Source organism: Acanthochromis polyacanthus, chromosome 7 (genome assembly GCF_021347895.1).
Source record: "Acanthochromis polyacanthus isolate Apoly-LR-REF ecotype Palm Island chromosome 7, KAUST_Apoly_ChrSc, whole genome shotgun sequence".
NCBI lineage: Eukaryota > Metazoa > Chordata > Actinopteri > Pomacentridae > Acanthochromis > Acanthochromis polyacanthus.
The window spans coordinates 18,840,069-18,964,324 of NC_067119.1; the positions used below are offsets into that span (position 1 = coordinate 18,840,069).

Sequence of the window (124,256 nt, forward strand, 5' to 3'; positions counted from 1 at the left end):
CCTTTGCAGCGACATTCATATTTAACTCACATGCTGTCCATTTCTTCTGATCCTCCTCGAGATGGTTCTGCTTCTTTATTGGAGTCCAGCTGTGTTTAATTAAACTGATTGGACTTCATTAGGAAAGGCACACACCTGTCTATATAAGACCTTACAGCTCACAGTGCATGAACTGTGGCAAGGCACAGATCTGGCCAAGGTTACAAAAGAAAGCAATCAAGGTTCCTAAGAGCACAGTGGCCTCCATAATCCTCAAATGGAAGAAGTTTGGGACGACCACAACTCTTCCTAGACCTGGCCGTTCAGCCAAACTGAGCAATCGTGGGAGAAGAGCCTTGGTGAGAGAGGTAAAGAAGAACCCAAAGGTCACTGTGGCTAAGCTCCAGAGATGCAGTCGGGAGATAGGAAAAAGTTCCACAAAGTCAACTATCACTGCAGCCCTCCACACAGCTAAAATAACAAAGGAGTGGCTTCAGAACAACTCTGTGACCGTTCTTGACTGGCCCAGCCAGAGCCCTGACCTAAACCCAATTGAGCATCTCTGGAGAGACCTCAAAATGGCTGTCCACCAACGTTCACCATCTAACCTGACAGAACTGGAGAGGATCTGCAAGGAAGAATGGCAGAGGATCCCCAAATCCAGGTGTGAAAAACTTGTTGCGTCATTCCCAAGAAGACTCATGGCTGTACTAGCTGAAAAGGGTGCTTCTACTCAATACTGAGCACAGGGTCTGAATACTTCTGACCATGTGATATTTCAGTTTTTCTTTTTTAATAAATTTGCAAAAAATTCTAAATTTCTGTTTTTTTCTGTCAAGATGGGGTGCTGAGTGTACATTAATGAGAAATAAAAGGAACTTTTTTGATTTTGGCAAATGGCTGCAATGACAGAGTGAAAAATTTCAAGGGGTCTGAATACTTTGCATACCCACTGTATATTTGTTATTAGACACATTTATTAGTCATTTTTGAATTGTTACCTTGATTGTTACAGTAGAAGTGACCAAACCTTATTGGTACAGTAGATTGAAACTGCTTGTGAACACAACTGCATGTACTAATCATCATTAAAACCCGACTTAAAAAGGAGTTTTGGCCTCTTGCTCGCAGTGATGATTCAGAGTGCTGATGAAATGTCTCTACATGATTGAATACAAATGAAAGTGTAACTGAAGAAGAGTGGAGATGCTGGGACAGCAAAAGATGTCTTTGTTACTCTCAGTTCTTGGAAATAAAGCGACAGAGCCAAAACCAGTTTATGAATTTCACTCTCGACAGACAGGTAAATATTTCTGTGTTAGGACTTTCAGTCCATCAGATTGAAAAGATTTTGGTGTGCTATTGGAAAAATTTTTTAACCAACTAAACCACAAAAATTAAACAGAAAATAACTTGAAAATGGCCAGTAAAGCACAATTTTAGTAACTAAAAAATAAAAAAATCTACAACTGCAATAAGCAACAAATACAGCATGAAGGCCACATATGTAGAAGTGGAACATTTCTGAATTGAACCTTTCATGATGAAATACTGTGACTCAAACACAGAAATTCTAAAAAGGACCAAACATGCTGTAAACTGGGATCACTTAAGCTGAGTAGGAGTCATTTGTCTGCCCTTTTTTAAGCACACTAAAGCCCTCTCCACTTTATATTAATATTTCTCATTCCACCTGTTAAAAACCACCGATCTGAATTTAAAGAGCCTGTTGGCTGACATTGACCACTGAGGACAAACAGAACTACTTTACCAGCTTCATTCACCTTCAAATAAAAGAGGCCTCTCTACCGCATGCACTTCAAGTTTACCATGAGCCACAACACACACAGATAAAGACAGATCTCTGTGCACCACATAAACGCCACCTCGTATACACAACCACTTAACCACTTTTAACCAGCCAAAGAACACTCACCGCTGCTCACACACTTGCATGCATACACAGGAAATACAAAGACAATACGCTGCTGAGCAAGGGAATGGGATGAACCCACACACATACACAGAAAGGGATAACAACATATACTCCTGCCAGATTTGGCTTATACCAAGGTTACAGAGAAACAGGGATGACTGGTAAGTGAGAATGTAAGTAGCATAAATGCCTTGCTTGAACTGAAAAGATCAGAGCTCGTAGGTTGGCAGCAATACCTATTCTGATCTATTGTTATAAAAAATGACTTGAGAGTACATAAGGCCTGCTCTATGAGAAGAGAAGAGGAAACAAAGAAAAAAATGCATGAAAAAGCTGCAGAAAAGGCAGAGAGGAGAGGAGAAGATAAGTAAGAGGATATGCTGGGCAGGTTAAATGTGGTGTGGGAATACACCATAATAAAGACGTCTTGCCTTAGATACTTTAGTGCTCCTGTGAGAGCTGCAGACACAAACAGCAGGAGGATTAAATACAAACCTTAGACCTTGCTTCTGCTCTCTGTCGTGGGTTTTATCACTTTGCAGCTCTTCTCTTTCTTCACATCTTTCTTTTCACACTCGCTTGACGCTCATGTTATGTTTTCAAATACCTACTTCAAACTACAAACAGCTAAGCTGCTTTTTCTCCCTATATAATTTTTGTTCTGCTGTATTTTTCTTTATTTTTTCTCCCTATGCCTCGTTATACAGCCTTACTTGCTCCTCAGAGGTTAAAGGCCATTTTAAACATAAAAAAGCAAAGCAAAACAGTAAGCATTAAAGTATTTACTGACCACTAACAGCGTACATCACCGTCAATAAAAAAATGATCTAACCTGACCTCAAGTCATTTTCATTACCTCCACCAGGAGGTTATGTAATCACCGGAGTCTGTCTGTCTGTCTGTTAACAGCATAACTCAAAAAGTTATGGACGGATTTTCACCAAATTTTTACAGGATGTCCGGAAGAGCAAAAGTAACAATCGATTAGATTTTGGAGGTGATCCGGATCACCGTCTGGATCCAGGATGTTTTTGAAGGACTCTGTACAATTGGGAGATGGCCGCCAGGAGACGCGCAGCGCTCATCTGTCCGCCGCTGCCACCATACAGCCACTGTGCGCCGCGTCGCAGACATACAAACACACGCACGCACGGACAGATAGTGTGCCACTAAATTCGTCACTCCGCGCCAGATGCGGTTTGCTCCCAACGGCGCGTGTAGTTGTAGTTAAATGGAGATCGCGGCGGCAAAAGGAGCATCTAAGTGCGTGGAGGCGAAAATGGACAAAGAAGTGGCGTCTCACAAGCGACAATATTGCCGCACGACAGCGCTGAACATAATCTCGTCTTTATGTTTTGTGGCGTCCGTAGCGTTCTGCATTCTCCTAAGCATTAACGCGGCTGATATCAAGCACCGAGTTGTGGATTTGGAGAGTGGCAAAGGCGAGCACACCTTCATCCAAGCCCCTGGCTACTCCATGGATGATTTTAATTCACTGGTTCAACAAAGAGTGGATGAGCTGCTCTCTCAGCGCACCTATGAGAGATGGTCACAAGGCCATCTCTCAATTATACAGAGTCCTTCAAAAATAATCCTGGATCCAGATGGTGATCCGGATCACCTCCAAAATCTAATCGATTGTTACTTTTGCTCTTCCGGACATTCTTTAAAAATTTGGTGAAAATCCGTCCATGACTTTTTGAGTTATGCTGTTAACAGACAAACAGACAGATAGACAGACAAACAAACTCCGATGATTGGTCATCTGTACACTTGAGAGATGGCCTGGCGGAGGTCTGCGCTCTCCGAGTGCTTTTCTAGTTTCACATTTAGCCATTTCCATTTTTTATTGATTTTCATTGTCATCATATTCTTGTTCATCTTTCATTCTTACTTTTCACACAACAATAAGTATGCCGGCCCATCTGACCATCCTTTTGATTCACACTAAAATATCTCAGTAACTACTGGATGGACAGATGTATGATGCAGAGAGGATGTATCGTATGGATAGACTTCACTTTTAGAAAACAAAAAAAACTTTCAGATACAGATTGTTAAGAAGTTTGATATCGACATTTCAGCTTCCCACTGGATGATTTGTAATAACAGGTAATTCTTAATTTTTCTTTATACTGCAGCCCTTCTTCCTAATAACTGTCTTCCCTTCGCTATTAAACTGTATTCTCAGGTACATTTTTAGGGAAACCTATTGGCTCCCGAATTATATTTGTTTGTGATAGATAAGTTTCAAATGAATGCATCATTTCCATTTATTTTATTGTTTTGGTGTCACTCCACTGCAACCAACCAATCATATCTAAAGTATAGCTTTAGTGTCTAGGTCTTCTATAAAATGGTTTACAAAGTCCGACTATGCGCCATTTATTTTTTGTTCCAATTCATACCAATAAAATTACTCATTAAGCTGTATAATGATAGGAAAGAAATAAAATCTCTGACCACACTGGTACAATGATGCCGATTTCTGCAACAATGATAACATGGTAATTTCATTTAATTTTAAGGAAACACATTAAGAAATTTTAATAACCTGATCATTTATTGACTGAGGTGTAAAATGAACTTCTGCATAAAGACAAGCTTTATATGTTAGCCTAATTGAATTGCCTCATTTCCTGCTCGTGGTTGTGGGTGCGTGTGTGTGAGAGAGTTAGAAAGCTACCTCCTTAATTATCTGTGGTGACAGCTTAAAAAAAAAAAAAAGATAGAAACACAGCATTCATATCACACTAGCTTTTTCCTTCTCTCTTAAACACACATGCAAAACATTTTAATTAACACTTACACTAAGACACAACTTGTTCTCTGCCCTAAAATTACATTTAAAATACACAACTTCTTGTTTTTGCATAAACTTGACAAAATGTTGTACACAATGTCATTAGGTGACTATTTTTATTAGGTGCATTTTGTTTAACCAAAAGAAGGACCCAGCATATCGAGGAAAACTTATCAAGTTCCTCAAAGATTGATTGAAGAAAAACTTTGGTGTTGCTGTAGAAGAGGAACCCCCCCCCCACCAGACTGGACGCAAAACAGGCACTTGGCCAAAGAGATGCAAAAAACCAAACGCTTTATGTGATGACACACACACACCCACACACTTCTGATCAGAACAGCTTGCCTTACTGACTAATACACAAGTGTGTACGGACCATTAACTTGCTCCAATTAAAACATGAAGCAATATGTTGTTTTCCCAGCAAGAGTTTTTAGATACTCCTTCATCAGCCCTCAGGGATGACACCTTGAGTCTATTTCTGCGTCTTATCCCTCCAGTCATTCACATATGGTTGTTTGATGCTTCTCATCGCTTACAATATGCTAAAGGAAGATCTGCTTACTTTTAAAAGCCTTCTCAAATGTGACACCTGCACGCATATACTAGGTATAGGAAGACTTCCATGAGAAAAAGAAACTAGAAATTATAATTGCACACATTTTCTTCCAGTTTTAATCGTAATATTTTCATCCAAGTATGCACAAATGTTCGACAGACTTTATAAAGTATTGTCAACTGACCATATAACAGTATTACCTGTGAAAAATGCCGCAGATACCTTCATCAGTCCTTTGGGACGACACGAAAAGCACTCCTCTACTGCTGATCCTTCTGTTGCCTCTCAAATGGTTAAATGTAATTTGCCAACTCTTTCAAAATATGTTCAAGGGTGTACTCTATTGCATTCACAATATGGTTTGAAATGGTGTTTAAATTGCTCATGATGTTGCACAATATGGTGTTACATTTCTTTGCCAACCCTTGGAGACAAAACTGTGGATTCTTGTTCTAGCAGTCTGGCTCACTCTGCTTACTGGAGACTAGATGTTTAATGTACGTGTGTTTGGATAGTAAAGTGAATACTGGACTGATAGTAAAACAAAGAACTAATGAGCATGGTTTACTGAGGGAAAAAATGATTAAGAGGCTGGTTGTGGGAGCTGATAATGATATATTATGGTCTTTGGAAAATTACATAACTTACAGGCAACACTATTAGCACACCAGAAATAGTGGAGTCTTGAAATACTTACAGGTAAAATGGTTTTATAACATTAAACATGCAGTCTAACTCAATTTTCCTGAGTCCCTTCCTTTGTTGAAACTCTCACCATTTGTCATTACCCTGATCCCACTCAGTCCACAGTCTTAATAATTATTCATCTTCTACTAAAGCAAAAATTTTACTTGAAACCTAAAGAATACTGGTTTTGAGAGGTGGATGTTATGGAATTCAAGGATCACCACTCATTGCCATGTAATTTTATGGTTTCATGAGACAGGATGTGAAGCGTCCCTGCACAAACACCTATTTGATGCCCTCTTATCTCACCCTCTAATCGTAAATGCTTCCCCAAATCTAATTTTAGTGTTATGTCAGACTTAAGTCCAAATTTCAAGTTACGGATTCCCTTTGTTTCAGGTGTTGCCATCATGTTATTCTGCAATGAAATATGGCACACGTGGAAACAAGAAGTAGTGAGCACAAACACTGTTCTAGAATACTGTCATGAATGCTTAGTCCCAAACAGATATTTCCATCTACTGGCGATGGTAATCATACAACAGAAATCTTCAAGGTTGTCAAAAAAAATGGAACAGAGCACAGCATGCAGTCCAAAGCCACGGGATGACGTGAAACTGTGTGTGAGTGTGTTAGAGAGAGAGAAAGAAAGAGACAAAAAGAGATCATGTGCAGAATAATCTATCAGAGAGAGACAGGTCTGGGGATGTACTCACTGAGCTTAGCTCTGCAGGGGTTTTGAGGGGTGTACAGACACGCTCCCCGCAGCACCACTGGCCATGATGAAGGAAGCAATTCAAAGCTGCATTTTTTCTACATAGCTCAATATGCAAGAGAGTACTGGGTAGTCCAAATATGCATAAATTGTGGGGGATAGAGGGGAGAAAGAAAAAATGAAGAGGAACAGAGAGGAGGAATAAATATTACTGAAAATTTTTTTAGTAATAAAAGTGACATCTCCTTCACCTTTCACACTTCTGCAGTTTGCACGGGACCACGTTTTATTCTTCAAGACAAAAAGCTCCACAAATTGTGAAGTATTTCTTAACATGGCAATTTCTTCCTCCTTTGTCACGCTAACCTTGTGTGGATGCTTTACTTGTTATTACAGAGCCAGCACTGCCATGAAATGGCAAACTCAGTAAGAGTTTGATCGATTGTACAAGGATGTATATAGGGGATGGTTAAAAAGAAAAAAAAAAAGAAAAATTAGAGAGTTGTGGGGGAAGCACAGTGGCAGTGGATAGCACTGTTGCCTTGCAGCTACAAGATCCCCAGCTTGCGTGCCGGTCTGGGATCTTTCTGCATGGAGTTTGCATGTTCTCCCTGTGCGTGCGTGGGTTTTCTCCAAGTACTCCGGCTTCCTCCCACAGTCCAAAAACAAGCTCAGGTTAATTGATTATTCTAAATTGCCCGTAGGTGTGAATGTGAGTGTGCTCGTTTGTCTATGTGTGTGATATACTGTTGACCTGTCCAAGGTGTCTCCTGCCTTCACCCTAAGTCAGCTGGGATAGGCTCCAGTCTCCCCGTGACCCTAATGAGGACTAAGCTGCGCATAGAAAATGAATGGATGGAGAGCTGTGGATATAGCATATGGAGGAAACCAGGTGACGATCAGAAAAATGTGACTAGAAAGAGGAAATTTAGAAGTCCTTTTTCAGCCTTGTGAGATGTCAAAGTGTGTGATAACACCATTTATGCATACAGACAAGTTTCAATGCAATGACTCCATGCTGTGCTTGAAGAGTTAAAGATTCAGAAACAGCTATAACAATGTGGTACATAGAGTACGTGGGAGTTTATGTCTGTCTTTAGGCCTGAATTTAAACAGTGTACATAAACTAAGCATAATTAACAGAGCTGTAGCTACTTGAGGAAAGTTGATGTAAATGCAAACAGAGAGAACATCAAGCAAACTAAAGAGTGGAGAAAACTACATCTCTGATCAATGGCAGTGATATGTCATATGCTTATTACTATCGTAGAAGTGACAGACAACACGAGGTTTGTAATGATTTCTGTATACTTACAATAGGCTAAGACAGCCAATAAATGTTAGCTCTAGTGCTGATAGTAGTGGAGTTAGCTTCATAAGTAGTATGTCAACCAAAATGGTGGAGATATTTATAGTAGCAGCTCCCAACACTCTCAAAATATCTTCATCTGCCGTCCCTATAGGACCACTTACTGTAGAAAGCCATACTTCAATTTTCACATTTACCATCCCTAAAGTGAAGCCAACACTGCTTGTTTCAGCCATTTCCAAGTGTCATGTACCTTCCTCTATCACACCAACGGAATGTGGCTGGAATATACTACGTAGAACGAGGGCTAGAGCCAAAACAGACAACTGGTGAAAGCGTCAAAGGGTCGTTTCCCTGGTCAGATCATTAAATTTCCAGGTGCCCAAGAACACCTGGCTGGGGGTGAACAATGGGTGGTCCCACATCAGCTATTATTATTGCAAATGCTGTGTTACAGCTGGTTGGGGTAGTAAAGGGCAGATCCCACATCAGATCATTAATGCCTCCTGCAGAGCTGAACCAGAGAGAGGAGGGAGAGGGGTGAGGAGGAGAAATGGAGAGAACTGAGGGAAGAAGGCGAGACAATGATGCCTCATGAAACCTCTTCTCTCCTCTAAACCCCAGCAAAGCTGTGAAAGACTCATTACCAGTAAGCCACAATTACACACTTGTGACAGAATTATGGTCACATATTCTACACGATAGGCTGATTAGAGATGGCCATCAATGATACACTCACCGTATAAAAGGTACTTCACAGAAATACAGAGAAAGAAAAAAAAAAAAGAGGTCAGCATAGTCGTAGTTTGAGAAAAGCAATTTGAGAAAAGGTCCACTATGGTGAAAATCTATTTCAGTGTTTTGTGGTTGTGACAAATTTGGAGGTGTGAAGCAAAAGTTAATAAGATATGAAGATGTCAATCACAGGTGCAGAGAGAGTCTTTTTCCTGAATGAAGTGTGGTCAGCCACAGCTCAGCTTTATCTACAGCTACAGAAACAGAGCTTTTGTGCATGTGAATGGGTAAATGAGAAACATACTGTAAAGCACTACGAGTATCACTAAGGTAAAAAGGTGCTATATCAGTGTAGAACATTATTTATACAGTCATGGTAAAATTAACCAATTTTTGGAGTATTTCAAGCTGAAAAACAAAAAGAAGGACTATGGGGACACATGAGACTTCCTTTCATTCGCTGAAATATGGGACCTTTCAGCTATGTTCAGTCAGAAATCAGCACTACATTAAAACAACACAAGGGGCTAAAGTGGTATGGGTGAGACAAGAGGGACAACAATAGATCACTGAATGAATGTGCAGGTTTTTCAGGCAACAAAAATCTATGCAATGAGCTCTAATTAAAGATTCAACTGCCCTGGAAAATGATCACAGTGGTCATTATTTGATCTTCCTACAGGACAGTTATGTAATGTTTTGATAATGCAAAGTAATTCAGTCTCGCGCAATGTCCACTTCGATGAAAATACTGGACAGTGCTGCTCCTTCTTTGCAGGACGATGTTTTTACTGGGGCAAAAGGTGAGTCGGGCTCAACATTTTAATAGACTGTCCTGTATTATTCTTTGCCTTGGCACCTCAGCTGCAACACCTGACTGGCTGCAATTAAATAAATGAGAGGGCTGCTTTGTTTTATATTTTTTCCTTTACAGGTGGCAGGCTTGTACTGGACCTCTGTGTGGACTGAGACATTTTATGTATATTGAAATTTTCAAATTATGTTCCATTCATCCTCTCCTGTGTATTCAGTGGTTGTACGCTTTCATTCGAAATTGATTTGTATAAATGTGCACATGTGCTGTCACCACTGAGAAACTTAATTTACATGCAAGAAAGAAAATTGCACAATTGCACATGTACCCACATAATTTACACGCCTGAATGTAATTGCCTGCCTGACTGGCAAGCGCTGCCTTCCAACTAGCACACATGAGCCCACGAGTGACCACTACAGCCAATGGTCGAATTTACACCCGAGAAGAGATGCACGTTTCAGCTACAAAATGCCCTTCCAGTAATCAGTGGGGGTCAATGAGTGTGTGTGTGTGGAGGTGTGAATGACTTGCGATAAATATGGAGAGAGAAAGTGAGAGAAGGAAGAAGGGGGCTATGAAAGAGAGAGACATCAATCTTCCCTGTGCCCCCTGTGGTCTGGGGTACCTGTCCTGTTTCTGACATCAACAAAGCCAAGCCTTCTGGGTAGTAATCAATCAGTCACACTCCGACAAGCTGGCGGAACTGAATGGTCTGTGTTAGTGCGCGTATGTATGTGTGTGTGTGTCTGTGTCAGTATTCAAGTGTATGAGTGTGTGTGCTAGAGTGGAGGGAGGTACATTAGCCAGGCTCAGGATGAGTAGAAAGAGATAATGGAGTGTGGATTGTGGTGAGAAATAAAGGCAAGCGAGACCTGTGAGTGAAGGAAGGGAGACGAAAAAAATTACAGTTCAGAAAGCATGAATTTAACAAAATGATAGAGTGAATGACTGATAAATGGAAAGAAATAAAGAGGGTGGGTGCTATAGTGTGACCTTAGAAAACTCAGAGTAGCCCTATTTCTCACATTAAATCGCACAACCACTCATATCTCTCTTTATACGATTGACCTGCTGTACAGTAACACCGAAGCCGCACAAACACTCAAGTGTTTACAATTATTCACTCCTCTTCACAATTATTGGAATGAATAAAATACACTATACAAAGAAATGCACTCAAACATTTCAGTAATACACAGTCTCAGTTTGATCTTTAACTCCCATTCCGGCATGCAGACTTTAAAATGATATTGGCTACGTCCTCTGCATGACCTTGGTTTTCATGATAGTCCAAAAGTCTCCTTAAGCATTTGGACAACAGACAAGAGCAGAACCAGGATCAGAGATTAATGACTGTTTATATTTTGGATCTTTTAACAGCTGTTGATTGTTGTCTATGTTTATACCATTTTCGCTCCATATTTTTCTGAGTATAAGTGAAGGAGCTGCTTGTTGTGTTTTAACTCATGTCTGATTGGACCTCTTCTTAGGAGTGTATATATTTAGACCACCTTTTAGCACAGAAAAGCATCCTTATTGCAGGGTTTATTTCACTGCAGATATTTTGGCTTGCAAGGTAGGAAACACTGATGATGGCTCTTATGTACAAGTGTTCCAGTAAACCATCTCTGTGTGACAGAGCCAGCATGCACAATACCAGGAGTCTGACACCAAAATAGCTAAATGGGATTCAGATATCTACAGTTTCATGACTTACACCAGTGTTTTCCTGCTGTGGCATGTCAAAATGTCTCCAATGAAAAAGGACAATTAGAAAATAGGTGCTGGTGGTCTCACAGTTCCTAGCATGACTCCACTCGATAGGTAAAAAAAAAAAAAAAACTACATTGATGTCAAGGATATTATACCTTCCATTAAGCGCTGACCACACAAAGAGGTCTATTTAGATGTTTCAGAAAAGAAGCACTTGCAAATGTTCCTAAGAGTTTCTGTTGCAACAGCTTGTAATTTAAAAATTTTGCTAATCTTTTTTTAGGGAAAACACTTGGTTACAAATGATTTAGTAAATCAGGTTGCACCATTAGAATCAAAGGACCAATGCAATTATTAGAGGTATATATAGGCAGAAATGTAGGACAACATTCAGAATTATTTTTTCCTAGCACATCATTATGTAGTGGGTCGTCTTCCAAAGAGTCCATCATGTTGCACTGCTATTTTTCTACCTTAGTCCAAAACAGAATAATCAACACTAGAGCTAGCGAGGTCCTTTTGCACTTAGTTTTCAGCAGCAACCACTAACAAACTACTGCAACTGAAATGCATTTTCATTTGTGTTTTGAAAGAAATAAAGCAGGAGTTTTACCCAGGGGACTGCAGTTTATGTTCCTTGTGGAAGCAATATTTTTAGATTTAAGTTTCAGTGTTCACTTGCTCTGTGGTTTAGGCCCCAAAGCTACATTGTAATGTTTAGGAAAATATCCCACATTAGCTTTCACAATGATAAATATGTGTTAGAAACTTAAGCTTTGGCACCAGAATTAAATGGCTAAGTTGAGAGAAATGGTTGGTATCATGTTTTGGGTTAAAATATGACCCTTTCACATCAACTAATTTCAACACAAAATGTAGCAAACTCCATAGGAAACAGAACAGAATGGCTCAGCATTTTTCACTATGCAGTAACTTCATTTCGTCCAAGTTTTTCTTGGCTTCCATTCTTTCTTCCTGACTGCAATTTCTCTTTACAAAATATGGTCTGAATGTGATCAATCTGTCTGTGGCTTAAGTGACCATTAAAAGAAAGCAATGAAATGTCAATGTAAAAGTTTGTTACAAATCCAAACCATTGTTGAAGGTTGTCAGAGATTTGTAATGCCGTGTTCCGCTGAAAGACGTCAGTTTGTATGATTTCTGACGTCTCCTTAAAGCCCCTTAGTCATCTCCAGTGGCATATCAGACCTCCAACCCTGCACTACAATAAACTGGCCCTCGTAAATCAGTAAGGATCTCTATTGAATTAGCCCTGCAGCCAGATCAAATCTAGCATAATTGGTTAAATGCATTATGTTGATTAATCGGTTCTGCTTGCTGTAACAAAGTAACAGGCAGCACATTGAGAGCACATCTTTGTTTTGTTGTTTCTCTCTTTGGTATCTCATGCTCAGAAATCTTTACGAATGACCAAGCAAATGAAAGTTGGTTCCCTCCTCCTCCTTTTTTTTTTACCCTCAGTCTGTCACTCAGCTTTCATTTTTTGATTGTTCTGCCTTTCTGTATCTCAGGCTTCCGGTAAAAGCTCTTTCTACCACCACCCCCTTCTATCTCATTATCTTCCTCTGTATCTTCTGATGCATGGGCTTTTAGGAATGAAAAATTTTGCAAAACAACAAAACTGTCCATTCTAATGAAGAAAATCACATCCGTCTCTCTAATCACAACCCCTTCATCAGTAAAAGCTACTCGCATGTCGCTTGTATTTAAAGGAATACTATTGTACTCTGAATAATGCTTTAATTACTGAGCACTTTTTAGGGAAAGAGACAAAATCCTTCAGTCCAGAGACACTCAGTGAATTTTGCCAGAAAGAAGGAAGACTATTACACTTGTCAATTATTTCTTCAGCAAAAAACTCACTTGTTTTATGTTGACTTAAATGTGACGTGATCATATGCACATATTTCATACAGTACCGGGGACAAACCATCTGTTAAGCTGTGTTGTTACTATGAAGTGACTAGATCAACGTGTGGCTAAGCACACTGCTATATAATGTAATACTGTTAATGCAAATCAGACTTTCTGCTGCTGCTTCATATTAAAAGCTTCTCACTTTCAATAACCTCAAGACTTTTACACTTTTGTTGTGAAACAGATACATGGAGCTGCTATTTTTTTTCTCCTGAGTGCTAAGTAAATGTAAAACTGGATCTATGACATTTGGGTGATTTTAAATGTTGCAAGGAAGGATTAAAATAGGGAGATCATTTTACTGGAGTTTTGGCAGACCACAGCCACAGCATGAAGATAAATGTGACACTGCATCCTGTTGTATGATAAAATGCCATATGCAATGCTTGTCTGAGGCAGCATCTGTGACTTTAAGCCTGCATCAGAATTCTACATATTGGAGTAAACGAAAACCAGCTAAACCCTGACAAGTGGCTGGAATAGTGAGTGTTTCCCAGTAATACTACTCGTGGGAGCAGTTGGGGCATCAGCGATATGAGTTCCAGATAGAACAAACTGGTTGGTTCATGAGCCAGTACAAGAGCAAATGCCATAAGTTCTAATTCACAGCTGCAGATTGCAAACCCAAATTGGATAGATGGTCAGTCTTGATATGAAAACGTGCTTTGTCACATGGGTTGTATATGAGAAACCCACATAGCTTAGTGTGTGTAGAGCAGCATTATAACTGACAGGTTTGAGAGATTTTATTCCCTTATTTGCTATATATGTTTGATACATGCTGATCAATTGAGTGTCCTGAAAAATCTATATTAACATTTGTAGAAGCATATTTAAATATCTTAATATTTCATGTAGAAATCATTGTAAAAATATAATAGATGACATTATATAAAGCCAAATGTGGTAGCAGGCACAATATTCGAGGCAAAGGTTGTATGTGTAAGTGGTTACTTAGAGAAGTTCTGTTTCTTCTAATTCGTAGTCTTTGACAAATTTGGCATTATCTACTCCCTCAAAAAAGTTAGCTGTGTCATTCACATCACGGCATATTAGAATAAATGTTTCTCACATATACAGCGCTCGGTTTCGACGGTCGCCAGGTCGCCATTTGCGACGTTTTTAGTCGCAAATGGCGACCTGGCGACCGTCAAAACAGAGCACTCAATCGAGCTGAACCACCTACCATGTTTTCTTCATGGAGGCAGCCACTTTGTATGATGTCATCAACCTGCCATGATTCCCAGCGCTCGCGGCGACCTGGCGACCGTCTAAATCGAGTGCTGCATATATGGAACATGTCCCTTGTCCACAGAGATATCACACAGTCTGTTCATCCAGCAATCATTTGGCAGCCAAGCATCAAGGCTACCATCCAACATCCATCCAAAGCAGCAATCTCTCCGCTGACCCATAGCTACAGTGCTGCTATTCCAATAAGCACTGCATGCTTTGACAACCATGAACCCATCTCTGTCCACCTCCTCACGCAGTAGAGATGCTATTTGACAGATTATGCTTTTACCAGAGCCCATTGGCAAGAAAACATAAGAATCCATTCACTGAATAAAAGCTTTTAACAAAGTATCCTTCTCCACTTCAGACAATATGTGGCTCGTCAGTAACGTCACATCAGTCCAGTCCCGTTTGCTGCCTTTTCACTTTATTACTATTTAGCAGCAGAGCACAGACAAATAGGGTTATTTTCATTAGATTTAATGGAACACATTTGAGCCTTGTGCGTTTCCAGTATTAAAGTTTTATTCTGTTAAGTAAAAGAGAGTCTCTCCACACCCTCTTAGATTGTTTTGCAGACTGTTATTGCAGCCGTTTTCACACGTAAAATTACTACATCATATTAGATGTCACTGTCACCTCAGAGTGCTCAGAGACACTCTAAACTACTTGTATATGCCCAGTAATGCAGCTATGACTGGCTGGTCATGCTTAGTCTTTCATCTTATTTATTTTGTGCATTTTCATATCAAAAACGGTGTGCATTTTAAGGATGCGAGTCAACTTTCAAGAATGCTTGAAATGTGGTTTTCAAAAGATTGTAGCAGCTTTAGTCAACTTGGATTTACAACAGCTACACAAGAAATGTAGCACAGATTCAAAAATATTTAAAAAAAAAAGTAAAATAATGAATAAATAACACTGGGAAAAAAAAGCTTGATATCTCTCTCAACTTGTCACTAGACATTGTACTGTCTGCAGTTGTCAGTAAAAACCAATGGAAGTTAATTTGGCTCATTTGGTTTCTGCAAACTATGCAGGCCTCCTACACTTTTCCCAATAAACATGGTTACCTAAAATATTTCCAACACTTGTTTCTCAGTCTGAAATAAAACAACAGACATTATGGCTAATTATATCAAGGACCCACATGCAGGGCAAAATGTTGCATGGCCTTCACCCTGCAAATTCATACATATGGGCTGCTTTGTTTATATCTTGACTTCCCCTCCAGTTATACTCTCTTTTAAAGAAATTGAAAAAGCTAAAGGCAGTAGTGGATTATCCTGTGAGGAAGTGAGCGCGTAATGCAACAGAAATCACCTTCCGACCAGAGCGTGGAACACGGACAGACGTCGGCGCTGCATTGTGCATATATTATGTATGCACGATGCAACGTGGACGTCTGCGTTTAGATACAGCTGTATAAGTAAACGCTGACATCCATGTTTACGATATAACGCGGATATCCGCACTGCATCATGCATACATAATACATGCACAATGCAGCGCTGACGTCCGTCCGTGTTCCGCGGTCCGGTCGGAAGGGGATTTCTGTTGCATTGCGCGCTCACTTCCGCTTTTGATGACGTATCGCGCTCAGACGACTTGTCGCTGCGTAGTTAGTTGCAGCCCTAGTTTTCAGACTAGTGCACTTGTTTAAAAGTAAATTTCTGCCAAATTGACTGTGAGGTTAATCATTAGGAACGTTACACAAACATCGGTGATATTCCTGGAACCACAAAGATCCACAATGAGAGCAGCAATTTAGACGGAAGTTACAGCTGTGTTTCATAAACTGACAATAAAAGTAATTTGCAGAGCAATAAGCCACATCTGGAGTCTCTATCATCCAGAGACAGTGTGAAGGAAAGCTACAGAGTGTATCCCATCATTTGTTTCTCATTTCAGAAACTGGCAGGCACTAGTTGCTACTCCATGCACTGAATGAACACACTGAAGGAAAAGGTATCTATAGCCTACAGCATATAAACAGTGCACAGTGTAGATCCCTAATGCAGTTAGACAGGTGACTACTTTCTGTTTACTATGGGTGAGCATTAATAATAAGTTTCCCAAATAATTAATATATAATCATGTTTATTTGTAAAGCTGTAGGAGACTGGCCATGAGGGCTGTACCCTGAAGCAAGTTTTGGGATTAGTGACGTAACTTCAGGTTTAACTTTGGGTTTTCAGGACTACGGTGATTCACTTGTAGTAGGTTTGACCTGATTAATAATAACTGATGCCAGTCAGAGTTAAGTCTGACAAAGACAAAAGCTAAAAGAAAACAGTCACATTGCCAAACCCCAGTAAACTGGGTAAGTGACCCAACAGTGAATGAAGTAAAAAAAAAAAAAAACAGCCATGCTCAAACAGACAGACCACAACTCAGTCTGCATTTAGAAGTGACAAGAACAAACCAGCAATCAATTTTCACTTTTCAATCAAGTTTCACAGTTCAGTGCAATCAAGTTTGTTTCAAACAACTTAAACAGCAGTTCAAAAGTCCATTCTGGGAAATTTCCAGGAAATCAAATATTGAATCATTTGAATGCCATCTCTCAGCGTAGTGCAACAACAAAAATTGTATTTACAGCATTACCGGTACTCATGGTACAGCAGACCAGTGAGTCAGTCCGTTAGTAAAAGGTTGGAATGGCAGCAACGGTCTTGTTCCACTGACTCCGGCAACTCTTGGGAAATGCCAAAGAAATATTCAATCCTCACCCATTCCGCCTGCTGAGAGCAACGGCTAAAGATTATTCTTTTTAAAACTAAACAGCTTCAATAACGCAGACTTTTACACATGAATGGATGCCAAGGTAGGTTGGCGTTCTTTTGCTCCACTGACCCACACCAACATCTCTGAGATGTGTCCTAATGTCTTCTCCTGGAGGTTGGTTTCAAAACTGTGCAGGCTATGTCGAAAGGTAACATTGGATTATTGAATAATTGTGGGTGGAAACTGAGACAACAAAAATGAATGTTGGTGGTGAAGTAATTCTGACAGTGGTCACTAAAACTTCTTACCAGCTGCATCACAATGGCAACTATCCCAGTTATATCTATGTTCAACATATATGAAAACACCCCCTACTGACCAATCAGCTCTCTTGGAAAACAACAACACTCCTGGAAGAAAACATGAAGCTCGGTGAGCAGACAGAGGGTCTCTGAGAACAACAATTTGTCCAGTTGCTATTTTAAAGTCAAACTACTTTTTTATCGGTCTTCATCTTATAGTTCTTGACTTTATAAGATCTGCAGTAAGCACATTCATCTGTTTGAATCATGTTTTTATATTTGTTCTTTACATGCTCTAAGAACTGTTTAACATTACCAAGCAGCTAAAAGAATAAGACTAAAACCCTAACCCTCACACATTTTAAGAAGATCACAATAAATGTGCCATTACCAAATTCCTATTCCATGTCACCATGAAAAGTTTCATTTTAATTACTTGATGATTTATTCTTCGCATAATGCGTCTTTTCTGTGATCAGGATTAAAGGACTGCATCTGTAATTTCATTAAAACAATCACGTCACATAATGATGATTAAAATGATTGTTGAGTAAGAAACTTATACAAAATTAAAATGTTGAGACTGTGCCTTATATATGTCAGCGATATTGATAAGACCTAACTCACATTCACACAGATGGCAATTTTGTTTTGTCAGTTTTCCTTCCTGCTTTTGGCTCCAGAAGGATAACTGGTCAGCTGTATTGTGTTTAGCTTACATGGCTTTGAAATTTTTATGTTGGTTTGCGATTAGTTTGTTCTCTTTGTGCGAAATATGCGGTTCTTGACCTGTCCATGTTGACGATTTGTCGTCTGATGTCAACAGGTAGCCAGATTCTGTAACCCTGGATTGATCTACCAAGTTGAAAACCTGATACGTTGACTGAGTTTTTAGCTTTAGTGAGGCAAACAAGTTATCTTTCAATTAAAGCATATTTATTGTCATTTAAAAAACATTGCTTCTGTGTTTGTCTCAGCAGACACGTACAAGTGTGAGTCATGCCAAAGTTTTAATTGACATCTGTTGTTTGTTTCTCTTTTAAGTCATTTCTGTTTTTTATGCCTCATTGTCCTTCGCTCTCTCAATTTTTCAAATACTTCCACTGGATCAGCTGATTGCAACACCGGCACAGACATTCAAACCATAAACTATTTTTTTTCTAGTTTCAGTTTCGAGTCATCATTATTATTATTAGTCAGCTGATTTTAAGAACAAAGCTCAGATCAATTAGGTTTCGCCTTGTGTGACTGCTCAGCAGTTTTATTAGTACAACCATTAAAAAGAGCATTCCTCTCACAAACCCTTCATATTATCAAGTACACTGATACCTTTTACATTGTAAGTAATTCCAGGCAAACATCAATTCTGCTGTCAAGAAATATTGATGCTAATAAGATGTAAAGTCCTACTTAACTAACCGACTTTCTAAAACATAGTCGCATACAAGGATCAAACTATTACAAAAACACAGAATTTAGCAGCCATATTCATTATTTTTAAACTAACAACTTATAACATGACTATAGTGAAAAGTGTTGCTCATAGCAACAATCCATAGAATCCAAACTCTGCAGTTCCTACCAGCTCTATGAAGCATTTAACTTTGAGAACACTGTTGTGGTTTGACAGTCTGCAACTAGTGTTTTGGCTCTGCTTCACTGCTCTCATCAGCAACATGACCAGCTGCATCAGGCAGCTGTTTTCAGTGAAAAGCTCTGAAAGCCTATGAACACTGGAGCATTTATCAACTAAAGAGCCAGATATTCCACTGAGGACAAGGTAGAGGCCAAAAAGAGCTAAACAGACAGGGATTATTAGCCTTTAATTTACCAGATGACCAGAAAATTGACCCCATACAGATGCTAATATTTGTCTGTGTAAAGAGATAACTGTTGGGTAAATTCAGCATATAAACTGAAACAGTGCAACTCTGAGCTGCAGTTCCTTGAATGACCACTTGAGGCTGCTCCAGAAGTGACTCAGTCCCCATAGATGTGAAAATGGCCAATGACCAGAAATAAACATGGTTACAGTATGATATAAAAACGGTTTTGGTCTCAATAGCTAATTTCCTCATTCATGAGGACTGTGCAAGGGGTAAACTTTTATATAACTCACCCAATGAAATTATATCAAAGCTTAAATTTGTGTATAACAACAGATATGGATGTGACGGGCGCCTCTGCTTCATCTCATTGCGCATGTTTAGATTAGCAGAGTCCACAGTGAGCTGCTTCTTTTCCTTTCGGCTTTTCCCTTCAGGGGTCACCACAGCGAATCAATTGCCTCCATCTAACCCCTGCTGCATCCTCTTCTCTCACACCAACTACCTTCATGTCCTCTTTAACCACATCCATAAACCTCCTCTTTGGTTTTCCTCTAGGCCTCCTGCCTGGCAGTGGGAAACTCAGCATCCTTCTACCAATATATTCACTCTCTCTCCTCTGGACATGTCTGAACCATCTCAGTCTGGCCTCTCTGACTTTATCTCCAAAGCCTCTAACATGTGCTGTCCCTCTGATGTACTCATTCCTGATCCTATCCATCCTGGTCACTCCTAAAGAGAATGTCAGCATCTTCAGTTCTGCTACCTCTAGCTCTGCCTCCTGTATTTTCCTCAGGGACACTGTCTCCAGACCAAACAACATGGCTGGTCTCACCACAGTTTTGTAAACCTTTCCTTTCAATTTTGCTGAAACTCTTCTATCACACATCACACCTGACACTTTTCTCCAGCCATTCCAGCCTGCCTGTACACGCTTCTTCACCTCTTTTCCACACTCTCCATTGCTCTGGACTGTTGACCCTAAGTACTTAAAATCCTCCACCTTCTTGATCTCTTCTCCCTGTAACCTCACTCTTCCACTTGGGTCCCTCTCATTCACACACAGATACTCCGTCTTGCTGCGGCTAACCTTCATTCCTCTCCTTTCCAGGGCAAACCTCCATGCCTCTAGCTTCTTCTCCACCTGTCCCCTGCTGTCACTACAGATCACAATGTCATCTGCAAACATCATAGTCCACGGAGACTCCTGTCTAACCTCGTCTGTAATCCTGTCCATTCAAAAGTGTTCCTCAGTAAACTTAAGGAGGACATCGTCCATCGCTATATCGAGTCAGTGATTTACAACATATGTCCATTGCCCCCAAGTGGTCAAATAAATCAGTCGGTGCAGATTTAACACCAACTTCACAGTGCCTACTTGCACTTAGCATACACAAGGAGACATTTCATTATTAATGGACACAGGTTCACTGAGAAATTATGTATTAAATTTCTCCCAACACTGATTGATGTTACGCCGTGCTACTGCAGTCATCCTGCATTTCTCAACCTAACCCACTATGAAGGTTTTGTTGCCATAGACAGACAAGAAAAAGGCAAATAACCTCAAAGTAAAGGTGATAGTTCAGATATCTCATCCATAGGGCTTGATGTAGTCAATGGTGACACAAAAAATTCTGCTAACACTAATAGACCTAAAGTACCACGACTTTTAGGAATTTAATACAATGTAGCATCACAAAATCTGCATGAAACATTGTTGTGGATGTGCGTTTTTGTTACTTATTTTATTAAATTCTGTTCAATTATTTATTTGTTTAAGATGAAAGCCAACATTTATCTCGTCTCCATCACAACAGCAGCCAAAAATCACTGGGTGGCGAAACATCAATTTTGGATCCAGAGTGAGTGAAATGAAAAACATTTCAAACAGAAACTCCATTTGCCAAAATTCAAGGTTTACAAAGTGCATTGTTGTGACACTGATGTAAATTATGGAGCAACTCATGTCAGTACTTCTGGCTTTATAATACTGGTCGCAAAGGAGGTGTTTATTTACTGCTAATCCTGAAGTCAGTCTCACATGATTGCACATACACAGGCATGTTCACAGATAAAAATCCAAGTGCAGCTGGAAGAGAAAAACTGACTGCTGACAGCAAAATTAAATAATCAGAAAGGGTGAAACAAAAATCACATCGCTTGGATGTGAAATAATTAAATCTACTTGACCTTCAGTATGTTTGATGCCTTCAAGCCCTTCACACCATCTGTGTCCATCAATCTCGCATATAGAGACAGACTGAATTAACTTCATATTTCCCATCAAGTACATGTTGCTTTGAATTTCCACAGACATTATTATCTGTCTATACCCTCACAAAATGACAGTCAAGTCCCTTTTGGACACAATATCACAAGCAGATGGACACGGAATTGGCATTCATTCAGAGCCCTTTATCATTATCATGCAGTTCCACATATGGCAAATAAATCTACAAGTTTTCGCTGCAGAATATTTGCCTTCTGTCTTCACAGTTCACGCCTACAAAGAGCACTGTTATCCGCTGGTTCATCCTCATCATTTCAGAGGTTAAAAGAACTGCTTTTCCTCCTCTCTGGCTACAGATTTAAGTGACCCGAGTTTGCAGATATTTTATGCTTTTTATTGTCCTTTACCCTTGTGTGTTTGCCCTTGATGCTCCCTCTACCTCCTACTCATATTCAGTTCCTTTCTATAAAACTCTTTCACCCTGTGATCTGGAATCAAACTATGTATTCACAGCCTTACTGAAACACTGACACGCATTCACCTCTCTGCTGTTTATCATTAATTAATATGATTTGTTCTCCCACCTGTTTTCATTTCTATTATTCAAACACTCTTCTGAGCATCCCTCAGTGGATAGCACAACTGTTGTTTTTTGTTTTGACTCCAAGTGTGAACTAAAATGAACTTAGTTTGGTATTGAAGACTTCCATCTGTCACCTGACTTAAAAGAGTCTAGAACAAGCTTTTTATCTAGGTGAAAGATGTGAGTTGTGTAGAAAGGAAAATAGGCTAACACTAAACTTCAAAACACACACGTACACAGCCATGTTCAAACATAAGACGTTTGACTTTTCCCAGCCCTTAATATCAAGGAAGTGAAGGACATGTTGGCAACAAAGAGGAGAGCACAACAAAACAAGACACAAACGTTGGTCCTGTTTCTGTGCAGAATCAAGAAAAAGGAAAATTCAAAGCAAGGCCTGATCAGGAGGCTGTTTGTTCATCCGTGTTGCAGCAAACCTCTAGTGCATTTTGTTCAAGCAAAGGCTTTGATGATGATGAACACAAATGATTGTGCAAATCAAATCAGAGCTCTATTCTTTAACTATAGTCTCTTGATGAAAGACAACAGGGAAAAAAAAATCTGACAACTTTTCAAATGTGGAGCATACTAAAGAAAGAATGAAAAATAGTAGATAAACAGTGAGATCAAGATAAAATGCAGATCAGTGTAGTATAATAGCAAGTGTAACTGCAATACATGGCTGGTTCTATATAATCACCTCTTGCAGGTTGGGCAATAAGGGAACTAGTGGAAAAATGGCTTATTTGACAAATGTAAAAAAATAAACCAAGAACATGCCAATTCTCTGACTGCAACTTTGGAGGACTGTATGTGAGGATTTGCAGTTTCAGCCAGTTTTTATCCATCTTTTGAAACTGATCATCTTCAAGTTTTGGACAACCGGACAGACAAACCAAGGGAATCAAAGATGCTGTTCAAAACTAAAGAAGCATTTTGCAATGCAACATTACAATAGATATTCAAAACTAATCAAGGGATTAATGAAGATTATGGCTAAATAAAAGCAAAGTTTACTGAATTGGAAATAAAAACAACAACCTCCACTACAGTTCTGCTCATCAGCCTATCTAAGTCTGTGTTTGGGCCTGCTTGTTGGCTAAAACAAGCACTATCCCTATTTTCTGAACTTTAAAAAGAAAGAACCAAATATTCTATTGAAACATTAATTAATTAAATATTCATATTCCAGTACTATTCACTAAGACACTGTGCATACCTGTTTAGTTTCACAGCTTGATTCTGTTGCTGCTAAAATGAAGTAACTGCTATTAACTAGATTGTAAAAAGTTTGGCTTCAGGGAGACATTCAGTTCAACAGATGAATAAAAATGCCAAAGGAACTGAAATACTTGACATCAGATGAACTGCTTTTTGTATTATACATTCTTAAAAATAAAATATGTTTGAACTTTCTGTTGTAAACAAACTTTTGGATCTTTTTTACTTTTAAAAATGTATCAGTTTCAAGTTTTCTCTGCAGAATGTTTTTCGTTTCTCTTCCTGCCTACAAACACTGTATATCAATGGTTCAATCTCATTATTTCAGAAGCCAAAAAAGGTGCTTTTCCTACCCAGCGACATATTCAGCTGAACTGACTTGCAGATTTTTTTTATGTTTTTAATAACGCCAGAAGGAACCAAGATACTTGACAACAGATGAACAGCTTTCCGCATCACATATTCGGGGAAAGAGCTTGTAATGATGAGAAGGGCAGCGGTTTTAATAATGCTGCAGATTTGTTTATGTGTTGTGATATTTCTATTTCAACCTCACACCTACAAACAGAACATCTCTCCCGTGATTCAGTACTTTGCATGATTTGCCATGATACAATGCTCCCGCTATCTGTTTGAGAATGAGCCTCGATAATGACAGAGATGAACGCAGCAAAATGTGGAAATGAAATCAGACATCTATTCTTGAACTACAATGTCCTGATGGGGAAAGAGGGAGGGGGAGGAGGAGGAGGAGGAGAGGGGAGGCAGGGGCTGAGAGGAAGAGAGTGTACAGGTAAATTAGATTGAAAGGGAGAGAGAAGGGCCAAGCAGCAGAATGTGGAAGAAATAGAAATAAATCAAAAGTATGAAAAAGAAATGATATACTGTGGTAAGATGGAAAAAGGAGAGTAGCGGGGGAAGCAGTGGGAGAGAGATGGTGGTGACTGAGCTCTGAAGAGGAAATCAGCTGCTTTCTAATGGGTGCTGATTACATCTCCTCCTAAATGTCAAGTACATTTCCATTTAAAGGGTCCTGCTATTTAAAAGGCATGATGAGAGGCACACCCACAACACACACACACATTCACATATGGGCTTATACATACACAGACAGTCCACAGATTTGTAGGTACATACAGGAAGGCAAACACTTGTAAGCAAAGAGCACAAAATTGCACACAGGAGCATGTGTCATTTCCTCAAACATCAATCTCTGTAGGTCCATGAATCAAAGCAAAGTGACACACTCGCCAGACTACACCCAAGTCTCATCAATAAAATCCACGCACACATACACACTTCTTTATCCTTCATTCTCAGCCCGCCCTCAAATCTGCTCTGAACCAATGAGGCGTGTCCTCCCACTGGGGTTTGGTAATGACTGCCAATCAGGATCACTGTAGCTGTGCCCAACAGCAAAGACCAGGAAGATAGATGAGTGGCCAAGAGGCCCCTACTGCACTGGAGCGAACAGAGCTTAGGGATAGATTCAATATGTCACAATAACGCACACATGCTCTGACACTCCCTCACACAGACACACGCGAAAGAGTTTGGTGTGTGTAGCTGCAAACACAAGAACACATTCTTGCAGCGTCTGCCACCATGCAGAAATCTAGGCAGTTGTTCGTTCCATAGACTGTATATAAAAAAAATTAACGCAGGGAATAAGTGACACAAATATGCAAGTGCCTTAAATCTTTCTAAGAGATGACTGCACTTCTCACTATATATGTTATGGTGGCAAACTTTTTCCTAATGGGTTTAAAATCTCAATTACAACTTTCGAAACTTATTCAGTGATGATGTTCACTGGGTAAATTATTGTCCCATTCAGAGTGAAATAGATAAGTGTATGCTTTAGGGTGGAGCTGTCTTGAATGACAAGTTGGTAGCATATGGGACTGCTTTGTATCCTCAGATTCTCAGTTTGAATCATCCCTCACTCATTACTTCTGTGTTAAAACAACATTACGTATGTCCAAAATGACAAACTCAAGGCTTCCATACTTCATCTACAAACCAATGGATGAAGTACCTATGGCTGTACGCATCTTTTTATACAGTCAGTGGTTGTTTCTCATCATTTCACCATAGAAAACTCACAAAGTCTCAAAAACAAAGAAATTTCACGTAGTTTTAAATTTAAACATTTTAGCTCACTGTTCCATTTTCTTTATCCATCCACATTCAGCTGAGCAACGGCTAATCCAACAAATAAAATGCTGCAATGCAACCAAAGCATGTATGCATCACATCTCAGGGTCTACCGCTAAAATTTGTCTCACCGAAAACTGAAAAATAACGATTCCATTATCACAAAAACAAAATCACAGTTTGTGCTCCGTTATAGCATGCATCACTAAAAGTAATGATCAATTCTGAAGAAAAGTATGTTTATTGCATCTTTTTTTTTTTTTTTTGCATAAATCCAATGCCAGAAAATGAAAGTACAGAAACAAATACAAAATAATATATATTCATTGGAGCACAGACTTTCCTGTTTTATGGAAATTTAAACAGTCAAGTCAGCTGAATGTCCTGAAATGGTACAAAGGTAAGTGGTTAAATGTCAACGTTACAAGACAATGTACATTTCAAGGGTTTTTTTTTCTCCAGCAAACGAGTAATGGGATAAGAACTAACAGCTTTTCTGCAGCAGTGGACATAAATTAACCTTGAAACTTCATGCAAATAATTCCTACAGTGTCTGACTTTTATTGATTACTGAGAAACCCTGTGTCCATAAAAAAAAAGCTGTGTTAGAACAGACTGTGTTTTTACACCCACTGAAGCATTATTTGGATAATACTGCACTGCAGAAAGTAGTACATTGCTGGAATAATGGCAAGCAATTAACAAAAGCAGACGACGGATAATGACCCAAAACACACCTTCAGGCTGCGTCAGACAAACCAGAGTAGAAAAGAGCAAAGCAGTAGCATGCTGGAATGACAGGCAAAGTCTTCTAACTAAAACCTCATCGAGCTGCTTTGGGATGAAGTGGACAGACGGGTCAAAGCAAAGCTACTGACGAAAGCAACACATCAGTGGGAACATCTGCAGGAGAACTGGCTTTGCTACAAGTGTGTTTAGCTGCTATAGTTGCAAAAGGTAAGTTATTTCAAGACCTTATCTTTTATTTCTTCAAATTGTCTTTTGATCCGTATTTTCATTTCAGCTTACAATGAGGCACTGAGACTATAGAAAAATCAATAAAAACTAGAAGAAATTGTGATGTTCTATCATTTTTGGTGCATACAGACATCCAACACCTCCAGAAGAAACTGACGAAGGACCAATAAATAACTACAAATGATTCCGACTCCTCCTGTTTTCTCACCCTAAACAAGAAGTATTTCCTGAATTCAGCTGAGTTTGTAGTATATTGTACTGTATTAGATGTGTCAGGATGTAGAAAAGGTCAGTATAATTTATACTTGTACTACATTAGGTTTTGAATATAAAATAGTAATTTGTACACCAGTATGTCCAGTGAGTTTTGGTAGCAGTTGAGTTTGAAAAACTATGTAAATTTTGATAGTGGTGGTCATTTAATGCATGTACAGATAAATAGGGATCCACAGCAGAATCTGAACTGATTTATGACAAATAACTTAAGAGCTTAGAAAATGTGAGGACTTAGTATTAATAAATGTGTGTTATTGTTTGAAAAAATAATATATATATATATATATATATATATATATACACATAAAAACAAAAGACATGCACTGTTAGTACCACAAGCTGTTCTTTTAATGAGGCTGGTTAAATTAACGGGAGACGCTCAGAAGCTGAGTCAGGTCATCCAGGGATATACAGTATAAAGTAGGACGAATTAATAAATTCAGATATGTAATAGCATTTCCCCAGTCACCAGATTCGGATGTGGTAGAACAGAAGATTCGCAGCATGAATGTACATGCAGCTGACAAATCTGCAGAAATGATGTGATCTTGTCAACACTGAGAAGAAGCGCAGAGGAATTTTTCTAACATCTTGTGGAATCTATGCCACAAAGAATTGAGGCTGTCTGAGAGCAAAGAGAGGCCCAACCGAGTATCACCATGGTGCCCCTAATAAAATCATGAGTGTAGAGTTAAATTAATACATCTATGACAGTTTCAAACAAACTTTGATAGTACTATCTTTGCAACGGCAGACTTCATGGCTAAGCTATTGTATTTGATTTTTAGATTTTACAAAGTGACCAATGAGCGAACAAACTGCATATATTAGACACACTACTTTAGAAAAAATACTTAAATATTTTCTTAGCATGATGGATGGATGGATGGATGGATAGATTTTAGTGACATTCTGATGTCAAAGTTTCAGAGAATGCAACTACAAGTGAAAGTGCATTAAAAGATCCAACACGACTTTCCTGCCCATCCAGAAACATCACCGAGTACAACACTAAGTTTTGGCCTTTTTTCTGACAGAAATGCACAGTAGCTGAAGTTTAGTTTATTGCTTCCACTTGTTTGTATTAGTCCATCATCTGAATTTACTACATACCTGCAACTTCAGAGAGCAGCAAGACCTATATGAGAGCTGCACACTTTTACTCACATGGCACAACAACAGAAATGTCATTAAATGCTTGCGAGTACAAATGGGTCCCTGACATGAGAACAGGGTCGATCACAAACGGCACCTGCGACTGCATATCAGTACAATTGAAATAGTTTCAACAATCGGAATTGCCATTTCAAAACCTAAATGCCAAAGAAAGGCTGTTTAAAATGTTACACATGAGACTAAGAGTCTGTTAAGTGCACGGTCTGGTGGAAACATGACTCAGAATGCATAGATTATACATGGCACAGTAACTAGTGATGCCCGCAGTCATATTTAACCATCATGCTAATATATAGGCAAGTCAAACAAAGTTAGACCAAAGGACTCACTGTGAAGTTTTATCTAAGGCAGTACCATGCCTGTAACAAAATACTTCCTACACAGAACCAGGTGTTCCCTGGACTCCAGCAGTAGTTGTTTAAAGGTGCAGTTTACCACTTCACAGCTTTTAGACACGATGGTGACAAGTTTAATGAGACAAAAACGTTACATTTTCTGCATTTTGTCAGTGGTTTGCGTTCATGGCTGGGAGAGACCGAGTAACCCGGATGTAAGGAAATACACGGTATGATAAACGTCTTGAAATTCAGGAATTTTAGTGTCACACCTCAAAATGAAAACTTCCAGGAGACACCACCAGCTACAATACACAATATATCATCAACTAGAATACATTCAGGAGTTGACATGGAGAGACATTTAACCATTAGCAAAGAAACCAGCAAGCTAACAGATTAAAGATTGAGACTTACCTATTTGCAGCCCATTTTCTGTCCATTAAGGAGAATAAATGGTCCATTTGTAGATGAAGTAGTCCATACCCATAAATCAGCAAACTAGCTTCATTTGTTTGCTAAACTCCTTTCATCGTGCCAAAGCTAATTACGTCAACAAACATGGTAGCTGCTCTCATTCGCCATGTTGGAAAACAAACTCCTCCAGTGAAATATTTTACATAAAAATATAGATTTTTTTTCTATTTCAACATTTGAAAACGAAAAGGCTTCTTCAAAATGCAATTCAAGATTTCTTTCAGAGTCAAGACAAGGTTTCGGACTCCGACAGCGTGAAACTGTTCGACAGGTAATCAGACTTCATCAGTGTCACCTGTTGACATCATTAAGGGTGCAGTTCCACATTTGACCACACGCGCTAACTAACATTGATCGGCAGTTACAACCCAGAGGGGCGCTGTTTCGCTCTTCATATCTAATTAACGGTGACAGCTGTTAGACAGTTCGCAAGTGTGTGTGTTGAATAATGTAAGAGTTTTCTTTGATACGCTTCAAGTGCCAGGCATTCCGACAATTTATAGAAAATATGAATCTTAAAATATGCAGTTGAATGCTCTACATGAAAAATGTCTTACAGCATTAATATCATACAGTATATCACTTGTCTCTCAATGCAGAGGACGTGGAGTCTGTGCAAAAAAAAAGCTGTGCAACAATGAACCGATGTATCTAGAGTTGCAACACACTGCGATACTGTTTTGATGATAATCAGCATAATTACTCCATGGGGAAAATGGCTTACTATTGTGGTGTTGCATCAACAAAAACTAATGTGACAAATCTGTTGACATTTTGCACACACAAAAAAAAGAATCTACCATGTAATATTCATTAGTTTGATTTCAAGGACTGCTTGCAAAAATGTGAGCATGTAAAAGGAATTTAGTCTCCCTAAGTCCCCAAACAGTGCAGTAAAACTGAGAATCTACCTGTTCTAGTTGAGCAGCTTCACTGAAATGTGTGGACACATGTTTAGTCTCTGGGAGAAAGTGGTCACACTCAGATTTCCTTGGACAAAATAGAAGAAACAACACACACACACACATACACCCACACGCAAGGTATTAGCAAAACAAATTATGCACTGTAAATCCCTGAATTTCCCCAAAGGGATGAATGAAATCTCTGTCTATCTCTATCTATCTAGTGCCGCTATATGTTTGCTTATCAGTGATGAGTGTTTAGTGTAGTGCCGATAGTGTGCAGATACGAGCAGCCAAGTGGCAAAACGGTTGACGGCTAAAGCAAGATAGTCCTTCTCAGACACAAGTTTAATAATTAGTAACTCGCATCTATGGTGGAAAGAGGACAGGCAAGAGGAGAAGTGGTGTGGGGGGAATAAAGAGGAAAAAAAGTTGATGAAATGACTCAGAGATGACATACAGTATGTGTGAAAGAGAGAAGCAATGATAAAAAGTAGAAGCAATGCAGCTAAGTATATAACATATATTTGTCCTTTAGTTGAGGTTGTTGGCCGACCAGTGCTTGGCAGTATGTGATTTATTTTTTTAGATTTTTAATTAATCAGGAGATTGCAACATTTTGAGAAAGCAACATTTTGTCTGATAAATGACAGCAATGAAAGACAGCAAACACAAAAGGCATCATTCATCTTTAAAAACTGGATTTCCCATTTAATCTAATCTGCTTGTGTTTTAAATTCTTTAAAGTTTAGTTTGTAAGTCTGACTTCTGCAGAAGAGTCAGAGCATCTCCTTGGCTAGAATTCCTAAAGTATCAGGTATCCACTATCTATTTCGTGCTGGAATTAAGGTAAAAATCATCCACGGCTGCTCCAGGCTTTAAGGCAGACAGATGCAGAGGAGTTCAGCAGTGACTGGCACTGATTGTAACCCTGTCTTGTTGTTCGCACTGTATCTTAATGAAGCCTCACTGTCTATTCTGCCCTTGTCAGCACTTGTTAACCTACACATCGATTCTTCTGCACTACTGTACATCTCCTTTAATTAAAGACACCGACTAATCTGGCTTTCCACCAAGCTGTATTTGTGAGTGTGTAGCTGTCATCTCAAGATTATTGCGGCTAAATATAGCCCATCGCATTTACATGTATCGATGTAATGAGTTATAAGGTCAGCAGAGGATTGATAAAACTAGTTTGACCTCTGTTTAGTTTCAAAGATGACTTTCACAATTAACAGAGCCATATTTTTGATGTACAAATGGTGAGAAAAAGCATCATAACACATAACAGTTAAAACCAACCGAGGTAATGATAGATGGCATGGACAAAATGTCAATTAGTATTTTCAAATATTTTAAAATTCACTGTGTGCTTTACAGCATTTTTTACCTTGAAGCTAGACTTTAAAATACTGAGAACAATAGTTAAATTCAATGCAAGATTAGAATTTTATTGCATGCAAAAAGTCCCTTTTAAGGACCATTTTAGTCAACATAGTAGATTTTGAAAGGATACAAGTGCTTCCAGTCAAAAATATAGCAAATAAGTTGAAATACATATTTTAGATGGCAATAGTTACAGCAGCTATTGATGCTTCAAGCTTTAAAAGATGAGAAAAAAGTTATGAAAAAACATTATATAAACTAAATAAAGGTAATCTGTAATGAACAATGAACTAAAATCTTAGTTTCAGTTCAATTTTTGAAATGTTACCCAGTCATGAAAAAAACAGCTATAATAAACAAAAGAATCAAATAAACCATCTCCGCAATGGACTTATTCAGTAATTTGTATAGTTTCTCTTTTTAAAATGTTGGGATGTTTCTCATGAAATTAGAATATTTATTTCACGCTTGGTTTGGCCAAAAAATTATACATTTGCTAACAATGTATTTGGACAACATATGCCCAAACAATTATCTCCCAGAGGTAGTGATTTCCTGGAAACGAACTGCAGCTTTAGCAGCTGCTGGTTGTTTGCATGTGTTTCGTGCATAAGAGTCACACTGTAACCAATAAAAGCACTGATCAACTCACCTCTATTTTACAATTATCAAGAGATCTCTCAGGGACAGCCTCAAGGTTCAGCAAAGCTAATTAGATTTAATAAGGGCTCAAAAGTAGAGACAGCGATTTAGCAAATGAGGTAATAAAAATGCTTTTGCTGCACGAAGACAATATAAATATCATGAGGGGACAGCATAAGGGTACAATACAATATGTCTTCATCCCACACAAGACATGTGTAAGTGACAGTGCTTGGTGCTGTGTGAGATGAGAATTGAACAGGAAAAAGGGCCTATTTGAGCATCGATCATTTTTATGCCTCTGGTCTGTTTGCATATTTTAGACCTATAAACAACATGAATGATGTGCCGTGTAATGCACCATGATCGAGATTTATTCAATCTTGGGCGGAGGAGGGTAGGAGGGGAAGGAGATGTTCACAATCCCAGAATCAGGAGGGGCTGTTGTAGCTGTGTGTGTGTGTGTGTGTGTGTGTGTGTGTGTGTGTGTGTGTGTGTGTGTGTGTGTGTGTGTGTGTGTGTGTGTGTGTGTGTGTGTGTGTGTGTGTGTACTGTGATTTATTTGATTTAATTAGATCGCCGATGTAAAACAGCTCGCAGGGAAAAAAAAGGTAAAAACGAGTGCCAAGGGAGGCATAAATAACACCAGGCTCTCTCCCTTTCCTCTTTGCCTTTTTTTTCCCCTTCCTCTGCATCTCGCTTTCTTTCAACTCTCTGATCTTCCCCTCTGCCCATATACAATCTCTCATTTTTGCCCAGCTTCCACTGGCCTCTTTTTCCTTCACCCCTATTCCCATTTCATGCTTTCTTCTGTCAACTTCACATGTTGCCTTCCTCTCTCTAGCCTGTCCTCCCGTTCCCCTCTCTCCCCGCTCCGTCTCCCTCTGCTCCGCTCCCAGCTGAATAATGATAGGGGGTAAACACCTCATTAGGCTAAAAGGCCCACAGGAACAATCAGAGACATGGTTCTCTGTCGGACCTGTTCCTCTGAACATTCAGAGAGACGTCTTGAACACAACAGGATAAGGAGGCATTCTACACAGGAAAAAGGGGAAGCCGGTGGGTTTAAGCCGTGGAAAGGTGATTTCTAAATCAGACAACCAAAATGCATCCCGACTGTCACCCGTGCATCTTCTGCACTGACCCTTTTCTTTGTCTTTAAGGATCCAGAACACACACATTCACACACGACCATGAATAGCTGATTTATGGCGAGTGATCAGCAGTGAAAAGAGCCATAAATCTACACTCTCTGGTTGTTACGGCCAGTAAAAGTGGTTTATCTGACACTATGAACTGCCTGCATCACATCACCTCATCACAGCCATCATCTCTACCTCTCTGATGCCATATACAAGGTCAGGAACTTATCTGACTTTACCTTACGGCTGTTTTCACACAGGCATTCATATAGTGAATTGTTTTGTCACATTTGAGATTTTCCAACACATAGCCTACTATAAATCAACATAATTTATTTGAAAATATGTGTCCCTCACCTTTCTGCCATTATGTTTAACCCAAACCGTCCTATGTGAGTCCATTCACCTGAGTTTACCAGATAAATAAAGGTACAAAAAAAAGTAAAAGGGCACCTCATTTTACAGTTTCCAGATATCAAAGCAACTCATGCTTGTGTATATATACACCATTCTATCTTGTTTTTGAATCCATACAAACAAATTGTAGAGAGAAAAGGAGAAGTTATGGTTTTACAGGCATTATGTACCAGACTATTTCTTGGCTTGCAACAGTTGTAGCTGTGAGGTGGCCAGGAAATCAGCAGAGACTCCCCCTAACCAGCAGCCAGAAAACTAAAACTGGCCAGCAGAGGCTTTGTATTTAACAGACATATGAGAAGCGTGTCATTGTCTCCTCTCACTATCAGCAAGATAGCATGAAGTATATTTCCAAAAATGTCAACCCCCTCCTTTCAGGTATAGTTTCCTCCATCGCAGTGCCACACAACATTCCTCTCAACCCTCTCTGCGATTCTCCAGCCTTTCTGCTCTTACAAGTGTTTCAAAGCATTGTACACTTAATATTTCATGCCGCTACTTTGCATGCTCAGTAAAATCAAGTCTACAGCACCAAATAACTCCACTACAGATAAGTTAGCACAACAAAAAATCATGTTTGTATTCATGAGCAGAATGTACTTGGATTGGACGTATATGTTGTGCCGCATATGTGCATGAAACAAATTATCAGTTAACAACAACGCTGGAACATGCTGTACATCATAAGTCTTCCACAAGACTTTCACAGCTGTTTCTTTGCTAGTCATCACAAATATGCATAATGAATGGCTTCATGTTTTATGCATGCTAAGCAATAATGTATGGCTACAAATCTAATAGCATTTTTACTAAGTGTCTCAAGCACTGGTTCATTGGCAATAAATAAAACATGACTACTGACAATCCTGGCCTTGGAAAGTTAGGACACATCTTGTGCGGGTTGAAACAAAGCTTTAGGCATATGGTGCTACCATTTACCAAGCTTCACTGTCATTAGCCAATATTAGCAGTATAGGACAGGAAAATGTTCTTAGCAAAATCAGTATCACACATGTGCATATGGTCCTTTTCACATGCTGGGATGCTTATCATGGGTGAAATTCACTGCCATGGATGAGCTTTGAAACCTTGAAACATCAGTCTACCAATAACAGTCTCAAATTCAGACCTTCTGCAATACAACTAACTTGCAGGCTGGCGGTCTTCTTCTTTATAATCACTTCCTGGTTCAGACATGTATGGCTCAATTACTGCAGGGGTCCAACTTCCCACTAAGCAGCACTGACTGCTTTTACAGTGTTTGACCAGAGCCAAGGTGTGCTATAGGTGTGATGAGGTCATTATATATGCGCAGATTTTGAAGAAGGCAACAGTGAGTTACAACTAAACTATTCTCAGGCAGGAAGGGATTATTTTCATGGGGGAAAAAATGACTATTTATGTTTCATACATACATTTTAAAAAGATGTCCTACTTAAGAGTAACTTGCAATTGAATGACATGAGGTAATATTTATATTACAGGTTTTCAAAATGTTATTATTAAAGTAGTTTATAGAGAGGAAGCTGTTCCACAAACAACAGCTGAATCAGTATTCCAGGCTCATTGTTACTAAAATAAAAAAAGGAGGGAACTATCAAGTGTAGAGGCGAGGATCTTTGTAGGTTGTTCATCTTCTTCCACGCCTAAAACAACAAGAAAAAGCAAATAAGTTAATCAGTCGGCATTTTTGCTCTGTTAAATTTTAGGTTTAAAAAGTCACAAGTTATTAGCTGTTCTAATGAGCATATTAGCTGTGAAATTTACTGTGGGGGAAATATCTTGAAAAACTAAAGATCATTACCAGAACAACAGCTCTAGGGATCTAGTCTGTGCTGTTATTTGACAGCAAATTTTGGGCTTAGACACACACACTTACACACACACACAGTAAAGCAAACAGATTGGACAACCCGCTTAGGTAATCTTTCAAAAAGTGGCTGGGAGTCGAGACAAAGCCAAACGCAAACAGAAAGACACTCAAACAACTTCAAAATGCTTCAGTGATTATTGTCATTATCACAATCCATCAAAAAACAGCTTGTTTAGAAAACCTCCTCAAGCGTCATTTTCAGTGGCAATACATTTTACTACTGCTATATCTAGGTCTCACCGCACTTCTGTTCATTTAATTAATGAACTTAGTAAAGTTACAGTTTAATAATTGAAAATGAGCTTACTCATTATCTATTATGCATTCAGCAGTAACGGATAAAACTATAAATATTCATGAGAAATCTGCTTCCCCCAGAATATGAATTGAAATGTGATGACTTAAAGACTGACCTTTTACCCCACTCACTTTTCACCTCTGAATTTTGATCCATAAAGTGCTCTAAGAAGTCCCGGTGGCGATGAAGGCGTTGGGTGCGACGGCGTTAATGGTCTTGTGGGCTGTTGAAAGCCCGCTGGTCAAATGGAGAGTACGGCAAGGACTCAGAGGGTTGTTGAGCGTCACATTGAAGGTGCCCTTCAGTACGGTGTTCATAATACCTGGACTCAACTGCAGACACACAAATACAACAAAGATGAAGGATGAAGAAAGTACAATAAGACCAATAAACAGACAAATGCATGCAAATATGAGAACAAATTCATATATAGATAGAGTGTCTTAGATACAGAAACTGCAGACATCAAAATTTACACTAAACACAAGCACAGGAGAAAAATAGTCATTTTCACAAAAGCTATAAACACAAAAACATACAGCATAGACACAGACTTATTGTACTCTATGGCAATGTGAAAGAAACAGGGAATGAGATAAACAAAAAACAATTAATAGATGAATGAATGGAGCTCAGTGTGATTAAGCAAAGAGTCGTGGGTGGTAGACTTTAAAACAGTTCCTGTCATTTTCCACCAAAACACCCCAGTTTTTCATTGTATTTAACAGTATAACGAAATTTCATAGGAACTGCATTGAACTCCTTGACAGTGTTGAACAAAAAATGGAAAATCCACAAAGACCGAACTTTTTGATTAAGTTCAAGCAGAATTGCATACAACAATGCTGTTCATTCCTGCTGATACACTGCTGCTTTCATTCACAAGTGTTGCTTTCTCCCCCTAAACAGTCTCTTTCTGTATAATCATTGAGTTATACATGAATTTTCAATGTTTTTTTTTTTCATGCTAGCAAAGCCTCTAAAATACACATTCTTGCAAAACAATTAGTTAAAACCAGATGAGCTATGGACTATGAGCTATGAACTATGGAGCTACTGGCTCCAGTTGTCCTTTACTTAGAGAACCTCAAGGCCTTTTACTTATCTACAGTATGCCTCAGAAATATAGGTTAGAGCTTATTTTTCTGAGAGCCATCGCCAGTAATTCTCATTTTTTCCTTGTCGTCTTTGTATAGTCCTTGTTGAGCTCGTAGCCCTGCAGGTTGCTTGTAGACCCAACAGAAAAGGTCAGTTTTCTACTATTTATTGCAATAAAACCTTAACTTTAAACATAACTTACACACATAAAGTAACACACACATGTAGAGGACTGAACAATGATCACATAAAGGGAAAAGCAGGGCTCAACTCTTTCTAATATGCTTCTAGAGAAGGAGGTCTTTAAGGTCACATTCACAAAAGTGGCTCACAACAACACACATGAATTATGAGTCTGTCAGTCTTTACCAAGGGGAACATGAAAAACCCTTCAGTGCAACAATTCATTTTAAAGTCTAACCTTAAAATAACCTTAACAAAAAAATGTCAAAAAAACAAAAGAATTTCTCTGTCACATTCATACGGGCCAAGATGCAAGAAGAACACGCGTACAGGTGCTGCGAGTACACACACTTAATCCACCATCCTTCCCACCCAGGTACAGCCTGAGGAATCTATCTCTACTCTTTTATCAAGGCTCTCTCACTCCTGCTCAGTCTCTCTTTCTTCTCCCCACGACTACTTCCTCCTATCCTCCCAGCACACATATACGCACATCAGTATGCCAGAGGTGCTAGAGTAGGATTTAGGCACATTGGCGGGGCCGCTCAGATCTCAGTATTGATCCTAATGGGGAAAGGGTTGCAGGTTCAACTGCAGGTCACCCTCGGGGTTACCCAGGAGGTCGAGGAGATGGAGAAGAGCCCTTGGAAGTGACGACACCATCGGCATGGCAATGATGAGGGAGATTATGAGATGTCTCACTTGGTCAAAAAGGGGAGAAACGGAAAGGGGATCTGTGCTGGCTTGTTTGATTGGTGGTGGTGATTATGTTACTCAGTATGTATGCAGACATACACAAGTGTGCACACACACACACAGATGAAGGAGTGCAGGATGCAAAGTCTTTCCCATAACACACATACAGCGCACGCCACACACAGAAAAGCAAAACAAGCTCCATATGTGCTTACAGTACACACACACCAGCAAAACAAAGGACACTTATTGTCTACAGGCACAAGGACACTTTCGCACATTGACTAAACAGAACGATGACTTTATCTTGCTACAAATACATGCCCACGCATACACAAATCACAGCACCGATAAAGCCATCACAGCTACGCAACAAAAAGTCTTTGTTGATAATGAGCAACATAACCAATGTATACAAAGTAAGGCTCGGTTTAAGCAATTAAAACTGTGAGACAGTCTGTGGTTTCAATGGGTTTAAACAAAGTAATGCTGGTTGTAAGATTGAGAGAAGGGATGTGAACCACAGCTCCCAACCATCCACCCCTGTTCTCTCATTAGAAAATTGCTGGGCCACAACAACATCTACTCGGCCTTTGGCACTCAAAAGGACGGCCAGTCAGGTACACAACATCGATCATATCAAGCGCTTGAGAAATCCACTTGGGGAAGAGAATTACTAAAATTCCTTTCATAGACAGGTAGGATAATTTCATATTTAGTTAAGTTAGTCAACAAACACAGATTACATTAGATTATCATTACCACTCTGGCACACGACACTCAGAAGAAGAGGACAGTTTTCATTTTCCACCTCGGAGAACATAGACTCAGAGGCTACAGGTGGATGCAGCGATAGAAGTGGGACTTCTGAAAGTTGTACTATACTCTGCAAGTGACAGAAAGACTTTCAGGTGAGCTATGTGCAGCAGGAATAAAGCAAGAGATATCTTTAAGACCCGGTGATGAAAAGGGTGCATTGAATTTACGTTACAGCAAGAAAAGTATCTCATAAAAGCTGGAGTAGTTTGTGAACTATCTTGCAGAACTTTTTCTAAAATTAAAGGAAAATTCAACACAAAATTCTAATTATTAGAGTTACGATTTTAGTGGTTTCTGTGTGTTTACAGTCTGCTCATTTCCTGAAAATCTCTACAAATGAGGGGGCAAGTTTAGTGATAGCATGACTTACTGTAAGTACAACCACTTTATGGGAAATATGCCCAAATTCCCTAAAAATCTCTGTCCAGTCATTAAAAGCTCAACTCTATATATCAAAGCTTCAAGGTTTTTCAGTGTAAATAATCTCTTCCTGTCTTCAACTGATTTACATGCAGCCCTACAACATGGCTTCCTGTAGAACATCCACATCTCTGAAGTTCTTGCCTCTCACTCTGACACCTACTTACAGCAGGTTGAGCACATCAACCCACCTCAGACTCTGCTACTTAACTGTAAAACTGCTCTACAAACTACACAATAATATTGGCTGTTGCTAGAGGTACGGACCTGTACCCGTAGCCTGTGGCCTACGGATACGGCACTTTCCATTTGCCAATCAGATACGCGAGATCTGGTCACGTGACTCCCGGTAGACGCTAGAGGTACGGACCCGTAGCATCGGTACTTCAGGTACGGACCCTAAACCTAACCTTAACCTTTGCTTACCTTTCAACAGTTTGCAGTGGTTAGCAGCTTCTTGACTCGCGAGACTCGCGTACAGGTCCGTATCTGTCTGGCAAATGGAAAGTGCCATATCCGTAGGCCACAGGCTACGGGTACGGGTCCGTATCTGTAGACACTACCAATAATATTGGAGTAATTCATCAATTACCTCCGCCAGGAGGTTATGTAATCACCGGAGTTTGTTTGTCTGTGTGTGTGTGTGTGTGTGTGTGTGTGTGTGTGTGTGTGTGTGTGTGTGTGTGTGTGTGTGTGTGTGTGTGTGTGTGTGTGTGTGTGTGTGTTTGTCTGTTAACAGCATAACTCAAAAAGTCATGGACGGATTTTCACCAAATTTTTACAGGATGTCCGGAAGAACTTTTTGAGTTATGCTGTTAAAAGACAAACACACACACACACACACAGACAGACAAACGGCATGGCGGAGGTATGCGCTCTCGGAGTGCCTTTCTAGTTGATACTGAAATCTCCACCCTGCAAAATGACGATATTATTTCCTAGTATTTGTCACATATTACCCCAAAAATCTGAATCTGTGTTTTTAAGACAGTCACCAGTACACTGCAGTTTCAAAACAGCTTATTTAGCTCATTATATGTCTTCTAAGACATAAAAAACAAGGTAAAACAACAACGCAATTTTCACCAGAGGGGGTCTTTTCAAAGCAAACTACACAATATCAACAAAAGATTTAGCTTGTTTTCCTAGTTGTTTTAATCCCTTCCATGGTCCAAACATGCACTCAGTCATGAAGACACACACACACACACACACACACACACACACACACACACACACACACACACACACACACACACACACACACACACACACACACTGTATAGTCAAACAAAGTGAGAGTTTCCAGCTCTCTGAATAACACAAAAACTTCACAAAAGACAGGAGAGATTACAAGTAGAAATATGAAAACTCCCTGGCCATGTAAAGGCATAAACAGCCCACCACAAGGAATGTTTGACGAAATGTCAGCTGTGTTAAGGACACCTTCTGTTCTGACTCATAATGAATCTCAGATAACCTCCACTTTCTCCTTTTTTTGGCTCTGTGTGCACGTTGTACTCAGCAGGCTTATCAGCAAAGATCACAGCATTTAATTAATATTTGTTTCTGGTTGACGTCTATTCGCTGTGTCTTTTTATATTCCCCACTTTCAATTAACACTCCTCTCGCTGTTAAATTAAGCTCAACCAATAAGAGCAGTGTCATGTGTGAGAGAGGTAATCAAGCCTACTTTCCAGAAGCAGGTATCTCACATGGTGCATTTATTGGAAACACTAAATGAGCCCTCACTGTGGACTAATGCTGCTCAAGCAGATAGCTTTGTGGCATTACACACATACATGGGGGAACACACATGCACTAATGCTGAAATAGCTACTGTTCCATTACACGACCGTCTGCTTCCGATTGCAGATGCTCAGAACACATTTTCGGCTGTTGAATTTAACCACCCTCTTCAGCTGCTCAATTTGGTGCTGTCTGTCGCTCTACTTCTCTACGCATTTCCGCCACCTTTTCAGCAGTGTCTCACCTCTGTCACCGTCTCTCGCTTCTCCCTCACCCCTTGCCGCCTCTCTTTCAGCGCTATCATCCTGCTCTCTGCCTGCTTATCTTCCACGCTCTCTTATTTCTCTCCCTCTGCACCACTTCATACCATCTTCAGCTCTGTGTGGCTGCGGTGTCATATAGATCCAAAGCCGCACAGCTAATTAGTGAGACGAGCGCTCAAACATGCAGTATTCAGAAGGGGGAAAAAAGAACTGAACTTCCTAAAGCTAAATTGAGCATTAAGATGCATCATTGACAATGCAAAGCTATAATGTTCATAAGACATGAATCATGTCATTTATATGTTAGTGCGTAGGGCTCATTATACATCATGTATGAACTCCACATGAACATCTGGGCTTTAGTGAGATCACAGGATTATTATTTGTGGTGCTTTTGATAGGAGGCATGATGGAGGATTTCAGCATGAGGCTTACAAACTGGATGGATAGAGTGCCCACCTCCAAGGTAATGGAGGCGCAGCACTAGTTTCTGAACGACCACTTTAATAGTAAATTGGCAAAGACATTACTGCTGTCATTTCTAGTTTAGGAACCTTTGTTAGCTCAGCTTAGATTTGTTGGGGTTTGCAACATATAGAGGTTGGTCTGTCCTGATCATCAGGGACTTGAAAACCAAGTGGACCCACTTGCTCTGTGTTCTGTTGGTAATACACTTTTTCAAAACTTTTTAAAGATGATGTGCAGCAAGTGAGAGTACATGTATATTTATAGTGACTGCTGAAGAGTTTATCTTTCTTACAATAAATATATGAATTTAATAAGTATAATAAGTGAGGCTCTGCTTCTTCAGCCTACACAGTGAGTCTGCCAATAAAAGTATGCCCATATTTGTCAAACAAAAAGTGTCGTTAGAGAACTACTTTGAAACTCCATGACTCTGTTCTACTTGGATTAGACCATCCAGCAATAACTGTTTTTGTAACTTGAAGAAAGTTCAATGAAAATAACTTGTTTTTGTTTTTCATTTTTGTGGTCAAGCATTCTACATTAATTCTACGTTCTGTTTTGTATCATAGTAACATGCGACTACATATCGTTCAGAAAATATCACTACTTGACTTCTGTGTTATCAATTTTTCCGATAATGTGTGCTCAAAGATAGGACTAAGATGGAACTTTTCATGATAACCTTTTTTTTTTTCACATTTCAACTCACCCCCATAATCAGAGAGCATTTGATCTACTTGTCCAATATTTCAGACTCTCTTGTAAACAATTTCCAGTTCACCTAACTTGTATGTCTTTGAACTAGACTACAGGAGCTACAAGATGAATCCCAAACAAGGAAAAGAGAAACATGCAAACTCCACACAAAGAGCTCCTGGTGTGCCAGTGGAGCAGGGCTTTATTTTCTGGTCTGCAATTCAACAGTAGGTGGCATTATCAGCTTTTTTCTACAAACCAGGCTGCTGTTGAAGATCTCATCATGTAACTACGCTGCCACAAAGTTTAGTGAAACCAACCCATTTTAACTTTGAGCCAATTACATGGCAACATTAATGCTCTCTGGGATGACTAAAGTGGCGGCAGACACATACACTTGATGAGTCAAAATGGAGCATTTTACTTGAAATTTGATGGTTTAGTTGAACATTTTTTGCCTTCCTATTTCCCAGGGGAGGGGAGGGGAAGAGAGGAGAGGAGAGCAGAGGATAGGAGAGGATAATGAAAAAATACTCGTGGTAATATATGTAACACTTTTGCACAGTGCTGTATTTCAGAAATATATGCACTGCTTTCTGCCTACATTACTGAGGTTTACAAAGCAGCACACACTCCCGCACTTACACACAGGGACATGTTGATTAACGTTAAGATGACTGAAATCTTCTAAGACTATACATGTACAGGAGCCTGTGATTATAGCAGCTTTGCATAGTAACCCCAAGCAATTAGATTTAACCCACAAAATCCAATTCTGTCAAATTACCGTACCAAACCTACAACATCAACTGGCAACATTCAGACATATTCAAATGAATAAAGCCTTCAGAGAACATGAATTCTCACATGCACTTGTATCAAATAGTCATAAAAATGGACACCTTGTAAAGTTATGATGCAATTTGCATCGATGAGGAAAATACTGAATTACACCCAGAGAGACACAAGAAACATAGATTGAAGACTCTGCAAGACAGGTCTGGTAGATTCAGAGGAGCTGAGGTTCCAGTGGCTCGATACTGAAAACTGATTGAGTTGAAGAAACACAGCGTTAGTTCTGCCAATACTTGAGAAGCCGTGTGGAGTTTCCTAATAAACAAACATCATCAAATGCATTTTGGGTCGTCCTGAGGTCTAACAAACACGATAATGCATTTCCTCGATGTTAAAGTGCTGATTAAATCGGCCGGCCCATTCCTTTTCAAAATAATCATCAATGGCCGAAGTTTTGCCAATCTGATATATTCTTAATTTCTCATAAAATAGTAAATGCTGTTCAGTCTCAGAGTTGTGCAGAATGATGTCCTTGCACCATTTGTCCAACTCATGGAGCTGTGACTCCATTCAATCTGAAGTCCTCATCACTGTCTTCTCAGTAACGTACAGGAGTAAGCTACAGCCAGGAAATATTACAGGAGTGGGCTGAGCCGACAGCTAAGTTCATAACGATGTTTTGAAATTAACAATGACTCAAGATGTCTCCTTTTCAGTTTAACTCTTTGCCATGTGCCATGACGAGTGACGCATGCTGCATTGTGTCGGTCATGCTTTTCATTTACGTTGCATAGCTAAAGTTGTGCGAACCTAGCTTATATTACTTTCTGTCTGTCTATGTTAGCAATAACATCGCTGTAGCATAGCGTTAGCTAACAACTTAAAGTCAGTAAGTAACTGCAGAAACAACACAAGTGTACAAAATATTTGAGAGCACAGAATGACCGTCCATCATTCCATCAGCTGCCTGCTGAGGGGCATTTAAGGAGGAGCAATGTGAACGCAGAGGGGAGGGGGTTTGTTCAGTGCAGGCCCAAAAAGTTAAAATGATTAACATTACTGTCTGTCTTCAGTAACTGCTACGATGTCATGTCGTGTCACTCTTAGTTTTACTTTGTCAGAAAATACTATAACGTAACACAGGCTGTAAAAGGAACTCACCTTTATTAACAGGTTAGCTGTAAAAGAGACACAGGAAAATCGGGAGAAGGACCTGCAGCAAAGGGGCACGGGCAGGATTTGAGCCCATGTCTGCTGCATCAAGGACTATAGTCCCTGTTTATGAATCGCTCTCTCAACCTGTTGAGCTATCAGGATGCACCCTGTAAGGGTCATTTACTGCATGTTTGTCAAAGATCCACACTGACTTAACTGATGTTCATAACTTTCCTGACTTTTGGTAATTTGCTAAATTAAATAAATACACAGTAATGTCACAAACAGGGAGTGATCAACTGAGAAGCTTATCAAAAACTTAAATCCACCTTTTTATAGCACTATGAGCAATCACTAGCTCATACAGTCAACCACGACAGCTGTTACATCAGTGAAACCTGTGAGGGTTTAATGTTCAGCCCGCAGGCTTGAGCTTGTTCGTATCAATATCAATACATCCATACTACACAGTACACCAGTAAAAGATATAGTAGGTCCTAATACATATTATATCAAATGCAGTATGCTAAAAAATACCAGCTTGTCCTACTACATCCAGTTGGAGATTAAAATAAGCAAGCAAGCATGCTTTTCTGGCCATTCTCACTCATAATCCTCTGTGCGGTTATGCCACCTACGTCTCAGTATCGCACATGAGTTGGACAAGCATGAGCCACCAAGAGCAACACATAGCTCATTTCACACTACATACTGAGATGGTCAAGGCTTATGGCACACAATTATGATTAAGCAGTAAGTAAGTACTTTGTGGAGGCAGTTGTAGTATGTGCTTAAAGTGGAAAGAATAAGTCTTCTTTGCTGCAGTTCCTTATACATTACTACCACCTACAGATCAGTGGAATAGCGTGATACCATTGGCAGGAAAGAGTATTTCATCCACTTTGTGAATGTGGGTACACCCTTTGCACCATGTGCTTGTGAATAAGGCAATCAAAACAGGGACCCAATCAAAGAAAACCATCTCCAAAGCAATACTAAATGGAAAAAGAAAAAAAAACTCTATAGATTGCTTTTAGGTTGCAGCTTTAGCATTGGTCATTACATTGATTAGCTGTTTGGCTGCTGCCAGACTGGTAATGCCTAATTGTACTGTGGGCACTTTAAGGCAACAATTCTGACTGTCAGTGCACTGATACAATGATGTCAACCAACCACCACATTGTTTTCCTAATGTGATTTTGATCGTGTTAACTCAACTGAAATTCAGTGTCTGTGTGTTTTTTGAGGCGGGTTCAGTTCCCCCTTCAGAGTCCTCATTAATCTGTATGTTCTTCGAGAGAGCCTTTAAAGAGCAAAGCCTTTTCAGCAAAATCTAACCATATAACCGTTTGCTATCAAATTTCCCCCACTATTTTAAAGGTCAGAAATTCCATCATAAAAATTAAACATGTTTTAAATAATCTTCATGGGTATGACGAGCAGCAAATGGATCAGAGGAGAATCCAGGGCAATGCCCCATATAACTAAACCAAATTGGCTGTGACAATCAAACCACAGATTGGTTAAAAAAATATATTTTTGAACGAGAGAGGAAGGACAGAGCAGAGGAGAGACAGACACAGTGAACTGTAGAGACAGTGGAAAGTTGAGAGATAAATCTACAGAGAGACAGCAGGAATACTAGGAGACAGGCAGACAGAGAGAAAGAGAAGAAAGAGCTCTGTGATAACTTCACACCCATGGACATGGACATGATGATGAACTGTGTAGTGAGGTTCGAATCAAATTCTGTGGTTTTGTCTTTGATGTTCACCAGTCAAAGCCAGCAGGGACTGGAAGCAACTCTTTCAATCACTGCACACACACAAACACATATTCACCAGCAGCTGAAACCCAAAGTTGTAATTCCTAAAAAAACACACTAAAATAAAGCAGTAACAGATTAGGCTCTGGTTAGGTTTCATTACAGCTATCTTATGCTTCAAACATAAAGTTCATTTGTCTCTGTCTGTAGTCTGCGGCGGCTGCATTAAACAACATTACACTTAATAAAAATGCCACCACTTTTCCCAGTTTAATTTAACCAGGCAGGTCAATTAAGAACACATTCTCACACAAAATGAAAACTGCCCTGGGCAGGAAACTGCATCATTCAACCTCGTGTTGCATTGGTGGAGATTGGTCAAGACTACAGAAACATATTGAAGTTTGGATTTTTTTTTCTTCTTTTTGTATGAAGCAATCAATTTCTCCTGCACAGCTCAAGGTCACAGACAGAAATATGATAGATTCTCAGAGGATTACAACATAAGCGATATCAGACATACAGTGTATTGCATCGCAAGTACACACCAGACACACAAACACTAAAAGCAAGGTCTGTTTCTCACATCTCAGCACACTAATTCCTAATTAGAAACACAGCGAAATCCAAGGAAACAGATGATGGAAGTACACTTATGTCAGTCCACTTTCTTGAACTGAATATTAGAGTAATGCAAAAAGGGAGTGTGGTAAGAAGCAAAAATGTAAACATCTTTACCTGGTGAGTGCCGGGTCCAGGGTTGGTGTTTATGGAGACTCTGAATCGATCGTCTCTGGAAGAGATCAAAGCCATCTTTGGGACAGATTTCACACTGGGATTGTAATGGCCAGGTCCTGATGGATGAATGAACACACACACACACACACACACACACACACACACACACACACACACACACACACACACACACACACACACACACACACACACACACACACACACACACACACACACACACACACACACACACACACACACACAAAAGTGTAGGAAAAGGAAAGGGAGGAAAGTGTAGTGAGCTAAGCTTGCAGTTACTCTACATTAAATGAAGATTCACTACGCTGAAGTTGCCCCAAGAGAAATGCAGGAAGCTAAGCTACACTAACACAGCAGAAGTAGAAGTCACTTTATTTAGTTTTAGTATTTTTATTTATTTACTGTAGCTTACTTTTACTCTTCGCTTGCCTATAGACAGTGAAAAACACTGAAGTAGACAGCTGTTGACAGGCTGCTAGCAGTTGTTTGCAGACTGCCCTGAGGATGATGTCACTGATGCCATGATGTCATACTGAAGTGATTCTGTCTGGTACCAATATACATCTGTGGATAGTGCTGGCATTCTGTACTGAGCCTAAATTTTATTTCAGACCACAGTAAAAGTTCTGTGGGGCTTGTTGCTTTAGAAATGCATAGGTTGTAGGTCGTAGCTTGTGTGGATGCTGCTGGACTGCTTCAGCAATAACAAGGCTTTGTTACAAACCAGTTTTTTGATTCAAAAAACCACCATACAGCTGAGAAATCTAGTTAAACTACTGAAGCTGCTACTTGTCACAACACTGCTGCCCAGGACTGCTCACACATAACCCCATCTTCAAATACATAATATTGAGGTGCTTTAACAAAGTCGGGACAGCGTGGCACTTCTCCACAAACATACAAAGTGGCCCAGACAAGCTACTGCTTCAGACACCCATTTGGACATTGCTGAACTGCATATTGCAGCCTTCAGCACATAAACTGGAGAGTCTGCACATCAAATTGTACAATATTATTCATATTAGGACTACAGATTTGTATTGTTGTCTAGTACCAAATTTTCTCATAGGTATTTATTCAGGTTTTAAAGTATTATAACTTGAAGTATTATATCTTTATGAGAGGTTAAATAAAGCAGTGTCTGTGTGTTTTATGTTCTTGCCATATTTTTAATCGCTGTGGGCTCATTTTTCACTGCAATATAAAGTCATGTAGCTCTATGGAAACAGCACAATAATGCCTAGGAGTAGAGAAAACTCAAAAATGTCTTCTGTGCAGTGCAACAATAATGCCATAAATCACAAAAAAAATGAATAAATAATTAAATGTTGAGTTTCGTATTTTTCAAAAATTGAAAACATTTTTCCAAATGCCTACAAGTGTTACCAATACTGGAAGAAATGGTGACTCTACATAGTGAATATTTTACGTCTTACATTTATATTTGTCTTCATACTTGTCTCCTATCTGCTCTGTGTAAACACAGTTTGCAGTTCAGCCCAGTTCAACAGAAAAATCACAGATTTTTTTCCATGTCACTGCCGGTCTTAGCTGAGTCACTGAAGAGTTCTCAGAGTCGTACCAAGGAAGCAGAATTTTTTGCTTTTTTACAGAATCGGGTTAGTATAAACAGGAGTTTTGCAAATTTTGAAATGAGTCATGTAGAATAAAGTGATTTTGATGAAATATCACAACTTGATTATTTTCCCTGATGCTACTGCACATCACACAAGATTCATCCAAGGACCTTTAGAAATCTGAAAAACAGACAATTCTGTCTATGTGGCACTCATAAATGGTGACATTTTGGTATTTTTTAAAAGAAAATCTATCTTTTAAATTTGTAGCGGGTTTTGGGAATAAGTAATTTTGGTTAAGATGACATCTGTAGCTGCCTGCATGTTCTGCCCTCAGAAATGTCAAGACACCTCCAGTAAAGTTACTGTGGAAGATGGATTTAGAATTGCACTTCATTTTAATCAAAAAATCTAACGGCATTCAGATTAAATGCAATAAGCTAGCCTGGTCAAATCATATTTGCCCTTTTCATGAATATGGTGTGACAAAAATCACAAAAAAATGGGTGCATTGTACAGTAGATACTACAGTGTCAACAGGGCATGGTTCTAGTGACATACTGAATTTAACTGTCCGTATTGTGACTACCCAAATACTGAACAGATGTACTGTCCAGTACACAGCAAAGCATGCATGCAGCCCAGCAGAGACCAATGAAACACTCTTACTTTTTAATGTGAAGTACTTTTAGAAGCAGGTGCACGCTCATATACACAGTTTTGTAGGTTAAAAAAACTTACAAAAGTCCTTCTCAGTTGAGGAAGGAACATTCCCACTGAATTCAGAAAATATTCTCAAAATGAAGCAGCTAAGCCTCGGGGGTTTATTCATTACACTACATTGCTCCAATAAATGTTTGTTATTAAAAACCTTAACTGCCACCTGCAACTTTTCAGGAATTATAGAAACAAGTTTCCTAATCGATTTTCGAAATGGTTTAATGGACCCCTGTGCTATGGATCATATTTGTTGCATTTAGAATTACGATAAGGAAAATAAGAAAAAGAATTCATTGCAGGTCCAACATGGTTTTACAGTAAGACAGCAGAAGATGTTTGTCTGCCCCAACGGCTAAATGCAATCAGCTTATGAATACACAAATGGGGTGATTTTCAAAGTCACACACGAGTATATACCACAAAAATAAGACAACTGCATATTTTAAAAACACCTTGAGCAAACTGCTAATGTCACAGACTGTTAAGAGTAACACAGTCATTTATTAGTGCACGTGTGCTTCAAAAACAGTCAATACTTAAATGCTCTTAGCATATCAGGAACGTGATCGACAGGGACCCAGCATCATAAGGAATATAATGTTCCTAATGTTCCATATACAGTAGGCCTATTCTTAATGAAAATTCAATAATGGAAAAAAAAAGATGGTGTGTGTCTCTATGCATGTATGAGCATCCATATGCTTGTGTCTGCATATCCCCTTCACTGTGGGGGTGCATGAGGATGTGTGTGTGTGTGTGTGTGTGTGTGTGTGTGTGTGTGTGTGTGTGTGTGTGTGTGTGTGTGTGTGTGTGTGTGTGTGTGTGTGTGTGTGTGTGTGTACGAAGAAGCAACACTTCTGCAAACAGTCCAAATCTATTTATATGCAAATTGGATTTTGGTTAAACGGTTTGGGGTGCCGCATGGGTTGAGTCCCTTGGTGAAATGGGGCTAGTCATAAATTATCCAAGTAAGTCATGAATCTATCAATTTTGAAACAACATTTTTCAATGGGAGTGTAACTCAAGTAAATATTAGCTTAGAGCCCCACAGAGATGGAGCTAATTGGACCGCATGATGAAGAAAAGGGGGAATTGTACAGTTTCCAAATGTTCAACACTGAAAGTAAAGGAAGGGCGGACAAACTCATAGAAAGATCACTTTCTCTTTATGCTGTTCAGTATGAGTGTGTGTGTGTGAGTGTGTGCAACACCTGGTACGCTGGTGTCACCTCGTAGGAAGAAATTATCTCGTGGCGCGGCGGAGAGGAAGCAGCTCTGACGTTTCTTAGCTCCTTCACTTCGGGGTTCTGAGTGAGAGTGGCCATTAACCTTCTCAGATGTCTGACTCACATTGTAGCTGTTGGGTGGAGGGGAGTCCTACAGAGAGAGAAGAGCAGACGAGTGCTTCAGTTTACATTGCAATATGTACATATTGACCAATCTACCACCATCGCTAGCGGCACGGAGGCATAGCATGCTTTCAGCTATATGTTAACTTAAAGATGCTAAATATACTATGATCTGCTAATTGGCTCTGAAGGCAAGATACACTAATGAGAGTGGTAACACTTTAGCAGGCAAACTACAGTACTGCAACAAATCTCATTCTGACACAGAAATTGAAGTCAGAGGATGACAAAAGTCATTATGATACACTTGTCCTTACTAAATTAAATGTCAATCATTGCAGTAGATGTTGAGCTGTCTCACTAAATAAATGCAACGTCTAACCTGCTGATGGAACTAGATGAATAATCAGGAGATCAAAGTCATTAGGGTTCATTCTCTGCAGTCATGTATCATGTTTCATTTCGTTCCATTCAGTAAACGTTGAGTGATACGAGAAAAAAATAAAATTTTGACAGTAAATCAAAAGCCATGAGATAACCAAAATCAACAAACTGAAAACAGAAACAGTTCATGCATCATATATTTTGGAAACAATTGACGAAAACCAAAGATTGGGTCACAGTAGCTCACAGTATGTAGTTTCTCCTTTTTATGATGCACCACTGACACACTAACAGTGCAACAAACACATACTCATTCAGAACAACAAATGATCCATTCACCCATCTGTTATCTGAGCACACTCACATGGTCAACCTTACAATATCACACATGCATGAATATCGGCGTACAAATGCAAGGACATACAGTAGATGTCACATCATCTACATGCAAATGCAGACCTAGCGCACATGCACGCACACACACACACACACACACACACACACAGATATAATGACGGTTCGCAGGAGACATTATCCTGCATCTTCACAAAAGGAGGAACAATAATTGAAACATGGGTGACATTTCCAACATATCATATGCATGTCAGATGAATAGTTTCTATATAAAGCCATTAAGCATAAAGCAATGAACTGCTGCTAATAAAGGCCTAATTCATGGAGGCATCCTTGCTGACATTAACATGTAATGGATCCCAGTTGTAGAAATTTGGATCTGAAATGGGAAATGGGTGAATCGTGTCACCTAGTTAGAAACTTCGCTACTACTGCTGCGGAGGAATCTCAGTTACTGGGGATTTGTCTTGTCGGTGGGTCTTTGAATAATTGATGTCGAAGGCTGAATATAGCTGCACGATCCATTTATCCTAAACATAGCAGAGCTGTCATTTACCTCAAACTGTCATTTCCCAACCGCTGTTTTCTCCTTCTCTTCCTAGGTAGCCGTCCATCTTTAATCATTGCTATCCCAGGCCATTTAGCTTTTCATTATAGACACAGTAGGTGGAAAAGGAGGCAAGCACAACATGTGCACGACAATACAGCCTCCCACACATATACATACATGCAGGCAGTCAATTTACACGCACACACAGAGACAAACAGCGTCTGTGTGATGTTGACAGCGACTGCGGCATTACTGGGAAGAAAAATAAAATTAAAGGATAGTGAGAACAATTTGCCTCACCTGTTACTTTTACCCATGGTTTGCTGCGGTGTGCATCTGCTGGTGGATATAATACAACATGCACCTGTAGACACACATCTGTGGAGCCCTATGGTCCATAATTATACCTGAATATGGAACAAACCACCGTTCCCAGTAGTAGTCATCAGCTATTGACAGCACTCAGGCTGATTTTAATTACACACCCTCAACACTGAGACAGCCCAGCTGACACACACACACAGACACACACAGACACACACAAATACACCGTTTCTTAACAGTTCTGTCACACTGGCCTGGACTGTCTGCCCTTGAAAAATATCTTCAAGTGCATATATACTGTAGATGCCAGATACACATTTGTGGCAGGCAGTCAGCCAGTGACAAAGAATAACTGAAATTAAATATTGATGTGTAGCTAGAACCAAGACAGACTGTCAGACCTGACAATATTTTTTTAAATAAATGTGAAGCAAGAAGAATTAACACAAACGATAGCATTATGTTTTTGAAGCATGTCAAATTTTAGGAGTAAAAATGTTAAATTTATAGTTCAGTAGGACTATATAGAGATACCAGGCAGGCATCCTGTGAGAGGAAATCACTAAAACATGAACTCTTGGTAAATATTAAATAAACTAGAGGTAAATACTAAATTAGTTTACAATGGAATATGCTGCAGCAGAAATATGCTTACTGAGTCGAGCTGAGCCCAGCTTAAAGTCTCTGTTAAGCAACATATCAAAACAGAAATGAAATTCTGTTCCCACTAAAGGTTTGCAAAAAACATTTAAAAAAAAAACTAACAGGCACTTGTGAATATTTCAACTTCAGTTGTTGTAGGATGGATATGAACATTGCTTAAGATAAAACTTGTAATCCTTGTCTAGTCAGGTCACTGTTTCCAAAAATATATATTATTTTAACAGTGCAGCTGCAAAACCCACAGTTTGCTATTACTATTAAAGTAGTATTTTCTGTGCAGCACACATTTTATTCACGAAAGAAATACAAAACTCAGAACCGTTACCTCGATCCAAGTATAATGAACTTGCAGGAAGAATTTTTTCTGTTGTTTAAGTCTAAAATGTGGCCAATTCTTCATCCTGTCCTCTATTTTTTGGCAACTGCAACGTAGTATCTACATTATTGTAGATTATTGTTAAGCTAGATTCTCATGATTTTATCCAATAGTCGGCCATTTATAATATTGAAAATACATTACAATAACTGATTCTTTTCTTTTGAGTTCTCCGTGCACAAGCGAGTAACAATCATTTTACAAGGGTCAGCGGGATGTTTTACTGTGGGTAAAAGGTACATAATGCGAAGTTCATTTTCAGTTACATCGCCATCTTCAAAAGAGTTTCAAAGACACTAAACAGAAAGACAAAATGAGATGTTTCCTATAGTATAGTTTTTCTTCCACACCGTGTTCTCTCACACTAATGACTCAAGTACACCTGACAGTGGCAATATGAAGGATTTGGCAGCGTGTATGGTGACAGCTTTGACTAATAGCCAGACATAACACGTGTGTGTGTGACCACCACATGTCATTCTTCATGCTCTCATTACTCTTAAAACCTCTCATTCTTCCATGCAGACGAGGGTACTATTTTCAGACTATTTTCCCATGTTTCAGATCTTTGTACTGAAATGATATGGTATTTTGACAGGATATATATGCTAATGCATGCGTCTGTACACCTGTATGTGTATGTGGCATAGCCCTAGTACGTAAGCATATTCATATATTCATAAAAAAAGTCACCACTCTTGTGCACTGTGAGGCCACGCTCTGAATCGTGTGGCATTTTCATCTTCTCAGGTTAAAAATAAAGTTGGTAGTTTGTGGCTTTTAGTTTTTGGCTTTGGCTCATTGAAGCTCAAGTGTTGAGAGGTTAAAACTAGTCTGAGGCACCATTGTGAAATATGTTAGGAAATGACTATAAGAATACTCTGCAGACTTGAAATTGAATTCTCTTCTCATTGTGGCTCCACGGTGAAAAGGTGTGACAAAAGTAGTTTCTGTTTTAAAAATCTGCATATCCAAAAGCTGGCTGTTGCTCTGACTCTTGCACTTTATCTTCAGTCTGCATACTGTGCAGAGAATGAACAGCCTGGATATCCCCATTTAGAGTCTAATAAAGAATAATGGTTACTTAGGATCTGCCTCTTAAATCCACAGTGTCACTTGAGGTTCATCTCTTCCTGATTACAATCGAACACTTACTGGCGGGTGAGACGTGCAGCATTTTAAAAAGTCTGTACAAAAGCTAACCGATGAACACATCACTAAACTGGTAGGTACAGCTTGATGTACCATGCAGCTGAACTTTAAATGTCTGTGTAGACTCTCAGTCATTCAGGTCATGGTAATCATATGAGCTTCAAGCAAGATTTAAGCTTTAAGTTGTAGCTTCCTCTTGGTTTAGGTGTTCTGCAGATTATGTTTCCTCTGTTTTAATAATCTGCCCTCAGCTGAAATCTAACAAATGCCCCTATAAACTGGAAGTACTCAAAAGAGAGCCGACAGAAGTAGATGATGGACTAGTTTTTCCGTATGTAATATGACTTCTTTAGGCCTTTTTCTATCATATAAATATGCAATTTAATACAATTTAATGGGAAAGGTGTGGACTATATCTCTACCGTGAGTGACAAACATTTACATTTTGAAGGTCATAAGTGAGATGTAAGTTTTGTAAGAGCACAAAGTAATTGTATAAGAGGAAGTTGACAGCAAGGTTTAGTAACAATAACAGTCTAATTATCTTGCAAAAGTGCTTAGACATATGGCCTTTACAGATTTTTTTTACTGTCTCTAAAACGCTTCTAGCAGAAACTGCATTGCTTTGATAAGCATGACATTGAAAAAGTCTGCTGCGTGGCACACCGATTTTTTTAAATTAGCAGCATTTGTTTTACTGCTGAATTTTATGAGTGTTGTTTTAACTTACATAAGAAAATAGAGTGCTGATATTTAAATGAAAAGTGAGCACAGCATTTGTTTGCTTGTTTTCCTCCCAGAAAAGCCTATCTATGTCATTGTGTCATAAACACAGCTGGTGTCTCATCACAGAGCCTGATAACCATCTGTCTGATTTTAGTAGTGAAGGTATGGCTGATGTCATAAGGCTGTAATGAGGATTTAGACAGGTCTTCAATATAGATGGAATGGCAGAAGGAAACCATATGGGTCCTATTTGCCTCCTATTCAAACTTTATAGGCAGCAGTTAGTCGAACAGTTTGCTGACAGCCACAGTTTTCTGCTGTTTTGCAGTCTTGTATATCTTGATTTCTTTCTTTAATTATTTTTATCCTTGCCTATTTTGCATATTTGCTACTATAATCTCACTTCCTCTTTCTCACTCCCTTCCATTTTTCTCCATCCATCCATGATTTCTTGCTTCCAAATATTTACCTTCTACTCATATTACAGTAGCTAAAAAAACAACGTTGTCATATCTTTCCTATTCTTTATAGCCACCATAAAAGTGTATCCTTGCAGATTTGCTTATTTTGCTCAAGTTTTCTCTCATACTAATGCTCAGTTATCTGCCTCACTTCTCTCATTTCACAACATCTCCTGTCACATTTACATCTAGACACACATAGCGAAACTGATTGTGAGGAACATCAATGTGAAAGGATTAGATTTCAGCTCAGATGAACCACCGTGAGTAGCCCACGTCATTCTCAGGCCAACACTTAGCTGTCTGCCTCTGACTGGTTTATACAGTAATCAGTAAGCTGTCTGTGGAGTGTGACAGGTTCAGAATCCTGTATTAACACTGACACCCACAGCTGGGGCCTTCATGATCTACGATACATCCAGCAGTGGTCCAGAAGGCCTGTCTGAGTAAACACCCAGCCCAGGCCTCACACCTTATTGGGCTTAGCTCTTCCTGCCGTCCCCCTGGCTGCCTGTCTGCTTGGCTCCTAAACTCATCACCTGCTACCAAACAGCTGTCCATAGCCAAACACACACAAAGCACACAGCTGCTGCATAAAATGGGGACATGCCCACATCTGCATATGGTTGCACGCACACACAAATGCACTATACACACAGCTGCTGGCCACAGCTGGTGCCCACACTCTGGACAAAGAAATATACATGCACACACTGGACACAGGTGCTTACAGGGCCTATTTCATCAACATGAGGACTGGGGCAAAGACAAAGAAAAAACAGAGAGTCTGATAAACTACCAAAGAGAAACAGATAAGCTACAGAACCAGACAAAGACAGAACAGATGAAGGAATTAGAAATAGACAAACCCAAAGATGATGCGTTTAATGGGGAAAGAAAACTAAATTGTAAAGACGAAGCTGAGAAAACTGGCAGCATAAGAAAAAAGCAGCCCTTATAGTGGACAGAACAAAGGATCAAATGAAAGAACCAGGTCTGGTTGCATTTCTCTTCTCCTAATCCAATCAACAAGTGAAGAATAAGTTTTTAATTTGTTTAAATACTGATCGTTATTCTTGGCAGTGTCACCGGTCTACAGGTATCTGCTGACAATTCTATTATTCTCAGATAAATAAATACAAATGGGATCCAATCTCTCACTTTCAAAAGCAGGTCAATACAAATTAGATTTGACAGACAGAGCATCATTCTGATACTGGACAGAAAAGGGGCATCTAAAAGACTTTCTTTATCAAACTTGTGGTGCTTTAAATCAAACTCTGGTTAAGGCTGGGACTTGACTGCATTTCTTAATTTCAATCTGTCTGCGCCACTGAGCTGATTTAAAACATGGAAATAAACACCAGACCTGAACAATACATGAAAGGAGACATTATTTCCTGTTTGTATGCACTAGCTTTTACCAAGACAAACGAAAAAAAAGAACAAATCATTGAAGCTTACTCAGTGCAATAAATACAGTGTTCATTGACCCAAAAGTTCTCTCTTGTGTTTTTGCAATATTTGCAAGATGTTCCTGAGTAAAAAGGCGATAGCTGTTTGATTGTATAAATGCACTCAATATGTTTAATGCTGAATTTTCTTCTTGATTAGGCTGGGGTTTATAAAAATGTGTTCGGTATATTTCCTTTCTCTTGAAACATTTACAACCCCCTCTCAACATGTATATATATTTCTTTTTTCAAATCCTGCATTGTTTACATTCATGTTTGCTAGTTTCATTTTTTATTGCTACGTTTCTCGGTTAGTTATCCTCACCAATCAGCAGAATAATGTGAAAACACACAGCAGGAATATATTTGCACACAAACAAAATTATTGTAATTATTCACTATCCTGAATTGCTAGAATAATGAAAAAATAGAGTATAAAAGACTTGCCAATTTACACAACTGAAATGTACAAATGGGTCACTTAGGAAGTATTTGTGTTGTTGTTTACACAGATATAAGGGCCAGTTGGTTCTCCCTGTTTCAAATGCATGATCACTTTTCTTCCATCACGTTTTAGTTTCAATCAGAAAGCATCTCCTTCTATTTTGGCTTGAAAAGTTAAAACAAACACGGAACCTGGTTATGTGCAGGTATGAATGTGATGGGTGGCATCAGAATGACAGCGCTGCAAACAGCCAAGCAGCTGCGTCTGGGGCTGAATATTGAAGTTGATGTTGAAGTGAAAACCTGCAGTTCCTCGAATGGCCACCTGGGGCTGGTTCTAAAAGTGAGTTCATTCCAATAGACCTCCATGTTAAAGTGCTCAATTTTACAGCAGAAATAAACATGTTTAAAAGCTGGTACAAGAAACAGCTGTGGTCTCTACAGCTGATCTACTGACTCATGACAACTGTACAGGTTGTGAATTTTCAACAACTCCTCAGTTTAAATTATATTAAGGCTTAAAGTTATGCATATGGTCACACTGAGTCACTGGTCAGTGCCTTCACAGCATGCAGAAACATTTGCATGGACAGCACTCTACCTCTTTGCTCATTTTTGAATTAGCCAGAAATTAGGAGGAGTCAAGCAGCAAAAAGTCTGTCTATCTTTATATACAGTGTATGCATATAGCATATGGCAAAGCATACAGCAGGTATGGCTCTCACAATGGTTTGCTCTAAAGTTTTGTGAATGTGTGAGAAATTGTGTCGTGTTTATCTACCTTCATTTGTAAAATGTCTTTTATTTTGAGGCACAGGCTGATTTCGAGGGGGGCTGTTTTTCAGTTGACTTGTTTTATAACAGCAAGACAGCAGGATGGTAACAATAACCAGGACTTCACAGCAAGAGAGGAAGAGAAGGAAAAAGAGAAAAAGAATTTCACTGAGCGTATGTGATCTTCTCCTTCAAGCAATAACTTTGAGAACATCCACACATCATAAAATCTGAAAGTGCTACACAGACAAGTTCCCCATCTGTGCCCTATCACACATTTTAAGACTTACTTGTTTTGCTCTTCTTTTTCCTCACTCTTTCCCTCTGTTGATCATGCATGCAGCCTCATTTTCCGCATTTATTCCTACACCTCTGACGCTTTCGTCTTACTGGGCCTCATTCATGAACGCGTTCGTAGAAAAGCGTTCATAAGAACGGCTTTAAGAACTCCCAAGAGAAAAGTACGTCTGATTCACGAAGCGTTCTTGACAAGCCAAATCTGTTCTTAGGAGGGAGATGCGCCGGATTCAAGAACAGTCTCTACGAACACCCTCCCCTCTCATTAACATGACATTTACATTGTATTGACTTGTAAATGTAAAAGGTACACCCTCTAAACTATGGAATAAGATTACTGTCAAAAGTATTCATCCACGATTCTAACCATTCGTATTCGTAATGTTAAACATTTGTATGTTAATAAAAAACTTGTACACAAAATTCTGCTGTCATATGCATGAGTTTGATAAATTAAGGGTTAGGATTGTTTTTACGAGTATGAACCTAAAAGTTGTGAGTGCAACTCTAATTTCTACGACTACGAAGTCTTCCCTGTGAGGACGAATTCAAGTTTATGGGTACGAGTAGAAAAATACTGGAATGACGTCACATAGGTCACAGGGGAACGTAATCGAACACCGATTGCTCCAAACGCGCATGCGCCATTTATAAAGAGTAGACGCCGGGTGGACCCGGTGGACCTACCGGGGCAGGTGACGCCTCACAGGTCAAGTAAATAACACATCCAACTTCTTGTAATTTATTTATTTCATGAAACTGTACTGTTTTAATTGATATACAGTTTATGGACGAAAGACGGTACTGCTTAGCTTGCACGCTAACGAGCCGGGCCGGTGACACATTAGCCTTCTAATGCAAGGAGGCTAATGAGGAGGCTTAATAACAAAACAAACATAATTTGAGATTATGAATCGTCGCAATTGGCGTATGAATCATCCCATTGTACAGCCTAAATTGCTGTAAATTAAGTCCAGATTTAGTTCTTTGCAAACTCAGACACGTGCATTAGTTTAGTTTACAATGAATCTGGCGGAGTTCGGTAAAGTTGGAAAGATATTCACAGATTCGGACTTCCGGCATCAATAACTCATGAGATATATGTTGTCAAAACATGAACGATGCCTCTTTCAAATCGTTGTAAGGTAGACAATGTGCTACAAGGCCAATTTTACCAAAAGTCGCTGTATTTCAAGCTACAGAAATAACATTGGCGTCTATGAGCAGCCGGCGGTGCAACGAGTGAACAGGGACCGTCTGCAAATAGCAAAACCGCTGCAACAGCGAAAAGAGACACTACACATATATTCAATAACTTCACTGTAGAGCCACCAAAATCACTGGAGCCATGAATGGGCTCTTGCTGGTCAAACTACAACTCTTGCTTTGGCGCTAAATGAAAAATCTGAATTTTAAGGAATTTGTATTTTTTATAATCATCATTTTATTAGTAATAAAATTCAATAACTTCACTCTTACACACTGTACAATCACCAAAATCACTGGAGCCATCAATTGTCTCCTGCTGGTCATACTACAACTCTTTATTTGGTGCTAAATTAAAAATCTGAATTTTAAGGAATTTTTATGTTTTGTATGATTATTTTATGAGTATTAAAATGGCACTTTTCTTGATGTATGTGGTATATTTTATATAACACACAGGAAAAATGGCATAAGGGCATAATGTACTTGTTTGTCCAAACACATAATTCTGTATAGTAATGGAATTTACAATCCTTACCAAAGAGAGTATCAGATAACACCAATATACCAAACAAACTGTTTAGACTGTCACCTCAAGTACTGATGATTGAGAAGAAAGACGATAAGACACTTTATTGCAAAGTTTCAGTGTCAATTGATTCATTTATACCATAATGTTAAACTGAGAGTAATATTTTTCTAGTTAAGGACTGTACAGACAATACTTGGAGGTAATAAACCTGACGGTCTGACCAGCACAGGTCACAGCAAGTACACTATGCCCTTATGCCATTTTCCCTGTGTGTTATATAAAATATACCACATACATCAAGAAAAGTGCCATTTTAATACTCATAAAATAATCATACAAAACATAAAAATTCCTTAAAATTCAGATTTTTCATTTAGCGCCAAAGCAAGAGTTGTAGTTTGACCAGCAAGAGCCCATTCATGGCTCCAGTGATTTTGGTGGCTCTACCGTGAAGTTATTGAATATATGTGTAGTGTCTCTTTTCGCTGTTGCAGCGGTTTTGCTATTTGCAGACGGTCCCTGTTCACTCGTTGCACCGCCGGCTGCTCATAGACGCCAATGTTATTTCTGTAGCTTGAAATACAGCGACTTTTGATAAAATTGGCCTTGTAGCACATTGTCTACCTTACAACGATTTGAAAGAGGCATCGTTCATGTTTTGACAACATATATCTCATGAGTTATTGATGCCGGAAGTCCGAATCTGTGAATATCTTTCCAACTTTACCGAACTCCGCCAGATTCATTGTAAACTAAACTAATGCACGTGTCTGAGTTTGCAAAGAACTAAAACTGGACTTAATTTACAGCAATTTAGGCTGTACAATGGGATGATTCATACGCCAATTGCCACGATTCATAATCTCAAATTATGTTTGTTTTGTTATTAAGCCTCCTTAGCCTCCTTGCATTAGAAGGCTAATGTGTCACCGGCCCGGCTCGTTAGCGTGCAAGCTAAGCAGTACCGTCTTTCGTCCATAAACTGTATATCAATTAAAACAGTACAGTTTCATGAAATAAATAAATTACAAGAAGTTGGATGTGTTATTTACTTGACCTGTGAGGCGTCACCTGCCCCGGTAGGTCCACCGGGTCCACCCGGCGTCTACTCTTTATAAATGGCGCATGCGCGTTTGGAGCAATCGGTGTTCGATTACGTTCCCCTGTGACCTATGTGACGTCATTCCAGTATTTTTCTACTCGTACCCATAAACTTGAATTCGTCCTCACAGGGAAGACTTCGTAGTCGTAGAAATTAGAGTTGCACTCACAACTTTTAGGTTCATACTCGTAAAAACAATCCTAACCCTTAATTTATCAAACTCATGCATATGACAGCAGAATTTTGTGTACAAGTTTTTTATTAACATACAAATGTTTAACATTACGAATACGAATGGTTAGAATTGTGGATGAATACTTTTGACAGTAATCTTATTCCATACTAAACTTCCTTATAAGGCAGCAGCAAGAGCGTGTTTGAGACACGTGAGCACTGGAGTGCAGGTGAAACTCCGCCCACCAGAGTGATGGTCATTTCTGCAGATGACAGAGCTTCAAACAGCCAATAAAGTCTGACCTGAGACAGCTAAACTTTATACTCAGAAAGGGTGTGTGTCGTAATAAAACACCCTCTGCCTCTGCTGCAGTGACAGGTAAAACTGCCCAGGCCATGTCCGCCTTGTCTCCCCGGTCAGCGTGCGCGTGCACACCGGGGCGCGTGCACGTGGCGGCGGTCATCGCGCGTGCACGTCGTAGTGGTCATTGTGCTTGTACCTCCCACAGACCTCCAAACATGTTAATGTGACCAAGTGCAGCTTCAGATCTAAAATCTGATTTTGAGTTTAACTGGCACTGAACTATAAAACCATTGATCACTAAAATTCACTTGAATAAATCTAGTTTTAAATTAAATAATTTGTGGTAATATTTGAATCATTTTAAGAAAGAAATTCAAATTTTTGGATCAGTTTTGACTGTAACAAAATTCTAAAAGAGCAGATTTTTTGTGCGTAAGAGTCCTCCTGAGTGTTCTTAGAATTTGTTCTTACTTTTAAGAACAGGTCAGTTAAGAACACGTTCGTGAATGCCAAAAATCTTCTTAAAAAGGCTCTAAGAACAGATTTGTTCTTAAGAACGCTTCATGAATGAGGCCCACTGTCTCTAAGGTCGCCACTTTCTGTTATCTTTTACTTTATCTCGCCAACCCAAATCATGTTGTCTCTGTAGATGGAGACAGATTGAAACAATGAGCTAGTGTTATTAAACAATAGATTTTCATTAGTTGTGAGGAAGTGAATATATATTTATCACACTCAAGGGAAATTAAGCTTACCATACCTTAATTAAAGGACAGGTGAGGTCAGAAATGAGCATCAGATCATTAGGCAAGTTGCAAATTAATAATCTTGCCAAAGATTAATATCCACCCTATTAATTACCTGACATTAGTTGAAGATTAATGTACACTAGCATTTTGCAATAACATATGCATTTTAGAGAATCTCTAAAATGTCGGGTATAAAAAGTTATCTGCTAAACAGCGTTGCATTGTTTGATTTTGTCCTCATCACATTTTCAATGGCATCATGAACAGTTGAAATTTTATTTTAACTCTCATGAGAAAATCAAACTAATCAAGCTCATTTCTGCTGCCTTGAGGATGAGCCCTTTCCATGAGCTCTTACCACATGATACAGAATGTCATAATCCCACAGACAAATTGCCATCAGTTGAAATGACCATACGGTATTTGTTCATTCCCTCTCGAATAACACATAATAAGTGTTTCCTGATCTGACAACTCTAATAGCAGGATAGAAAAATCTGTCAGTGCCTTTCAAAACTGTTGAAAGGTATTATAGAACAAATATCATTCTGTTTTGTTGGATCTGACAGCAGGACGTTTAAAGTTGGTTAGGTTGAGGGCTTGATCAGGTTTAAGGAAACAACTAGTTGTGATTCAAAAAAAGGAGCAAAAACTGTTGACTGTTGGTCAGAAACAGGACATCTCCAAGGTGGCCAAATAAAAAAATGACTCCTCCTTTACTCCTGATGGAAAAGACAAATGACTACACCCACAGGCCTTTGTCACTTGAACATAAACATATGTTGTTCTTGAACATTAGCTAAAACAACTGATGCTGCCATTTCTCTTGGGAGGGCAGCTTCCAAACGGCTGTATAATTTTCTAAGCATAATTATGCACTGTATAATCTGATTTGATTTTAATGACCCCATGGATTTGGCCTTAGTACCACCCTTCGGACAAAGAGTAGGTAAGACAAGGTAGAAAAGTGAAGTTTTTGTTGTGCACACTTCTTTAATATTTTAAAAGGTCATGAACATTGCAACCTCTAAAAGTCACCAGAAGAACTCTAGACTCCAAACTTTCAGTCTTGTCTTTTTATCTCTCTTTTAACTATCTAAGGCCATTATATGATCAGACTTCACTTAGATCCAGTAAACTGTTTGAATTAGACCTTTTTTCTTGAGCAGTCAGACTCGCACATCTTTTAATGGACGGCAATCTAACATCAATTTCACTGAAAAGGAAAGCACGAACAAAGAATAAAAGCCCAGACAGAGATGCTTAAGAGAACAGACAGTGTCCTAAAATAGCCTCTAAATAATACATCTCCGAGTGAAATGCAGACATGTGCTTAATCAGACTGAAGCAGTTAACCTGCAGCTTTTACATCAGACACTCCTGTTTACTGTAAAAGGTAAATTCATTCTGAGATTACAACTGGGGACACATTGCAGAATATGCAAAGCAAGGCACCAAAATTATTTAAATATAATGTATTTTATACATGCCATTTTTCACAGAAATCCTCATTCTGTGCTCATCAGTTTTTACCCTGAGGGCGTTTAAAGTCTAAAAATTACACCCTCGAGGTGAAAGATGCGGCTTGCACAAGTTATTCAGGCTTCTGCGTCTCCACACGGGTTTGCAAGGGTACGTGTGAAGGAAATTTCATCATCCACCCAAGTCAGCAAGGGTCTGTGAAGACTCATCGGTGGATGTCTGCATACAGCCCATACATGGTAAGCATGTGAACTATGCGTACACTAGGAATACAAATGGTGTTTAATATGATGCTAGTTATGAGGAAAAAACTATACGAAGAGATTCTCAGACATCCAGTTATAATTCATCATTGAAAGAGTTGCAATTGAAGTAGTCACTGTCGAACTATAGAGCTGCTTTCATTTGAACATGCTTTCTATCGACTGAGCAACAACACAGTAGGAAGTTTTGACTTCTCCAGAAACCCTGTGCTATGTCGGCGCGCTGTGCAAACCTAAATAATATTCACATCAATTACTAGCTATAGCCTTTAAAAAGTACAAAAGCACAACCAGCCTTTCAGTAGCATCCAAGGCAGCTCTGTGAATGCTCCATATAAGGGGCAATGTGTCAATCTGTACAACAGTCCAACGTGTACTCATTGTAGTATCAACAGAACTGCGTGCACACCTACTGATTGCTTTCTAAGTCCATATTGCTCACTGTGTAAGGGGCCACAGGGTATGAATGATGTATTTTGTGGTGATCTGCTGCTTGACTGATTCAGTTTCACACTGCTTATCATGAGATGCTAACAGTACAGTCAAAGAAAACATTAAACATACTGTAAATTCAGTGGGTGGTGGTTACGGTTGCACCCAGAATATAATAAGAAAATGTAATATTACTTCAACCCATGCCGTTGGAAGCAACAAATGACAAAAAGGTGATTGCATAATGAAAGCAGAATTTTTTTTTTTTTTTTTGCCATATGTGACACAAGATGACGTATACTTGCATATAAATAATGTGCTAATGAAGAAGCACAGAGAAGCAGCTGGAGGGTTGGTAATTTAACGGTACGAGTAATGGTATTGAAAAATTGTTCCAGGAGAAAATTACGTGAATTTCTTGCTAAAGTGTACCTTACAGCAATTTAATATTCAAGATACACAATTTGTATTTTCAAGTACTCTTCTGGGTACCAGCTGCTGTTTACTCTGATTAGCTGCAAAGGTTAGACGCGTTATCTACATCTTGAGGCAAAGGTCTCCAGAACAGATCTTTACACTGCAAACTTTGCTGCTCTCTAGAAATACAGAGTTTAAAGGGTAATTTGTCACTCATCATAGAGGGCACAGAACTGTAGATACGTAGCTCAAAGTCACTGGGTTTAGTATGTCATGTAGCTTTCTGGCTCATCTCTCTCCTTGTTACACAATGCTGATATAACTGGTTTAATGTCAGAGCAGGTGTTTCTCTTCAGCAGTGCTTATATGCACTCAAGGAACTACATAAGTGGAAAATGAATTTACATGCTCACTGGTAACTTGCTACAACACAGCTTTCCCCTATTCCTCACCTGATTGTTTAGCATTGTGTTCTTATTGTAACTATATTTTTGAAGACATTTACTAGCTTTTTCTAGCATGTGCTTATGTATGCATGCGTTTGTGTGTCTGTTGAAAGCAGCTGATGGTACAATGAGGTGAAAAATAGAGTGATAGTGTGTGCAGATTGTTCTCACAGTGTGAACATCTCTTTTAAATGCTTGAAATTTTCAAGGTTGGAAATGAGCTTATTGAGACTTCAAGATGCTACTTGATAATAACCGGTTAAGGGTTGACTGACTATGAGAATCCACCCTTTTATCCAAAAATTTCTCCTTTTATTCTTTTGCTCTACTGTCACAATTTTTCCATGTCTGATGTCAGCGTAGTACACTGAAAAGGAAAAAAAAAGATTTAAAAGCTGGTTATGCATATACACAGACGAGCATCAGCTTTCTTCAAGAGAAGTCTAGTAAGGGAAATTTCTCACCAAATAGAGAACTGTGAAATTTTGTGATCTAGTATTGAAAAACGATACAGCTATGGCAGATACTGTTTGTCTTTACAGGAAATTAAGTCTTAAATTAGTTTCACAAGTTAGAAAACAGCCCTGAATAAATCTAATATGGGCCCAGTGGCTCTCAGTCCTCGGTGTCAGAACACACAGTCCTGCTGGTTTTCATTCTTGCTGTCTACTCAGGGAGTGGTTTACACCTCGGACACCACATGAATGCAATTAACTACCTGATAAGGCATAAAACCAGCAGGACTCTGGATACTAGGATAGGATTGAGAACTATTGCTACAATATGTCTGAGAAATTTACATATGATTCACATGGAAACATCATCAAATGCATCTGCATTTGTAAATGAGCATACTAATGCATAAAATCTGCACTTCCCACGAGGAGACTCTCTTTCTTTCCTTCGCAGTGAGATCAGGGTCAGTTACATCCAGGCTAAGGATTCAAACATAACTCCATGTTCAACCCTGCTGTGCCCTGCATGTTAGAAAAATAATATAAAACTATGTAAATAGTGAAGACTATCATATTTGCTGGCCCCATGTGTTGCAGTGTATATCTCTGTAGCTGAAATTAGGCAGAACGTGGCATCAGTCACAGTTTTAATCCCCACAGTGTTCGGTGTGGTAGTTTGCATAAACACAGTCACCAAGCGAGTAAGTTGTGTATATTTATCCCTTTAAATTACTGTTATTGTTGAATTATTTATGCATTCGGATAATGTGGATCAGTCACATTTTATTGCTTATCACAAATGAACTTAAGTGAGTGTGATGAGACTAATTGGGAAACTGAGAGTGATCCATTAAGCATTGTGGTGCTGATCGCCTCTTTAATAGTCTCTACCTCATATATCTGTCGGCAGAGTTTGCCATTTTTCATGACAATGGCTCAGTGTAGTTTTCTGTTGGGCTGCAGTATATTGTGCTGATGGATGATCTGCCTCGCTTTGAATTTTTAGTTTGCTAAATCCTAATGCTGACAGCAAAAAACGTGACAGTCACACTACACAAAGTCATAATGTCGGTGTTTAGACATTGTCATGCGCTAATAGTTATAGATCTGAATATTGGAAGTCTGCAAGGGGAGGCTTTCATTACTAGACACACAGAGTGAATAAATATCTAACAATGGTTTTAACTCAGTACAATTTCAGTAGCAGCTCCTCTAGCTTGGCTGCAAGCTCCCACAACTATAATATTCAGGTGGGGAGCTGTTGAGGTCGAGGTGAAAAGAAGAGGCTGGAAGCACAACGTGTTATGAAGACAGCACATGCAGCCCTCTTCATGCAAACAGCAGGATTAGCAGAGACGAGGACTGCAGTGCAGAAGGTTTTGGATTCGTCAAATTGTGAGAAAACAAGGTAAAAAATGACAAACTAATTTATTTTCATCTTGGAAAAATACCCAATTGCTAAGTTGAGTACTCTTTAGAGACACAATATTGCCTCCATTTTTTCCTCACTGACTTTTTTACTTTTTTTTTTGGCCAGCACCTTTAAGTATTGTCTGTGGAGAAGATCTGAGGCCACGTGCAATGGCTCCACACAGAGCCTCCTTTATGACCAGTTAATGAAAAATCACCCGGGGACATCTTAGCTATAACAGTTAGCCACATGCTGTGCTGTTGCCTTGGTGTATCCCTGGTAACGGTCCCCCGCTGGGACGGATATTAAAAGAGTCTAATCAGGAAACAATCACGATCAGAAGAAGGGAGTAAGACAAGAAAGACAGCGGGGAAAAAAGAAGAGCAAAAAGTATGCTTTTATAATCTGTTTTACGGTGAGTTTATGTCTTCTGTACTTTGACTTAAAAGCTTCATCTTGCAGTAAAGGTCAACATTTTCTTAGAGAAATTATTCACACTTCATGGCTTTTGGAATCAAAAATATAGAAGATGTACTATGTCAGTGGAAATGGTAGAAGCTGTTTTTGCACAGTGAATTAAACACACTGCAGAGACGTGTTATCTGACTTCCAAAATTCATTACATCTGTTTCCCTGTGTTTGCTATTTGCTGCTCTGCTTCTTATTTTGCAGATTTTTTTGTCTATTGGTGGTTGTTTTGCTTTGTGTAAAAGTCCAGGTTATTCTCTTGCACTTTACGATCTTTTTTTCAGTTCTGTTGACAATTTGATTATCAAATGTATAAGTTCCCAGAACCACTCTATAAAGATCAGATTGCCAAACAGGGGTTATTTAGCAACAGGTATGGCAAGATGTATTTAAATCTATTTAGGTGTCTTATCTTATGGTGTGCCCTGAAAGGATTCTTACATTTCTCACAGTGTAAATGAAATAAACCTCAAATAGTTCAAATATTTATCTATCTATGTCAGATCTGCACTTTAGCTAGAGGTCTGGATCTGATAGGAGTCGATTACCTGTCTGGGGAGAAGAAAGGAGCAGACACCTTGTTGGGAAATGACAAATATAAAAAAGAGAGATGATTATGAATAGAGCATAGCTTACACAAGTTTGCTTTTCTGTTCCACTCTAATCCAGCACCTTTTTCCAGTATTATTTCTCCTAATCCTTAGTCCTTCTTTCTTGACTTCTGTTTCTGTCTTCTACAAGTTTCTCCCCCTCTTCCCTTTCATCTGTATTGTACTTTGCCTCTTACCCCACTTTTTTACCTTTCCTCATCCTCCTGGCCAACCCTTCCTGATGCCGACCTTTCTGTTGCAGAGGTCGTGGGATACCCTGAGGCAGCGCCAGCAGAGAATAAGTGTAGAATTTAATTTGCACCTATGTTTCAACCAGAGGCCGTGGAATTTCTCTCTTCTCTCTTCTATACATGACTGAAGCATTGCATTGTCCCTTGAAGTGACAAGACCGAGCTTTGACTGGTCTTTTTTTGCCTGTCAGTTTTTTCAAGTATGTTTCTGCTTCTCTGTCAGTTTAATGCTGTTGCCCATGTTGTTGGGATCATTAGAAGTCCTGGTGAATGCTTACTCTTCTGCTGAGGGACAGTCAATGACAAGGACATTGGTTCAATAATAAGGAGTGAACTACTTGAACTATGAATGAATTTTACAAGAGAATGAAATGTCTGTCAGTCATAAGTGGGACATTTGGGACACAAGACTATCCAGAAGTTAGAAGTTAAAAATAATAACATTTAAAAAAAAAAAGTTCAACTGATGCCTCAGACTCAACAAGTTACACTGCTGAAGAAGCAGCAGGGCCTCAAGTTACAGGAGAATTTTCCACTGTTGCAGCTTTGTTATCCACATAACCAAGTTCTAGTACAAATTTTTCATTACTGATTATTCTGCCAATTCTTTTCTTAAACAATAATTCATGATTTGTCATTTGCACATCTTTTGATGTCTTGTTTAACCAAACTGACAATCCAAAAGATATTCAGTTTAGTATCCTGAAAGAAAAGCATCACATTATGTACACATGAGAAGCTGGAATGTTAAAATGAAATAGTTGATTCATTTTCTGTTTATTGATTAATGGGTTAATTAATCAGTTGTTGCAGCTTTGACTAGGTTAATGATGCTGAAGAAGGACAACAATAGCAAAGAGCTGCTGCTGAGCTGTTGATGGTTCGACAAAAACAGGAAAATATTGCAGGAAGTAAAGTGTTACCTATCCTTACTGTACTACTCATGTCATATTGGTAGCCGACCAAAATACAGCTGCTTGAAGTTTACGAGAAAGCAACACAAGAAGAATTTTGGCATCTAGAATATAGTTTTGAACTAATAGACGTTGAAGGCATTAAATGGATTGGGTGCAAGCCAAACCTCTGAACTATTAAGCCCAAAGTTACAACCAGGTGGCCAAAAATGTTATTTTCTCAGAAATTTGGCCTTGTCTTACTTGGTTTGAACAGCACTCTAAAAGAGTGACTCATTATGTTGACTAAAGCACTCTGTAAGATATGTTGGCAAAGTGAACATGCTTACATGCCCACTGTTTCCACTGGGTTCATTGGCCAGAGCAAGGAATCAACAAGTATATCAAGGTGAGTAAAAGCTGGTGCACCAATCTACATCACGAAATAAAAAAGCTTTCGTGAGTAACCATAGATGACTCCACAATAGTCATTCAGGGTCGTTTGTCATGGTGCCTTTCATTGCTTTACGAAAAACAGCTACAAACCCTTTCATTACATGTTCTAATAGCATTTTTGAAAAAAAAAAAAACTTAAACATACTGTAAGTTTTCATAAAGGTATAGTAACTAATAAATTACAAAATTATCAAAAACTTTCAATAATATCTCTAAATAAAAGCTCATCGCCAGGTTCATTCTAATACAACAGCCAAATATTTATAATACAAAGGTTACGTTCAAGTATGCTGCTGGATCAAGTCTTTTGAAACTGATTTAACCAAGCAATAATGTCTCTGAAAGTCATAACGTCATAATTCTCCTCTCTCAGTGTAACTGAATTGATAGAATCAGATAAACAAAATTAAAACATGTTTCTTATTACATGCACCACTAACAATGATTGGAAGCAGGATTCATAATATATTAACAATGACAACATAACAATGGAAATAGAGTAAGGAGGCACCTCTCAACTGGAGACATTTCCATCCTCCACTTGGCAACTGTCACTGTTGCTTGTTAATGTAATATTCTGACAGCATCCACTGTGCACTTATTCATACATTCTAATTTTGCAACTGGTACTAATTGGCCCCATGTACTGGTATTACAGTAATTTACTGGTAAAAAATTAAAAAACCATACACATATGTAAAACACACATTCAGTAGTTACTGTATTGCATTTCTGTCTCAGTGACACAGGCAGACATCATTGAGGAGGGCAGACACAGTCAGGGGAAACCTCATTAATATCGTTGACAAGTGGAAAAAACAATATATTGCTCTTCGAAAAAGATACCACACATAATAGGCTTGAGAGACACAGAAAATTAAAGGAGAGATGAAACTGAATGGGAGAAGCAATGGGAGGGAATGAAGGAGAGACAAAGAGAATGAGAAAGAGAGACTCACTGTATAATGTGTAATTATCTATCCTATTAGGTCCGGTTGGGATAATTAGAGTGTTTGCTAAACATATATTTATCCAACTGAAGAGCAGCATCATCCCCTTACTCTGAAGAACGAGCTGAATTGCAAAGACCCAGGAGGTGAAGCCATACAGAGAATGAAGAGGATGAGATTGACAGACAGATTGAGGAATCAAGGAGATAGAGGGACAGAGAGAAAGAGACAGAGAAAAAACTATGGAAAAAAGACAGATGGTGGAGAGACACAAGTTGTGAAAAGAGGTAAGACATAAAGAAAAGAAAGACGATAAATAAATAAAAGCCATGTGTGTCAGACAAAGAGTGTCACAGTTGCATGGAAGGTAACGCTACGGGCAAGATATTCTTGAAGTATGTGCTGTAGCAAAATATGCAGCAGCCCAGGGTTTGTCACTTATTGACTTTTTGTCTCTGTGTTTCATTGCATTTTTATGATATATCCATGGACAGCTAATGGCATGTCATGGCACAGCCTCTATTTATGGGAGACAAGGGAGTCGGGTGATGAAAGAAAGGAACAAAAACAGGAAAATGGACTTATAGATTTAACATGGATTTTACTGTCAGCTGTCAGGGTAATGATGATGATGTGAGTCCCCATGAGAATTCAAGTGTGCTCTCACACACACTGGTACACACTGAGGGAGTGTGACTCACTAAAAACCCACCCATAAACACATAATACATGTGTAAATAAAAAAAAAATAGATTTGCTCAATATCCACCAGAATGTAGATACAGTATACATGTATGCACAGATCCATTACCGTTCATTTATAAATGCATACACACACATACACACACACATAATGCAGTACCACACACAGGAGGTGCACACATGTACAATTAAGTGATTGCATGAGAAGAAGCGCTCAGTGACACTTCCACCCTGAGGCTTCAGACAGTAATGCTCCCATCATGCTCTGCTGGATATCTCCTGAACAATTCATGAATGTGATGGATAGACAGGCCAGATTTAAAGAGGGGGTGGGGGGCACACTTGTGTAGTTGTCATATTCAGTGGCTGTATTGACTAGTTTTTCTGACAAGATTTTGATTCCCTTTTTTCCTTCTTTTTGGTTCTCCTACGCCCTGCCCACTCTCTTTCATTTGCTTGCAGCTATAATCAAAATAAAAAAGGAAATGACAAGCGTTGATATCGATTTTGTGACTCAGTCAGTTGGCTGATGTGTAACTGTGGCCTTGTGCCTGTGTGTCAGTTGATTTAGCTACAAACCTATCCTAGCTAGCTATCTGCCTCTGCAAACTGCATATATAATAAAAACACCAATATTTTAGCCAACTAGAATCTCCACATGTAAAAGTCAGAAGAAATACTGCTCCACCAAAGCCCCCACAGTTCTGTACTGAGCACCTACCGATGTACTCATCATGGAGCAGGTCATCATCATTTTTGTTTTGGAGTAACAGGTCATTTGTTGTGCAAATGGCAACGAGAACTATTCATTTCCTTACATCAAGTGTGTCCGAACTGAAACTAAAAATTGCAGCAACATAAACAGAAAAAATTGCTGGCAAAATCCAATAAATGTTAAAGCTGAGGAGAAACTTGAAAGCAGAAAATATACTCAAGAGGGATACTTTTTCAAAAGCAAAACTTTGAGATCATTTTTTGTTACAAATCCCTTTAACTTTCTTTCAGTTACACTTGAACAATTTGTACACTTATACTGAAACAACTCTTTAACAAATCCTGCTTATTTTTTTCACTTACAAACATTGTTGATATTCACGTCACAGCCAGAAAGTTACCCTGGAGGAGTAGACTTTTAAATGACACAATTCACTGAAAACTCTTGCTGAGCTTCAGATAAATAAATCTCTGTGAGGCACTCTAGTGTGACATTGCTTTAAGATGCCCAGTGGCTATAGAAATGTTGAGTTTTTGTTACAAAAATAGACATTAGAATATCTGAATAGATTATCTCCATAAAAATGGTAGACTCGCTACAATGACATTACATTATTTAATACTAAATGCACTCAAAATCATTAATAAAAAAACATGATGTGCCTTTGTTTTAAATTAGGTTCACATTCAAAAACTATTTGTCCATAGATTAAAAAGAAAAATAAGTTATTTGAAGTAAAGTTAAAGTTATACTTAGAAACTTAAAAGAATGGTATGTAGGTATGTTATGTTAAGTTTATATGAATGTCAACTTGCGAGGAATAAGGTCAGAAAAGGGGAGGAGTGACTAAAACCAGAAGAAGAGTTAAAGAGGAGAGGAAAAAAGAACGAATTATTTCTAATGTGACTTGTTTTCTTCTGTGTAAATACCCCACTTATAAAAGAAGAAACTTGACATGAATGACTGCTGTACTAGACTGGAACAGATCTGCTACAAAAACTTGGTGTCTGGACAGCAAAAAGTTTGACAACTCTGGGAGAAACTGGGATACAAATTGACAGAGTGTGTAGAGGAAAAGAGACTTACTTTAGCCAGTTGTGGTGACATGAGACGTTTTGTGGCTGATTTGAAAATCCCTGTTTGCTGTTTTTTGTAGCTCTCCTCTGTCTTCTTTTCTGTCTGGACATTCACACATGTACACATATGAAGGTTTATGCTCATGGCTTGTGTAAAGATTCATATTTTAGTCTATATAAAATCAAGACACATACAGTACAATACCATTTCAAAAAACCTTCATCAACAATAAATTGCAACATGCTGCAAAATGAATCTTCAACAGATCTCATGTCTCATGTCTCTCTGATGGTATTGTGTGATGGATAAGGATCTAAATGTACCTTAGTAAAGTATTGCATCTTGAAAGAAAGAAAAAAATATATAAATGGATTACTATATTGACGGATCTTCCTACCTCATACTGTCCTGGACCTGGGGCCTCTTTGGATTCCTTGTTGTGGAAAACAGAGCTGCGTTTAGCAGTAGAGCCAAAGCCTCCTTTCCTGGTTTTCTCTAAAAATGCCTTTTTAAAACTCTCATGGGCTAAGCCATGCTCAAACACGTCGTAGGAACCTGGACCTGGACACAGTACAGACAGGGGTGATCACTGCGTGTGTTTGTGAAGAATGACTTTTACACATTTTTTCTTTTCATTGACCTGGGATAAAACAGTCTACAACAACAACAACAAGGAGAACTGGTACCTGTGGCATTTTCCTTCAAATCTGTACCTGTTAGTTTGACCAAATCCCAATGAGGATGCAAAGAAACTTACATACCCATATGTAACTTTGGCTTAGTGTCAAGTTTGGGCAGTGTGTGTGCTGACTTAGACTGAAAATGAAATCTGGGCCACACCTGTGCTACAATAAATTTCATATGGCAGCACTCAATGCTGCTGTTTTAATTATCGTTCTCTTCAGCAGTATAATATTTTGTCTACTCGTGTGAATGGAAGAAAATAGAAGAAGGATTTTTCTTTTCTAATGATACCATGATCCTGTGTACCACCACTTAAAGAAAACTCTCGCAAGCAATTTAGAGACTTCAGTAACTGGAGAAAACATTTCATTATTTTCACAACACATTTTTTATACAGAATTTACAAAAACACAGACAAAACCAAGTAAATGGCAAATTATAAAAAAAGAAAATCCAAGGCAACACAAATAAGAAACATTTGCATTTTCAAGAAAGAACAAAAATTTGATTAAGAACTAATTTACTTTTACTGAAAATACAACAAAGCAAATAAATGTAATTTCCTCCTCTGTACAATCTGTGCTGTCATAACAATAAAAAAATAAAGTTATCCCCTTAAAATTACCAATATGGAGCTAATCTGTCAATTTTATTTGGCAGTAAATAAATTAAACACTCCTTCAGACATAAATTTACAATTAAAATACTGGGAGAAGCAAAAATAGATTTCATATCAGTTGTGAAGTTAAAAAGATTTTTTTTTCTTTCTTTACATAGATTGCTCCTGTTTTAATCCTTTGTTTGTTATACTTCACATACCAAAAGTTAGATACAAAATCAGTTGTTGGTAAAAGTTAAATTTTGCGACCATATCAACATTCTTATTCTTATTATTAATCAGTTTATTTAAAAGGAGACCATGTACAATGTTGAACATAAATGTTACCATTTCATGTACTGCACCAGAGTTAGCTTTAAACTATTTTCCAGCTGCAGTCACTTGGCAGGTGTCAATGAAAACATCACAATATTAAAATGTGACAAAAAAGCTGGACATGTTTACACACACACACACACACACACACACACACACACACACACACACACACACACACACACACACACACACACACACACACACACACACACACACACACACACACACACACACACACACACACACACACACACACACACACACACACACACACACACACACACACAGATTTGGCAAAACATTATGACCACTGACAGGTGAAGTGCGTAACACTGATTACCTTTTCATCATGGCACCTGTTAGTGGGTTGGATATATTAGGCAGCAAGTGAACGCTTTGTACTTAAAGTTGATGTGTTAGAACCAAGAAAATGATCAAGTGTAAGCATTTCAGCAAATGTGACAAGGGCAAAATTGTGATGGTGAGATGATTGGGTCAGAGCATCTCCAAAACTACAGCTCTTGTAGGTTGTTCCCAGTCTGCAGTGGTCAGAATCTATCAAAAGTGATCCAAGGAAGGAACAGTGGTGAACCGGTGACAGGATCATGGGCGGACAACGGTCATTGATGCAAGTGGGGAGCAAAGGCTGGCCGTGTGGTCCGATCCTACAGACCAGCTACTGTTGCTCAAAGTGCTAAAGAAGTTAATGCTGGTTTTGATAGACAGGTGTCAGAATGCACAGTGCATCGCAGTTTGTTGTGTACTGGGATGCATAGCTGCAGACCAGTCAGGGTGCCCATGCTGACTCCTGTGCACCGCTGAAAGCACCAACAATGAGCACATGAGCATCAGAACTGGACCATGGAGTAATAGAAGAAGTTGGCCTGGTCTGATGAACCATGTTTTCTTTTACATCATGTTCATGGCTGGGTGCACGTGCATCGCTTAAATGAGGAAAACATGATGCCAGGATGCACTATGGGAAGAAGGTAAGCCAGGGGAGGCAGTGTGATGCTTTGGTTCTGCTGGGAAACTTGGGTCCTACTATCCATGTGGATGTTACTTTGACATGTATCACCTACTGTCACGTCCCTCCTGCTCCGGTGCGCTGGCTAATCAGCCTAATGATGATCAGTAATCAGTGCAGCATAAAGCCTGATCCTCTCCTCCATTCCAATGCTGGTTCATTGCCTCTGCTTCCATGCCCCACGACGCACTCCGCCACATCCTGCATCCTGTTCACCGTCTCCTGCACGTCGCCCCCTGGACTCTGTTCCCTCCATTGGATTACCCTGCCTGTTTCCCTGCCATCAGCACGCTCCCTCCATCGGCTCTGTCAGTTCTGCCCCTCTTCCGCCCGTCAGACACTGGGCAATCTACACTGGACATTCTGTGAGTCACCTTTCCCCGTAATTTAGTTAGTTTTATGTTTAGTTTACCTCAGCCTTCGGGTCCGCCCTTTGTTTAGTTTAGTTTATTTTCTCCTTCCCGTCGTTTCCCTCCTGCTTCCGTTATTAAGGGTTTTTCTGTCCATATATTCTTATTTTCATTAAATCATTATTAATTCACCCACCTGTCTGTGCCTGCTGCTTGGGTTCACACCCCTGGAATCATGACACCTACCTAAGCATTGTTGCAGACAATGTACACCCTTTCATGGAAATCAGGTGTTACCTGATGGCTGTGGCCTCTTTCAGCAGGATAATGCGCCGTGCCACAAAGTAAAAATGGTTCGGGAATGAGGAGCACAACAATGACTTTGAGGCGTTGACTTGGTCTCCTAATTTTAACAGCAGAATGGGACCAACACAGTATGAGGCAGGTGGTCATAATGTTATGCCTGATCTGTGTACACACAGCACAAATAATTCCCTTTCATTTCATTTCAAAATATTATTCCAAGCTGCAAACTTAGTCCAAGTACTTACTTGTTAAAAACCCAACTTTTAAAAGAACATGAGTTGCATAAAAAAAACAATTAGAAAAAGCAATTCTAATGCGAATAATTATTGCCCTGGAACAAAAGACAACAACTGTGTGCCAGAATGTTATAAAATCTACTTGGAAACACTTTCTGTCTTTAGTATAAACACATGGAATGTAGATATCTGCTAAAGAGAAAATTGGACTGGACTGTAATGGATTATTAATTGCACAGATCAAAGCAGAAAATCACTTTAAACAGCATCCAAACAGAACACAGCACATAGTGGATAGACACATGCATGTAAACACACAACCCCATACACACACACTGACCTGGTGTGGAGATATTTTTGTGTTTCGGTGAGAAGCGCACTGCAGTGACGCCAAATGGGCTTTTCTTCACTCCTGTGGTCCTCTTCAGCAGCTCCAGGGCACAGCGTGGGTCATTATATGCACCAACAGGGGGCGACACTTCCTTCATAGGGCTAAACCTCTAAAAAACACAGATGAAAGGAAGCAATAGATTAAGGAGCGGGAGGAAACAGAAGTGAAGTCCCAGCAGGCAGCGAAACTTGGCAATTTAATCATTACTAGCACTTTGTATTGATCAAATAGAAATCAGCGTGGTGACACAAAAACAAATCCAGCAGAGAATACTGTATCTACAACCACAGACTCAACTTTGATCAATCTAAGCTTTACTTTTCCACCTTCAGTTGTGCTTCATTTTTGTTCAGGTCATGGGGATGAATGGCAACAATTGGCAAGATTCCAATGTGAATACTTTGAAAACACAAAAGACTAGTTTTCATGTCGACAGCCTTTGTTCTTAATAAAGACGATGCTTCACAAGAAGAATAATCCATGAATCACAAAAAAATGTCAGGTTGCACACAGGTATTTTTAATTATGGCACAGCAGGGCTTTGAGCTGTATGCTAATGCTGTAATGTAATTAGTACTGATTTCATTGGCAAGTATAGAAAGAGCAGCTTAGGTTGATGAGAATGTCATTAGCTTTTCTGTTATTTGGTCCTAAACCAAAGTATTGGACAAATTTAAATTCTGACCTAATGAATGTACAATGAAAGGCTAAGAGATCACCAAAGGCTTCACGTTTCCAGACACGCATTTGGACAGTAACACAATTTCCCAAATTGTTCCTCTGCACATCAGCACAATTTTCTCCTTGATAGGTCTGTTTTGTTTTTGCAAGCTAATAATGGTTTCCTTCAGTTTTATCAACATCTCTGTGGACCACAAGTTGACAGTTCCAATGTAGAGTGACTCATTTCAAATTCAACAACTGGAATCAACTTCATATCTGTTATTTTCTTAATGTATCATGAAATAATGAGGAATGTGGCCGCACCTGACCATGAAATAGCATAACACTCATTTTTCCAATTCTTTGGAGCCTGTCATAAGACCATGTAAAAAAATAAAAAATAAAAAAAAAGCTGTAATTCCTCAACAGTTAATCCAATATTTTTGTTTGAAATAAATCTGAAATTCAATTCCCCAGTCACATTCTGATTGCTGTATTTTCAATCCCTTGTGATAGTATACAGAGGCAAAAATACAAATTTGTTTTAATGTTCAAATACTTATGGGCCTGACTGTGGTTATTTATATAATTCAGATTTCCATTAGGCTATACTACTAGTCATCTACTTTGCCTATCCCAAAACTCAACTGCTCGTAAACATCTCAGAAAACTGAAACATACTAAAACCAACAGAGAAAACAAAAATGATAAAAATAAAAGCACAAAAAGAAACAGAAAAGAGTGACAAAAAATTGGGTAGAATGCACACAGACAGAACAAAGCAGTGGGACAGAAATGAGATTGGGTAAACAGAAACCTCGACGCAAAGATAATGATGCACACAATCAGGTATGTAACCATTTTGCTGATATTAGAGCTGATTCAGCATTGTAACTGCTTGGCAGCTTCACTTCCAGGGTACAAATATGTTTATCTGATAGCCTGTTATAACAACACAGGCAATCAAGGGACCAAATCAGATAAATTGCCTTCTCAGTCAAAATTACTGAAGGTGAACTGTGCTTCAGTGTAACACAAAATTTCTCCTCAGCTTCTCACAATTGAACCATTCAGCAGAAATGGTCCAACGCAATGGGGGAATAATAAGAGTTTGATTTCTTCAAATACCAGCAAAGCCATATTAACAATACATGTCCACACACCCACACGCACGAAGCCAGTTCCCCTAATGAACATCATCATCTAGGGAACATCATCAGTTCGCCAGACAATATTCAACTATAAGAACCATCTCAAATATAACTTATTTACTGGAAGCATGCCAGTCATTGATTTGCACTTCTCAAGATGCAGCCTATGGAAAATTAGTTGCACAGTCATGAAAATTATGTTGGTAATGCGTAGCTGAATTATTGAGCTTTTAGGCAAAAAAAAAAAAAAGAAAGAAATGAGAGGAAAATAAATTTAAGTAAAGAGGTATAGCTGAAGGAGGAAATTAATAGGGGTGGAAAATGACAGAAAGGGGAAGTGTTTGGGGTATAAACTGAGCATTTGAAGAAAAGAAAGGGAATGAACAACAGGACGAGCTGTTCCAAGGCCAAACCAAACGGTATTCTTTCAAAGTCTGTTGTAGAGCTGGGGTTTATGACCATCTGTCAGTCCAATTCTGTCCTACTGGCTTTGCTAAAGCTTTATTAACGGGCACATCTTCTCTCTTCCACTGACACACTGAGCTCTGTTGGCACTTCCCATAGAAGCTGAATGGTAGATTTTTGTAATTCTGGTGTTATTGTTCCATTTTTCAAAACACATAAGAAATGCCAGAGGAATACTTTTGAAAATCACTCCCAAAGCCAAAATGCTCTCATTACAATGCAGCACTGTCGGTATTTCGGTGACACAACATCTTAATGACTGCTAATGTGGAATAATGAGGCCACAGAGTGAGAGCTATAGCTAACTATAGCAGAAGCAGAAGCGCTCTCATGCTCCTAAGGTATCAAACAATCCCCACTTCCACTTTTAAGGTCAATTTAGACTGAGCAGAAAGAGAGGCAGCATGACTGCATATGAAGTCTTTGCAAACACACCAGTTCTCCCTGGGCTTCACAAGGAAGGCAAAGATGCATCCCACTGGCTGAAAAAGTTGTAACTCAAAAATGTATGCTCGTCCTGAGGCTGTGAGACTCCAATTTCTTTCTCTGCAACATGCTGAGCTGGTGCATTGACCATGTGATCATCACACCACTTTGAGTGTGCATAAACATGCATGTACACATGTCGCAAGGAAAAAAGCAAGGAAGCTGAAGGAAAAAAAATTAAAGGTTCCTGATCATTTTTTACAAATACAGAGCAGAAACACAGTGCAAACATGCTGCAGGTGTACATTTTTACCAGGTTACGGCTAACACTTGTTCAGGCAGTGCGTCATGGTAAATGACAGAGACTGAACAAACAATCCAGCAGTTTAAGTTGCATGAATAAAGCAAATAATAAATACCTTTAAGAATAAATCTCGACGCACTGTTCAGTCTGCACTTTGTTTTTTAAACAGAATGTCTATTTCAATTGTAACCTATTGACAAGATTTCATACAAAATACAATAATTTGTCCAATGTTACACTGAGGCCCTTTGTTTCTGCTCACATCACCAATGTGTATGAGAGATGACGGTCACCACTGCTGTAACTAACTGTATAAATCACAAAAAGGCTATTTTGCAAAATATTGTTGCAGATATCATTATCAAACTCCTCTTTATAGGTTATTGTGTGTATTCCTCCATCTTTCTGGGACCTCTTAACCTCTTCTTCTTATATAATGTATGGCAGTTTGCTGAAGCCTATAAGAAAGCATATATTTTGGATTCTCAAAGGTCACAGGCAGAAAAACTTATTAAGCACTTAACGTCTTATGATTTTGAATGGGTTTCATGGCCTGAATGCTCTGTGCATACTAACCATTGTCATCAGCAAATAAAATCTGATAATCCACAGCCCATGTTTGTGGTTAAAATGTGTGGCCCAAATTACAAATCACAGTACTTTTTTGAAGTACAAAGATGTGAAGTATCAAGAGAGAAAATGGTCTCCAGGGATACCAGGATGAAACAGGATGTGAACCTAAGGGATGGGGTATAGAAACAATGTGGGTACAAATATGGACAAAGAATAAGAGATGAAGATGTAAGTGAAACAGAATGACAGATGAGGAACACAGAAAAGTTATGCAAGCTTAAAGTCTGTGTAAAGCAACATACAACAGAAAGAACTGTTACAAACCAACCAACCAATTTTAACCATATCCAAAAAAAGAAGTGTGTCATCAGGTCAAAACTGTGATAAAATAAGCTCTTCTGGAAGGTGATGACTGACAGTTTTCAGGACAGCCCATATGAACTGTACTAACCATGCAAACATATCTGCATTTGTTTGAACAGATTAGATGTGAAACCCCAAACACACACTGTAAATACACAATATGTTCTTTACTTTGCAGCTGTGGACTAAGGTACCTTATATAATAAAGCAAAGAAACAAGTCAAATTATTCTCACTGACTGAAGGTTCTCGGCCTCATCTGGAAACAAGGAGCGTAAACCCCTAATAGGGTTTACCTGTATACTATAAAGCCTTACATCACTGTCCGCAAAAACTCAAACATTTCTCATGATTTCTTTGCAAGGAGAGGAAAGTTTTTAAGCTGATTGCTATTCCTCCAGGACAATATGCCCATCCACACGGCATAGGTGGCAGAAGCATCCAAATGTGGCTTTGAACTGTTGCCCTACGCATCTTATTCACCGACCACAGTCTAAACTTCTTTCTGTTTCCCAAACTGAAATATCACTTACTTGGCTGTCATTTTCAGAGCGATTATGGAGTCATCCATGCTGTTCAGGAGTATCTGGACGCTCAAGATGTGAACAAAGGGATAGCAAAGCTTAAAAATCATTTGTAAAAAGTGCACTGAAGGTAAAGGAGATTCTGCAGAAAAATAATACAAGAACAGTCTTTCTCCTGTGATGTATTTTTGGTCAGGCAGAGAACTTTATGAAATACCCTTGTGGTGTTACAAATGGCATCGAATGTTGGTGGAATGGATGGATGAAGGCCAGGAAGCAAGATCCTCAGTTCGACCTCATTCACAAGTAGCAGATTATCTCTGAATCCCAGCGATCACTGCAGAGGCCTGAGTTGGTCTGGAGTCTCAGCTCTCCATCAGCGTGTTTGCTCACAAAACAAGTCCATATTATCATCATTTTCTGGGAAATTAAACAAGAATCCAAAGCTGCATTTGCTAGATGATGGCAAAGCTAGCTAGCAAACTGTAGGCTATGTGAGGTGTGGACACTCATGGTCAAGAAGGAGAGCTACTGAGGTTAATGCACTCTAGTTTTAATAATGCTATAGTATTAGCTGTCATGTAAAGTAAGACTCCAGTGTGTCCTCGAGCCATGATTTGTGCTCTGCCCAAAAGATCCTCAACACAAAAATAATGAAAAACAGTTCTAACACCACAATAAACATATTTTAGAAGACCAAAAATGAACCAAGAAAAGGTAAAGAAGACATTAGTAGAGGAGTGAGTGCAAGGGAAATCGAGGAAAAGCCATGTTTTCACAAAGAGTCTGGTTGAATGCTTTGATATTGGGAATTTGGGAAGTCAAAAGAGGGAGGAGAGGTGACTACAGAAGACTCCAACTGTTCTGCTTATCTTCCCCTCCCTCCCTCCTTTATTCCCTCCTTCCCTCGTTTCCTCTCCATCCCTCCACAGGATAACAGTGTCAGATGGAACCGGACTCACAGGGAGACGAAGATCTAAGAAAACCGTCGCTCTTAGTTCTGCCATGGAGATGACTTGTGACACATGCACACACTCACACATGTTCCTTGGTGGGTGTCAGTGACGACATCAGAGGGTCGACGCACTAACGCAGCATGCGGCCGGGGAAATTAGGTCAGAGCAAACTCTGACACACACATATGTGCACACACATCAAATAAACCCAAGAATCCTGAACTGGTTGTTCTCCCCAGGAAACTACAAAAATGTTAATATTTCAGACATTAAAAAGGTAATTTTAGAGAACCTGTAGTGCTTACAGAAAAATCTAGGTGTACATTTGCTTGCATATCAGCAATACCTGCAAACCTGACTGGGATGAATATCTGTCTACAGCTGAAACTCACACACATGTACGTCTGAATTTGTGATGGTGAGTGTGAGCAGACACGATGGCATTGTGCATGTGTGTCTCAGAGTGATAATTAAAACATCAGTCAGAGTTTCACAGGAGTGAATCTGTGGGATGGTGCCGCAGAGGAGGAGTGTAGAGCTATTCCTGAAACCTAAAAACTACACATTTTCACATCCTTCATCTTTGCTCCTTTGAGTCTGCTAATAAACTCATCTTCACCCTCATCTGAAGAAACCCTCCAATCCCGGCACATCAATTAAACAAACAAAGAACGGCTCAGTGTTGTTGATCTGTAACAGATCTTAACTATTCCATATTAAAATCCAGTCTCCTTTAAGAACATATAAATTGAATATATTTGTCTCCTGTAGCTTATGTCTAAGAAACTGTTTTAGCGTGCTCTGGTTGCTTTCCCTGATTGTAGGGTATTGCATAAAGTAATGAATAAGGTAAAGAAAGTGAATTAAGTTTTCCCTGAATGGTACTATATCAGCAGAACAGAAGCTATGGGGCAACAGGAGTGCTTGGGAGGAGAAGAAATAATTAAATGTAAGGTAATGCAGCCAAAAGTGTCATTAACACCGTTGCTCACATTCTACCTTATGCATACTTGTTAATTAGACAGTAACTGCTGTTGCTAAGAGACAGCTAACTACTGCAGCTATGTACAGTAGCTCTTTGCAGTTACAAGCCTACTCATACAAACAGTACAGGTTACTGTGTCATTCTACATGGAAAGCTGTTACAGAAGTTCTGGATTCAGAGACTAATAAATGTGAACAGACAGAGTGATGAATGAAGCAAAAACTAACCAAAATTAAAACTAGAGTCAATACCACAGGAAAGAAGAAACAGAAACTTGAAATGGAGTCAGTCGAATGAAATAATTGTTAAAGAATCTGCTCTGTACAACCTGACTCACATGAAAGTAAACAACACGGCTGCACACAGAGCTGTTTGTGCTTTACCTCAGCTTGTGAGAGGAAGGGACAAGTGAACTTTGGCAGGTGGCCACTGGGCTTGACAGGCTTCTCAAACTGACTTCTGATGTGATACTGGCCTGGACCAGGAACTCCCTGATGGGGAAAAGAAAGAGAAATGTACAGTGAATCAAAAGGAAACTTTGTATTGGGATGCAGATACATGCTTTGATAGTATAACTTTTCATGTAGCTGTGTCAATTAGGAGAGACTGAGAAAGTCAGAGGTAGTGAAAGAGACACTGTGAAGACAGAAGAGACCAGGACAGAAACTTGCTTAGATTTTTTTCTCTTTCAGTGGTAAATTAAGGGCACAAGAGTGAAGGGGAGAGGTTTCAGCATTATGAAGACGAACTAAATGAGAAACACAGCTCACAAATGAAGCAACTGATGAGTGAGTATCCTGTAAAATAAAGCCCTTTTCTTTTTCTGCACTGAAGGTAAGACATTAATTTTTTTTTTAAAAAACATTTCACACTAGAAGAAAACTAACCACAATATGCGCATGTTTGTGTTTTTCATTGACAGCTATAACAATCATGTCACCTGACAACAGAAGACAAGCAAATCCTTTCAGTGCAGTAATTGTGGCGAATAGGAAACCAGCAGCAAACAGCACACTGACTGAGATGCTGACAGCAATATAAGGAAACACTAGAACTTCCTCACACTCATGCCCAAGCCTGTGTTTCCTAATGCAGAGCCAGGACATTTTTGTATTTGTGGTAAACCCAGAAGGTTGCCGGACCAGAGGGGGTTTAACTGGGTCTGCAGTAAAAGAGCATGGATTTCTGTAGTCACTGTTTACACTGTGAGGGGGCAGTGCAGTGAATTCCAGGACAATATGTCTCCTCTATGCCTAAGGACAGTTCAGTCTTTATTCATGAACACTGACCACAGTGCCCTGTAAGAAACCTGTTTCTTGTCCTCAGAATCGGATGTCACATACTTACTGATATTCAGTAAGACTGCCACTAAGAATGCTTTTCTTAAAGGATAAAATATACAGTTGGCCTGAATAAAGGCACTTGACACAGAGAGCAAGATCACTTGTTTAGGTCACTTTTAGCGGGAACTGCTAAGAGTCGCATACATTTTGTTCCACATCTACTGAAATGTTAAGGAGATCTCTGCACCTTTTCTCATCCAGACAGCGCTGAGCACAAGCCAGCAAGAGTTCCAGAACAGGTTCACTATTCACTTTTCATCACCCATGAGGATACATAAGTAAATCTACAGGCTTAGTCGATTTTACGCCATCATTGCGCCGTTCAAATATATGGGCTTATACAAAGGTCAATAAAATTTTGAGCCTGTGAAATAAAATCATTTCCAAGCCGGTGGTTGTATATCACCATACAGAGCTGTAATTCAGGTTTGTGAATGTGTAGAAAAGATTTACAACTGCAGAGGAACAGCTCTCAATCTTCCCACACTGTTTATGACACTTAAGTTACACATCTTCTCAAACAGCATGCTTTAAAAATATGAACTAAAAAGGTGTCTACTGGGATGTTTAGCTTCAGTGGTTGACACAGTGTGGAGAACTTTTCTAAGCAGAAGTTTTCTGCTTAGAATTTGTACTCAGATGTTCACTCTGAGTTTCTGTTTTTTGTTTTTTACAGCACAAATTTTATGTATACCTTGACAAATCTTTATCCACAGATTTCCTAGCAATGATGTACAACCACTGGCTTTGAAATTATATCCAAGCATCTCTATACAAGCTAACAAACATAATGACTCCTTGTGCAAGCCCATAGAAAAACAGTACAATTGTGAGCATATTATACAACCAATATGTTTAGTGTACAGTTTTATGCTAGGCAACCCTATATGTTAGACAGCTGTGCCAAGTATTGTTATTTTTCTTCCCCCGAGAGATGTGGTGCTTCCACATTTCCAAAAAAAACAAGGGCTGCAAACATAATAACACCATCCATTATATTGTTAACATGTAATCCACAACATTTTAAAGATAAATTGACAGGGAACTTTGAATTTACAGGGTGCTATCAGCTACTGCATTGATACAACTCCATTTGTTTTGCTTTTCTGTGCAGGGATACACATGATAATGATGTGTTAAAGTGGGTCGCTTAGTCATTGCCCTTGCCATGCCAGAATGCCTATTTAATGGAAAAAGCCAACACACACAGACTCTTAAACTCTACGGGACCACAGCAGCTCCAAGCCATTATAAGCAGACTGTCTGCTGATCTCCAGGAAGTAAAGGTGTTTGTCCTGAATGTCCCCACTGTGGGAAATGACCCATCTGGTCAGTGTATGTGTGGGAGTACATGTGAGTTGAGGTGCCAGGTACTAATGATGACGGATGGAGGTGCAGCCGTCATGGTAGGTAGGGGTCCAAATACAGCATGGTGCACCCACACACAAAAAAAAAGCTACACAAAAGGCAAAGTTGTTGATTCAAAGTCACAGGATGATTTATATTAAGTTCGAAAATATTTTGGTATTCTTAGGAGCCATATAGGTAAAGAGAGGAAGTACATGTGGAATGAAATGTCTTGTATAATGAATTATGCACAAAAATGAACTACGACCAAAAGGAAAAGAGAAGCAAGGAGAAAATTAGAAAACATAAAAGCTAAGTGCCTTGACAAAAAGATACATTCACCTTTTTCTCATCCACTCCCACATTTTTCAGACTCTGCCTCACTCACTCACTCACTCTAACCCACCGATCGGTGAAATAAGGCATCACAAAGCATTACTCTGCCAGCACAGTCAAGTTCATATGCAGGTGAGTAACTCCCCTCCACTCATCCACCTCCAGTGCAGTGATGTGTGTTTGTATATGTGTGTGTGTGTGTGTGTGTGTGTGTCAGTTGCTAGCCCATAATTACAGCTTATGTTTTACTGCCCTCTATGGGCAAAAAGATAAACTGATAAATCATAATTACTAAGGTAAGGAGGGGTTGAATGATTTCATCTTTAATTGGTTTTACTTGAATAAATCCAGAATAAATCCAAAGTACTTACCTTGACTCCTTTCTCACTGTAAATCACAGTGCGCTATTACAGCTCATTCTGAATCTGTAGTTTTCAAATCCTATTGTGTAAAGAATCAATCTGAATCAAAGTGCGGAGAAGAATTGGGACAAGCTGCTTAACTGTTAAAGAAAGGCGGGTGGTCCTGTTGCTTCAAGACATTAATGGAAAATGTCAAAGCATTAAATTTATGAGCTTTAAAATGTAATTACAACAACATTACATAATACACTTAAACAGGCAGAGGCAGTGCGTCCAGCGCATTATTTAATCATTATGTGCTTATGATGGCTTTCCATTTGCTTCACATTAAATGTCAGTTACAAGAGAAACAAAATAATGCTTGAAACTTTTTTCTTTTATGATTCAGTGTCTCCCACAGGTTAAGAATTTATTTGCTGTGTTTAATACGGTGAGCAGAAAAAACTTACTGATGGTAATATTACTGTATATATGATCTCTTGCTCTTATAGCCAAGACAGAGGATAAATAAAACAAAGCATAATAATAAAGTTCTGTATATACAACAACTACACTGACAGTCATTAAAAACTTTGAGAGCATATTTTTCAACATAATTTTTATTTTGAAGCCCGAAACTGGATTTTCTTCATATGAATCATTTGTTTAGCATATTGGCATACAGAAACAAAAATCTAAAGTTTCAAGAATGATTTCAAAATAAAGAATTTCACAAAAGAAAACAGCACCTGCCAAACACAAAGTCACAACAGTCAGTACCAAGTATGGCCTCCATTTGCTTCGATGCAGGCAGCAATCCGTCGGCGCATGCTTTGGACCAGGCTTCTGATTGTGGGTTGGGAACAGCCCATACGCCTGGCTACATCACTGTAGCTCAAACCGGCCTCCACCATACCCAGTGCCCGGAGACGTTGTTCATGTGATAGACGCGGCATGATGCTGTTCACTGGACTAACAATGGTGGCCTTTTTTGGGCCTTTATATAGGCCTTCAAAACCCATTCTCAAATTGTGCAGATACTCACTGAGTATTGCTTGGTGTATATTTGGTTCACTTTAGCAAAGTGACCAACCCATGTGCAATGAATCATGACAAAATGACAACTCATCATTATCTCAACTACCAGGGCACTAGATCATCAGTAAATCCACAATGAATAATTACAACCCCCTACAAGTAGAATTCTGCGTACATTTCTACCTCAAAGTTTCTATTGACTGTCAGTATACAAACTAATAACAGCTTGTGAAAGTTCTCCACCTCCTTTGGCAGCAAAGTTCATATTGTGTGCTTAAACTTACTTTTCTTCATTTTTTTTTTTTCTTTAAGTTCCAAGACTGGTTAGTGGGGGAAATAGCGTGTTATGCCATCTTGTTACTGTACCCTGTCACTTTTGAAATAAGAAATTACCAACAAAATGTGAAAATATTTTCAGGTGGGCTGTTCAAATAAACTACATGAATGTCATATTAAACCAGTGACTGCTCTGATTACTGACAAGCAAGATCTTACTACAGCCAAATGTATTTATTTTTTCCCCGCAAAACCCCAGTCAGTAATTTATTGTGACTAATGTTAGAGAAAACTTATAGTAGTTTTTGTTATATAGAAAGCACTATTGAGTCAGTTCTTTAACTTGACAGTTAACTGTCACTGGATCAAAGCCTATATCGAGTGAATCCACAAAGATGAATCACAAACTCTCCAGTTACTCTACATTTTAGTACCTTTCAGTTCCTTACATTGGTTGCAACTTCACATCTCACATCTCTGGTTTCTTTGATTGTTCTTGTTTTAGAGGAACAGGAAACAGATTTCAGCTCTGACAAACCAGCTAATGGCTCTATCTACCAGCACTACATTGAAACTAGCTTGTGAACAAAGTGGCGCATTGAGCAAGTAAAATATCAGATACTGTTAGAAATTGAGAGCAAACAGTGGGTTTACTTTACATTCATTTTGCTGGATGTTTTCTAATACACTCATCATAACTTTATAAGCTAATATTATGTCAATGCTGGATTGAGATGAAAAAAACAGTATCAATGCAGGCTTAATGACCACTTGTAGCCACTATATGATACTTCACTTTAAATGAATGTGACTATCCAGCATACCTACCAAGAGCAGAAACAGTTTCCACTCATTAAACTTTTTTTCTTTTTTTTTTAATCAGTGATCCAGACTTATATGTATAGCATCACATGGACACAAATACCTGCCACTGCAAACAGATACTCACCTTCTTTTCCTCTTGCTTTGGCACCAGTTCATGGTAGCGAGGGATGATAAGCTCAGCTCTACCTCTCTGACCCTTTTGAAAGTTCACGTTTCATAGTGTGTTTCTCTAACTCTGCGATAGAAAGAGACAATTACAGTGTCAGTGACAGTACAAGACAGAAAAAACAAATAGAAGAGATAAATAAAAATAAAGAGAAAGAAAATGTAAAAAAAAAATACAAATAAAAATAAGCAGCAGAAGAAAGTAGGGTTGCGGAGATAAAACATATTAAATGAGAAGTCAAGAGAGATGTGTAATGGAAAAATAAATAGGAATAGATAAACAAAACAAAGAAAGATGGAAGCAGGGGACAGTAGAGAGAAGAAAAAAAATAGAGAAAAGGAGCTTCTCCTCATCATAAAGACAGGAAGAAAAAACGCACCAGGAGTAGAGACTTTTCAATCATTTTTAAATGATCCCAACAGTCATATGCATAGCACCGATTTGCTGTATGGAAGTGTACATGTCTGACTGCATCACTTATGTGTAAATAGTATGATTACTCAAATACACACATTCTCTTCTATTATGGAGTCAGTTCCTTTATGAATAGTCGAGTTGGATATGTGCCCACCTCAGTAGAAGTGCTTAGCAAGCCCCATCCTTTGTGGCCATCAATAGAAATGCTATGTGAAAAATGTCAAACATAATGCCCTGGCTGAAGGATCAAAGCAATATTTCACTTGGAGGAACAGCCTCTCTATTCAGCACACATCTCGGTAAGAGCTCAAGAGCAGTGAACTTCTGAGATTAGATGCCCTAAAGCATCTAACCTAACCACCCCCTGGGCTCTTTATTCCTGCTTCAAACTCTGAATTTATGAAAATTTTATCCCAAATATACAGACCGATGGTTAGGCATCAACAAAAGCCATGAATATCCATACTTTTTTACAGCAAATGTTCTCTTCATGGGATTTATATGATACAAATTCAGATTTAAGTAAAATCCTATTTTACAAAATTGTTCCCAATAGGTAGAAATTTAAAAAAAAAAAACCCTAAGAGTGACAGTTTATAGCAATAATTTGACATTTGGGCATTTTGGGAATGCATTAAATTCTTCAGCATGATATATAATACTCACATCTCAGGGTAGTATTGTCCTGGACCTGGTCCACTCTTTACTGGCACATCACCTCTCCTCCCAGTCATGTTGCCAAAGTGGACCCCATTATACTTCTGTCCAGAACTCACCTCTGACTAAGGAAAGAGGAAAAACAGGAAAGAGAAAGGAAAGATACCAAAAGAGTAGAGATGATGATGATCCAAAGAGAAGAGAAGAGAAGAGAAGAGAAGAGAAGAGAAGAGAAGAGAAGAGAAGAGAAGAGAAGAGAGAGAAGAGAAGAGAAGAGAAGAGAAGAGAAGAGAAGAGAAGAGAAGAGAAGAGAAGAGAAGAGAAGAGAAGAGAAGAGAAGAGAGATAACAAAATGATAAATGGATGAACAAAGTATTAGAAAATAGAATTGACTCGTACACACTTATCTGTTTTCTCTTCCAGCCCAGGCTCATAAAGTTGTGGCTGAATGAAATGTGAAGTTCAGCCAAATGCCAGAGTATGTCAGAGATCTGGGGGAGACCCTTCATCCTTTCATATCTCTCTGAGTTTTACAGCCTGCTTCCTCTGCCTCTGGCCTTTTAGATAGGTCCAGTCCACTCTACAGCTTAACAACTGAGAGAGGCTACTGTGGAAATGAGCTGGCCACATTTTAGAGATCTTATGTGTGTATTTTCTACAATATATTCTAACCAGATCTTCGGTGCATGTCACACCACCCTCTCTCTAATGGCATTTACTATCTGTATTTCAACTGAAGCACATGTAGGATAAGCAGTGTGTAATAAACTCACCACCATCCCCAATACGTTTTCACAGCCATATAGTCCTTGTTGCAAATAGTGACTTGTATCTTCAACTTAAAGATCACATTTCTCTATTAAATGCACCACAATAAATGTTATTCCAATATTTTTGTCCTTTTCACACTGTACAAAAAATGAGAGAAGGGTGAGCGAGGAGCTTTCTGTGAGGGCTCCAACCACAGTTTGGTTCCTCAGTTCACTTCAATTCATACTGCTGACATTGACAAAGTCTATTGCAAAACTGCCTTTCATGAATCAAAAATCAAAGCCACTAAATTCATTCAATCTCTTGTCTAACTTCTTCCTTGACCCAACTGTCTGTGTCTGTTCTGTGAGGGAGGTTACAGGAAGATTGGCAGGGAGCCTCAAAACGTTTCTAATTCCATGTGGTGCCTGTCTCCTTATCTCAACTTTAACAGTGACTGGAGGACAAGATCAGAAGTTCTCTTCACTGTGATCCTCAAATCAAGTTTTGAGGACGGGTGATAGGAAACAAGGATGTTTAGATGCTTAGAGTTAAAAAGAAAAACAGAACTGCTCTGCATTGCATGCAAACACATACGAGCACCGTGATGGTATCACAGCTTGCACTGAGCTCTGAGGCACGAATTTCCTATTTATGTCAAGGGGAGCTTTAAAAGAAAAACAAAAACACAGCTAGTGGGTATAAACTGTCACGCTTTTGCCTTTAGTCATTTCTTTTGCCTCGACTTTCTGTTTTCAGTTCACCCACTCCTGTCATTTCAGACCAGCCACTCCCACCTGCCCTTCTTTCCCACCTGATTCTTAATGCCCCTTTGCTCACCTGATTCGGGTCTGTCAGTCAGTTCCGGCAGTGTTTACAGAAATTAGAGCAAAGAAATAAATAAAACAACTTTTTGTGATGTGGACCACGACTTGCCACCACAACAGCTTCAATATGCTTTGGCACTTATTCTTCAAATCCTTTGAATCCTACCAGATGGATGGAACATCATTATTCCAAAAGATATTCCCTCATTTAGCATTTCAGTGGTGGTGGTGGACAGATGGACCTCTGAGCATTCAACTGGGTTGAGATCTTGTGACAACAGAGGCCGTAGCAAATGATTCACATTATTTCCATCAAACCATTCAGTGACCTCTCGTGTCCTATGGATGGCGGCATTGTCATCCTGGAAAAGACAACTCCCCTTGGGATAGAAATGTCCCATTATAGGACAGAGGTGATCACTCAGAACAACTTTGTATTGATTTGCAGTGACTCTTCCATCTGAGGGGATGTGTGGACCCAATAATGTCAGCAAAATGTCGCCTACAGCAGAACTCAGCCACTTGATGGACACTGGAGGGGTTAAGGGTTCAGGTCACACATCTGTATATTACCAGGTCACCACTACTCATCTGCCAGATTGTCTTTGTGATTTGTGCTTCAGCTTTCAAGAAGGCTGTTGCTGCTCTCAGTACTTGCTAGTTTTTTGTGCTTTTTAACATTGCTTGGTATTCCTCTTCTGTCTGCTCCCTGTCTTTGGTGTGCTTTGCCAGGCTTTGGTAACTGTGACCCTGCTTTTTGTAGGAAAAATTCTTTTTGCTTTTTACGACCTGCTTCTTTTGTTGTGCTCTTGGGTCCACTGAACAGAACTCTGATGTAAACATATTCATTCAGTTGTGATAAAATGAAATGGCAGGTTATTTACTGTCTAAATGAGAATAAAATAGTCGACCAGAAATCAAAGTTTATGGTAGTAGGTTTGTGTGTGGGCTGGATCTATAAACATCTACACAACACTCCAAATACCGCAGACTATTATATGGGGACAGTACTATAGGTTACTGAAGAAGAAAAAGCACTATCAATACGTACAGAATGTTAACAAATTGAAAGGAAAGACTCACTGCACAGCAGAAAACTACAAAAACAAAGCACATTTCCCACAACAGATTCTGCTATGACCCCAGTCGTAAATGAAGCTCTTTCATTGAATGGCCAGTTGGCAAGTGCTGCTATCTAAACCTCCCACATGTGAATCCAACTGATTCACATGCTCTAGCTACTTTATATTAACAGTTTGTGTTCCACATCACCATCTGGCTGGGTGTTTAATGATCATCTACCAAATCTAATATCACACAGTCTAATCTATCAAAATACCTTGTGGTGACACGGTTTCTGATCTAACACTACTTACAGAATTATTCAGAGATTTCAACATATCACGTACCTAAGCGAGTTTGCCTGTGGTGAGTCCGTCCTGGCCAATGTAATAGTGTAATAGTTTATTGTATTTTATTGCTAATGTAATAGTTGTGTCAATAGAGACTTAAACCATAAGTTTAGGGTCAGTTTATAAAATCGATTAAGATGTTTTTGTGTATCTCAATAACACCCAGATAGAAAACAAATGTATGTACTTCAGATTTCAGTAGAATGTTTTTATCATTCAAAGGTTGTCCCAGCCACTTTGAAGTTACGTCCTCAGAAAACCACTTAATTCCGCCTCTCTACACTTTTGAACTCAGTCAGAGCATGGGGTGGGGGAAGTGTTGGAGTTTAAAGAAACGAGTGTGTCAGACGGATGAACAGAGGGAGGGAGACAGACGGAAACAGAGGTTGAACTTTCAAAGGGAGAGCAACAGAAGTTGAGACGAAAAAAAGAGCCATGGATGGATGCACTGCTGATAGCCCTAAATCACAGCACGCCTCTGTGCCTGCGCCGGTGTGTTGACACAACCTCGGCCAACACTCAAGGACGCTGTTGACTTCCTCCGGTCATTAACAGATGAAAAATTGCTTAATTGAGAGCTAGACCAGCAGGCGTGTGCATTATTTTAAGTGAATATTGTAATATAGCTTGAAGAATAATTACTAATGGCTCTCTTTGTCGGCATGTAAAATGGATGAGCATTGGTGCGCTGTGGCTTTTTTAAAGTGGAGCTGCATTCATTAGCTATGGAAATGGGTTTTGGGCCAACTGAATGAGATGGGGTGGGGGTTCAGTGGTGCATTAGATCTACCTAACACTAATGGACCTCGCCTCATGGCAGAGTAAGCACACTCAGACACACACTTGTACAAATTAATGAAAGCACACATGTATGCACAAGTGCTTCACACTCTCTGATGGATGTACATTCAAACATTGACAGAACTGTGCACGTGTGTGTGTATTTTGTCCTTACCAGCAGTGGATTGTAGTAGGCTGGCCCCAGGGTTGGATCGCTAGGAGGGGGCTTTTGCTTGCGGAGCACACCCAGGACATCCTCCTCATAGCCATAGGCCTGGCCCGGAGAAGGAATGGATGGGATATCTGACTGATGAACCAGCCGGAGACTTTTAGCCTGCAGTCAGTGCGCAGAGAGAAAAGGCAGGAGAAAAGCAGTAAGAGCGGTGCGAAAAGTCAGGGATTCTGATGGAAAAAATGCCCTGGCTTTCAAAGCAGCTGAACACTGCCTGGGGCCAATATAGTGTGAGACTGAAGGAGGGACAGAGACAGAGCGAGGAGGAGTGAGAGACGTAGCAGATAAGAAGCAAAAGACAATCGGGAAAACAGAGGAAGAAAGACGTAAAGACCAAAGAAGCAGAATGTAGAAGTGTAGAACTTCAATAACAACACAATCTGCTGAGAGAACATGTACAAAGATTTCGGTGAAAATGGAAAGACACGACTCTACTACTAACTTTCCACAGCTGGAAGAAATACACATGCGCATTTGTGCTATTCAAATATTTACAGCAAGCATAGAAGAAGAGTGTCTGCAGAGATTTGTTCGTGTTTGGTGTGGAGGTGAAAGTTTCTGAGGATCCGTTCACTTTAAGGAGTGAGTTGCTGGTGTCGGTATTCTTCAGATAAAAGCCCACAGCTCAGTAGTAACTCAAAGCTCATCATTGTGCATGCAACACGTCATTTCAGCAGCTAGTGGATGGAAAGTCATCATCATCACCATCATCAGAGTTCATAGCAAGGCTAAACTCACTCATTTTACTACTACAGTATCATTTCGACAAAGCTACAGGCTATTGAACAGGTTCCAGTACCCAAATTTCAACAAAGTTCCTATATCATGTCAGGAATAAATGAAAAGAAAACCGGTGTCTTACTTTGTTTGAAAATGCTGTAGTTTAAACTCTCAAAGCAGCTTAGACATTATGTTTTATTGCAAGCAAGAGAAAGAGTTTGCTGTAGTAAATATGGATTTACACTGTTACACAGCTACTCTGTCCGCTGAATTTGATGAACTGTTATGCTAAACCTACATAGGCATTTTGACAAAACATCGTTGTTTCTGTACACCAAACACAAAATCTGAATTTAAGAATTGTTTTTGCCTACAAAGTAGAGTTAAAATGAACACACCATTAATCTTCTGTCTTTAGTCACTGCTGTTCTGTAAGAACCAGAGTATCCCTGGTCACTCTGAGGTCTAACTCTGCCACTGTTACTGCTGCTGGCATTGTAATTCAGCATATTCAGCCTAATAAGGTCACTATCACCTATGATAACACTGTACTTCAGATAAGACTAGCCCAAGCATAGAGGTTCATCATAGGTTTTACAGCAGTATAAAGAATAACATGATACATTTCAAATATATCTCATCTTTCTGATCCTTGTTGAAATTCTGCATTTATCTATTTAGGAAAAAGGTACTGTAATTACACCAGCTGAAACCAAGTTACAGATTCTTACAAGAGGATCCCTGTGTGTGGTGTGTCTATGATTTCACACCTCATTTTCTCCATCATTATCATGTTTACTAAGCCTCTGTCACATGTTTTAAATTACATGACAAATGTGATGAAATTTCTGGCTTATTAAATATAATTAGTGCCATTGTATATTTACTATGTAGCACCTGCCTGTTCACAATATTAATTACTGAATATCACACTTTTTAGAATGCACAGCATATGTGTCAGATCAGATGGTGTATTTTTTTTTTTTTTTTTACAAGAGAGGTGTGACTCTTTTTGACCAAAGTCTGGTGATAGCATTTTATTTAACAGTTTTAAAACAGCAGCTTGATACTCTCACATTGGTGCTGAAATGGCAGGACTGCCAAAGATAAGGATTAACGTACTGGCAAGGTAGAGTCTGCAAGTGCTGGCAGCCTCTTCATTTGGAGGGGGCACAGCTATTCAAATCTTTTGTTTGACAAATGCACACACAGAGCACATCACAGAGCTGGGAAAAGTTTTATGCGTCATTGTATTTGTATTGTATTGTATGTGTGAAAATTAAAGTAGTTTAGAGCTGGCAGGACTGCAGAGGGGAGTCATGAAACACAGGGGGGCTCCTATAAATCTGACAGCACATCAGACAAAAAGCAAATAATTGTGTGCGTTACATGACTGGAAATATGCATACCAACAGTAGTGTTGGTATGCAAGTCAAAAGCCTGCACATGTAAATTCCATTCCCAGCTTTTGTTTCTATTGTTTTAGATGACTTTTGATCTACAGTGAGTCCTCAGTAGAGTAAACTAAAAGTTTAGTTTTTCCACAAATACATTTCCAACTGAACAGACATTGTATAAAAACTAACTTGGACGGATGGCATAATAACCTAAAAAGAGAAAATCTACAAGTCATTGTGAGTGCTACTGATTTACATCACACTCGTGTCTTCACCCATATGCCTACCATTTTTCTGCCAAGCTTCTCTGGCTGTCCTACATTAGCCGTCATGGCCCTGAGAATATTTTCTGAGGCAGGCAGCACATTGTAGGCCCCAGGGCCAGGAACCTCTGACACCACATCCTCAAAACGCTTGGAGCGGTTCTGAAGGCTGCAGCCACCCTGGATGTTTAGCTGTAGAGGCAAAGGTTGAACAAAAAGGCAAGCAAAGTGAGACATGCAGTGCAATCGAAATAGTTTCACTTGGCACTGAAAAATATTTTCCTAAACTGGTTTTGTAACAATATGCAAACATCATCCTCAGTTACCTGTCATTTTCCATATTGATACATACTTTTATATAATTTAACTGGGAACAGCAAATTATAGATCTTATCATGATCTCCTGGAAAGTGAAATTAGTTGTTCCTCACAACCATCTCTCATCACATGTCCTCTAATGGTGTTTCCAGTTATACATGTAAAATAATAACTTTCAATAACTATTTCCTTCTTGAATGCACCCCCTAAAAATACACTTAGCCATTAACTCATTTGTAATTTTATTTCTCTAAAAACCAACAGTACCTTGAGAGGTAAAGAGTCATATTGTCCAGGTCCTGGCATCTCATCACTGGATATTATGAATATTGACTGCCTGTTGGTCAAGGACAAGAAGGGAGCATAGCCATCTGTAATAAAGAAAAACTCGCAAAAATGAGATGTACAAGTTGCATGACTACACTGGCCAAGATGATGTATGCTGTTTGTTTATTAACCCTTGGAACTCCACAGCCACCAGCAGGTTTAAAAGGTATTTTTCTTTTTCAAAAACTGTGAGAAAAAATAAATACTTTATCAGAGCAAGAAACTGCCCCAACTTTCTCAAGGTCCTTGAACAAAGTGTGTACAATGTGCACACCCATCTGTAAAACTGACCAAAGCTTGGCTTTGTAGATCTGTGTTCCTCATTTCAAATGTGAAGCCATTAGTGACTTAGCTGTGACCAACAATTATGCCACAAAAATCCAGGGACTGCTACTGTACTAGACTGAACTACACACGTGGACAAAATTGTTGGTACCCCTCAGTTAAAGAAGGAAAAACCCACAATTCTCACTGAAATCACTTGAAACTCACAAAAGTAACAATAAATAAAAATTTATTGAAAATTAAATAATCAAAATCAGCCATCACTTTTGAATTGTTGATTAACATAATTATTTAAAAAAACAAACTAATGAAATAGGGCTGGACAAAAATGATGGTACCCATAACTTCATATTTTGTTGCACAACCTTTTGAGGCAATCACTGCAATTAAACGATTTCTGTATTTGTCAATGAGCGTTCTGCAGCTGTCAACAGGTATTTTGGCCCACTCCTCATGAGCAAACAGCTCCAGTTGTCTCAGGTTTGATGGGTGTCTTCTCCAAATGGCATGTTTCAGCTCCTTCCACATATGTTCAATGGGATTCAGATCTGGGCTCATAGAAGGCCACTTTAGAATAGTCCAACGCTTTTCTCTCAGCCATTCTTGGGTGTTTTTGGCTGTGTGTTTTGGATCGTTGTCCTGTTGGAAGACCCATGACCTGCGACTGAGACCAAGCTTTCTGACACTCGGCAGCACATTTCTCTCCAGAATGCCTTGATAGTCTTCAGATTTCATCGTACCTTGCACACTTTCAAGACACCCTGTGCCAGATGCAGCAAAGCAGCCCCAAAGCATTACTGAGCCTCCTCCATGTTTCACCGTAGGGACAGTGTTCTTTTCTTCGTATGCTTGGTTTTTGAGTCTATGAACATAGAGTTGATGTGCCTTACCAAAAAGCTCCAGTTTGGTCTCATCTGTCCAAAGGACATTCTCCCAGAAGCTTTGTGGCTTGTCAACATGCATTTTTGCAAATTCCAGTCTCGCTTTTTATGAGTTTTTTTCAGCAGTGGTGTCCTCCTTGGTCGTCTCCCATGAAGTCCACTTTGGCTCAAACAACGACGAATGGTGCGATCTGACACTGATGTACCTTGACCTTGGAGTTCACCTTTAATTTCTTTGGAGGTTGCTCTGGGCTCTTTGGATACAATTCCAACGATCCGTCTCTTCAATTTGTCATCAATTTTCCTCTTGCGGCCACGTCCAGGGAGGTTGGCTACTGTCCCGTGGGTCTTGAACTTCTGAATAATATGAGCCACTGTTGTCACAGGAACTTCAAGCTGTTTAGAGATGGTCTTATAGCCTTTACCTTTAAGATGTTTGTCTATCATTTTTTTTCGGATGTCCTGGGACAATTCTCTCCTTCGCTTTCTGTTGTCCATGTTCAGTGTGGTACACACCTTTTCACCAAACAGCAGGGTGACTACTTGTCTCCCTTTAAATAGGCAGACTGACTGATTATGAGTTTGGAAACACCTGTGATGTCAATTAAATGACACACCTGAGTTAATCATGTCACTCTGGTCAAATAGTTTTCAATCTTTTATAGAGGTACCATCATTTTTGTCCAGGCCTGTTTCATTAGTTTATTTTTTTAAATAATTATGTTAATCAACAATTCAAAAGTAATGGCTGTTTTTGATTATTTAATTTTCAATAAATTTTTATTTATTGTTACTTTTGTGAGTTTCAAGTGATTTCAGTGAGAATTGTGGGTTTTTCCTTCTTTAACTGAGGGGTACCAACAATTTTGTCCACGTGTGTACAGGCTGGGCTTACATCGCATAAATAGGAGATAAGTAGGAAGATGAATTAAAAATGCAAATACGTAAATATCTGTAGTATATACTGTCACCATTTTCACTAGTTTTGAGTACACCTGTGGACACCTGGAAAATGTTGCATATTTTGGTTCTGGGTGTTTTTAATTTTTGTTAAATACATAATCAAAGAAGTGCAACTGTTGTGTATTATAAGTTTGTCATACTGCACAAAATACATTTTTGAGTTCTCTCTACTTCTAGCAATGATTGTGTTATTTCCATAGAAGTGTAAAACTTTACATTGAACTGAAAAATGAGCCTAAGTTGAGGAAAATGCGAGAAGAAATAAAACGCCTAGAAACTGCTTGACATTCATAGGGTTTGTTATACATTTCAGCTTACATATTGTTTAATTAATAGTTACACTGCCAGATATAATAATTTGTCTTCAACTGTGGGCAGCAAACCCAGGCAAAAACTGCGAAGAATTCTGGGAACTAATAAACTGTTATTCTGTCATTTTGCTAGCTGTTTTTCCGGTGATGTTAGCGTTTTAAATTAAAGCTAGCTAGAGTCAGTTTAATTTCAGTTTTAAAAAATATATATCCGTGCCCTATTTTTTTTTCTTGAGAAACCGTATAGAAGAATTTCTCGAGTAATCTACAGTATTTCACGAAAGTCTTGCCAGTATCTAACTCCTGCTACCTGCTTCGGTGTAACTGCGCTGGCTGACATTGTAGGATCCGGGTCCAACAGCCGATGAAGTAGCGCCTGTTGCCACGAAGGTCACTCTTGGAGCTCGTCCATACATTTTGACTCACACTCTCCACTTAGCTTCACTGAACAAAAGGCTTCAAACAACTGCCTGAGTGCTCCCGAAGGTATAGTTGTCCTTTTGTGTGAAAATGTAAAATGAAACACTATGTCCTGCACTCCTCTCTATAGTGCCTTTACTGCGCTCGTCGTTGCTAGGATACCACATATCGTTACACAGTGACCGGAGTCAGGAAACCAACGAAGAAGAAAAAAAAAGTTAAGTGAAAACTAACTTCCCTTTATGGAGGTTTTCTACCTTCTGTATCAAATGAACATTTTTGTAACTCCAGTACGCTGTAATAAATTACTGTAATTATTATACAGCCAAATTCTAAAAGTAAAAACGGTGAAATCAGATTTTTAGGAGTTCAAAAATAAGAATGATTATAAACAGCACTCTGCCGTAAAAACTGACAGCCTAAACTGAATAAAAAGAAACTGACACAAACTAGAAACAAAACAACACAAAACGACAGACTAGACACAAACAAGATAAAAACACAAACTAAACACAAGACAAAAAAAGAGAGGCAAAACAATACAAACAGAACAAAAACAATACAAAGAAAACACAAAACAATACAAAACGACATACAAATTGACAAACTAGAGACACATCGACAAAGAACATATAGTACAAAATGACACCGATGAGGCACAAAATGACAAGAATCAGACACAAAAAAACACAAATGAGACGTTAAAAGACAAAAACAGACACAAAGCAACACAAAAAAGGACACAAGGCAACAAAAATTAGACAAAAAAATGACAAAATGGGACACAAAACAATGTAAACAAGGCACAAACAACACAAAATGACACAAAAAGACACAAATGAGACACAAAATGACAAAACAATCAGACACTAAGCAAGACAAATGTGACATTAAAAGACAAAAACCAGTCACAAAACAACACAAATAAGACACAAAGCAATACAAACTAGACAAAAAATGACCAAAAAAACGTGACACAAAACAATGCAAGCAAGACACAAGATGCAAAACAACACGAACTAGACAAACAAAAACCAAAAAAAAGACACAAGACGATACAAATAAGACACAAAACAATGCAAAATGAAGTACAAGATAACACTGTAAATGAGAAATTGTTTTCAACTGATCTTACCTGGTAAAATAAAGAATAAATAAATAACAAAAAAAACATACAAATGAGACACAAAATGACAGAAACTAGACACAAACCAATGCAAATAAGACACAAAATAGCAGCTACAGTAAATGCTGATTACAGCGACAACACAATATAAATACAATATATCACAAGTAAATCTATTTAAAATATTAAACCATAAACCTCATGTTGTTGTAGAGTGGTACTGCATTCAATTATAGTCAATAATTACTTAAGTATATTACAACAGTAACACTGTAAAAACAGGTGACAATAATTTATTGTCATTTTACATGTAAAATTTTTATAGTGTAACAATGTCAATTTTGCTAGCATTATTGGCTTTGCTGGGATATTTGGAAAAAAAAATCTCCTGTAAACTATTTCCTTAAACTGCATAATGTTAAGTCAGTAGGCAGTTAACTGATACATGTTTTTATGGTTGTTGCCAAGGAGCAATCATAGTCCAATCCTACCATCTAGTGGATGAATAAAATGAGGCAGCCTATATGCGTGCAAGTGCATTTGCAGTTAGAGCTCATTCAAACAGAAAAGGAACTCTTTCATTAAACAAATTACATCTACATTGCTTGCTTGTTTTGGAGATTAAAACAACAGTTTGGCCTTAATGTGCCACTTTTGGCACCATTTCTGTTGTCATTTGTAGTCTTCGTCTGCTTGATCTTGCACTATTAGGTTGCCCCATAATGTATGTAGTTAAGATTTGGGTAATGAGAGCTCAGGGGAAAGCAAAGCAAGTAACAAGTGGCTCTCTGAAGTGACAGTGAATTGCTTCTGTATTTGAACTTCCTATCACGTCTCATAAGGTTTGCCCTGCAGACTGGTCTTTCATTTGGCAAATGTTATTAACATTATAAACAGCAGAGGCAAAGCTTGCTCTGAAAGACAGTCTGTAGCTGAGAAGACAACACAGAGCTGAATTCAAATCATCAGTGTAAGTGGGATATTATGGAAACAAGTTATTATCCACACCATCCATATGTTCATGTGCTATTTTCACATCACTGTTTCACACCTGAGAGTCTCTGCAATTCAGTCAACAAGACTAAACACTGACCTTGATGTTACTGATGAGAAAACTGCATCTTTACTGCTCATTGAAAGTAGTTGTAACACTTATGTTGGTGTTGCCACTTTTATTTCACTAATTATCAGCTGTGTTTTCCCAGAGATGTGGGTATTAGCCAAGTGAGCATTTTTATTTATGAAAATGTGTACTGCTTGTCAGCAAACTGTACCATAAAACAGGACTCGTAGCATTTCTCCATTAAATTTGTTATTTTTTGTGAGAGATAATAACTTGAGCTGGATTGTGATTAGTAGCTATAAACAATTATTTTTGTTATTGACAACAAGCAAACAGTAAAACTGATTGGGGAAAGGAGTCAAGTCTCCTATCAGATAATAAAGATGTAAATACTAATGCGTTTTCTAAGTGACTTATGGCTAGTAAAAATACAGAAAGGTGCCAAATTAAAAGAAAAATTAACAGATAGCATCTTTGTTAGGTGTTGTGTCACAACATTCTGCCAGAAACAGCTTCAATGTGCCTCGGTGTTGATTCTCCACAGCTCTACAACTCTACTGGAGGAATGAAACACTATTCTACCTTTGGATATTCCTTCATTTGGTGTTTTGATGATGGTGGAGGGCTCTGTCTAACATGTCATTCCAAAACCTCCTAAAGGCATCCCATTACGTGGAGATCAGGTGACTGTGAAGGCAGTAGTCTAGGCTATCCATTATAGAGGTGATCATTTGGGACAACATTGTATTGATTTACAGTGGCCCTTCACTCTATGGGGACGAGTGGATGCGCTTTTCACTTTAATTTGCTTTCCAGTGGCCTGTCTCAATGCGCAGTACTTGGTTTTCTTTAACCTTGCTTGTGCTTTGTATTCTCCTTCTTCCTAACTGTGCAATAAAGCAAGGCTTAATACGTTATGAATCAAAATGTGTCATTTTGGCTAAAAAGTCAAAGATAAATGAGAAGTTACACTTAGAAACAGTAGAGTTTAGGCTCAACAACAAAAAAAAAAGAAAAATGCAATGAAATCACATTCAGCCAACAAAACACACTGACTTGGGGGAATGAATTTTTCCTCTACAATCAAAGGTATTTTTTTAATAACCACTTATTGAAACACAAGTTTTGGTCACATGAACAGGAGTTTTAAAAAAAAGATTAGGAAAACTAGTATCCCCACTTTATTTAAAGGTCATTTTTAAGTGTTTTGTATTTATTTATCATAATTATAAACACAAGGTTTTAAGTTGAAAACATTTTTTTAATGAGTCATGCCAGTTATATTTCCTTTAGCAATTTGGACTTTTTCATGCAGTAATTTTTAGAAACTAATTCATTATGTTTTTGAATATATAATATATAAGTTTTTTTTTTTAAAGAAATTAGCTCTTTCATATGTTTGGAACTGCAGTCGTATTCAAACGAACAATATTTAAATGCTGAAAATAAAACAACTAATTTGAGTTTTAACTGCACACAGTTTTAAGCAGTTACTAATATCACGGTGGTGCAATTCATCAAAAAAAATGCTTGAAAATGAAGAGGTTTATTTAAATCAATAAATTCGATGTTTTAAATATATATTGCAATCATGCATTTATTAATTAATAGAAGAGGTCTATGAATTACTGTTTAGTGTGCAACTCTCACCAGTGGAGAGCAGCAGCAAACCTCAGATGAGCCGAACCTTCCTCAAATTCAAAGAAGGTAAATGGTGCCTTCACAATAGTAGGAATGTAGCAAGAACAATGGCAAATTGTTTTTATAAACGCAATTGAACCGGAAATTATACCTCAATGTTGAGTTTTAGTATTTTCATATAGTTTTTGTGGGGTTACATTGTCTTTGGTGTTTAAAAACTGCAAAGAAATAATTTTTGCAAATAAATCAATAAAACACACACTGTTCATTCACGGAAGTAAGAATTTACGTTGCGTCAGTGAAAGCAACACGGGTTATCGCCACCATCGCTGCACAGTGTCTGTCATCCCCCAGCAAGGTGTCACTTTCGGCAGCTAACTACCAGTTCTACTCCGCATTTAACTAGAGCATTTTGATACACACCTCTGCTTGACATCTCGGGGGCCTTTGGTGCCATGAAAGGAATCAGGTTTTTCGTAGTTTTCTTGGTGCTTTCCGCGTCTTTGCTGTGTACGTCCGAAGCGGGCAGGAGCAGGACCAGCAACCAGAACAGCTTCCGACGGGCAGCTAACGGCGTCTATCAGACCCTGAGCAGCGTTTTCGGGGAGGACAACATCAGAGGGTTATACAAGGTGAGTGAGCCGCATTTGTTTGACAATTCAGCGGCTGGCTTTGTTCGAGCAGCTTGTAAGTAGCTGGAAGCTAAAAGGGAGGAGGAAAAGAGGTTTGTGGTCTGAGCATGGCGAACAGGAAAGAAGCGCGTCCGGGCCTGGCCAACAATTTCACGGATGCCATTTTGAAAAATTAGCTTTTTATCCCATGATTTCAGTCTGGGGAAATGCCAGCCGACGTAGCACTAATGCTAATACAACCATTAGGTTTGTATGCTTGCCGTGTTACCTCAGTATTTTTGCTGTGTAGCAAATTGTTATTAGTGACACTTAATTAATCCATTAGTGAATGCAACTATTGTACCACAAAAATGGCATATAACCCTTATTGGTCCAGGCCCCAACAGCTGTTTCTTCATGTTGGCTAAATCGCTTCATTATTAGAAAGCAGCTCTTGTTAAGGAAATGCTGTGTTGGTTTGTGTGCTCTAATTGGCCCAGTTGCATTTCCTGCATTTTGAATTGTGCTCCTATTTCCTGTATTTGTCCGCCAAACTAAAAAGGAAAAAAAGTGACATTTGTATGGTTAGTCACGTGATAATTTGTTTACTAGTGGAGAAAATTGTACAAATGTAGCCGTCATTTATGCCTTCAGACTTCAGGGTAAAATAAAAGCCTCGTGTCAGCGATGTGTGGCAACATATTTTACATATTTAGTCTGGCGATTCTGATACAAAGCCCTGGATGAGGTAGTCTGTAGGGATGTATTTTAGCCTTTCACTGATACTAGTATAGACTTTTGGCATGAGATATGTGACTTGTCAAACACAGGTGTTAGGGTCAGTAATTACACTTTTGTTTCTACAGTATTGCCTGCTTTCTAAAAATTGCTCTTAAACTTTATTGGCAGGAAATGAATCAGTTCCTATTGAGACTGTACTGTTCCTGCAATAGTTTAATGTGTCATTTTACAATTACGATTGTTCATCAAACATTTAAAGTGCTTTTTCCAAAATTGACATCACAGTGTCAGTTTCAGAAAAAAAAACTGACACTGTGACGTTTTTTTTCCCTAATAATCTATATGACTTGAATAACTTTATTTGTGGCTGTATGGTGCTGATTTAAATGATGAAAAGAAAATAGCTACATTGCATTGCTTAGTGCCAAAAATTGCTAGACACTGACAGAATGCCTGTTTTTTCATACAACTGGGGGGTGCGTTTTTATTTTATTTCTTGCAACCAAATTTCCTTGTTTGAAACTGTCAATTAAATCAGGCAGATTTTTCTTGTAGATTAGTCATACTAATAAGAACCATATGTCTTTTGTTTTTGTGTCAAGCAGCAAAAAAGTTGTGGCATGATACATTTCAGTTAAATTACCTTGCCTCCTGCATTGGGACGGCACAATGCTGATGCTATAAAACACATTCTGCAGCCCTACTGTCCAGTCAGATACCTTTTTTATTTCTTTCACTGTTAGCTTTTGCTGTAGGTTTCTTTTAGTCCCGATGCTGATAATTTCCTCTGTAAACAGTATGTGTGGACACATAAAATGTAACAATGAGTGACACACTGATCGCTCCTTGACTTTCCTTCCTTTCGTTTTAGTTTTTCTCCAAAGCAACGGAGCGGTTCGTTCATGGAGTGGACTCTTTTCTGGACACCATCTGGAAGATCTGGTCAGATCTGTTGGATGTGATGGGCATTGACTGTAAGTCTTCTAATGTATATAGCTATCATTATGATTAGGAAAGTGATGGAGACAGTCACACAAAACATGAAATATGTACAAGTTAAGAAATGTGAAATTCTCTGAAATATACTTTCCGGCTTCCATTATCTATCAGCTGACTTGTTGGAGCAAAGCAAGCATGCTAACTTTCTTTATGTAACACTGTTCAGACAAGTAAAATGCAGTTCAAAATTCTAACATAATGTTAAAAATAGATGTATAGGTATTTCTTTAACCAAGTTCCACTGTTGATGTACTCTTGTGCTTCTCCCTCTCTTGCCTATGTAGCCTCAAACCTCAGCCACTACTTTAGCCCCACATCTCTCACCAACTCCCCGGCACGTGCCCTGCTCCTGGTGGCTGCTGTACTCTTGGCCTACTGGTTCCTCTCTATGTTCCTGGGGGGTTTCTTTTACCTGCTGCACGCTGTGTTCGGACGCTTCTTCTGGCTAGCACGTGTCACCCTCTTCGCCCTGTCCTGCCTCTACATCCTGCAGAAGTTTGAGGGTGACCCTGAGCGCGCAGTGCTGCCGCTGTGCTTCATCATGGCCGTGTACTTCATGACGGGGCCTGTGGGGGCGTACTGGCGCCGGGGAGGCGGGGCAGGTTCACTGGAAGAGAAAATCGACCACCTGGACACTCAGATCAGACTGCTCAACATCAGGCTGAGCCGTGTTATAGACAGCCTGGAGCGCACCGGGGAACAGTAAATGTACTGTAGGTTGGGTTTCGGGAGGGAGGGGGTCTTGGGGAAACCAGATGTATTTGATAACAGAATACTGTTTCCTACACACATCTGCAGCAACACAACTACTGGGTATTTACAACTCTATTGTCAGATGCGGACGAAACTAGGTTTGAACATAGTGTTTTAATGGCTTGAGTTGATTTCAGTAACAGGAAAGTATAAATCCTCAGAGGCTTGGACAGTTGACTTGGAGCTTACGCAAATCAACCAAACAACATTTTTGTCTTTTGGTTTTTTTTGTTCCAGGGATTTGGAAGGTTTTTCTACATCTCTGAGGAATTTATCAGAGAGATGTCTAAGGTTTTCTAAATGTTCATCTAATTCTACACCTGAGCGACTTTTGAGAAACTCTCAAATTCGAAAGTTTAAGCACTGTCAATACGTATACTTATGTATGTTTATTTGTATCCTTGTATATAACCTGGGGGCTAAGACTCAGTTTTGTCCACAAAAAACATTTTTCCTCTTTTTGAAACTGCTACAGTGGATGGGGCGTACGATACAGGGGACCTCTAATATGTAAAATCTTCAAGATGTTGAATAGTTGTCGAAAATAAGATTAATTTATTCCATATTCCATCCAAAAATGTTGAAGTCCTGTAGATCTAGATTGTTTCATTGAGTCACCATTCCGTAGTGACAATAGTTTGACATCAGGACCTCTTTTTCTCATGTGAATGTGTGCGTGGGTACGTGAGCAAATGCATCTGACCTTCTCGAATGTGTGTGCATGTGTGGGGGTCAAGCTTGTGAAATGGGAAAATCACTGTATGCAAAGTCACCATCAGACTTGGAGAAAATGCAGAAAGGCAGCACTATCTCAGGGACTCACCCAACACATGTTGAACTGAAATGAGATATCAAGTACATTAAAATCACGTCTTGGTCTCTCTGAGTCTCTTCACGTTTCAGATATAGTTTGTTTTTTGTTTTTTTTCTCGGTAAATATGTGTGTTTTTTGCGTTGTGTTGAAATTGCAAAGTTTGACTGATGTCAAAGTAAAACCCAACTTTTTAAACTATCAGTTTGACACGAGCAGAATTATTGTAGGGAGTGCTTCTAAATTCTGAATTTAGAAATGGCGTTTTTGCATTTAAATGTGTGGCAGAATTTATCCAGAAAAGTAGTCAAGAATAAATTGCTGGGGATGCTTGATTCACAGCTGTCTGGGTGGAAATCTGTCTTAACTCAGTGATGTCTTTCAAGGTTAGGATTTTTATTTTGATGTAAATTTCTCAACTCAGTTGCAGATTTAATGAAGTCTCTGTGCAAATTGTACTGCACGGCATCATTTAATTCTGCTTTGGAAACGGTTGTACATAATTTTAAATCTGTTCTTGGTCATATGTGGCAGTAAAGTTTGCCACGATTTTGAAGGTAGTTTTTAACCAACCTGATCATGCAGTTTAATACTGTTAAAAAACAGATGCTTTTGGCATTTTCTTTGTGTGCAGCATTGTATCCGTCTCTAGTTTATTAGTTTGATTGGTCTTTTCCTACATTTACTATTTCTGCCGTTGTTTTCTCTGGCATCGTGTATTGTCATAAGAGAATGAGCCCCACATACATCTGTGTTCATGGCATATCTTCATCAATTCATATCCTCCCCACGTCACTTTTCGTATGTTCAGTTTGTTGAGTCTGTACTCTTTAGTTGCATTTGTATAGAAATGACCCTAATGCTGTGTTGATTCGTAGAAAGAAAGTTGGTGCTTTTAGTGTTAATGAGAAAGATTGATTAAAGGATATGTCCGTAATGTTACTGATGCTTAGCTAACTCATTTATGATAATATAGAGGTCAAAGAATGAATCAGTATTTATACCCTAAAGCTCAAATTGTCAGCAGCTACCAGTATGTGTGAGGGTTTTTTTTTTAATTATTATTTCAATAGTATGGATGTGATGGATTAGTGTTCTTTTTGAAGAAGAAAGGTGTAGTATCACAGTAACACATGGACTCTGGCTGTTTCCCAGAATAGTCTGGTAATTATCAGATTGTGTGCTTTATGTGTGTTTAGTACAATGGCTGAGTTCTGGTCCTTATTTGCTATTGATATTTTTTAAAGTTTGTCATGGAATTCAGACTCAATGCTAGCAAAACGCAACAAAAAATCCTATTTGAAAATAGTAATGTATTTCAGTTATGTGAAAGTCTCAGTGTTCTGAAGGATTTGCCCACATGTCCAGTGTTATCTGCAATTTTCATGCATGCTCTGCTTTATGCCTATAATTTTAAGTTACAATACAATATATCCATGTTGTTGACTGCCTAGGTAGAGGGCCCTTATGAAATGTGATGTTGGATGTCAGCCAGAAGTTCTGATCATATTTGGAATTGTGTCAGTCTTATTTTTCTGTACCATTACAGTTACATTTGCACTGATTGCTAAATTGTGTAGACCAAATTATGATTCTTGAAAAGGCTGTTCTGGCATTACAAGACTAAACTGGACACAGACTCTCTTCTCTCATTCCATAATCACAGCTGTGCTGACCCAGGCACATTTTGAAATATGTAAAGTGAAAATTGTTTTTTCTCCAACTTACAGAAGTACAGCTGACTTAAGAGAGGGGCTTGATCCAGGTGTCTTGTAATGTGGTTAGCCTGACAGTCTGTAGCCAATGATCTATGTGTTTAACCAATGACAGCGCATGTGACATATGAAGGTGTACCATTATTAATAATAGTCATGTATGTTGTTGAAGGAAAGTGTTTCCCAGTTTAGAATGGATCAGTGCATTGCCATGTGAAAGTTCAGTCATAAACTTGTAATTCAGGTGGTTTAGGATTTTGAGGGATGTTTGTCAGATCTTATATTTTAGACACTGAAAACTGTTGAAGAAAAAAATATTTTAAAGGAAGCGGTTTCTCTTTAAATTGCACTTAAGTTCTCTCACACCTAGAAAACACTCAAAAGGCTCCAAGAGGGCGCTTTACTCTTCCTTTTAGATATCATGGAAGTGCAGTGAATAAAGTTACCACTTAGATGCTTGAAGATGCCAACAGATCCTTCTGTTGGCATTTCTCTGCATCAGAATGAATGCTACAGTCAGATTATATTTATTCTCTGTTTAGAGTGTCTTCTGAATGACTTGTAATTCCAATAATTTAATGTACTGTATCCTACATGTTTCTATTATTCCATGTAGCCTGCTTTTTATAATATGCTGTGCCAATATTGTATGTTTTTCGTTACTTTGCAGTTATTTGTAACTGTCGATTTTTGAGTAGATGCAGATTTTCTTAATTTCGCCAATCAACATTTTTACACCTTTTTTTTGTTATTTGAATATTTCTGTACTTACATGATGTGGCAAGAGCCAAATTGTTCTGCCTGCTGTTGTTACTTTGTGTCTGAGTGTGTGTCTTTATGAAAACCTGTTGGTGGGCAAGTGGTTCTTTTTGTGTCTGTGTGAAAATGAGGTCCAGATTTGAATAAATTAAACATCACAGTATGACTAATCGGCTACTACTGTCTTATTCATTACTAGTTTTAAGGAGATTGTTTTAAAGTAAAACCTGTAGCATGATATCTGTGACTATATCATATTAGAAACCAGTCAGTTCTGAGATGAAATGTAGGTTTACACCCCTTATCACTTGAGGAACCATTTGTGTTTTAAATACACATTTGTACTTTGTATTATTTGGTGGTGGCTTTGTACTAACTATTTGTAGCAGTAGGTGGCACTAATCAGTCGAGTAATTACTAAAAGCCCATGCTGCTTTTGAAATGGATGCTAGCCAAAAAGAGGACGGTAGTAATGGTTGTAGCACCAGTCTTGTCTGCAAACAATAAAAATACCTTCTAAAGGCATGTACATCCAGCAGGTATACACTGTGCTGATGAGCATCTGCTGATAGCTGCTCCTCTTACTATGTGCTTAGAAACAATCTGTCATTATTATGGCAAACACAACAGGAAACAGAAGTGATACAGTGACTTTAAGATCAGAAGCAGCTGGGAAACACTTGGTAAGGGAAGTCGTTTCTTGAAACAGACTGACATGGTACCCTAACCTTTGCTCAGCTGGATTAAAACCAGGTAGGGACACGTGAGGAGAATATTGAAAGTGTGGATGGCATATTACAAACTGTGTAACCCTCTAATCATGTAAAAAAAAAAAATAATGGAAGTAAAAAATCTGCTGACCCAAACAGCAATGACAAAAATGTACTCCTATAAGATTATAAAATGCCTCATTTATTGCCTAATGAAAAAGTAAGAAATACAGATTGACAAAATCAAATTAACTTGTAATGTTTAGATTGACAAATAGATGAGCAAAACAAAAACAAAAAAATCAACTGTCTGAATTCCTTTGGTTTCCCAGTATAAGTAGTGTTCAATAAAATTAAAAATTATTATTTACAGCCAGTGTTGACTCCTCAACACCTGGTGACAATGCCATCTTTTTCCATTTGCATTTTCGTATTGCAACTCATAAATTTTCCTACAGTCTTTCTCCACTTGAATCAAGCCACTGTTCAATACGTATTAAAAATAACATCTCTCTTCAGACTAGCATCCACTTGTGATTTAACCACTTTATTCCTCTGGTGCTCCTAATTGGAATTATAGCAACAAGCGGTTTTTTGGAGAGATGATCCCCTCGATATCTATAAACTGAAAGGTAAAATATGTAACAAATTCCCAATCTGAACTAAAGAATATATTAAGTCAGCAACTGGTATCAGGTTTTATGTCGACAGGCTGCAAAGCATCTTTATTTTGCCTCTGCAGTGTTTTCAATTTCCATTTGTTTTTTCTAACAGTATTTTATGAAAAAGGGAATTACTTGGAAATTTTGCATAGTAATTTTGAAATGAAAATATATTGGCTATCAGCACAAAATATCAACTATTAGCAGATTTTGTTAAAAAAAATATCAGATTGTGTATCTTTAAAATTGTTATCAGTTGAAATCTGCATAAAAACAAAGCCTGTTAATACAATCTGGTGTCGTCGATATTCATTTGGTCTAACATTCCACAGGTTGAAGCTACAGTACAAACTAATCAATAATATCAGTATACACACATTCCTCCTTACTCTGTTTTGATGACTTCACAACTTGTTTGATAAACAAAAGTCAGGCATTACCAACAAAATGATATTACTGAAAAAAACCCCAATTAGATACTCTTCAATTCTCTGTAATGGCTTAGTACAACCAGGTTAAATAGGTGATTTTACTGCTCTATGACTGCTTCCAATTTTCCATATCCACTCCTCATTTTATGGGCCTGTCTTAGTTACTCCATCAAGATACACGGCGGAGTTATGTGACAATCGGCATATGTTTGTCTGTTCATCTGTGCGCAACATTACTCAAAAACAGACAAACAGATTTGAATGAAATCTTCAGGGAAGGTCAAAAATGACACAAAGGATCACCTCATTAGATTTTGGCAGTGATGTGGCTTATAGTCTGGATCGACGGATTTGTTAAAGATTTCTGGATCATTGCGAGATAGCAGTACGGCGTCACTGTAACTGTGACAACAAGTGAACACTACGTAAGCTGCTTGCTGATGATCACGTTTGCAATCCTACTACAGATCGACTGCCGTGGGCTTATTGGGACTTAACATACAAAGACTGAGCAGCCTTAGCGGACTACTACGCTCTCTGAGTGCTTTTCTTGTTGATACTGCAATTGAGTGCTTGAAGTTCTTGTGCTGTTAATTAAATTACCAAAAAACACCAACAGACATCATGTGAATTTGGGGCTTTTGAGGTTTTGGTGGTTTGGTCAGTTTAAAATGTCAAACAAATGAGCATCTGCTCCAAAATCACCTTCATCTTGTCCTCTGAACCTGTATTCAGTACACCAATAAAAGCAATACAACATATGTAGAAAGCATCCAGTCTGTTCTGTCAACCTAAAGCAGATAGTGAATTCCAGTTTATCTTGTTTAGTCCAACAAAGCAAAACTCCAAGCAAGGCTGGATGACCAACCAAGCAAAGCAGGAAACCGCATAGGGGCCCCAGACGACCACTTACGATACCAGGTAAGATGGGCCCTGCAGTATTAGCTAATGCTGTTGCTCTTTGCTCATGTTACTAAATTAGTTGGCATTTTATCAAATTACCACAATAGGGCTCAACAGGAAATTTTTGCTCAAGGGCCCTTGAACAGTAGCCTAGCCACGCTAGACAACCCACGGCAACGAATTTAATTCTCTGCCAGGGTCGACAACAAAAACGACAACAGTCGTTGAGCTCCATTAGCACCGACTCTGGATAATCTTTCTGTTCACATGTCTGTAATATACTTGAGCTTCACCCATTGACTGTATAAATAAGGCTTCACCGAACTACCGCATCCTCTGATTTCCGGCACTCCAGGAGCCTATTCGTTGCGCTGATTGGTTGTATACCTACCCAATTGCTGCAGAGTGATTTGATAGACAACCTTTTAGCCCGCCTCCCTCCCTGTCGAGCGTGCCTAGACCCTTGCGTCTTCAGAGCATGGGTCTAGCGCGGCTAGGCTACTTGAACAGATAAATCCGGCCATGAATTCAAGCACAATCATTTTGGTATTTATGTGCTCCTCAGTCAAAAGGTAGTTTGGCCGACAGACAAGAGTAGTTGTGATGGGTAAGGTGAATCATCCATACATCATCTCCTACTTTTCTCACGCCTCCTCTGTCATTCCTCACTGTATGGCAGTCTAGCAAAGCAAAAATGTCTATAGAAATATGGAAAAGAGTAAAAAATAAAAAAACAAAATCAAACTGACAGAAGCCCACATCCAGTGCTGCTGCTCTCTGAGTCACTGGCTGTTCACAGGTCAGACTCTTCGGGGCGTCAGAAACGTGCCACAACTTTAATGTCCAGGTCACCCGAACCTGCACCAGAACCCTGAGCCTGGTGCAATCCCTGGTCCAGTTGGATATGGTGGAGGCCAGTGTTGAAGCTGGCACACAGCAGATTAGTGGAATCACTGGGAGCCAGAGAAACCAGTGGACCAGCACCATCCAGAGCCAGCGTCCCTAAACAGACTGATCAAAGGATGGAAGAGGGAAAGTTATAGGCAATAAATCAAATACCTATAGGTGTGTTCGTCTTTTCATCCATGAGAGGGAGTGCTACCTGCTGTATTCTGATCCCAGATTTTGACTGAGCTGTCATGGGAGGATGTTGCTACTCGAACTGTGTCACCAGGAGTCATAGGCAGAAACATGCAGCAGGCTGTGGTTTGGAGATGGCCTCTGTACTCCACAACTTTACAGCCAGGCTGACGCAGGTCCCAGAGCTAACAGCACACAGACACACCATCACTGGTGAGAAATTATTTCGTCAAATCTTTCAAAACTATCTGCATAAACAACAGACACACTTAAGATGTTGCCAAAAAGTCTCAAATTAGCCTCAGTGGCCTAGTTGTTATGGTCAACTCAGTCTACAGTCTGCATGAATATACACACGTGGACAAAATTGTTGGTACCCCTCAGTTAAAGAAGGAAAAACCCACAATTCTCACTGAAATCACTTGAAACTCACAAAAGTAACAATAAATAAAAATTTATTGAAAATTAAATAATCAAAAACAGCCATTATTTTTGAATTGTTGATTAACATAATTATTTAAAAAAACAAACTAATGAAACAGGCCTGGACAAAAATGATGGTACCTCTATAAAAGATTGAAAACTATTTGACCAGAGTGACATGATTAACTCAGGTGTGTCATTTAATTGACATCACAGGTGTTTCCAAACTCATAATCAGTCAGTCTGCCTATTTAAAGGGAGACAAGTAGTCACCCTGCTGTTTGGTGAAAAGGTGTGTACCACACTGAACATGGACAACAGAAAGCGAAGGAGAGAATTGTCCCAGGACATCCGAAAAAAAATTATAGACAAACATCTTAAAGGTAAAGGCTATAAGACCATCTCTAAACAGCTTGAAGTTCCTGTGACAACAGTGGCTCATATTATTCAGAAGTTCAAGACCCACGGGACAGTAGCCAACCTCCCTGGACGTGGCCGCAAGAGGAAAATTGATGACAAATTGAAGAGACGGATCGTTCGAATTGTATCCAAAGAGCCCAGAGCAACCTCCAAAGAAATTAAAGGTGAACTCCAAGGCCAAGGTACATCAGTGTCAGATCGCACCATTCGTCGTTGTTTGAGCCAAAGTGGACTTCATGGGAGACGACCAAGGAGGACACCACTGCTGAAAAAAACTCATAAAAAGCGAGACTGGAATTTGCAAAAATGCATGTTGACAAGCCACAAAGCTTCTGGGAGAATGTCCTTTGAACAGATGAGACCAAACTGGAGCTTTTTGGTAAGGCACATCAACTCTATGTTCATAGACTCAAAAACCAAGCATACGAAGAAAAGAACACTGTCCCTACGGTGAAACATGGAGGAGGCTCAGTAATGTTTTGGGGCTGCTTTGCTGCATCTGGCACAGGGTGTCTTGAAAGTGTGCAAGGTACGATGAAATCTGAAGACTATCAAGGCATTCTGGAGAGAAATGTGCTGCCTAGTGTCAGAAAGCTTGGTCTCAGTCGCAGGTCATGGGTCTTCCAACAGGACAACGATCCAAAACACACAGTCAAAAACACCCAAGAATGGCTGAGAGAAAAGCGTTGGACTATTCTAAAGTGGCCTTCTATGAGCCCAGATCTGAATCCCATTGAACATATGTGGAAGGAGCTGAAACATGCCATTTGGAGAAGACACCCATCAAACCTGAGACAACTGGAGCTGTTTGCTCATGAGGAGTGGGCCAAAATACCTGTTGACAGCTGCAGAACGCTCATTGACAAATACAGAAATCGTTTAATTGCAGTGATTGCCTCAAAAGGTTGTGCAACAAAATATTAAGTTATGGGTACCATCATTTTTGTCCAGCCCTATTTCATTAGTTTGTTTTTTTAAATAATTATGTTAATCAACAATTCAAAAGTGATGGCTGATTTTGATTATTTAATTTTCAATAAATTTTTATTTAGTGTTACTTTTGTGAGTTTCAAGTGATTTCAGTGAGAATTGTGTGTTTTTCCTTCTTTAACTGAGGGGTACCAACAATTTTGTCCACGTGTGTATTATCACTGCTGCTATCAATGAAGACATAAATGCTGATCTCATCAATAATAAAATAAAAGATGCACAACGAGCACCTTAAATCAAACAATGAAACGGACGTGACCTAAAAGAAAATAACAATCAAATGCAAGAAGATGAAAGTCCATTTTAAAGGTTTGGACACCAGGTGTTTCCACATGCAAAGCAACACTGTGAAGTAGCAGGTGAAGGCTGCTTCTCAATTAAATTCACATTTTGCAAAAAAAACCAAAACTTCATCATATATTCTAAATAGTACTTTGAAAGTGTTTGCTTTTGATAGGCTGCTTTGTACGAGTGAACCAGTAGTGAACATATTGCTGATTCCAGTTAGTTTTTGCTAGGAATTGACTGAATAAAACAGAGATAACAGACCTACTGACAGCTTCTTCCTGTCCACCAACTGTACATCTTTACTGTCAACAACCACACAAACACCTCCAGCCTCACCGTGGCTTCACAGCCCTGCCCTCCAAAGCCGTTGCTACTGGACACCAAGTAGTGACCATGTGGAGAGACGTCACAGTGGGTCTGGATGTATTGCTTAGCTGGAAAAGTATTGGTCACCTGCCATGTCCGGCTGTCCCACACCCTGTACGCATAAAGAAGAGTATTACTGTAGAGAGCCATACATGTAACACAAAAGTAAGTTTGTGAACCCTTTGTTACTTGGAGTCTTTTAATATTTAACAACTGGCATGTACAACTAAACAATGTGTGTGCAGCCAAGGAGCTAAAGGCATTAATACTTTAACAAGAACCACACATATTCTTCCTGCAAGCTGACAAAAAAAGTCAACACACTTTATGTATCTGATGTCTTTTTATATAGCAGGACTAATTATCCAAATATAACCTGAGAAATAAATGCAATATGTGCTCATGATCACCACGTTGCCAAAAAAATTGTCCTCAGTCTATAAATGTCTTAATTGCATGAAATGCGCTCTGTGTCGTTACAAAGGGTTGAACATGGGCAATGGGTCAGAGATGAAAGGTTCAGCGAGGGGCTAGCTAAGTGTTAGGATGTGTAATCACTTCTTCTCACAGGTTTTTAGATGGTAAACGAAGTTGCTGCACTCAGACTACAACAATAGTGACCAGGTGGTTTATTCATTTGAAGGCACAGTATGTACACTACAGTACCTATGATTCACTCAGACTTTGTTCAATCTCATCTTCACACCACCTGTAACAAACAGAGGGCAATGCTATTTTATGTGACAGTTTAGCCACAATCTCTGAACTAAATACTACCTGAGGTAATTCTACTTGGCAAGGTGCAGGTACATTTTGGCTGGTTTTATTGGGATAACATCAGTAAATCACTCAACAGTCAATAACCTTGTAAATTTTCAACAATTACATAGTTTCATGGTAAAGTTTGTGTGATCAAGTGATTTGCTGTCTTTGTGTACTTAGAACACTTTAAGTCTTTATTCTTCTTTGAAACGTTAAAGTTAAACTAAGACGGAAAGCACGGTGGCTTCAAAGGCATTGGTTATTTTTGAATTTCAAGATAAAAGAAAACTTTATTGATACCTCACCGGGGAAATTTACAATAATTAGCAATAATTTGGAGATGGGGTCAGGTCAGGAACAGCGAGAGTTCTACAGAGCAAAAACTGGGTGAAACTATTTAATTTCCCAGTTTAAATGTTACAGCCAAATGGGACTTGAACTAACCTTTGACTGATTAACAGTGAGACCCATAACTGATGCAATCTGCCAAAAAAGTACGGGAAAAATAGGGAAGAGAAACAGAAAGTACTCTGCACTGATAGATTGAAAACAAAAGTTTTGAAATGATTTCAATGTTCCCTTTTATACAATAATTCTGACTCTGCAATGTTACCAGATGAGGAACACCCCATGCTGGCGTATAACGCAACGTATAACTGGTATCACAATCCTGCAACACACATTTTCCTATAAAACTGAAACAAGTCAGCATATTTCACTGCAAGCAAAATGCAATTTCAATATGAGCATTTCAACATGTGCAGCCACTGTAATAACTGCAGCAGAAAATATTTCTGTACCTTATGGTCTTATCCTCAGAGGTCTGGACTACAGAGGAGCTGGCTGGCACCCAACACACATGAGTCACCTGGAGAGAAAGACAGGAAAGTGGAAAAGTTAACACCTTGCATGACATAAACACAGGATCTAACAGTGTGATTGAATATCTTTGGATAGGAGCACACCTAAGTCACTCTGGCACACAGAATTCTTAGAATAAGGATGTGAGCACACAAAAGCATACACTATTATTCTCACCAGGTTTCTAGAGATGTTGTGTCTCTGTTCACATTTTGCAGATTCTATATCCCACAGGCACATCCAGTTGTCACGAGAACCGGTGCACAGCTTTCTCCCATCTATAACATATAGTAAAAAAACAGCTTCATATTCAAGGCAGATCCTTACTCTGAAATGGTTGTTAGTGTGCATCGTTACCGTATCACATTAACAACAACTGAGGAAAGTGGTCTTGATTTCAATAAAAGTTTTCTTTGCAAATCAGTAACTCCAGCTAGCATCAACTTTCTTAGTGATTAAAACATTTCAGATAATAAACACTTAGTTCAGTCAAGTTGAAAAGAGATATTTATCACTGCTCGCATACAGGACAGGTTGAGGATTGATACATTGCTTCATCTGTTGTAGCAGCAACATGAACATGTGATCAGTTCAGAGATGTTCCCTCATCCTTCAATACCATCCAGCTTATTGAGAAGTCTCACATTTAATCTACACCCTGGAGGTTTGATTGTGAACATTTTTGTTTTTACATCACTTTATTTAGTGCTGCAATGACTGGCAGCCAATATCATATTTAGCTTGGTTGACAGGGGGAGATGATTGTCAAGCTGCTCTGCTTGTTGTCTATTATGTGTGAACTGTGTTCAGAAAGAAAAGTGTTTCCAAGCCAAAGGAATTGAGATACTTTGCAGCGTTAAATAAACTGTTTCTGTAATGTTTCTGTAATGTTGTGGGATAAATACAATGTTATCTTGATGATACACTAAGTACTGCTTCAGTCTTACAATGCTTTTTTTGACATGCTATAATTCACAGATTCATAACTTTATCTTAAGCAAAATAAAAAGCCTTGAGACAAAAGCTACAAATATTCACTCGATTACTCAAGAGGAGACTGATTGTGTGTGGGTGTCTGTGTGTGTGTACCAGGGCTGACAGCAAGTCCATTGACCACCAACTCATGGCCACAAAATTCCTGAATATGTTCGTCGCCCTGGTTTAGGTCCCACATCAGAACAGTCTTGTCCCGTGAGGCACTGAAGATCCACGTACTACCTGGATAACAAACCACCTGATGGAGAGATTGAGGTAGAATTTAGAAAAGATAAGACCAGAGGATGTGTATATGTGAAATGTGAACACCTTTACCAGTTTGCGCACACACAGTATTAACGATCGTTACCTTGGTAACCTCTCGGTTGTGACCCTGGAAGGACTGGCACATCCGGCCTTGTTTCCAGTCGTACACCACCACTGCCTACATTAGCAGACACACACAGACACACAAACCACCGAATTGAAAAATATTTTTTGCTATAATAATTTCAAATTTTTACACAGTTACATTTTTTTACCTAAAACTTTCTAAAGGTCAGACATGGTTTTTTTTGGCAACTTAACAATCAATACTATGAACGAATTTTGGATGTATGAACTAATGTACTACTAACACAGGTTAGTTTACCTGGTCTGTCCCACCAGAAACACACAGATCTGGGCTGAGGTTGGCCACAGTGTTGATGGATCCATGATGGGCAGGTTCGTACTGCACCACCTGACTGTCAAAGGCGTTATCTGCCTTCTCCTCCTGAGATGCCCTGTACAAAAAACACAGGTAATATGACACAACAAACACCTAAAACAGACATAATTTTCATTAACGTCACAGTGGGCATATCGAAGAAATGTTTTCTCCAAGAATAAATATTCTTATAATATTTCTCCCTTCTTATCATAAGTGTCACTGCTGAAGAAAGCAACTGATAAAAACTGTAAATATAGTATCTTTGTATTATCCCAAAATTATGCTCCCAGTGGTAATCTTACCCTGCTTAAGATGAATTATTGAGAAGTAAACTGACTCTTGCCAGGCACACTTTAGTATACAAATAGTGCTTACCTTAAAACGTAATTCAAAGATTCATTATGTAATGCTTCATTGTTTACTTCTGCAGACATTCCAAGATATGCAAACTACTGTTTTTGATAGTGTTGTGTTTTTATTTGTCTCTATTGTGATTATGTACTTAAATTATAAGTATTATGTAGCCCAAATCATTTCACAAGGGGCTGACAGTCGTAAAAGTCTCACCTGTAGAGCTCAGACCGCTTGCGAAACTTGCTCTGTAGTTTACCCATGTCTGCCTAGGAACCTGCAATCACACTGATACACAGACACACAAAAACAAATGCTATAAAACTGTGAGAGAAGTCATAGTTGCACAGGTACAATTACTGTCTATTTTGCATGTGCTAGTGATGAAAAGTAATGATTTGTTGCAGTCCTACAATAGTTTGATTTAGTTCAAAAGCTCAGTAAGTGGAATTCTGTCTCATAATGGTACTAACTGCACAAGCACAAACTTGGAGCAAGAAATCAGCAGTACATTGATTTGTTAAGTATATACTACTGCACTGTATACTCCAGTTATTGTCTTAGATAATAAATATTTCAAATTGAGCTATCAGTGTTTGGACTGGAGAGAATAAGAAGTACTGTTTGCAGTATGGTATAATCATTCAGCAGTGCGCTGTTAGGATCATGTTAAGGTTCACTCCATATCTATTATATGTGTATATTTGGTTATACATCTTTGGTTGTCTTGCATAAGTCAGACCAGTACGATATGAGATTAAACCACAGGCACAAACACCACTTTCTCACACACGCACAGCTAAGCTCCTCCCTCAGTATCCTGGTGTACTCCTCAAACAAGCGACAGGAAGGAGAGGACTCAAATCCTATTAGAGCCGCATCATTACTGTCACAAGGAATTAGTCACTCGAAAACACCTGCTATGAACTGTGCTGGCAACCATTATGCAACAACGACCGAAGGACCTGCTAATGGCGAAAAAAAAAGTTTAGTAGCCACACTCCTGTAGAGACCTGGAGGGAGATTTCTTACCTGTCACCGGCAGTTGTGATCGCTGGCTGATGCTCAGGCTGGGAGGCTAGCTCGCTAGCATGCTAACTAATCTGTTTCTGTCATGCTAAGACAGAGCAGTGCGCTAAAACGTGAGTGTACAAACGTTAAAACTTGGTAGAGTCGTTGCTGAAAAGACAGCTAAGCGTTTCCCGCAGACTGCCATGATCGTGCGTGGTCCTAACTGCATGGGAAAAATTATCAGAAGTGCCTTTTGACTACAACTCAGGCATCCATCCCTCCGTAGCGACCATAAGCGACGCTTTCTGGTATCCAGGCGAGGGTGGGGTCACGTGACGCGGGGCTTTCTCTTACAAAGTAAAAATCTCTTACAAAATAAAAGTACTATTTAGCATTGCTTTTGTGTACACATTTTCTCTGCCCATGGGTCCGCTCTGATTAATTTAGAGGTTAAATTTCAGTAAAATGACCCGACTTTCCGAGGTAAGAACTCTCTCCTACCTGCCATTATTCACTCCTTGACCATTAGATATATGTCTTATTTTATTTATAGTGGCCTTACTAATCTGAAAATCTGGAGAAATCATAAGAAGTGGTTCTGAGATATGTTGATGTGATATTTTTACAGTAAAAAAATATGCCCATTTCTATAGGAAATACTTATTTGACTGTTTTTAAATCTAACACGACAGTCATGCGAAGAGTTTATCCATTAATTTGAACAAAAAATGTAAGTGTACATGTCAAAATAGGGCATGTCAGGGAAAACAGTCCCTAAAGGACGTCAATGATTTTCAATACTCCTGCCCAGCTAATGTTAAATTTGATAAATTATGCACACTATCATCTAATACAACAGCATAATAGGTATCCAGCTGTTGAAAGTATATCGTTATCAATCTAAAAGATAGCTCACTTTAAGTTAAGCAAATAATATGAAGCTATGTTAGCTTGCTTTAGCACTAGCTAGCTAGCTCAAATTCTTTGCTAATGTTAGCTAAGCTTCCCTGGTGAGTTGACTTTTTTTGTAGGAATGTGTTGTCCAACATTTATGTATATTGTAGTTGAAGTAAGAACAACATCACATTTTTTAAAATAAAGTTAATCTTATGCATAAATACCTAGTTAGTATTGATCAATATGTTTTCAGACATGAGTTCTCACAGGGCCTCGACATTAGATAAGATAGGAGGAGGCACCATCCCTGTTAGGAGCAGCTGATACTGTGCTTTCGGAACACATATTACCATATTCTTTTACAAAAATCACAAGCCATAAAAATAGCACAAACCAACTGCTACACAGTCATTTTGCCAAGTTGGTAATCCAGCCTTGTGTGCACTGACTGCTGTCTGTAGTTTAATAAAAAGGCGCAGCCTAATCTGACAGTTCTATGTAGCTGGTGACAGTTTTTCATACTTCTGTAATGTAGGTCCAAAATGAATATTGTATACAATATGTGCATGCATCGCAAATTTAAATGAAGACAACAAATTTGACTGTAACTCATGAAATATTATATAATTTCCAAATTGTATGCTTCTAATTGATGAAAAATTAACAGTACAATACAGTAATATGTTACGGTTTTCAGCCTACAGCATGGAGTGCGGTCTGTTTAAAGGGAAATGTCCTCTTTAAATACAATTATGGTGAATAACTCTTAACAGGTTAACATGTTACTGACCTGTGACTGAATGTCCCTTTAGAGAGCTGGTTGGTTGACCTTCATTACAGACAAAGGCTCAATGACTCCCCAAGTTACAAATCTGGGACAGATCAGACAGGTCCCAGGACAGCTAGCATTAATTCTATTAGAGACATTTTACAGTTTTCTTTTCGTGTCAAGTTTTCAGGTTCTTCAGTGCAGCTCTGACTTTTCCCTGCTTGATAGATGCAGTTGGAAAAACAAGGCTAGCTTTGATTTCATGAGCTCAATTTAAACAGACACATCACATGCAATTAGGCACTGAATCACTGGGATGTCCCCATTTAAATGGTCTAAATGGGCCATTTAGATAGGTTACAATCAACACGATTCAATACCTATGTGAGATGGCCTCAATTCTAACTTTCTGTTTGCAGCAGAGGGCTTAAGTGCATAGCCGTAGTTAAACTTTTAAACAAGCGCAGCATGTTATTTCAAGTGTCTTCACTTTGCTATAATCCCTAACTCAGATTTGATGGAGCAAGACCCATTTGCCTCGCCCCCACATTTATGTCACACATTGCTAAAAGCATTGCAATTACGCTGTACTGCAGATGGACTGCTTTCTGCTCCCTTCTTTAGAGGTGGAAACTTTAATGCAATGAACCAACATCCAAGAAACCCAGTATTCAGTCTGATGCAGTAAAAAAAAAACAACTCATGGGCTTTGTGGGCAAATGCTGATCTGTTCATTTCACTATGATTTATGTCTCCATTTGAAGGCTGGAGATAGTGAGAGTAGTGTGTGGCTATTTTTCAAATTACGAAGCAAAACAGAACTGTGCAGAGAAGTGATTTGTAGTTGAGCCAGTGTAATAGGTGGAACACAGCTTGTGACCAACCAAGAAACATAAGTGGAAAAGTTTTCAGGCAGACGTTAAACACAAGCCCTGAAACCAAAACTGCCCTATAAAGCAGGTCTGCACTCATTCTACAGCCATGGCTCTGGAGCTTAATTGTCTGTGGCCCAAGTATGTTCTTACCCTCACAGGTAGAGTCTGAAAATGACCTGCTGAAATGACCAAACCCAGATTACAGGAAGCTGTGTTAACTTAGAACCTGATGAAACATTGTTGGGCTCAAAAACAAATGTTCCCACACTGGCAAAGCATCTGAAAACAACGCCAACTACAGCGCAAAGGGCACAAATACTATAAATGAAAGAACTTTTTATCAAGATGAACTAAATTCAATAGTAGTCGATTTTTAAGATACAATTAAAGCAATGCAGGCTTGAAAATAAATGTAGCCTACTGATAAAACATCTGAAAACAGCGCTAACTACAACCCCGAGAAATGCCCTTTAAAGTTGAATTAACAACTCTTTGAAAAGCAACAGCAAAATCTGAACATCGCAGGAAAAAGAAAATCAATGTCCAACATGACAATGTGCTTTGTTAATTATCAGCATAACAGTCAGCAGCTTCAGAGCTGAAAGTGGAGTTAACACCCCTCTGTCTCAATAGA

The 124,256-nt window shown here is 38.9% G+C and overlaps 3 protein-coding genes across 3 annotated transcripts; 1 reads left to right on the top strand and 2 right to left on the bottom strand.

The window, feature by feature from the left end:
* Positions 1-30,182: 30,182 nt before the first annotated feature.
* Positions 30,183-100,058, bottom strand: stpg2 (sperm-tail PG-rich repeat containing 2). Its single transcript, XM_051951233.1, is given in 15 exon segments — positions 30,183-34,856; positions 35,497-35,713; positions 46,227-46,342; positions 49,774-49,939; positions 72,955-73,047; positions 73,343-73,506; positions 76,826-76,985; positions 83,669-83,776; positions 88,916-89,007; positions 89,010-89,026; positions 90,041-90,156; positions 93,976-94,134; positions 96,437-96,604; positions 96,998-97,101; positions 99,808-100,058. Coding segments are annotated over 14 exon segments (1,737 nt in total). The 5' UTR covers positions 99,914-100,058; the 3' UTR covers positions 30,183-34,856; positions 35,497-35,545.
* Positions 100,059-104,045: 3,987 nt separating this feature from the next.
* bri3bp (bri3 binding protein) lies at positions 104,046-110,306 on the top strand. Its single transcript, XM_022193722.2, has 3 exons — positions 104,046-104,379; positions 105,971-106,073; positions 106,383-110,306. Exons 1-3 carry the CDS (start codon positions 104,203-104,205, stop codon positions 106,802-106,804), a joined length of 702 nt encoding a protein of 233 aa, XP_022049414.1. The 5' UTR covers positions 104,046-104,202; the 3' UTR covers positions 106,805-110,306.
* A 721-nt stretch (positions 110,307-111,027) lies between these two features.
* wdr31 (WD repeat domain 31) lies at positions 111,028-121,508 on the bottom strand. The gene is made up of 10 exons (XM_022193397.2): positions 121,103-121,508; positions 120,287-120,358; positions 119,660-119,792; positions 119,378-119,452; positions 119,122-119,266; positions 118,210-118,310; positions 117,972-118,039; positions 116,380-116,521; positions 113,945-114,107; positions 111,028-113,853 (listed from the first exon to the last, which is right to left on the bottom strand). The coding sequence occupies exons 2-10, from the start codon at positions 120,331-120,333 to the stop codon at positions 113,660-113,662; spliced, it is 1,068 nt and encodes a 355-aa protein (XP_022049089.1). The 5' UTR covers positions 120,334-120,358; positions 121,103-121,508; the 3' UTR covers positions 111,028-113,659.
* Between the last annotated feature and the right edge of the window lie 2,748 nt (positions 121,509-124,256).

Excerpts from the sequence above, each read along its gene's own strand:
- bri3bp (XM_022193722.2), top strand. The coding sequence starts at position 104,203 with ATGAAAGGAATCAGGTTTTTCGTAGTTTTCTTGGTGCTTTCCGCGTCT. Across the intron at positions 104,380-105,970 it reads ACATCAGAGGGTTATACAAG|TTTTTCTCCAAAGCAACGGA; the intron begins GTGAGTGAGCCG and ends CTTTCGTTTTAG. Across the intron at positions 106,074-106,382 it reads GGATGTGATGGGCATTGACT|CCTCAAACCTCAGCCACTAC; the intron begins GTAAGTCTTCTA and ends TTGCCTATGTAG.
- wdr31 (XM_022193397.2), bottom strand. The coding sequence starts at position 120,333 with ATGGGTAAACTACAGAGCAAGTTTCGCAAGCGGTCTGAGCTCTACAG. Across the intron at positions 119,453-119,659 it reads TTTCTGGTGGGACAGACCAG|GCAGTGGTGGTGTACGACTG; the intron begins GTAAACTAACCT and ends CTGCTAATGTAG. Across the intron at positions 119,267-119,377 it reads ACAACCGAGAGGTTACCAAG|GTGGTTTGTTATCCAGGTAG; the intron begins GTAACGATCGTT and ends TCTCTCCATCAG.